Here is a 140875-nt window from a genome sequence, read left to right on the forward strand (position 1 = left end):
ACTTGTGTTTAGTGATTTTTTTTTCAACTGCAAACTCGTATTTCTCAGAGCTGTGTCTGTAAGAAATACAAAGACTCTCAGAGACTTTTATGAACACCTCCGTGCACAAACTAGAAAATCTAGAAGAATTGTATAAATTCCTGGAAACACACAACCAACCAAGATTGGATCAGGAAGAAATTGAAACCCTAAACAGACCAATAACGAGTTCCAAAGTTTAATCGGTAATAAAAATTTACCAACCAAAAAAAGCCCTGGACAAGATGGATTCACAGCCAAATTCTACCAGACATATTAAGAAGAGCTGGTACCAATCCACTGAAACTATTTTAAAAAATCAAGAAGGAGGGATTCCTCCCGAATTCATTCCATGAAACCAGTATCATCCTGATACCAAAGTCTGGCAAGACACAATGAAAAAGAGAACTACCAACCAATATTCCTGATGAATATAGATGCAAAAATGCTCAACAAAATACTAGCAAACTGAATTCAGCAGTACATCAAAAAGTTAATTTGCTACAACCAAGTAGGCTTTATTCCTGGGATACAAGGTTGGGTCAACATATGCAAATCAATAAATGCTATTCACCACCTGAACAGAATTCAAAACAAAAAAACATATGATCACCTCAATAGATGCAGAAAAAGCTTTTGATAAAATCCAACATCCTTGGTCAGGCAAGGTGGCTCACACCTATAATCCCAGCACTTTGGGAGGCTCAGGCAGGCAGATTGTGAGGTCAAGAGATCGAGATCCTCCTGGCCAACATGGTGAAACCCTGTGTCCATTAAAAATACAAAAATTAGCCAGGCATGATGTCATGTGATTATAGGTCCAGCTACTCAGGAGGCTGAGGCAGGAGAATTGCTGAACCCAGGAGGTGGAAGTTGCGGTGAGCTGAGATCACACCACTGCACTCCAGCCTAGAAACAGACTGAGACTCCATCTCAAAAAAAAAAAAAAAAAAAAATCCAACATCCCTTTATGATAAAAACCCTTAACAAGGTAGTCATCGAAGTAACATACCTCAAAATAATAAGAGCCATCTATACCAAAGCCATAGCCAACATTACACTGAATGGGCAAAAGCTGGAAACATTCCTTTTAAGAACTGGAACATGACAAGGATGCCCCCTCTCACCACTCCTATTTGACATAGTACAGGAAATCCTTGCCTGAGGGATCAGGCAAGAGAAAGAAATAAAAGGCATCCAAATAGGAAGAGAGGAAGTCAAACTCTCTCTCTTCGTTGATGATATGATTTTACACCTAGAAAACCCTAAGGATTGTGCCAGAAGACTCTGAGACCTGATAAGCAGCTTCAGGAAACTTTCAGGATACAAAATCAATATACAAAATCAGTAGCATTTCTATATACCAATAATGTTCAAGCTGAGAGCCAAATCAAGAATGCAACAATAGCCATGCACATGCACCATGGAATGTATCTAAACAAGGAAGTGAAAGATATCTACAAGGAGAACTACAAAACACTGCTGAAAGAGATCATAGATGACATAAACAAATGGAAAAACATCCCATGTTCATGAACTGAAAAAGTCAATATCCTTTAAATGCCCATACCACCCAAAGCAATGTACAAATTTAATGCTATTCCTGTCAGATTGCAAATTTTTTTTCACAGAATTAAAATAAACTATTCTAAAATTCATATGGAAGCAAAAAAGAGCCTGAATAGCCAAAGAAATCCTAAGCAAAAGAAAAAAAAAGCCAGAGGCATCACATCACCTAACTTCAAACTATACTATGAAGTTACAAGTAAGCAAAACAGCATTGTATTGGTACAAAAATAGGTACAAAAAGACACATACACTAATGGAACATAACACAGAACCCAGAAATAAATCTGCACAACCTACAACCAATTGATCTTAGACAAAATCAACAAAAAGAAGTGATGGGGAAAGGACTCCCTATGTAATAAATGGTGCTGGGAAAACTGGCTAATGATATGCAGAAGAATGAAACTGGATCCCTATGTATCACCATATACAAAACTCAAGATGGATTAGATACTTAAATGTAAGATCTCAAAATATAAAATCCTAGAAGAAAGCTTAAGAACTACCCTTCTGCACATCACCAGTGGCAAAGAATATGACTAAGTCCTCAAAAGCAATTGCAACTAAACAAAAAATGGACAGGTGGGACATAATTACACTTAAAAAAAGCTTGTGCACAGCAAAAGAAACAACAGAGAAAAAAGACAACCTACAAAATGGGAGAAAACGTTCACAAACTATGCATCTGATAAAGTGCTAAGTTCTATAAGGAACTTAAATCAACAAGAAAAAACCCAAATAACCCCATTAAAAAGTGGGTAAAACATGGACACTTTTCAAAAGAAGGCATACTTGCAGCCAACAAGCATCTGAAAAAAAGCTCAACATCACTGATCATTAGAGAAATGCAATTCAAAACCACAGAGATACCACCTCACACCAGTCAGAATAATTATTATTAAAATGTCAAAAAATAACAGATGTTGGTGAGGCTGTGGAGAAAAGGGAAACCTTATACACTGTTGGTGGGAAGGTAAATTAGTTCAGCCACTGTGGAAAGCAGTTTGGAGATTTCTCAAAGAACTAAAAATAAAACTACCTTTCAACTCAGGAATCCCATTACTGAGAATACACCCAAAGGAAAATAAATAGTTGTACCAAAAAGACACATGCACTAACTTGTGTCCATCATAGCCCTATTCACAATGGCAAAAACATAGAATCAACCTAGTTGCTCATCAACAGTAGACTGGATAAAGAAAATATGGTACATATACACCATGGAATACTGCACAGTCATAAAAAGAAATCACGTCCTTTGTAGCAACATGGATTCAGGTGGAGGCCATTATCTTAAGCAAATTAACTCAGGAACAGAAAACCAAATACTGCCTGTTCTCACTTGTAAGTGGGAGCTAAATCTTGGGCACACATTTGTATAAAGATGGGAACAGCAGACACTAGGGACTCCAAAAGGAGAGCAGGAGGAAGAGGGGAAAGAGCTGAAAACCTTTCTATTGGGTATTTTGTACTGTCTGGGTGATGAGATCAATAGAAGCCCACACCTCAGCATCACTCAGTATACCCTCATAACGAACCTGCACGTGTACCTTGGAAATCGAAATAAAAAAACCAACTATATCTCTGGGAATTCTCTGATGCCCGGCTTGAAGGTATTTTCCTTTCCTTCAAGAGACCCTTTCATTTGCGTCAGCCAGGCTCCTGAGGGAACTGTCAGCCCTGGATCACAAGAAAGTAAATTATTGGGTTTAGGTTTTTAGAACCACCAAGATAGTGTGAATTTGTACAGCAAGGCCACGTAAGGGCTCGCTGGTAGTTGTTAATTTTCAGGGGAGTTGTTTTTCTCCCTTCTGTTCAGTGTCAGGTTTAAGGCAGGCAGGTGGGGCGCTGATTTATTTTGAATTCACTATTAGACTGTGTTTTAGCCTTTGGGTTTCAGGTTTATGGGTTGATGCCGGGGGTGTGGTCCTATTGAACTTCCCATGTTGACAAGCTGCTCAGTTTGTGGAAACTGAAGCTCAGTGTAAATGTCTACATCAGTACAAGCCTCACCTCTCTGGGTGCCTTCTTCTCATGGTTTTAGGCTTCCAAATTTACCTTTCATTCCTTTCCAGTTTATTAATGCATTTACAAAGAGGTTTTAAATCTTTTGTCTGAATATTTGTTGTTGTCTTTACTGAGAAGACTAATTGGTAAACGACTCCACTATACCTATAATGTTTAAAAAGGAATCACAATACTGAAGCTGGCTGAACGAATTTATGGTTTGTTAACAGCAGTACAAAAGCAGCTGAATTAACACGATTTATGTAAACAGGCACTCTTACTGGCCCATGCTAGATGTGGGTCGATTTTGAGAACATCAGTGAAGTCCGCAAGGACAGGTATTTAACAAATGGCACCATGGAGTGTGCTTAGCCAGGGTACATCTCAGTCCGTGTCCCAGATTTTCATCACTGTGGTGGTTCTCAGTGCTGATCTCAGTCACTTCATGAAAAAAAGAGAAAATGGACCCAAACATTCCCAGTGTCAGACCACACCATGGGACATTTCGGGCTCTGGGATTTAGCCAGCGCTTTCTGAAATTCTAGGAAAACTGAGTCTTCTTGGAAAGCATAATTCACTTTCAGCTTAGTAAGTTCCTTGGAAATGAGGCCCTACTGATAGGGAGAATGCCTGGTTATTTATTATAAATACATTCTTCAGTTTATACACGAAGTGGTTAAGAGCACTCAAGCCAGACTACCAGACTTGGAGTCTAGGCTTCCCTACTTAAAAGTCATTGCCTCTTCTCTGTGCCTAAGTTTTCTCAGTTGGGAAATGGGAATAATAATAGAAACTATTCCACAGGTTTGTAGTGAGTCTTGATTCATCAGTATGTGGGAAACACCTGGAAGGTGCCTGGAAGGTTAACTTCAAAAAGGTAAACATAAGGAAACTTAGAGCAAGATTCAAAGTTACCAAAACCTGAGGATTTATCCTGTACCATTTATGTCCATCAAATGGCATTGTATTCATTGCACTTCTTCTTTTTTTTAATTTCTTTTTTTCTTTGCAGAGTCTCACTCTGTCACCTAGGCTGGGATGCAGTGGCAGTGGCACAATCGTAGCTTATTGCAGCCTTGAATTCCTGGGTTCAAGAGATCCTTCTGCCTCAGGCTCCCAAGTAGCTGGGACTACAAGCACACACCACCGTGCCCAGCTAATTTTTAATTTTTTTTTTTTTTTTTTTTGTAGAGACAAGGTCTCACTATGTTGCTCAGGCTGGTCTTGAACTCCTGGCCTCAAGTGATCTTCCTGCCTTGACTTCCCAAAGCGTGTGATTACAGGCATGAGCCACCGTGCCTGGCCTGCATTTCTTTATGATTAGTGATTTTATTGTGCTCAGAATAGTCAAGGAATAAGAAATGAAAGCAGGTTCCAGTGGTCAGTCACCTAGTCCACGTGGGCAGCTTAAGTACAACGCGGGCAACAACTATACTTCAAGCAAGATTAGAGTGTTTACAAGTCTTGTCACATCAGTAAGACCTAAGGTCTGATGAATCAGGTCCTTCAAAGCCTTTTAATTCTCCATGGTCCTTCATCTGGAGAAGGAGTTCAGTAAATATTTCTAACAAGTTTCCATGACTTCACTACCCAACAGCATCAACATAAACAATGTCTCCACACTCTGCTTCATCTTCCGAAATTTCAGTCAACACAGTAGTTGAAGCATGAGGACAAAAAAAAAACTTTGCAATTTCGGTGGCTTCCTTTATGATATAATGCAATGAACGTGATTTGCAAAGCTCACAGTATATACTCTTGAAATGAATAATACAGTGCCAATTCCTTGCATGGGAAGAAACTGCTGAGACCCCTCTTCCCCTATCTCTCCTCTCACTGAAGGTGTCCCATCTGTCAGCAGTAAGCTCAGTTTTTGCGTGTTTATAGTCACACTCTGTTTTTAACGAGCTCTTTTTAGGTGGTTGAGTTCTAGTTTTGTGGAGTCTCCTGTGGCCTGCCTTTCAGGGCCAGGAGTCACATGTTCCTGCCTCATCTCATGGAGGAAGGGAGAGGGGCGCGTTCATAAGTATGAATTTTGCTTTGCATTTCTGATTTTTTTCTTGTTTTCTTTGTTAATATTTATTGGGCATTTACCATGTGCCAGGCACTATTCCAGGTGCTTTTTATGTAATTCATTCTGTCGGGAAGGCAATAAACTCTTTAAGCTACATTTGCCTTTTTTGAATGGGTCAGCAACAAAGGAAGAGTGAGAGGCCCAAATAAAAATGTCTGCCTCTAGACATGTCCTAGACATGGCCGTACTCTGCGCCTCCTGTCTCAGAGGATGGCTCCGCCTTCCAATCACCATGGGAGGCAGAAACTTAGAAGTCATAGGAGACCTTCCTCCCTCCATTCCTGGTCTCGTGGCTGCAGCCTCACTGGCTTATCTCAGTTATAGCTCTTTTCACATTGATCTGTAACCATCTATCTTCCCTGTTAGGACACAGACTATCTTTGATCTCTGAATACCCAGTTCCATAGCAGGTCCTCAAAAGACATTGGCTGAAGGAATGAATGAAGTTCTGTCATTTCTACCTAAGAATTTCTTGAATTATCCTTCTTCCCCCACCACACTGACTGCCCAACATAGCATCCTACTCTTTCTCAACAGAACTCTTGTAGTAACCTCCTAACTGATGTTCCGTCTCTCTGCTTTGCCCTACTCACTTTGCTCATTGTCTCAAGAGTTATCTCTCTAAAGGACAAATCAGAGTGTGCTTTTGCTCTGATTAAACCCTTCAGTGCTTCTCAGTGCCCTGGGGATAAAGTCAAGACATCGTCTCTTGCCTCCTGAGCCCTGTGTCTAGCCATATGAATGGCAGTGTACGTGGTATGGGCGTGTGCTTAGTTTAGCTCCAGTTCTTTTGCACATGTGCTTTTACCTAGGATGTTGCTGCTGCCTTTTATTGCATGTAGCCTTCTGGGATCCTACAGCCTTCACCTTTAGAGGATAAGATCTCGATTCGAGCGTTTGTTGGCTGGCTGTAAAAATTTGCTCACCTATCTATCTCTCCCCACCTGACTAGACTCTCAGTCCCTGAAGAGCACAAGCCTGAGCTTGGTATCCCTGGCTCCTTGGCAGGCTTCAAAGAATACTAGAGGAAAGAAGGAGGGAGATCCCATCTACTGTGAACAGTGAAAACTGTTGTCGATCCAAAGGGTCTGGAAGAAAAGCCTGCATGGACACTGACTGACACGTCTGCTGAAGACAGCACAGCCCACAAACGTGGGCTTGACTCCGGTCTCCCTCTTCTCATCTCCCTTCTTCAACCCTCTCCTCTCATTTCTTCCTTCGTGCTCTTTCTCCCTTCCTCTTTTCCCTCTTTCTCTTTTATTCACTTTCCTTTCCTGCCTTCTTTCCATTGCTGCTTCATTTCAGCATTAATCGTATATTGCACAAACAATATTATAGCAATATTAATGGAAGTAAGTAAATAATAGTGCACCCGCAATTCTGCTGCTCCAACAAATCAGATTGGTTTCATTCGCCTGTATTCCCTTCCCATCTCTGTATGCCCACATCATTTTGCATAGCTGTCATTATAATGTAGTTTTAATTTTGTAGTCTACTTGGTAACTTAATATCAGAAGCATTTTCCATACTCCTACACAGTCTTCACAATTATTATTTTAATGGCTGAGTAATATTCCATCGAATGGATATGCCGAGTTTTACTTAACTGTTTCCTTCCTGTTGGACAGTTCCAGCTTTTCCCTGTTGCAGAAGTGCTGTAACAGATAAGCATGTTCTTTTACCTCTTTCTCTGTCCTTCTGTTCCCCGCTTTTTTTCTCCACTTTTTTCTCTCTTCACGTTTTTTTCCTTGTATCTCCTTCTACCTCCTTGGCCACAGCTCTTTCTCCTAGAGCAATAATCTGCTTCTGAGTGGGTACAGAAATCATCCTAGTGGGCCCTAGGGTTTTGAAAAAATATTACTAAAAATCTGTAATAAAATGCTCCCAAGGACACTTTTGTTACATTTGTGCCCTTAAAAGAGTTAAGTGAAAAATCTTTTTGTTCACAAGAGGTAGGAGCAGGTGGGGTCAGGTAAGAACAAATTGGAGAAGGCTAAATCTGTGACAGGACACGTTATCTGTAATGGGAGAAAATGAGAAACAAATGTCTATCAGTAGGGAAATGGCCAATCAAACTATGAGGTGTCTGTGCTGGAATTATGTATCATTTAAAGACTGCAGAACTGTGTGTACTGACTGGATCAGACTTTTGAAGTCTTTTGAATTTAGACTTTTGACTTTTGAATTTAGTTGCAGAATGTTTGTACTTTACAATTCATGTAAAAAATAGCAAAACCCAAGCCCATGACAGTACTACATACTTTTTGAATATATATATATATATATATTTGTATATACAAATGTTTATATAGGGGTATATACATACTCTTACTTATATGTAATATAAACACACTTGTATGAAAATATATGTACACACACACACTTATGCAAATACACAGAAAAATTCCTGGAACTATACAGATCACACTGGTAACAATGGTTACCTCTCTGTTTAGATGAAAGGGTCTTGATTTGGGGAACTGGTCAAATGGAATTTGAGCTTGAACTGCAGTGGTTTCACATTTTTTTTTTTTTTTTTTTGCTGTAAGTTTATTCAATGCAAAATAATCCTCTCCAATTTTACTGAGGTGGCTGACCACGTCCACGACCAAATGCGCCTCTAAACTGGAATTCGGTTGCTGACCCAGCCCCCACCTCGGGTTTCTTGTCGGCACCAGGTGGCACAGCACTCCGTCTGTAGGTATCTCTGTCAGCTTCCCCTCTTGTGAGTCTTGCAGGTCGCTCACCTTCCAGATCTTTAGGCCAAGGCCTGCCTGTCTCTGGACGGCTGTGGCGTAGGGTGGCAGGCACGATCTCTGGGGGCAGATGGAGGTAATCACGGAGATACTGGATACCCTCATTTGTAAGGTACCAGTAGAAATGTCTCCAGGCAAACTGTTCCTTCACGTAGCCTCGGGATTTGAGAGACTGCATGGACTTCACGACATGAAGGTTGGGCACATTCTTGTCTGCCAGCTCCGGGTGCTTAGGCATGTGGACATCCTTCTTGGCCACCATGACTCCCTCCTTAAAAAGGAGCTCATAAATGGCAATCTGGTTCTTCTTAGGCATCAACATCGCAGCGACTGTAGGGTCCGGGGCCGGAGCTCGATTTCACATTTTTATCAAGAAAAGAGCATTCACATATTACTTGTATAATGAAACATTAACTGAAAATGTTGCCACTGTTGTGTCTTTCTGCTTACCATCTTACACTGACCAGCTTCTGATTTAGGGGCTGGCCATCAGTAAGTGAAATGTAACAGGAGAATGCTATTCAGTATGCAGATGTCCTTTGTGAAGAGCGGGCTTTTTGCTTTTTCAGTTGTAATGTTGGTCTTTTGGGACAGTTGCTGGTGGGTCTGGGGTAGGGGAGAACAAGGCCTGCTCTTCCAGGATATAAAGAGCCCCTCAAATCAGACATCCTCTCAGCCAGTCCTTCCTGCCCTCTCCTGGCAGGTGGAAGTTGTGGGGGAGTTGAAGTGTAGTCTCTTGCACTGAGTCCTGGATGGAGGACAACAGATGGGGCCACACAGCCCTGCTGCTCAAACCGAGGGGAACAGGTGGAGGTTCTGGGGTCAGAGTGTGAATGCTGGCGATTCATGAGTGGTGCAGGTGGGTGGAGTGCCAGCTCAGGGGCAGCGACAGCTGGGCAGCACGTGGGCGGGGGAGGGAGTTGGGCAAGGGGTCTGGGAGGTTGGGTGGGTCCAGCCATGGAGGAGGAGGCACTAGAGGGCAGAGGACAAGAGAGGGAAAGAGGGAGAATTCCCTGATGCTGGGTAGGAGTGAGGTCAGAGGTCCCCGGCTGACCTGAGAGGCTCAGGAAGCTGCAGGGTGAGTGGACATAAAGGTAGAGAAGGGTGCTCCCCTGCTCTGCCTCCTCAGACTTCTCCCTTACCCCCAGCTGTCCCCTCCCTAGCCCTAACCCGAGGCATTTGGGCCACTGCAGCAGCTGTGCCAGTCCTTTGGCACTGTCAGGGCATGGGCAGGGGAGGGAAGCAGCTGCCACCCATCCCCTTGCAGAGAGGGGATGGAAATGCAAGTAGATAACCAGGTTGGAGAAGACTCAAGCATGTGATGGGGCCCTCTGCACTTTTCTCTCCAGAACTCCTACCTGCCTAGGTACCCCTCACCCCATTCTCTCTTTAGTTAAGTGTTAGGGTAGGAAAGGTTAAAAAAACATCTATGACAGTAGTAATGTTCATTGTTAACATTTGCCAAACACTCACCCTATGCAAGGCACAGCGCTATTGACTGTATAATGCATCACCGAATCCTCCCAATAGCCCATTAGGAAAGTATTATCATTTCTGTTTTACCGATGAGAAAACTGAGGCTTTTTACTTCAGTAACGTGCACAAAGTCACACACTAAGAAGAGATATAAGTGAGATTTGATGCCAAATTTGTTTGGCATTAGAGACCAAACTTAAAACCTTTGAGAAGTATTGAATTAACAGAGGGTTCTATGCCCAGTAGAGCGCCAGTTGTCCGCCAACGAGGGGTGACTTCTGGAAGTGGTGGTAGGTCTAAGTTAGCCTTCCTCACTGTGGGAATTGAGAGCAGCTAAAGTGGGGTGAAAGTAGAGAAAACTGGAAGGCCGGGTGCGGTGGCTCACGCCTGTAATCCCAGCACTTTGGGAAGCGCAGATGGGAGGATTACCTGAGGTCAGGAGTTCAAGACCAGCCTGGCCAACATGGTGAAACCCCATCTCTACTAAAAATAGAAAATTAGCCGGCCATGGTGGTGGGCACCTGTAATACCAGCTACTTGGGAGGCTGAGGCAGGAGCCGGGGAGGCGGAGGATGCAGTGAGCTCTCACCGGGACTTTGCCCTTCAGCCTGGGTGACAAGAGTGAATCTCCTTAAAAAAAAAAAAATAAATAAAAAAATAAGGAAAAGAAACTGGAAAGTCCTTTGCTCTGGTGAGATCCCTCTCCGAAGAGGAGGGATCTATTCTCTTGCGGTTGGCTTAGGAGATTTGCCTGGAAACGGGAGGAAGCAGTGCGGTGGGAACAAAGCACTTTGGACTGGACTTCAGGAGACTGAATTTGTCTCTTCCCTCCAAGGGGGCGGGTCTGCTGGGCCTTCAAAGGCGCCGTCCCCTTTGGCCTTTCCGCAGGTGAGTTTGGTAGAGGTTCGGGCAGGTGGGGAGTTGAGGTGCTGCCTGTTCCCTCTGTTCTGGTCCATGACGCCCGGTGAAGCATCTCACCTGAAGCCTTGCGCAGTGCTCCGCCAGTGCTCTCTAATCCTGAGCCCAGCTATGGCTCCTCCTCCTCCTCCCTGCCTCGGGAACCCAGCACCCAGCGCTGCGGGGGCCCGGAGCTCACTCAGGCTGCGGGACTGGGGTCTGGCCCTGCCCAGCTCGTCGCCCACGCCCAGGCTTCTGTCTGGCCAGCAGGGGGACCCCGAGCCCCAGACAACAGCCCTGAGCTGCTTTGGGCTCCAGGTCCCGCTGCTCAGCAGATCCACCCTCCCCGCGCCCGCCCCCGCCCTGCCCCCAGCCTCAGTTTCCTCCTCTGCCAAATGGGAAAATCGTTATACTGAGTTCACCGGCAATGCTATGAGAGGTAAATGAGTTCTAAATCATAAATCGTTGTGAGACTTCCTTCTTGTACTCTTGAAGTGTATTACTCTGAACATTGAAATAGATGTTTCTTGAGCTCTATGCACTGGGAGCTGTTTTAAGCTCTGGATTAAGTCTGTCCAGCTTGGGCCAGGGATAGTGGTTGAAATAGAAAAGCTGTCAGTGAAGGGCGCCTCTGTCTCCCACCCCACTTGACAAGCTGGGTGGAGTGAGTGGCTTTTGTCTGTAGAGTGGACACCTCTAGAAGCTGCTGTTTGTTTTTCTGGTCTGGAATGTAGGACTTCGGGATGATCCCACAGAGGAGCAGGGAGCCCAGGCCATCCACTAGCTCTTCACCCTGACCTGAGGAAAATGCACTTAGTGCAAATCCCTTTCCATGCTCGCTGCTCTCTGAAGGGAATGTCTCTAGACTAGCACTTTGAGTTCTGCTTAACATCAGGGAATTGGGGCCAGGATAGATTGCAGCTGAGGGAATGGGCTGAAGCCGGAATCAGTGGCCAGGCCTGTGTGACCAGTTCTGATTCCTCAGTGTAATGAGTGAATGCTCCCTGGCTTCCATTGCTGCTGGGAGGGGCTTTACTCAGAGAAATACTGGGGTACTGGCTGAGGAGAGGGGCCATTTCATCCCCTCTTTTTACTGAGTGGAGCAAAAACTCATTCCTTCCAAGAAGTCTCTAGCTTCGGTCTAAGCCCTCACCCCCAGAACCTGGTTCATGAAGCACCTAATTGGGACTTCAGAAGAATGAGGTGATGGCTCACACTGAAGATATTGCTTTTCAGTTCCTCCTGTTTCTTTCCCTCAGTGGACTGCAGACTCTCTGAGTGGGCCATTGTGATGCACTGGAAAGGAACTTGGAGTGGAAATCAGGAGGCCTGAGCTCACATTTCAGACCCAGCACTCAGTGGCTCAGGCCTCTCCTTGAACCTCAGTGTTTTAATCTGTCAAAGGGAACCATAATCGCTTCCCACCCAGGTGGGGTGATGATGCAGGGGATAAATGTGAGAAAGGGCCAGGCATGTGTTCTACCTTTCCTTCAGTCTGTATCTACCTAAGAAAAATGAAAACATATCCTCACACAAAAACTTGTACGTGGGCCGGGTGCAGTGGCCCACGCCTGTAATCCCAGCACTTTGGGTGGCAGAGGCAGGTGGATCACCTGAGGTCAGGAGTTTGAGACCAGCCTGGCCAACATCATGAAACCCCGTCTCTACTAAAAATACAAAAAATTAGCCGAGCGTGGTGGTGCACACCTGTAATCGCAGCTGCTCGGGAGGCTGAGGCAGGAGAACCACTTGAACCTGGGAAGTGGAGGTTGCAGTGAGCTGAGATTGCACCATTGCACTCCAGCCTGGGCAACAAGAGGGAGGGAAACTTCATCTCAAACAAAACAAAACAAAACAAAACAAAACAAACAAGCAAAAAAAAAAAACCCGAACAACTTGTACACAAATGTTTATTAGCAGCATTACTCACAATAGCCTGAAAGCAGAAACAATCTAAATGTCCATTAACTGATGAATGGGGAAACAAAATGTGGTGTATCCACAGGGTGGAATATTATTCAACCTTAAAAAAGAATGAAGTATGGATACATGCTACTAAGTGAAAGTAGCCAGATTGTGTATTTCATGTACTGTATGATTCCATTTATATGAAATGTCCTGAATAGGCAAATCCACGGAGGCAGAAAGTAAATTAGTGGTTGCCTAGGGCTGGGTGGTGGGGGGAAGGGTTGGGAAGTGACTACTGATGGGTGCAAAGCTTTTTCTGGGGGAGAGGGGATGAAAATGTTCTAAAATTAAATGATGATGATGGTTGCACAATTCCATAAATAACTCAAACCACTGAATTGTACACCTTAAATGGGTGAACTTTATATTATGTAAATTGTATCTCAATAAAGCTGTTAACATTTTTTAATTGGGTGTCCTGAATTTAATCTGGCAACTTTACTTCTGCCCATCCTCCCTTCTTTCTCCAGTCTTAACAGCCTTCTTCTCCCTTTTGGAACATGCAGCAGTGGGGGTATCTGACACCTCTTGATGGGTGGGGAGGAATAAGGGAGGCATTAGGACATCAGATACCAGGCTGCCTAACCTCCAACAGGCATCTCATGATCTCCCCTCAATTTCCTCTTCTGCTTAGTGATGGGAGGGGAAACAGAGGACTGCTTGGCCTTGCATCCTTGAAAGGGGTGTTGGAGGAGTCCAGGAAGAGGGGTGCATGTGCTGGGTGGGATGGGGAGGGCTGCACAGGGCAGCATGAGCACTTATGAGTCCGTCACATGGCAGATCTTCCAGACAGTGGAGGGGTGGCAGGTGGATTGCCCAGAGGCACCTCTTTGGCTGAGGACAGATCCAGAGAAGCCAAGAAATCCGTGACTGGTGCCCTGTGGGCTAGGGTTAGGGGTAGGGGCTGGGCCATAGGCTGTCATCTGAAGAGGAGTGGTGCTGGGATAAGGCTGAGTCTTTAACGGAGCTGCAGCATGGCTGGCCAACTGCTGACCTTGTATCAGGTGGGGGAGTGGAGGGGCTTCAAGAAAGGGCCGGGTTGTGGCTGAAGACCTGGGAGCCTCACCTCAGGACTCAGTGGTGTGGGGGGAGGGCTTGGAGCTGGTGAGGAGCTAGATACTTCTAGGTCTGGGGACACCCAGAGCTCCGTGCCCAGCCAGTTGTCATTAACTGCTTAGCTTCTTGGAGTCTGTGCTCAGCCTCATTTTCCTCTGATTCATCTCTTCCTTCCCACTGCTCCCATCCCTCAGGCTGTGAGCATGCTCAGAGCTCCCCGTCTAAAACCACCTTCTTTTTGACCACTCTCTTCTGCAGCTCACCATCTATCTTTTGTTCTCCTCCCTTGAAGCTCTTTCAAACTAGACTTGTCTGCACCCACAGCCTCCAGCTTGGCTGCCTGCTCCAGCATCAACCCTTGAGAGGCGCTCCGACTCTCCCATCGCTTGAAGCTTCTTTGAGGTCTGCACACCCTTCTTTTCACCAAATCCAACCACATTCCCCCTCAGACCTGTCACAGCTGCCCTTCAGCCCTCAGCCCTGAACCACTCAGCACCTCTGCTTCCTGAAACGTCTGGTAGCCTGCTCCTCCCCTCTGGCTGCCCTCCCTCTTGATTACTGTGGGTATAGCCCAGCTTCTCCCCAACCTCTTCTCTGCATCCTCTCCTGGGTGACCTCATCTCTCCCAGGACCTTGACTGTCACCTCCATTGTGATGACTCACCTCCAGCTTCGATGATCTCTTGGCCATTTCCAGAGGCTGCTGGACCCTTCCCACGGGCACAGCCATCCCATCCTGTCCAGGAGTGGACTTCGTATTCCACTCCCATCCCCCCAACCAGCCTCTCCATCAAATCGCTCTCACCCTTGTCAACATTTCCCTGGGAACCCAGCTTGAAATCAAGTCATCTTTGCCTCCTCGGTCCCCCTGCAGCTGTGCCCGGAAGTCCCCCCATGAGACATCTTTCCTGTCCATCTTCGTCTCTGTTCCCACTGCTTCCTCTTAGATTTAGCTTTTCATCATCTTTGACCACGACTGCTGCCTCTGGGAGATCTGCCTGCTCTCACCCTCTCCTCTACTCCGCACGGCGACTCGGATGATCTTCCTACAGCATCTTTCAGATCCTTCAGAAAATCCTCAAAAATCCTCAAAAGCTTCCCATTACCAACAGAGCAGACTGTGTATTTGTCTAGTAATTTATAACCTAAAAAGTACTTTCACATGAAGTCAAAGAGGTAATGTTCTTTTATGTATAAGAGAACTGAGGCTCAGGGAGATGTGGGGGTTGGTCGGGCTTTCCTCAGTGCTACAGGGCAGATCTAGGGCTGGGCGAAGGCCTTCTGTGGGTGAGGCCTTTAAGTGGGTGAATCACCCACTACAGTCCTTTCAGCCTGCCCTTGGGGCCTCAGCAACGTGGCCCCTAGTTGTCACTCTGATGCTCATCCTGGGGCCAGTCAAGCCCTTGGTCTTGCCCACAACATGCCACGCAATTTCCCACACCCCTTGCTCAGGCTGTTCGTCCCCTCTCTGCCCACAAAGTCCTCCTCCTGGCCACCAGCCCATCTCTGCAAGCACAGAGCATCCGGCACCTCCTCCAAGGCCCAGGCTATGTGTTGCTTTCTCCAGAATCCTCCCCAGCCCCTGCCAGCCAGTATGGTCCTCTCGTGTCCAGGACCCCTTGGACACACCGCCGGGAACTCCAGCTGATTCTGGGCAGAGATTGATCCAGCCGGGCTTGCAACCCCCATGCTTGCAGCTCCTGAGGGGCATCTTCATAGTAGTCCTCCACAACTGCCAAAGAAATAAATGATGGATGGGGCTGCCCGAGACTCTCCTCCTTGAGGAAGCCCTTTCAGACCAATTGGCCAGCAGTTCCAATCGCCTCCCGAGCATCACACACACCTCCATGAGTAAACACACCACACCTGGCTCAGGCCTCAGATGGTGCAGCTTCTAGTGTCAGTTTCTGCCACATGGCTTCCCTTGAACCTCTCTCATCTGTGACCAGGGACTAACTAATAACACCTGCTTTGCCATCTCTCTGGTGTGTAGTGAGCAGTCAATGGGATACTGTCTGTGGGAATTTCTGTATTTTTATTATAGCAACAAGAATGAGCTTGAAGGGAATTCTTTTAAAATCATGAAACTTCTGTGCATCTGTGAGGGGCTTTTATAATTATATACATGTGTGTCCACCTAACATTGCCTCCCTCTGCTGTAAGGTGGGGAGGGTGTGAAAGCCCAGAACCCTCACTGATCAGGTTCTAAGATTCAAGTGCTGGTGCTAGAGAGATTCTCCAGGGATTCCCTGAGGGATAGGTGGGACCTGGGTTCAAAAGGAGGCTTACCTCCGGGACCCTCCCGGGCACCAAGCCCTGCTCCTGATGGCTCCGTGGGTATGGCCAAGTTCATTCCTTCTCTGGGTCTCAGTTTCCTTATCTGGAGGGTTTGGGTTAAAGCTCAGATTTTCACTTTTTTTTTTTTGAGCCACAAAGCTAATAAAATCTTATGTTCAAAGAAAGTCGTATACCAGGAACCCATATATGAAATAATCAGAGCTGCCTCATCTAAAACAGAGCCCCCGAGCCCTTACCCTCCTTCCCAGCCTCAGAAGACCTGAGGCTCCTCTGTGGAGCCCTATGGGGTCCTTAGTGTATCAAGACCCAGAAAACATGTCCTGATCCTCGCTGGAGGGACTGTGTATTGGGGGTCCTTTGTGCTGTCCCTACCTAAATGTGAACTCTCTGGAGACTGCAGGAGACAATATGGCTTTCTTACACCTCTACCTCCAATGCTCAACTCACTGTCTGATACATACAAGGGGCTCAAGAAATGTTTACCCAACAGAATAAATGAATGAATGGTGATGAGGTCAGAAAAGAAATGTGAACGACAACCTTGTTTTAGGAGGTAGGAAAAATTCCATGCTGTCTGGAGGAACAGGGACTAAATGGCCTTGACCTACCCCATGCCCGCCTCCCCCTCACAAACACACAGGGAAACAGGCAGGCTGTGTTCTTCTTGTAGGCCCAGTATCTGGCCCAGAGAAGTCCTGACTGGGGAGAAGTGAGCTGGAAGGAGGGAGAAGGAAGCAGAGAGACTCAGACTGCAAATCTGAGCAGAAGGAGGGTGGTAGAAAAGGAGAGGAAGGGACTTCCAGGAAGTCACTGCGGGGGCAGGCAGACATGGTTTTGGGCCCTCAAAGGAAGGGCTAAGGTCTTTCCTGACATCCAGGAGTCTTTTTCTCCCAACTGCCTGCTCTTATCCAACAGTTCCCCTCCATGTGCACACACTGGGCAGAGCAATGCTGAAAAAACAAGGCAGGGACCAAAATATCCTTCTGCCTGCTGGAAACGACAGAGGAAAATTCTAAAACCTCCTCCGATCCCCAAGCTCTCCCCATAGGGCTGAGCCAAGCTCTGACAGCCCCTACCTTTTGCCTTCCCTTCTGGGCTCCCGAGAGGTGTGCTGGGATACTTCATCCTTCGTGGGCAGTCCTTCCTGACCAGGGGAGTCTAGTCCAATTTGGAGACTTCCAGGGAGAAGAGAGCAGGGCTGCTCAGCATAGTTCCCCTCACCCAGGAGTCCCTCCCCTGCAGCCCTCCATCTTCCCCACTCACCCCTGCCCACAGTAAGGAGGCTGCAGGTGGAAGGGGCTAGTGGAGAAACCCATGATGGGGGCTTAGGAAGGAAAGAAGTAGGACCAAGAGGTAAAAGGACCCCAGGGGATCTTTACACTTACTGTGGCATTATCTCACCCCCGGAGTCACAGGTAAAATAGAAGCTTTGGACACATTGTGAAAGCCAGAGAGTTATGGCTTCACCTGTTTGCCTACAGCCTTCCTCATTGTCCTTTCCTGGTTATAGACCTGTGACCTTGCCTCTCCCTCTACTTGCCTCCATCATAAACTTCCCCTCCTCTCAGCCCTGGTATCTGCCCATCATGGGGGAGCCTGGACTTAGAACGTTTCCAGGTGGAAGGACCGAGTTCTGTGGTCTCCATCTCAGCCCATCTCTCCCACCTTGGAATGGACTTACCAGCTGTTGGTGTAAGATGGGTAAACTGAGTCCAGGAGAGGAAAAGTGACCTGCTTGAGCTCACACAGACAGTGAGCGGCAGAGTAGAGACTAGAAGCAAGCTCCAGCTCTTCTGACTTTGGTCAAATGTTCTTTTCACCACACCAAATGGCCCTGCTGCACAGGCGATCCCAGCACTAACCCTCCCACCTCCGTTTCAAGCCAGAGGATGGAGGAGACCATGTGCTTCTCCCAAGGCAGCTCTCTGGAATAGACCCTGCCTTGCCCACTTCTGCTGTCAAATAGGCTGGTCTAATCCCTGAGGCCTGGGAACAGGCAGGGGTGGAAGGATGGAGAAGCGAGGGGAAGAAAGTTTTGGCTTATTTTGCCCATAACTGAGAAACAAACAAACTACCTACACGCATTATGCAAATGCATCCACTACATGTCAGCGACCTGTAGTAAGACATTGGAGGAGGGAGTGTATGCATGTGGGTGGTGGGGGTGGGCATTCAGGTGCCCTTCAGAGCTGAAGATGCTGCCCATGGTTAGAGGGGAAGACCCCACTCACCTACCCCTGTCCCCAAGCTGGGTCCATTTGGGTCTTTGCAGGCTCTTCTGACATCTAGATGAGTGACCATTGGGAAGCTGAGTGTAAACTGAGAGAGAAAGCCTTGAGCCAAAAATGGCTTAAGCCAAGGGAAGGGCGGAGAGGCAGGGGATGGTGGAAAAGACCTTCATGTCTGGCTGGCAGGCAAAGCGGGCAGAATGTCAGGTGCTGCTGGGCGTGTTGACAAAGTCAGCAGGGGAAGTGGAGGGGGGTGAGGAGGAAGAGGAGTTTACACTTCCCAATTTCTCCAAGTAGCTTCTAGGGAAGGAATGTGATTTTGTTGTCTGAGGCACTGAGTCCTTGCTCCCCCTAAAGGCAGAAATGGAAGTTATCTTTCCCCACAGAGGACTTTTCCCTCCTCCTCAGAAGACTCAACTGCCCTTCCTCCCCGCCTCCCAGCTACCCAGCTTCCAGGTCCCACCTCATTCCTCAGGGTGATTCAGTGCAGCCCCCAGCAGAAGCAACGTACTCACCCTCCTCTGGGCAGAACCCTTTTCCTTGCATTCTGTGATCCAATGAGGGGCAAGGACCTCCAGAGGCCGGGTTGGGTTGTGGCTAGGTAACATTGGGGTCCCCAGCCTAACTCTCTTTGCCCTCCTAGGACCCTTGCCCAATACCGACAAAAAGGATTTCTCAGGTTGGGATCTCTATGAGACATTCATCTGTTTCCAGGGTCTGGTCATTAGTTAATACCAGTGCACTGCCTAAACCGAAACTGGCAGAAGGTGGCCAGGGGAGGAGTCTGGACAGTGGAGAGAGTCAGGAGCCTGGGTTTCGTATTTTGTTAGGCAAGTCCTGTTAGGATTTGCCCTGTGACCTTTCGAAGTCCCTTCCTTCCCTGAGCCTGCTTCTTTATCTATAACATGAGGGGATTGAACTGGATGCCTTATGGCTTAGCGCTGTGCTACGAAGAGGGAGGAGGAAGGAAAAGGAGCGCAGGGCCGGTGACACTGACAGGCGATCCGGGGAGGCTGGGTCACTTCCCGGAGCCTCAGCATCCTCATCTGCAAAATGGAAATTGCTAATAGACTAAAAGGCAGTTCTGAAAGATGGATGAGAAAGGAATATAATGACTCAGGGTAGAGTCTGCAAAACAATGCGGGATGAGAAGATGCAAGGACTGGTTTCATGGAGAGAGCAGGGTTTTAGGATTGGGGGAGGGTGCCGGGGCTACCAACTAACTGCTTTGGGAGATCCCACAGGGGGCATTCTGAAGTCCTGCAGAAGAGATGCTTTGCCGTGAGGGGTGAGGGGTTGCTGGAGGCCAGACCAGGGCTCCCAGGAGTCCTGCATTGAGAAGGGAGAAAGTGGACACAGGAAGGCTGCGCCTCTGTCCAATCCTGAGGCTGGGCGCACACACCAGGCCCTTCGAAAAGATCACATTTTTCCAGCTTTTCTCACCCAGTAACACTTCCTTTGTTAAGAGGAGGGGGTGGGGGAGGAGACGGAGGATGAGGAGGGAGGGGCCCGCGAGTGCCGCCGCCGCCCCCGTCCTCTCCCGGTGTGCGGAGCCCGATTGTCACTCAGCTCCCGCGCCGGGGGCGACAGAGGCGCCGGCGCCCGAGTCGAGTCCCAGCCAACTACCATCCCTCTAGACCTTACAGGCCGGCCTTGGCTTCCCCAGGAATCCCTGGAGCGAGCGACTGCTGAAGGGGGCACTTGGACAGTACGGCTCAGGTAGCCGGGAGCTCCGCCAGCTTTGGTGACCTTGGGTAAGTCTGAGCCTTGGTTCGTCCCTTGGGCTCCCCAAGGCGGGTGCAGGCGAGAGCTGAAAGAAGAGACTGCAATGCCCCCTTGGGGCAGGCCATGGGCAAGGGTACCCGACAGAGCTGGAGCGGGACCAGGGGACTGCTAAGATCCAGGCACCAGACGCGTCTCAAGTGGGTGGGCGCAGGGTAGGTGCGCGCACGCTGGGTTATAGGGAGCGACGCCCCAGTCTGTTCCTCGGCTGTCCCTAGACCCGCGTCTGCCACCCCAGTCCCAGGTGCGAATCAGGGGCGCTACCTCTTTAAAAGCGTCCGGGGTGAGTCTCTGCAGCACCATGTGATTGCTTGAAAGGCCGGGCTGGGAGCGCTGCGGCGGGAGCCCGAGGACTGTGAGCTGCCGCGCGGTGTCCAGAACCCAGCCCAGCCCTACCGCGCGCGGCCCCGAGCTCTGCTGCCCGGAACTTTGGGCACTGCCTCTGGGACCCCTGCCGGCCAGCAGGCAGGATGGTGAGCTCCCTGCATCCTGTGCACAGGGGTGGGCAGAGCCAGGCATGGAAGACCCGTGTGTGTGTGTGTGTGTGTGTGTGTGTGTGTGCGCGCGCGCGCGCGCTGGGAGCTGCCTCACACCTGATAAAAAAGCCAGTGGAGGAGTGAGCGCTGCTATTTTAAGTTGCTGAATGGAACCTGTGGGGACGATAAAGGGAAGGGACAAAGATTAGGCAGAGAAGGGGCCAGGTGCCCCTCCAGCCTGGGCAGGAGCTGCATGTGCCAAGTGGGACACGTCTCCGCGGGTTACCTAGAGTTCCAGGGCAGCCTGGGCTCCCTGCCCTGCCAGACGGGCCTCCCCATCCCAGGCTTCCCTGACCACACAGGTGCTTGCCTCGTGCCCTTTGGTGCCCGTCTGCTGATGTTCCCAGCCTGTCCCCGCCATGCCGCCCTCCATCTCAGCCTTCCAGGCCGCCTACATCGGCATCGAGGTGCTCATCGCCCTGGTCTCTGTGCCCGGGAACGTGCTGGTGATCTGGGCGGTGAAGGTGAACCAGGCGCTGCGGGATGCCACCTTCTGCTTCATCGTGTCGCTGGCGGTGGCTGATGTGGCCGTGGGTGCCCTGGTCATCCCCCTTGCCATCCTCATCAACATTGGGCCACAGACCTACTTCCACACCTGCCTCATGGTTGCCTGTCCAGTCCTCATCCTCACCCAGAGCTCCATCCTGGCTTTGCTGGCAATTGCTGTGGACCGCTACCTCCGGGTCAAGATCCCTCTCCGGTGAGTCCACAGCCGCTGAAGGTACTCGCAGCACCGCATGATGGCTGGCTTGAGGGCCATCTAGAAAGGATAAAAGGTAGAGCATAAGACCCCAAGTAAGCCAGTTGTTCTTTGGGCCATTATGCTCCAGTCCTCACTCAGGCTTCCTGTGCTCTGCTCTGCCGTGCCAGAGAAAATGGGAGGGGGATGGGTGGCTGGAGGACTGGGCTGTGAACTTGCCAGTGCCCATGACCTCAGAGCTGACGCTCCTGCAGCCAGGGAACCTGAGGCTGCCTGTCAGGCCTGGGGTGGAGGTGGGAGATTTGGAGGGGCCACGAAGACAGCATCACAGTGAGTGCTGGGTAGGAATGAGCTGAGCTCTGCCAGTCCCAGGGAAGAGGATGAGGCAGAGAAGAGAGTTAGGGTGGGGTGAGGACATACTGAGGGGGGCACAATGGGCAGGAGTGCTGCTTCTCCAGCTAGATCCCAGAAGGGTTCCTGAAGGCACGCTTTGGCTCTCTTGTTCACCAGGTATCTCTGTGCTAGCTAGCTGTCCCTTCCAAGGTTTTCCTGCTGAACCCAACTGTCTGATTACCTTTGCCTCACTCCCACTTGTGGGATCTCTGTTACAGACAGGAGGAAGGAAAAATGCTGGTGCCTACTCTTAATATTCCTGATCTGCTGCACAACCGTGTCTGCTGGTCACAGCAGAAGTGCTCATGCCGCTCCGAGGCAGCACTGAGATGGGTGGCCTGATGATGCAGTCCTCAGTGTGGGGTCCAGTCCATGTTGGGGCTCCCTGCTTGGAGCTGCCAGACCATAATCTCATCACCAGGCAGTGCCTTGGGCTACCAAGCGCCAGGGAGCGCCTGGGCATATTTCCAGGGATTGGCCCTGCTGGGATGCTCTTACGAGGCATGTTTGCCCCCTCTTTGAATTCTTGCCCCAGTAGATTTCTGTTCTCTGGGGGTGCTCTGGACGTGTCCAGCACCTGCTATCCCCAGCATAGCTTCTCTGGGATGTGGGACCTCTGACCTCACTTGGCACCTTGCCCGAGCAGGCCTGGGCACCATGTTTCTCCCTTTGTGTTACATTTGCACGCATTTAACTTTTCAAAGCCTTTCTTCATGCATGAATTTTTCCCATTATCATGCTGCTGTGAGGGAGGTGGAGCAGGAGCTTTTAAAGGGGAAACTAAGACTCAGAGGGTCTCCTTGAAGCTCATTGGGAGAGAAGTGTGATCTAATCATCTGCCTTCCTTCCTGATTCCCCCATGCCCACCAGCTTGATGCCAGTCTCTCTGCCCTGTCTACCTCCTCTGCCCTCCAGGTTTCCCAGGGCAGGTGGGGTGAAGAAGGAAATGCCACCAGAAGCCCCATAGGCTTATCCACTGAGGGGCCTACGTGCTGCCATTAGTCCCAGGTTGCTGCTGGGCTGCAGAGATAAAGCTGGTCTCAGTGCATTAGAAGAATAGGGCCTCTGAGCCTGGCCATTATAACGAAGTGTTGCCACATTTGGAAACTCACGCAGATGTGCAGCTAGCTGTAGGAAGGCTGCTGGAGAAATTCTGTCTGCTGAGTGGGTGCCAACATGGGCCAAAGGTCCTGTCTCTCTGTGACAGAATGTGCCCTACTTGCCCTGTGGGGCTGGAATGGCTGTGGGGGTGGGAACAGTAGGCTTATTCCTTCAGGAGGCAGCTGCTGTGGCTTTGGAGCTGGGGTCCTGAGGAGCTGTCCTCTGAGGGTGGAGGCAGGGGCCTGCACAGACGCTGCCATGGGCCTGAGTTCAAATCCTTGTTGGGAATTTCTAGCTGTGCAATCTTGGGAAAGTCATTTAATCACTTTCAGCTTTAATTTCCTTATTTATAAAAGGCAACATTAATAATAGTACCTACTCCCTACGGTTACTGGAAGAATGTAATGAACTCGTATACACGAAGCACTTGTATTAATATTATGCCTTATATATTATATGCAAGCCATAGGAAGGTCTTATTTGTAGTTTTATTGTCATGATTAACATATGGCTCAAGTGTGGCTGGATAGGCAAGCCCTACTCCCACCACTCATGCTCTTAGGTGTCATTCGGTGTCAACACACACACACGAAGAAACACACACACAAACACATACACAACACATCTCCAAGGAGGGGCTAAAGTGCTGTTAAGTTGTATCTATACATGTCTCTACTCCTCTGGTGGAGTGTTGATGCCTCAAGGCAGTAACCACCTCTTACCAGTTTCTGCAAATTCTTCAGAATGCCCAGCTTAGTGTCTGGCACATCACAGACCCTCAGCAAACATTGATTGAATTGGCCAGGTTTCCGGAGCACATACAGTTGACCTTCAAGCAGACCTTCCAGAAGTCTAACCTCTCACTTTCTTGCTGTGGACTAGACCTGTCCCTGCTTCTGCCTCAGGGCCTTGATCACAGATGCCCCCACCGGCTCAGTGTGGCTCCTTGACAGCCACACACCAGCAGTGCCCAGGAGTGTCCTGCCCCATGGAGAGGAGCTTTTCTCCTGAGTTATGGAAAGGCTGCTGGGGCCTCACTTCTCAAACAGGGATCCTGGCTGACGTGTTGGGCCCCTCTGGGCTCCTGCATGTCACTGCCCAAGTACCCTACAAGAGGAACACTTTGCTCTGCTCCCTTCTATGTGGCTAGAGTCAGCAGGTTGCTAGGCCTATGAAACCTCTCTTGGCCAGGGGTCCCTGGGCACCAGCCTTCTGCCCTGACATGGCAGTCAAAGGTAGATGTGGTGCCAGGCAGAGAAAGTCATACTGATCAAGCATTGGGGAGGCATGTCTGGGGCACCCAGATACAGGTGTCTACTGGCCCTCACCAAGTGGGGCATGGTTTGATCAGTCAACCACAAATTTTATTTCTTTCTACTTGGCAGAAAACCAAGAGAGAAAAGATTCACACCATATAATATGATCTAGTTACAAACTTTTTTTTTAAAGTTCAAATTGTTGATTCATCAGTAACCTGTGGTCATTTGCATATGCTTTGCATGCTATTTGCATAGCACCTCCAACACCTTGGTAATTGAAACGCTATTCCCTTCAGCTCCTAGTTCTAGGGAATCTCTATCATTTGCCACCTACCCCCTCACCTGGAGCTTTCTTGGTGGCACTCTGGCAATTTGGTGCTTCTCCTGGGGGCTAGTTGTAGGGAAAGGTGCTAACAGAGGGCTCCCTGACCAAACCTTTCTGTGGGAAGGAGACCCTAGCAAAGGGGCCATACATGGCCAGCTGGGTTGGAGTGGAGTGGAGAGGTGGTGGGTGTTTGCGCGTCAGGCAGACCTGAGCTTGAACCTTGCTTTGTTACTAATTAGCTGTGCAACTTTGCTAAGTTATTCAGCCTCTCTGAGCCTTTCCCCTTCACCATATGTTAAATGAAGGGGTTGGAGGTGGGGCATGGTGGCTCATGCCTATAATCCCAGCACTTTGGGAGGCCAAGATGGGTGGATCATTTGAGACTAGGAGTTCAAGATCAGCCTGGACAACATGGTGAAACTCCATCTCTACTAAAAATTAAAAAAGAAAAATAAATAGCTGGGTGTGGTGGCACACACCTGTAATCCCAGCTACATGGGAGGCTGAGGCAGGAGGATTGCTTGGATCTGGGAGGCAGATATTGCAGTGAGCCGAGATCACGCCACTGTACTTCAGCCTGGGCAACAGAGCAAGACTCTGTCTCAATATAAATGAATAAAAAGAAATAGATGAAGGGGTTGGATTTGAGTTCTTTGAGGTTCCTTGCAGGAATAATTCTGTGGTTTTCCTTATCCTGACTCCTGTCAGTGCTATGCTGGGATCGCGGGACGGTTGTGTTGTGTTGTGTGTTTTAGCTCCTAGTGATGTGCGCTAGGAACAATGCTATGTTTTTAATATACTTTACCTCATTCAACGTTCACAGTCTCTCACTAGTAGAGCTTATTGTTACCCCCATTCTACAGGCAATTATTATTTTTTTTTTTTGAGAGAGAGTCTTGCTCTGTTGCCCAGGTTGGAGTGCAGTGGGGTGATCTCAGCTCACTGCAACCTCCAACTCCCGGGTTCAAGCGATTCTCCTGCCTCAGCCTCCTGAGTAGCTAGATTACAGGTGCGCACCACCAACCCCAGCTCATTTTTTGTATTTTTTGTAGAGACAGGGTTTTACCATGTTGGCAGGCTGGTCTTGAACTCTTGACCTCAGGTGATCCACCCACCTTGGCTTCCCAAAGTGCTGGGGATACAGGCATGAGCCGCTGTGCTTGGCCTCTCTATAAGACAATTCTTTAGCTAAATTGAGGGCTGAGGCTTGGGGAATTTCAGTTACTTGCCCAAACAGCTCGTCAGGGGCAGAAACAGGATTTGACTCTAGGCCTAACAGAGGCCTTTAACCAGTAAGCCCATGTGTATCTTGCATCAGCCCAAGAAGCTGTAGAATTTTTAGAGGAGTTTCCATGAAGCTGTCAGTAGGGTGATTTTTCTCCTCTGATGTTTGCCAATGGCCTCTGCACTCTGCTCAGCCCCCGCCCAGCATCTTCCCCTCCCTCCACCTTCATTCCAGTGGGCAGTCGAGCCCCTGGCAGTCCTGCCTCTGTCCACAGCTGGAAGCTTGCCCCACTGGCCTGCTGACCCGGGGAAACACAGCAAGGACTGGAGGAGCTTGGCTTGCTGAGCCAGAGCTGGAGCGGGAAAGAAATCTTGTAAATTAGGGCTCGTTCGCTTTTAGGCACCTATTTAGCTCTCCCACCGTGGCTAGCCTGGGCTTTTCTTGGCAACCCTAAAGTGACTTGTGTGCCGTCACGCCCTCGCAGGTAACTGTCTGTGGCTTCTGGGTCCCAGAACAGTTGATCTCAGGTCATGCCATCTACTTTCAGAGAGGTAGGCCGTTTTCAGATCCTGTGTCTAAGGCTGGATTAGTCATAGCCTAGAGTGTCTGAGAGGGAAGAGGAGTTCGAGGAAGCCCTGAAGCCCAAACTTTCACACTTGTGGAACTGAGGAGGAAACCGAGGCTGGGGAGAGGAGGAGCTTATGCAAGATCACTTGGCTGGGAGTTCTCCCCTCCTCCCATCTGGATGCTTGCTTCCCTGCCTTGGATGTAAAAAGCTTGAGCAGAGAGCTCTTTGCAGTCACCCATCCCTGAAGGAACAGAAAAAGAAAACGCAGCCTCAGTGGGTTAAGTCAGCAGATCCGTGGCAGGCTTAGAGGGGAATGAGATGGAGGGAAGTTGCTTTGTGATTGAAAAGATAATTTCTCTGAATTAGGGATGGCCTTCAGGTGGGTTAGGCAGAGCAGCTTGCTGGGCCAGGGGGAACATGGCCTTTAGTTGAAGAGGCGTCTGGACTCCTTTCAAGTGTGAAAGCTTCCCCCAGCTGGCGGCAACTGGCTTCCTGGAAGTCTCTGAGTGCTTGAGGAGCAGCCTGCAAGGTGTCAGCCCCGCGTGGAGCCGGAGAATGGCCAGGATGCCGCCTACGCAGGGGCGGAGCTGTTGGGGCCGCACCCCAACATTTGCTATTTGTTTCTGAGCATAAAAGCAATCCATGTTGATTGTGAAAAATGGAAGAAGAATAAAGATGGTAAAATCACCAGTAACTACCACCTACAGAGAACTACTGTTAACATTTTAGTAGTTCCAGAAAATTTTTCCACACACACATATATAAATAGATATATTATTTTTACATATTGAGAACATCTATATATACATAGTTTTATATCCTATTTTATTCACTGAACATTATAAGCATTTCCCTGTGTCAACTAAAATGATTTTGTAAGGATTTCTAAGGTGGTATAATATTGGATTGTATTATTACTCAACTTTTGGGTCTCAGCTAAAATGGCCTCTCCTTAGGGAGGCCTTCTCTGAGCCCCATCCCACCTGGACCAGGTTAGTTTCCTCTGTTAGCCACTAGGGTTGAGTCAGCGTCTCCTTCCAAGTCCACCACTCATCATATGGGTGGCTTTCTATTCAATGTTGCTCTTTCCGGGCTTGGTAAGTTTCCAAAGGCCAGGACCACATCTGCTTACAAACCCCTATTTCCCCACGCCTGACGCAGAGCAGGCATGCAGAAAGCTTTTTTGAATAAATGAATATTTGAATATCATATTTTATTTATGCATTCTTATATCACTGGCTACTTCAATTATTTCTGATTTTTAGTATGAAAAACACTTTACTGTGTAATAAACCTGCATGCCTACCGCTTAATCTATTAAAATAAAAGTTAAGGCTGGGTGCAGTGGCTCACGTCTATAATCCCAACACTTTGGGAGTCTGAGGTCAGGAGTTCGAGACCATCTTGAGCAACATGCTGAAACCCATCTCTACTAAAAATACAAAAATTAGCTGGGCGTGGTGGTGCATGCCTGTAATGCCAGCTACTTGGGAGGCTGAGGCAGGAGAATTGCATGAACCCAGGAGGCAGAGGTTCCAGTGAGCCGAGATTACACCACTGCATTCCAGCCTGGGCAACAGAGTGAGACTCTGTCTAAAAAAAAAAGTTGGAATTATAAAAAAAAATCAAGAAACACTTTAATGATTCACACTGTTCATAAGGTCAGAGCCAAGTCAGAACCTGGACTGCGTTGCCTGGTACATAGCATAGCTGCTGTCTGGAAGGACTGTCTTGTGAGGTTAAATATTTCCCAGCTCCCTTTACTCCAACTCTCTCCTTTCCCTCCCCAAATTCACCCACACTGCAAATCCCCAGGGGGGCACTTGGCATTCTTCAGCCCACTTGCCCCTCTGGGCTAGGTTGGGCAGGACCTCATGGGTCCCAAGTCGAGTCCTTCTTGCCTGGTCTCTTTTCTGAAGGCCTTGGCATCCTGTTGGTGAGGAAGCAGTGCCCCTGGGAGAGGACTTAGGGTGGCATGCTTCTTGGTTGGCCTCATTTGGCAGGTGGGCACAGATACATAGAGCAGAGAGGAAGGAAGTGGAGAGACACGGCTCCTTGGGCGGCATGAATCACTCCTTTAGCCTCAATCTTTTTAATTCAACCCCAGGGGGAACTATCAGCTGCTAGAGTACAAAGAAAAGCCTGACAGATGGCCGTGGGGATAAGGAAAAGGAGAGGCAGGTGGGTGTGTCTTGGCATTCACATCCTCTTAGAAATATTGGTTTGAAGGTGGGCAGGGAGATGGGGACAGCTGGCAAGGGGCTTCCCTGACCCCAAGGGAAAGAATGTGGGGGTACCTTGCTCCTTACCCTGGCAGTTTATTCCCCAGCAGAATGCAGAGAGGTGTGGGGCTGAGGGTCTGGCAACATCCATTTATCTATTTTATAAGTGTGCTTTGAGCACGTGCTATGTGTCAGGCCCTTGCCAGGCCTAGGGATACAAAGATGGGCAGGCCGATCTGGTCTCTACCCCTGTCTGACAGCTGGTAGTCCCTGCTGAGATGATGGATTCCCACAGACCAAGGTGGCCAAGGAGAAACTCCCACCCCACTTGTGCTGGGAGTGGGGATGGCAGGAGACTGGCAGCTGATGCCTTGCAGAGCTGGGCTGGGCAGCTGGATCCTACTCTGCACTCACTCCTTGCAGCCAGGTTGTGTAGGAGAGGCTCTTGAAATTACCTTCTCGCCTCTTGCTTCTCCTTTGAGAGAGGAGGGCAGCTGACTTGTCCCCACACAGGGCCCTGGTACAGATAGACCTACTCATTCATTCATTCATTCATTCAACAAATACTTATTGCATGCCTCATATGAGCCAGGGTCTGTTGGAATACTTTCATTAATAAAACGATATCCTCATGGAGACTGAATTCTAATGAATTGGAGATCAGATGCTAAATAATAAATGCAATACCTACATCGTGTAGAGTGTTAGAAGGTAGAATGTGCCACTGAAAAAAGAAAAAAGGGGCAAGGTCAATGGGACTGGAAATGCACCAGCTCAGAGTGGGGCTGGGAGAAAGGGTTGCACCTTTAAATAATGTGGTCCATGAGTCTTCATTGAGAAGGCACCATTTGACCAAAACCCTGGAGGTGAGGGAAGATGCCATGCATGAGGCAAGCATGAGGATGCAGGGAGGGCACGCCATCTTTTCCCCTGAAAGAACTAGAACGGAGGCCGTAGCATAGGAATGTATTTGAAGTGTTTAGGGACTAGCAAAGAGGCCTGTGGGGCTGGGACAGAGAGATAAAGGGGCAAGTGATCAGAGATAATGGGCCACTGGCCTGGGTACAGCATGGAGGCCACTGGAAAGACAATGGCTTTTACCCTGAGGGAAATGGGGAGCCACTGCAGGATTTAGAGCAGAGAGGTGACATGATCTGACTTAGGCTTTAAAGGATCACTTTTGTTTCTATGTTAGGGGCAAGGGTGCAAATGGGAGTAGTCAGGAGCTATTGCAGTCATTCAGGTGAGGGAAGGCGGAGGTGGCTCGAATCTGAATAGCAGTGGAGGTGGTGAGAAGTGGTTAATTCTGGATGTGCATTTAAAAATTTTAACTTTTAATTTACTTTGTATCAAAGTAAAATTTTTATTCAGTAAAGTGCATAAATCTTGTGTTCAGTTCTATAAAATTTCGCATATGTATATACCCGTGTACCACTACCCCGATCAATATTTAGGACACTTCCAGCATTGTACAAGACTCCCCCGAGTCGGTACCCTCCAAAAGGCAACCTCTATTTTGAACTTTATCCTTATAGATTGATTGTTCTTGACCTTTTACAAGTGGAGTCAAGCAGTTTGTACCCTTTTGTGTCTGGCTGCTGAAGCTCAGAATTCTTGCTAAGATTCATCCCTGTTATTGAGTGTAGGGTTTTTCCCTCATTGCTGTTAGAATTGCATTGTATGAATGTACCATGATTTGTTTACATTCACGAGGTATTTTGAAAAAAAAAAAAAAAAAAAAGAGTCAAAGAATTTGCCTAAGTTTTGGATGCAGGAACTTTCCTATAGATTGGATCTGAGAAAGAAAAGTCGATATGATCAGACTTTTACTTCTAAGCAACTGGGAGGATGGAGTTGGCCTCATCTAAGGTGGGAAAGGCTGCAGGTGGTGGAAGTAAGCAGAGGAGTTCTGATTTAGACTTGCTGACGTTGGCATGTCTAACAGATATCTGAGCGGAATGTGGAGCAGGTGGTTAGATATATAAGAATGAGAGGCCTGGGCTGGCGGCTGTAAGTGTAAGAGCCATGGCATGTAGATGCGTTTCAATACATGAGGCTGGATGAGATCCCCAAGAGAGACAATGCAGATCAGAGGAGAGGAAGGCCAAGAACCGAGCATGGAGAAGGCAGGAAAAGAGGAGGCACCAGTAAAGGAGACTGAAGGAGAGCTCCATACACAGGAAGAAAACTCAGAGCCGAAAGTGTGGTACCCTGGAACCAAATGTAGACAGTCTACCGGGGAGGGTTGACATATGCATGTCATGAGATACAGACTGAGAATTACCACTGGATTTTGCAAGGGCCCTGGTGACCTTGACAAGGGCAATGTCAGAGGAGTGACGGGGGCAAAGCCTGATTGCAGAAGGCTCGAGAGCAAAGAGGACTGTGGTTGAAGGCAGCTGGTATCAAGTACTCTGGAGGAATTTTGTTGCAAAGAGAGCAAAGGAATGGGGCAGTAGCTATCAAGGGAAGCAGGAACGAGCTGTCTTACTCTGTTATTTATTTTTTATTTTTATTTTTTTGAGGCAGAGTCTCACTCTCTCGTCCAGGCTGGAGTGGCTCACTGCAACCTCCGCCTCCCAGGTTCAAGCGATCCTCCCATCTCAGCCTCCCAAGTAGCTGGTATCACAGGTGTGTGCCACCATGCCTGGCTAATATTCCTATTTTTAGTAAAGACAGAGTTTCACCAAGTTGGCTAGGCTGGTCTCGAACTCCTGACCTCAAGTGATCTGCTTGTCTTGGCCTCCCAAAGTACTGGGATTACAGACGTGAGCCACTGTGCCCGACACACTGTGTTGTTTTTTAAGACAGAAGGGAGGGAGGTTAGTGCATTTGTGTGCTGACTGAAATGGTCCAGCAGAGAGTGAAACACTAGTGATGAAACAAAAGAGAGAATTTCTAATGTGATGTCCTGGTTTAGGCTAGTGGGGCATACGTGTAGAGACTGGCTTTAGATGGGATCCTAGAGGCCACAGATGTGGCATCTGTGGGCGCAGATGCTGGCAGGTGAAGCTCTCTCCTGATTCTTTCCATTTTCTTAGTGAATTGGGAAGCAAGGTCACCAGCTGAGAATGAGGATGCAGTAGGAGGTGTTGGAGAGAGCAGCAAGTGTGAAATAATTCTCTAGGAGGTAGGAGAGTGACTGAGCTTGGGAAGTCTAGCATAATTGGGGGCAGCATGAAGGCCCCCGTAAGTTTGCAGTAATGAATTTGAAGTGCAACTCAGCATCGTGGTTGTGTCTCTCACTGGCCACGTTCAGCTGCACGGGCACAGGCATGGAGGAGGCAGAGAGTTTATTCCTTCATCAACCCAGAATGCCAGAGTCATGATGAGATGAAGGACCTTACCATGGGCAAGAAGAGGGCCCTGGTCCCTGCCCTCATGGAACTTAGAGGCTAGCAGGGGGTGAGAGCTCATAAACATGTCAGCAAGCAGGTGGCTTCGACTGCAATTTGCGAACTGGAAGGGAGCCATTCTGGTATTCTCCGTGGCAGGCCCTGGTGGGTTTCTCCAAAACCCCACGTTGATGTCCAGAGAGACCCACAAGGGTTTGAGGGCTTCAGTAAGGCCTTGGAGGCCTGTGGTTCATGGTCAAGAGTTTGGATTTTCTTCTAAGTGCGCTATGAAGCCTCTGAGTGGTTTAATAAGGGAATGACATAATTCAAATTCCATTTTTAAAAGGTTAAAAGTCCTTGAGAAAATATTAGCAAATCAAATCCGGTGATATAAAAAGGATAATATATTACCACCCGAAAGGTTTATTGCATCTAGACAAGGGTGGCTTAACATTTGAAAAAAATCAATCAGTGTAATTCATCACACTAACATAAGAGGGTCACTGCCTGCTCTGTGGAGGTTGGGTTGGAGTAGGGTTAGAGAGGACATGCGGGGCCCAGTTAGAATTAGGGGGCAGCAGGTGGGGCTTGGGGCAGGCAGGGAGTGGAGGAGGCCATGGAGATGGACAGAACTGGAAAGATTTCGGCATGTTAGAGCTGGAACCAAATGGAAATGGGTTGAGGTACAATGTGGGAGAAGGAATCCAACATGTTGGTCCAGGTCTATGGCTTAAGCCACTGGGTGGATGGCGGTGCTGTTTCTGGGGACGGGGAATAGTTGGGAGGAAGAAGAAATTGGAGGATGATTCAGATCCTATTAAGTGTCCAAGTGGAAGCGCTGTGCTGGCAGGGCCGCTGGTATCTTCTCTCTCACCTTCCCCAGCTCCCCTCCCCTGGCGTGGTCAGGTGGAGGGGCTCCCTCTTGCATCACACAACCTGATGGAAGGGTCTTGTAAACACCCAGCAATCTAGGCATTCCCAGGTGCCTTCAGCCACTCCAGCTGCTCTCTTCCCACCTTACCTCTCAGGAAGCCGTTGCTTTCTCAGGCTGGGACCACAGCAGTAGGAACATGAGGCTTCGGGCTCCCTGTAGCTTTCAGAAGAAGACAGCAGAGTTGGGGGGATCTCTGGCAAGTATCCTTCAGAATGTGGCTCAGTGGCTTCTGGGACATTGAGGCCTCCTATCCCTACCCCAGACCTCTGCCCCTCCCCAGTAATTGTTGGGAGAATCCTAGCCTCTGTGCCTCCAGAGTCTCATTTCCCAGCATCATTGCTGGAGCCCAGCCAGTGGTCTCCGTTGTGGATTGTGCTAACCCCTGCATGGTGGTTGCCTACCCTGACCCACAGTCAGGGTCCTCTCATGGCTGCTGTAGAGCACTGAGTGGCCCCATTTCTTCCAGTGCAGCAGAGAACCTGGTCAATCAATAAGCAGGCATCGCCAAGTGCCAGCTCTAGCCCAGTCCTGATGGCAGAGCAGGTGGGATGGGGGAGCCCCAGGGCTGGCATGGGGGCACGCTGTGTCCCAGTCATCCTGGCCTGCTTGTGGCAGCCCTGTCGGCTGCTCCATGCAGAAATCATCTCCCTTTGCCTCATGCAGCTGAGAACACTTTGCACTGAAGTTGCAGGGTTGGCGTGGGCGGTGAGAGCCAGACCTCCCAGCTCTCACCATGCACCCTGCTCTCAGCGGCTACGGGTTTCCAATTCTCAGCTCCCCACCCCTGGGAGAGCAGGGGCTGAGACTCCAGCATGGCAAGAGCTGGTTCTCAGCTGTTTTTCTCTATCACAACAGAACGGAGGGCTCTGATGCACACCCACCCTGCTGGAATGGTAACTTACCAGTGATTCTCCTGGGGGAAAGGGGAAGGTATGTTAGAAAAAAGCTCCTCTAATCTGGAATTTTCTTGGCTCTTTTTTTTTTTTTTGAGATGGAGTCTCACTTTGTTGCCCTGGAGTGCAGTGGTGTGATCTCCGCTCACTGCAACCTCTGCCTCCGGGGTTCAAGCAATTCTCCCACCTCAGCCTCTTGAGTAGCTGGGATTATAGGCTCGAGCCACCACACCCAGCTAATGCTTTTGTATTTTTAGTAGAGACAGGATTTCATCATGTCATCCAGGCTGGTCTCAAACTCCTGGCCTCAAGGGATCTGCCTGCCTCGGCCTCCCAAGGTGCTGGGACTACAGGCGTGAGCCACCACGCCAGGCCTAACCTGGATGTTTTTAATGATCCCCTTTTCCAAGAAACATCTTTCTCCCGCTGCTTTACAGAGACGCCCTAGTGAACCAAAGGGTAAGTCTCCCGAGGCTGTCAAACTGGAGTCAAAGTCCTACTTCAGGCACTTAGAGCTGTGTTGTCTTGGATAAGTTGCTCAACCTTTCTGAGCTTCTTCCATTTCCTCTTCTGTAAAGCTTCATAATACTGCCTTCCTAGGATTGCTGTGAGGCTGCCACATAGTAAACACTCCCTTAAGTGAGGCTCTTACTATTGTTAAATAGTCCAAAACTTGTTGTTCATTTACCGCTTGATGTTATGTGACCGCTATGATCCCTGTGGGTTCGGGTCAGTGTCAAAATGATTTGCGTACACTATGAGGGCCGGGTGTGGTACCATCCGACTCTCCTGCCCATCGTAGCCAGCACCCAACGCATGTCTGGCTGGCACTTAGTGTGTGGCTTAATCCACATCCATGGAGTGAAGAAATGAGGGAATGCGCCAATGGAGGAAGGATACCTTCGTGGGGAAGCCTGAGTAGCCAGGTTGGGAATAAGTCCTTTGGATATTTCACATTCACCTACAGAAGGCAAAGGCAGGCAATGGAGAATGAAGGGTTATTGAATTAAAACATCCCTAAGAGTTCAGAGGGTGGGGTGCACAGAGGGTTGAAGGGGCTCACCGGAGCTTGTACAGCAAGTCAGGGTGTGAGTATCCTGGCCTCCTGACTCTCACCTGGACTCCCTGCTGTCCCCAAGCTGCCTGTTTGTATGCGGGGAAGGGTGTTGGCACGACTCTGCTTCCGGGGTGTGAATAGCTCCTCCTGATCTCCCCCAACTCCTCGAGGCCTTGTCCTGTGCCGCTCCTGGCTGGGAGCTGGCTCTGAGGGAGCTGAAGTGAGGGCTCCCCTGGGGGCTGGCAGCTCTGTAAATTGACTCTAGGGAGGAAACCGTTTAGTGTGTTTGGGGCCTCAGCAGGCTGTGCCCAGCACACACACACCGGCCGAAATGTCCCGTCTTCTGTAAACACAACACCCCCACCCACCGATATGGTCTCCTGGGGCCATAACTGGGAAAGCTGATAGAGTGGCCTTGATGACAATGATGGAAAACACATTCAGAGCAGCTGTGTCGCGGCTCAGGGACTGATAACAGCTTAGAATGAGGGATGTTGTCTTAGTCCATTTTCTGTTGCTGTTACAGAATACTACAGACTGGGTGATTTATGAAGAAATAAAGTTTATGTGGCTCATGGTTCTGGAGGCTGGGAAGTCCAAGAGCATGGCGCTGGGGTCTGGTGAGGTTTTCCTGGATGTATCACGGTGGAGGCCATCAGGTGGTGAGAGAGCAAGAGCCTGCCGGCTCAGCTCTCTCTTCCTCTTCTTATGAAGCCACCAGTTCTGTCAGGGGGACCTTGCCTTGATGACCTTATTTAATCCTAATTACCTTCCAAAGACCCCACCTCCAAATACCATCAGCATAAGAATTTAGGGGTTAAGTTTTCAACACATGAAATTTGGATGGCACAATCAGGTGTGAAGGCATGAAGCCCCCCTCCGCCACCACCTTGAATCATGACAGGATGCCACAGTGGCTTTGGGTTCTTAGCAAGATGTGTGTATTCACAGATGCACACCTGTGTGTCTCTGTGTGTGTGTGTGTGTGTGTGTGTGTGTGTAGAGGGGGTTATAGCTTATCTTTATTTTTAAGTCAAAAATAATATTCTTGGCATCTAGATCTTTCATTCAATTCTGCTTGCTCACTTCCATGTAGCCCACGCCCCCAGTCCCTCATTCTCCATGGTCCAGACAAGAGTCTGAGCCAAGCTAATCTGTTTCCTGTTTGTGCCCCACCCATTAATCTTTCTTGATGTAGAACACTGTTTACATGTTCAAGTCAACAAGTGTTTTCTGACGGCATAAGTCTATCCTCAAGGGCACAGACTCACAGTCAGTGGAGAGACAGACACGTTTCCAACTGCCATGGTGGCAGGAGGCCTGTGCAGGCCTGGCCCACATGCAGGCACACGGTGCAAGGCCATGTCCCCGGCCTGGAGGCTCAGCCCTGTACCTCCTTCCACCTGTAACTCAACACACACTTTCTGTGTCTCCCTGCCAGTCTCTTCTTAACCTGTCTAGGAGTTATGGAGAATGATAAAAGAGGGATTTGACATCAAGACCACCACACACACACATGCACACACACACACACACGCACACACACACACAGCTGTTCCCTTTTCTTGTCTAATTTCTACTCAGTCTTTAATACTCAGCTCAGGTGACACCTCCTCCAGGAAACCTTCCTTGTTTTGCCTGCATGTTCCCACAGCTCCCTGTGTTTCGCTTTAACATGACCCTTATCAAATTGCACTGGCCTGTGAGGAATTTGAAGGTGGGGTCCAAACCTATTCATCTCTATACCCACAGTGGTGGATAATTTCTTCTCTTTCAGTATCAATGAATCAAAATGAATGGTAATAGTAGTGATGCTTATGTGTCTAGGATTGCTAGGCCCTGTGCTAAATACTTTATATTGATTATCTTACTGAAATCCTTGCACAATTCTATAAAGAGGCCCAGGCATGGGCAGAGTGGCTCATGCCTGTAATCCCAGCACTTTGGGAGGCCAAGGCAGGTGAATCACAAGGTCAAGAGACCAAGACCATCCTGGCCAACATGATGAAACCCCTTCTCTACTAAAAATACAAAAATTAGCTGGGTGTGGTAGTGCATGCCTGTAATCCCAGATACTTGGGAGGCTAAGGATGGAGAATCACTTGAATTGGGAGATAGAGGTTGCAGTGAGCTGAGACCACGCCACTGCACTCCAGACTGGGTATAGAGCAAAACTCTATCTCAAAAAAATAATTAATAGTAAGTAGATAAATAAATAAAGAGGGCCAAATAGTATTTTATACTAATAGTATAATATATCCCCATTTTCCACATGAGGGAGCTGAGGCTCAGAGAAATTAAACTACTAGGTACCAGCCACACAGCTAAGTATAACCAGCCCTGTTGAATGAATAATTGAATGCATGAATGAAAAGATCTGTTCTTGAGCCTTGGCTCCAGTGCTTACTGCTGGGTGACCTTGAGCAAATCACTTACCTCTGCGGGTCTCAGTTTATAGAATGGGAACCATTCCAGTCCCTACTGTGGAGCTCTCTGTGAGGCAGTGCTCTTGGAACGGGAGAGAGAATGGCTTCATTGTTCAGGGGTGAGTTGGCTCTGAGTGTGCCCGTGGAGGGGTGCCCTGACAGGAAGCGTGGGGGCTAGAGAACGTCCCGTCCCTGTCTGTGCGGACATCAGCTGTGGGAGAGACACCGACTCACACTCACCTCCTGTGCAGAGGGACTGGCGCTGACCATGCTGAAGCGTTAAAGCCCAGCGCCAGCCTGCACGTTCAACCGCTGCGGGTTCCCTCCCTGCCATCCCCAAGGCATGGCTCTCTATCTTGTGTGCTCAGGAGCTTGAATTCAGTCCACAGTCAAGACTTGAAGAAAAAATGTTCAAAGGAAGAGAATCAAGGACAGGGGAGCTCCCCGCCACTCCCCACCAGATTTATAAAAGCCAGCGTGCATAAGAGGCAGCCTTGATGTCAAATCCCTTTCTTTTATCATTCTCCACAACTCCAAGGCCGAGACAAGCTAAGAAGAGACTGGCTGGGAGACGAGGAAAGGGAGTGTGGAGTCCAGGCGGATTGAAGTGATCCCCCATCTGCCCAGCGCAGGGGAGACTTGGAGCTGGGAGGCAGGATGCCTGAACTCGGCCTGGGCTGCCATGGTGCCCACTTGGAGGCCACCTTTCCTTCTGACCTGTACCCTCATTAGTAATTGGGGATGGCAGCCCCTGCCTGACTTCTCAGGGATGCTGAGGCAGGTCTGGCCACCTGTGATCCAGTGAGTGGTGTGTGCAGGGGCTGACAGAAGGGAAAGGGTGCTGAGAGGCGCAGAACCCAGAGCGCAGCCTGGAGGGACACGATGGGCTTTGCAGTCTGGCTGTCGGAGCAAGTCTCCCAGTCCCGGCTCTGCCACCTGCTTGCTGTGTGCCCGTGGGTATTTTCTCTGAGCCTCAGCCTGTACATCTGTGAAGTGGAACTAATATTATGAGCGTCACTGGATTGTTGAGAGAACTGCAACCATGTGTCACCACCATCTCTCTCCAGTACCAGGGCTCATTCCTGTTTTCCTGCTTTTTGGTGGGAGGAGGATGGATGGATAGTGGCGGGTGTGTCTGTCTCCGTTGTGGTTGGGGTGGACAGTGTGGCTTGAGGAGTTTCTTTATAAGCCTGCCAAGGCCTGAAGTTGGCGAGGCCAGCCTTGGGGAAGTGGCTGTGGCAGTGCTAGAAGGCGTTTAAAGCCCTGCGCTCAGGTCAGGGCGTGTTCTGCCGCTGCTCTGGGTACAGTGCCTGGGGCAGCTGCCTCTGAAATGTCAGATGGGCACCTCCCTTCCTGCTTCCAGCTCCTCTGGGAGCCTAAGGGGCTGCCTGGTACTAGAAGTTCCCAAGGAAGGATGACTTGCAGCCTGGTGGGGGAGGGGTGCCTACGTGTTGGGCATCTCCTCAATGTCGGGGGTGGCACCGGGTGACTTCTTCGGTAGCAGATTTAATTTTATTTAGTCTTACATGGCTGGTATCAACATCACTTCACTTCCCTTCGGCACTGTCTTCACGGAGTTTCTAGGCTGAAGGGAAGACAGAATATAAGATCTTGGCCAGGGGTGGTGGCTCATGCCTGTAATCCCAATACTTCAGGAGGCCAAGGTGGGAGGATCACTTGAGCCCACCTTGGGCAACATAGGGAGACCCCATCTCTTAAAATAATTTTAAAATTGGTCAGGTGTGGTGGCATGACCCTGTGGTCACAGCTACTTGGGAGAGTGAGGCAGAAAGATGGCCTGAGCCTGGGAGGTTGAGGCTGCAGTGAGCCGTGAGCGCCACTGCACCATAGCTGGGGTGACAGTGAGATCCTGTAAAAAAAAAAAAAAGAGAGATATAGAGAGAGAATATAAGATCTTTCAGATAACAGAGAATCGGCACTGGCCAAGCTAAGAGGGCTGAGATTTCTGAGATGGAGCGTGCTGTGGGCACAAGCCTGTCCTGATCTGGCCAGCTGCCTGGGTTTCTGTCGGTCCCGCCTGCTTTCTCTCAGCCTGAGTCTGCCTGTGCTCATTTGCACTGCTGCCTCACCCGCACGTGCAGGGGAGCTACCTCAGGAGGTGTTGCTAGCATCATGGCAGCAGAAGTAATCCCACGTGGTCCACAGAGGTGAGAATGGAGGAGATGGGCTGGAGAAACAGCCCAGCAGGCTCCGGGAGTGGGGTGCGATGAAGGGCTTAGGGAGACCCTCTCTGCCACCATCCCATAGGTAGAGTGCTTTGTGCAAAGAGCACAGGCACAGAGGCAGAGGAGACTGGGCTCAGTCTCAGCTGAAACACTAACCATCCAAATTGTAGCCGTAGGCACACACTGAACCTTCCTGGGCTTCAATTTCCCCACCTGTTAAGTGGCAACAACAGAACCTGCACTTCTTAGCTCACAAGCTGCATCACGCAGGATCATTGGTTTGGAAGTGCTTTGCCAGGGGTGCTGTGGTGGATGGGTCACTATTGCCTTGCTGAGGTGGGGAGCCTCTTTCCCTCTCTTCTCCCATCCTGGTTCCTGGTCTTTCCTTTCCTCATGTCGGGGGACTTGGCTATCCATCAAGAGAAACTGGTCACACTGGTGCATCTGTGACGGACCCTGCAGGGATTTGCATTCCTGTTTCCTGCATGACACAAAATAATGCCTTGCTTTTTCTGGGCTTCCTCAATCACCCTCTTCCCCAAACAAGGGTGGGGAGAGCTCCTTTTGTGCCCGATATTGGGCTGAGTGCCACTAGGCCTTGCTACTCAAAGCGTGGTCAGGGACCAGCAGCCTTGGCATCTCCTGGGAGCTTGTTAGAAAGGCAGAGTCTCAGTCCCCGGCCCAGATTGTCTGACTCATCATCTGCATTTTAAAAGGACCCCAGGCGATTCATATGCACGTTACAGTTTGAGAAGCTCCGACAATGAAGGATACTGGGGAATATAAAACCACAGTCTCTGTCCTCAATTTCTTCACAGTCTCATGGGAATGGCAGTGCATGAAGCACAAAACATTGATTTTAAAATCCACTCTTAACGGCAATTTTGAAAGCTGGATTTGCTCACTCCACAATGTATAAATGTATTGAAGCATTACACTGTACCCCATAAATATATACAATTAATATTTTTCAGTAAAAATAAATAAAATTCCATGAAATAAACAAACAAAAGGTATGGTGACTCATGCCTGTAATCCCAGCACTTTGGGAGGCTGAGACAGGTGGATCACTTGAGGTTTGGAGTTCGAGACCAGCCTGGCTAACATGATGAAACCCCATCTCCACTAAAAATACAAAAATGAGCCAGGTGTGGTGGTGCACAGCTACTCGGGAGGCTGAGGCAGGACAATCACTTGAACTGGGTTAGCAGAGGTTGCCGTGAGCTGAGATCACGTCACTGCACTCGAGCCTGGGTGACAATGAGACCCTATCTCAAAAAACAAACTAACAACAAAAATACATGCTTTGGAAGCAGCTGGCCTAGGCTGCAATGGCGATTCTGGCCACTAGTTGTATGAACTTGGGCAAGCCGCCCAGTCTCACCTGCGGGGATGGATCCCTTCCTCCTAGGATGAAGAGCACAGGAGAGCTGGATGCAAAAGTTCAATGCTAAATGGTAGCTCCGACATCACGGGAGGAGCAGACATGGGCTTCATCCTACAGAGGAGAAGCCTAAGGTTCTGAGAGGTGGCATGATTCGCTAACAGCAGGTCTGAGTCTGATTCCAATCCAGGTCCTCTAACGCTGTCAAGACCCTGTCAGTGTTTTGTCACCCTGAGCCTTGCCCCACTCCCAGCCAGCCAATATGCTCTGCTGGAGACAGTGGGCACCAGCCGAGGAGGTTGGGAGGGGAGAGAGTGGTGTGAGTGGTCAGGCCTTTCTGGAATTGGAAGTTGGAGGCCCTGGGGTTGGACCTTCCAAATGTCCCAGACTGTCGGTGTTTCTATCAGCTGGGCAAGGGAAGCCAGTCTGTGCCTGTTCCCCCATATGCCCTCTGTGCTACTGTTCCTGTGTCCACCCCTCCCCCGGCTGCAGTGAATGTCCTGCCTGATTCTTGCCTGGTGGAGTTCCCCAAGGCCCATTACTGCTGGCTCTCTGCCTTTTTTTTTCTTTTTTGGGGGGGGACAGAGTTTTTGCTCTGTTGCCCAGGCTGGAGTGCAATGGCACAATCTTGGCTCACTGCAACCTCCACTGCCCGGGTTCAAGTGATTCTCCTGCCTCAGCCTCCCGAGTAGCTGGGACTAGAGGTGCATGCCACCATGCCCAACTAATATTTGTATTTTTAGTAGAGCTGGGATTTCATCATGTTGCCCAGGCTGGTCTTGAACTCTTGACCTCAGGTAATCCACCCACCTCGGCCTCACAAAGTGCTAGGATTATAGGTGTGAGCCACTGTGCCTGGCCCGCATTTTCTTTTTCCAGCTCCGAGCATAGCACCTTGAAGTTTTCGTGAATGGTGGATGGAAAAAAAAAGGCTTTGATTTGATAAGCTTCCTCCTCCCCCACACACATCATGAGTTTCCTCTATCCAGGGTCGTGGCAGATCAGCATGATTTATAGGACTTTGCAGAAGTGGAAGAAATGACGGAAAATGAGTTTATTGATCAACCCTCAGAGAAGCTGCCTGCCAGGATCCTGCCCTGGGATGCTGCCAGAAGCTAACGCTCTGCTCCGTCTTACCCGTACAAATGACAGGGGCACAGACTAGCTCCTGGGGGAGGAGGACAGGCTGTTCCCCACCTCCACCCAGGCCAGGGAGTGAGGACAGGAGCTGGTCTCACAGTGGGAGGAAGTGTGTTAGACTCCTGCGAGGACCACCTAATTAAGTGGCTGAGACACTGGGGCTGTGTGGTTGAGGCGGGATCTTCGAGTGGAGACCCTGAGCCTTCTGTAGAAGGCCCCTCAGCTGTGACCGCAGGGAGCAGGGCTCTGCTGCCTGCCAGGAGGGATGTTGTCACTGAGATGAGAAGGCTCAGAATGGCTTCCTCTTACCAACTCCCCCGACTTTCTTCACATTTAAGGTGATTATTGCAATAGTTGGCTTAATCTCTGCCATGTTTGTAACTGTTTTCTAGTCATGTTTGTTCTTTGTTTCTTTTTTCCTCCTCTTTTTCTGCCTCTCTGGTTCTAATCAAGCAGTTTATACAATTTCATTTCCTTCCCCAAATATTATTGAGTACTTACTGTGTGCCAGGTACTGTGATAGATGCTAGGAAGGTGATTTTGAACCAGACTCGGTCTCTGCCCTCCAGGTACTTGCAGTTATGTGCTCTGGGAGAAAAAAAGGATTTTTGTGATTGTCCCACATGGGAAAGAGAAGGGAGCCAGCTCCCAGATAATCCAGGAGACCTCACCTCCCGCTTCCTGATGCATGTTGTTGTGGAGAGGGGTATCTCTGGCTCACCTGCACCCACTGGGTGAGCCTGGGTGACCCCACCTTCCACTGCATCGTCTTCTGTCTGCTGCTGCCTTGGCCTGGGTGGCTGCTGGCTGGGGAGGGCTGGTTCCTGGATTGGGCCTGGCCTGCGGCTTCTGTAGGGACTCTGTACACTGCGGGCTTGCTGAGTGTGCCTGTGGTGGGACACAGGGCAAACAGAGCACCAGGAGATGCCAAGGAGGGACAATGGAAAACTGCTGGGTCCCAGGGTCCTTCTTGCTGTTATCTGGGCTCTGCACCCCCTGGCCTGGATGCAAGGAGGAAAGAAAGGCCAGGAGAATATGACTGTACTTCTTCCAGGTCCCAAGAGTGGTATCTCCTTGAGTTCCGATGCAGCAGGAAGCACTGAAGTTAGACTCTGGGAAGGACTTTCTAATGTGGAAGCACAAGCTATGGAATGCAGAGCTGAGTGTGGGGGTGGACTCTTTTTTTGGAAAGATTTCCAAGGTGGTGAGCTCTCCGTGTCCTCTGTCCTCCTCCTACCTGCCGTCTGTCGAATCTTTTCTGAAGCAGGGGGCTAGGTGCTGTGAGCTTTAGGGAGCCCTGACAGCCCAAGCTCAGTGAGGGCAGCTGCCTCCTCAGAGAACAGCATCCGTCTCCTCGGCCAAGAAGGTCTGGGAGAGGTACCTCCTCTTGTCACTCCAGGCTCTCAGCAGGCATCCAACCTGCTTTCTTGTTCCCAACCCCAGCTGCTGCCTTTGGTCTGATCTGGAGTCTGCATGGGATCATTCCAGTGGGGGGTCAGGTTACAGTCCCTTGGTGGAAACAGGCCTTCATTCAGATGTCCTGTACCCCATGGTTCTAGACAGGCCAAGAGATGCTCCGAAGGGAGGTGGGAGGAATGGCGTGGGCTCCCCCTGAGTCTGCCTCCCACATCTCCAATATCCTCCCTGACCACTTCCCCAGTGGAGCTTTACTGGGATTCTCCAGGGGACGTGGCTTCTCCAGGACCCTGGGCAGGGTTTAGTGCTGGGCTGAGCAGTTTCCCAACCTTCTACCCCAGACTCAGACACTTTTGTCAGATGGATCAGGGAACACACACCCATTCTGTACCAAGGCTGAGTTAGGTGGGAGAGGTGGCTGTGAAATAGATATGGAAGCCACGTGACCGGCCTTTCAAAGTGAAACAGAAGTCATGCTTTGTTTATCTATGTCCTTGCAACCTGTTTTGTATCTCTTCAAGGGCTGATTGTGTATTCCAGAAGAATCAGGGGTGTGCTCCTGGTGGAGATAGAAATGGGCACCTGGTGCTACTGTTCAGTGAGTGTCCAGATAAGTTACCGTGCCAGCCTCATTCTCACAGGGGGCCTGCCAAGCCAGCCTTCTCCTCCCACTGTGCCCAGGACAAAACCAAGTTTCAAAGAATTGTTACTTGCTCAAGACCACAAGCTGTTAATGATGGAGTCACAGTTTGAAGTTGGATCTTACTCCACAGCACACTTCATTCATTCATTCATTCCACTCAATAAGTATTTATTTATCTTTACATTACATCTTGTCCCCAGTCTTCCTCCCCATGGAACACAGAGAGAGCTAGAGGATGGAATCCTTTCAGTAGGGGCTGCCTTCCAGGGAGGTGTGGGTGCCCCTCACCACTGCCCCTGGGCGCCTCCTCCCCACTAGTGTTCAGTGCTCAGTGCCCGTCCCTCCCTTCTGCTAGCGCTGAGCTCAGCTCCCGCTAGAAGACGACTGACATATTCCAGAAGAAGGGAACCGTGACCTGCTAGAGCCCGAAAAAGATCTCATTCAAACCCTCATCATGCAGACAGGGACACAGATGCCCCCAAAGGGAAAGGATCTCCCCCAAGACTAGCTCACTCCTGGCAGAGCCTGGACCAGAAGGGGGTCTCCAAATTCCTACCACGATGATGTGTTCCAAGGGAGGGCTGCCCTCCTTTGGGGGTCCAGCATGGGCCCCCTCTGCTTCCCTGAGCCTGCAAAATTCTGCTGCTTCCTGGCTCCCTCCTGCCTGGGCCCTCCCCATGTGCCAGCTGGGCTGGAGGATTCTCTGCTGCTCTCCTAAGTGACCACAGTCTGCAAAGACATGAGAGGCCTATGGGAAGCCGGATAAGCCCATTAGCTCCCTTCCCCCACACAGCGGGCCTTTCCACTTCGCTGGAAAAGGAATTTTGCTCCTTTTAGTACCCTGGTCATCCCAGTGAGGCCTCACTGCACCAGCTACTCACAGGTCATTAAGTCTGAATGCAGACTTAATGACTGGCATGTTTTTTTTTTTTCCTGTCTCACAGGATGAGTCAGAAACAGTCACCCATAGCAGGTGGGGCCAGTTGGCCTAGGTCCTTTTGCCAACCTGGCCTTACTCTGAGAGATGGAGAGAATCACATCTCAGTGCAGAGAGAAAGTGGAAAGGCTGAGGTCTGGGTCCAGTTTTCCTGAGTTTACTGTCCAGGTCAGACCCCCTCCTCCTCAAGGACCACCCGCTTACTGGGATGTGGGGGCTGTACCCGACTTGGGAAGGGGAGGAAGTGGCTGCATTGTGAAATCACCTAGGGCATTGTCTCAAAGTGCAATACCTTGACCTCCTGGCTTTGGGGAAATATTCCATAGGATATGCCCTGGACTGGGAGAAAGGAATGGGGATCAGAGGCAAATATACTTTGAAAACGTGACTCCTCCAAATCTGAAAGCCTCCCTCTTTACACCCCGCCCTCTGAAGCCCCCTCTGGATCAGAACCGCTGAGCAAATCCAAACTTCTGTTTGTTGGGATGAGAACGGCCACCCAGAGAGAGAAAGAAGAGATCTCCACAGGCACACAGGTCTGGGTGGAGTTTGTGCTGTCAATCATCCACGCACCCTTTGAGTCTGGGGGCTGGCAGGGAGCTCTGCCCTGTGTGTTGCAGTACATGCTGCTCCCATCAGACTGGGGCTCCCTTTGCTCAGGGGCTGGGCCTCTCCTGTGGACTGAGAACTCCTTCGGGGTGGGAGCTATGTTCATTCTGCTCATGTCCAGCACTCAGAAAGGGGCTCTGAATCCAAAGACAGACAGTGGGGGAGGTTGCTCAGGATAGAGGGTGTTACTGAGTCGCACACAGGAACCTCATTGTTTTTCCCACCAGGCTGTGGAGTTATTTGTCATCAGCAAGTGACCAGGAGTGATTTCCAAGGCCCATTACACTAATGAGCTAATCAATTTATCCAGCTATTTTCTTTCAAGACACAGAGTGTCTGCCCTCCTCCCTGTAGCCCTGCAGTCTGGCCCTGGGGTGTTGGCCTGAGCCCCTGTTGGGGATTGGTGGGCACTGATGTTCTAGATGGTGGGCGATGCCACAGAGCCCCTCACAGCAGGATTCAAAGCAGGATTCTCAGGCCCGACATCCTGCCCCCGCTCCCCGGGGCCCTGAAGCAGACTCCCCTGGGCAATGTTACTGTTAAATATTTGGCCCCTGGAGTGTGCCCAGCACCTTTGATTATATCTGGTTTCCTGTTCTCCTTGGGGAGGAAGAATTTCTCTGCAGGAAGTAGTTTAATAGTCTGAAAGCCTTACTTCCCTGCTCTTGAGATCCATGTTTCCAGTTACAAGTGGCTGAGATCCTTGATAAGAGAGGAGGTGGGAAGGAGTGGATCAAAGCTACGAACTGGCACTCCCTCCCAGCCGAGGGTGAGGGAAGGGAAGAGGGAGCCTTCAGTCCCTGACTATGCAAACTGTGGAAAGACTTGGACCTCTGCCCCCACCCCACCAGCCATCCGCCTCCCTGCGGCCCACGTTCAGTGCTTCCATGAGGAGCAGGTGATGAGAATCGGGGATGACCAGGCGTGAGGACCCCGCTCTGCTCTCAGCAGTTGACAGGACACTGTGTCACCCTGTCCTCAGGCAAAGCCATGCTTAGCATTTTCCAAACCCACGTGTGGGTTCTCTCTCCTCTGAGTGAAGGCGTATGTAAGAGTTGGGTGACTCACTCATACCTGTTCCTCTGGCGGCGGGTTCTTAGGGATGACTATGCTCAGTTCATCCTCATGCAGCTTCAGTCCTGAACCATCTGAGTCTAACCAGGAACACAGAAATCATTTTAGGTGTTTACAGCTGAGGGCCTTATACCAGGAATGGTGAGGAAGCAGCCGAGACACCAAACAAGGAGTGTGAGCTAACCTAGAGATTGGCAACCGTAGGAAGCTACCCCGAGGCAGAAGGACAAAGTGAGGGGCTGCAGTCAGCTGGTAGAAGCTGCACCCATGGTGGGCTTGTCTGGTGTGTGGTGGAGCCATGGAGGAGTCATAACCACTGCCCAGCGCACACCTGGGACAGGGAGGTGGACAGCTCTCTCCCGTCCCCACTGCTCCAGCACTGCAGTATTTCCTGTGGACCCCGATGGCCCCAGGGCTTGGGAAATGTGGCCTGCCGTGGTCAGCCCCACGGTGATACAAAGTGGGGCAGGGTCAGGAGAGAAAGACGAGGACATACAGCTTCAGAACCAGCGCACTCCAGTCTCATCCCGACAGTGGTGGCTGGCTTCTTGGCACCTTTCTCAGTTTGGCTGTTCTGTGTTCACCGAAGAGAATTCTGTAGGACCTCTATGTCCACCCCCTCTTCCTTCTTTTTTCTCTGTCAAATGTGTCTTAGCTGATTGGCCTCATGGTGTGTTCACCATCTGATGGCATCTGAGCTCTTCCTATTCTTTTTTTTTTTTTTTTTTAATTTTTTTGAGATGGAGTCTCACTCTGTCCCCCAGGCTGGAGTGTAGTGGTGTGATCTCGGCTCATTGCACCCTCCGCCTTGTGGGTTCAAGCGATTCTCCTCCCTCAGCCTCCTGAGTAGCTGGGACCACAGACACACACCACAACGCTCAGCTAGTTTTTGTATTTTTAGTAGAGATAAGGTTTCACCATGTTGGCCAGGGTGGTCTCGAACTCCTGACCTCAAGTGATCCACCTGCCTTGACCTCCCAAAGTGCTGGGATTACAGGCATGAGCCACTGCGTTTGGACTGAGCTCTTCCTCAAGTGGCTTATTGTTTATGTTCTCTGAGTCAGCCTAACAATCAGTAGCCAGTGGCGTCCAGAAGGAGTGCCCTCTGAGGGTGTAGGCAGGGAGAGGCCACCCCTCTATACACAGTCAGGTCTCCAACTAGAACTGAACTCATCCATGAAAATGATGACTCATGGGACAAAGGACCAATGAGGAGCTTGGGCATTCTCATAACGTCTGCTGGGAATTAGCATGAGATGAAAACCTGCTTCTCTGGGATGCAGGTTAAGAGACTCTGGGGAGGTGAGTTCTGGCCAAGGAAGTCTCTGCTGGTCTCACAGTATGCAGGGAAATGCTGGGATTCCAAGCCACTGTGGATGTGTTGGTGGCTGGCTGGTGGCCCGGTGGCAGTTGCTCATACTTCTCATAAGAGGCCCTTGTCTTATGAGAAGGGGATGGGCTCTTCAGCGGCCTAGGCAGGACCTAGGCAGGGGACCAGGAGTTGTCTGATTCACCAGTGGATCCGCTACATTTCCCAGATGGCAGGGAATGGAACAGGGGATGATTTTCCTCATCAGGGGCATTGTAATTGCCTCCAGGGCTAGGGTCATGCCTTTCTAATCTGACTGTCTCTAATTGAGCACCTACCATTTAATCCTTATCGCTTGTTCCCTGAGATGTACTCACATGGCAGGTCCTCAAGAAATCATTTCTGAATAAGTGGATGTATGGTTTCATTAATCCACTTTTACATGTATTTTATTCGTTCAATCAACAAATAGTTATTGAGCGCTGATGTAGGTACTGGGGATGCAGTGCTAAACATGCCAGATGAAGGTTCTGTCCTAATGGGGCTTGCATTCTACTGGAGTACTGGAGAGAAACTGATAACAAATGCATAGATAGATAGATAGGAAGGGAGGGGAAGAGAGAGGGAGTGAGAGAGAGTGGGGGAGTGAGAGGGTCAGGAAGTGATACGTCCTATTAAGAAAATTAAATATGGCAAGAGGATACAGAGATAGAGACTGTTTTTCAGGAGAGTCAGGAATCTTCCCTTAGGACCTGCCGTCTGAGTGAAGACCTGAATGAATGGAGAATGAGCCTTCCCAGACATTTCAGGAGATGAACAGGAAGTGCAAAGGCTCTCAGGTGGGAGAGTGCCCCAGATATGTACACAAAGGAGGGTTGAGTAGTGTGGTGAGAGTGGAGTGGAGTTCAGGGAGAGTGACATGGACTTCAAGGTAAGGGGATGGGCTCTTCAGGAAGAGAAGGGTCAGGGAGACTGGGGGAATGACGGCGCCCTCTGCTCAGTGGTCAGGATAAAAATCAGAGTTGTCTTGATGATGCCTTCTTTCATCTGACATCTGTCTTACTTCATTTTCTGCTGCTATAATAGAATAACACAGACTAGGTAATTCATAATGAACAGAAATTTATTTGGCTCACAGTTCTGGAGGCTGGGAAGCCCAAGATTAGAGGGTCATGCCTGATGAGGACCTTCTTGTTACCTCATATGCGCTGAGCTCATCCTTCATAAGGACCCTGCTTCCGTGATCACAAACCTACTCCGGCAGTACTGGCATGAATCCATTCATATGGGCAGAGCCTCATGACCTAATTACCTTTTAAAGGTTCCACACCTCTACACTGTTGCAATGCGGATTGTTTCCAATATATGAGCTTCGAGGGCCGCATTCAAACCATAGCATTCTGTCTGGGCCTTCAAAATTCATGTCTTTCTCACATGCAAAATACATTTATTCCATCCCAGTAGCCCCCAGAGTCTGAACTAGTTCCGGCATCAACTCAAGAGTCCCATCTAAATCAGATACGGGTGAGGCTCAAGGCAGGATTCATCCGAAGGCAAATTTCCCTTGAGTCATGAGCCTATGAAATCAAAATAAGTTACATGCTTCCAAAATACAATGGTGGGACAAGAATAAGAAAGTATCCCCATTCCAAAGGGGAGGAATAGGCAAGAGGAAAGCAGTAACAGGACCCAAGCAGGGCAATAAAACCCAATAAGGCAGACAACATGAAATCTTAAGATGCCAGAATAGCCTTTTACTCCATGTACCACCTCCTGGACATATTGGCTATGTAGGGCTCAGCTCACGCAGCAGCTCTCATGGATTAGAGTCTCATGCCTGCAGCTCTCCCATGCGAGAGTTGCATGCTGGTGGTCCTACAGTGCTGGGGTCTGTGCAGTGGCATTGCCCTGGTGGGGGCTCTCTCTGGTGGCTCTGTCCCTGTGACGAGTTTCTGCCGGGGCCTCCAGGCTGTCCATGATATCCTTTGAAATCTAGATGGAGGCCGGCATGACCCCACAGCTCCCACACTCTGTGCACCTGCAGTCAGCACCATGTGGACACTGCCAAGACCTGCCTACCACTGTTCTCTCTGGAGCAGCTGCATGAACTACACCAGGGCCTACTTGAGCATGGCTGGGGCTGCCAAGGAGCACTGTGGTGGAGCAGAGTCCTGAGGTGGCCCTGGGCAGCAAATGCTGGGGTTCCGTCTATGTGTTTCTGGAGATCTTGCTGTAAAGGACCTCACCTGCCTTGAAAATCTCTGCAATGCCTGTGTGGGCATTCTCCTACTATCTTGATGAATAGAACCTGGCTTCCTTCTCTCCATATTATTCTCTTGAGCAAATGGTGTTTTGGTCACATCCTTAGTATTCTCTTCTGAACACACTTTTTCATCCTTGACATGGCCAGACAGAGAGTTGTCCAAACCTTTCCATCCTACTTCCTTTTTAATAACTTTCATCTTTTAGTCATCTCTGTCTTCCTTCATTTTGCTGTTCATGGCAAAAAGAAACCATGTAGCACCTTGAATGTTTTGTTGCTTAGATATTTCTTCTGCTAGATATCCCAGTTAGTTGCTCTAAAGTTCTGCCTTCCACAAAGGGCTGGGACACAGAAACAATTCCATCAAGTTCTTTACAACTGCATAACAAGGATGAGCTTTACTCTAGTTTTCAGTATCTTGTTTCCATCCAAGACCTCATCCAAATTTCTTTACTGTCCAAATTTCTGCCAGCATTCTGATCACCACCATTCAAGTCACCCCTAAAAAGATTCAGTTGCTCCCTACAGCTCTTTCTTCTGAGCTCTCACCAGAATCACCCTTAATGCTTCATTTATGGCAGTCTTGGCTGTTTTTAGCCTGCTCCTCCAAACTCTTCCAGCCTGTACCTATTATCCAGTTCTAAAGCTGCTTCCACATTTTCAGGTATTTGTTATGGAAACAACCCCACTTCTGGTACCAATCTCCTTAGTCCATTTTGTGCTGCTATAACAGAATACCTGAAACTGGGTAATTTATTGAAAAAAAAAAAAAAAAAAAAAGAAGTTTACTCAGCTCACATTTCTGGAAGCTGAGAGGTCCAAGATTGAGGGACTGCATCTGACAAGGGCCTTTCTTCTGGCTCATCCCATAACAGAAGGGTGGAAGGACAAAAGAGCACACTCTCAAGATAGAGAAAAGAAAGTGGCCAAACTCATCTTTTATAAAGACTCCACTCCTGTGGCAATGAAGACATTTCTGCAATAATGTCATTAATCCATTCAAGAGGGCAGAGCTCTCAGGATCTAATTACCACTTAAAGGTCCCACCTTTCAGCATTTTTGCATTGGGGATTAAGTTTCCAACACATGAGCTTTGGGGGACACATTCAAACCACAGCAATATCCAAACTCAGCAGCAGGTCCCATTGGCCCTGTTCCTAAGTACATCTCAAAGCCATATGCTTCTCCTCAATTCCCATGCCGCCAGCTATAGCATCCCACCCTCCTCTGCCTGGATGGCTAAAATAGCCTCCTGCTGGTTTTCTTGCCTTTCCTCATTCCCTGATGTGACACATTCTCCACACAGCAGCCTGAGTTATCTTTTACAAACAGAAATTCAATTATATTATTCCTTTGCTTAAAATGGCTTCCCCTTGTACCTAGAGTAAAGCCCAGACACTTGCTTCAGCGCTCTCAGCCCTAGGTCTCTTCTCTGACTGAGCTGGCCCCTCTCGGGCCTTCACCCCTGAGGCTCCTTCACATTAGCCCTCTCTCTGCTCCTTAAACCCACTCTGGCCTCAGGACCTCTCCCCCATGGTGCCTTCTGCCTAGAAGGCTCTGTCCCAGATCTTTCCCTGGCTGGCTTGTTCATGGTTCTTTGGTTCTCAGCTCATTGTCTCATCCACAGAGAAGCTGCGCTGCCTACTTAACCCACATCAGCAGCGTGTCCTGCCCCTCACTTGCTCCTGGGGTGCCCTGCTTATTTTGCTTTTTAGGTCTCTTTACTCTCTAATATGATCTGGTTTATTTGTTTGCATGTCTATTGCTTGTTTCTCTGTCTTTAGAATGATACTTTCATGAGAGTATATTCTCATCTATTTTCCTGAACACCCAGAACCTGGCACCTGATAGGTGTTCAATGAATACCCCTTTAAATAAGGAAAGGGTAAGTCTCAACCGCCTGGTTTCCCCCAGCAGGAACAAGACACCCACTAAATACCTAGGCAGTGCATGCATGTGAACAGGTCAATCTCATGGCTCAGAAAGAGGTCAGACTTTGTGGGAGGAGTGTGGCTCCCAGGCAAGGTACGACGGCATCCTCACCACTACTTAGTCCAGTGAGATTTGCCTGGAGCAGGAGAGGCTTGCCTTCCAGGTCCTAGCCATGGCTCCCTTCTTCTGCTCCAAGCTTCCACCCTCCAATCCCCACGCGTTCTCCATCTCCCAGAGTGGCAGAGCTGAATCCAACATGGGTTTTGCACTTGGACATACTGGAGTCTTAGACATTCTTTTCATGCTTTTTCCTGGCAGAGTGGCCTTGGACATGTTTTCTAATCTCTCCAAGTCTCAGTTACTGCAATTAGGAAATGAAAATAATGATACAGGTTGAGTATCCCTTATCCAAAATGTGTAGGACCAGAAGTGTTTCCAACTTTGGATTTTTTTAAATCTTGGAGTATTTGCCTTATACTCACTGGTTGAGCATCCCTAATCTGGAAATTGGAAATGCTCAAAGAACATTTTCTTTGAGCATCTTGTTGGCATTCAGATAGTGTTGAATTTTGGAGCATTTGGGATTTGGGGTTTTCACATTAGGGATGCTCAACCTGTAGTATCTAACTGAAAAGGTTGTGCTGAGGTACCAATAAAACCATGTCCACAAAGTCAGTGCCCAGGGCTAGGCACAGCGGCGCATGCCTGTAATTGCAGCACTTTGGAAGGCCAAGGCAGGAGGATCATTTAAGCCCTGGCGTTTGTGATCAGCCTGGGCAACATAGTGAGACCCCATCTCTACAAAAAAGTTTAAAAGTAGCTGGGCATGAGGGCACACACTTGTCCCAACTACTCAGGAGGCTGAGGTGGAAGGATCCCTTGAGTCCAGGAGTTTGAGGTTACAGTTAGCTGTGATTGCACCACTGCACTCCAGTCTAGGGGACAGAGTGAGACTCTACCTCTTAAATAAATAAATAGCCAGTGCCCAACACATACAAATACATGTTAGCACTTACCAGCATTTTTGTTGTTATTATTGATCAGATAACTATTCTTTTTGAGCTCCTGCCTCACTTAGCCACCAGAATCTCCCACCCCTCATATGGCAGCCCTGCCAGGGTGTCCTGGGAAGAACCAGTGGCTTTCTCTGCCCTGCCCTAGTTGGACGCAGGAATTGTAGACTTTGTTTCCTCATTTCCACCTGTAAACCACATTGGCGATCTTGCTGCAGTTATGATATGAACTCCTTTTCTGTTCAGCCACCAGATCTTGATAACACTGAGAGGCTCAGCGGGAACCCCCTTCCGTTTCTTTCCTCAAGCTATGCCTTTCCCTCCCAAGGTCTCTGTAGCCCATTGCTCCTGGGACTCAGTCTTTTCATGTTACCGTCATCCATGAGACGTTCTGACTAATAAACGAATTCATACTACACAGTTCATGTTCTCTTAGCTTTTAAAAACAACACACAGGTGGGCGAGGTGGCTCATATCTGCAATTCCAGAACTTTAGGAGGTCAAGGTGGGAGAACTGCTTGAGTGCAAGTGTTTGAGACCAGCCTGGGCAAACGTAGGGGGACCCGTCTCAGTAAAATAAATAAATAAATAAAGAGCACACAGAGAAGCCAACTCTTAACCCAAAGGAACATTGCATTCCTCCTGGGATTTTATGCACTTTGAGGGAGATTCTGGAGGTGGTGGGGCTCTCCCTGGTTCCCTCAGGGCTGTCTTTAAGACACTGTCTGACCTGGTGGCCTGTGGACGGGCCCCATTGGTGTTTTCCTGTCTCCATTCTGTTGCTCCCCCGTTAGTGTCTGCCTGAGCTGCACACTCCTGAGAGCAGCACCTCCCTGCTTAGCTCCCACACAGTCCTCGGGGATACTGTGGACTTGGGAGGGGCATTCCCAAGAGTCAGAGGCACCTTCCACACACCCCACCCCATGCATGCCCCAGAACTCACAGCTTCTACCTCCTTTTCCACATGTAAGGAGAGGTGAGTTTTTCCCCTGGCCCTGGGAGGTAGCCCTTCCTGTGAGAGCCTGCCCCACCGCAGCCAAGGTCTTGGGTCCAGCCCTTTCCCACCAGGGAGAAAATAGCAAGAAAAACAGATGAGAGCTGATACCCTAAGCTGTAGGGTCTATTGGGACTGGGTCCTGGAGGAGCCCCAGGAAAGCTTTAACCCTGGGGGCTCCAGGCGGTCAGCAGGGTGAGGAGTGAGGAAAGAAGAGGGGAGGGAGGCACCTCTCTAGCTAAGTCACCTCCTCCTTCTGTCCTCCTACCTCTCCTTTCTCCACAGATCATCACTGCCCAGTTATGGGTCCCAGGCTAAATCTCCCAATCCATAGGCTGGACGGCAGCACCGGAGGTCACCTGGCCAACCCCACTGACTCGGGGTGGTGCCCTCTTTGGGCAAGATCTAGAAGTTCCCATTTTAAATCTCTTAGGCAAGGGATATTTTCAACCTGCCAATCATCTGCATCTCAACAACCCACAGTCAGCCTGGCACCCTGAAGGAGAGCTGGGCTTGAAGTCAGGAGACCCAGGCCAGTGGAGCTTCTAATCTGTGAAATGGGGATTCCCTCATCTGCTGTGCTCGCCACAGCAGTGGTTATGGGGATTACCTGAGACAGGACTGAGAAAGGCATTTGTAAATGACAAATGTAGTAAAATGGCAGATATGATGGGTGGTGGGGGTAGGCAGGACACCGGGCCCCACCCTTCTCTCTGCATCGGCAGCTCTCTTTCCTTGCTGAGGTTCACCTGGGGACCTGGCCCCGCCTTCCGCTGTGTGACTGCTGAGACAGCATCCCTTAGCCCTCAGAATGAATGATGTTCCTTTGGTCTTTCCCCGTATGCTCACGCCCAGAACTTTTTCCACCGTATCTGAGAGGACACGTGGGGAACACTTTGAGATGGTCAGGAACAAGACGTAAGTGAGATGTTTAAATAGCCCTCAGCCTGTGTTTGCTGAGCATCTAGAGATACTGGCGTTTTCCAGATGGGCATTTGTCTAGGAGCTTGGAGGGATAAGAAGGGCTCAGGCAAAGGAATACTGGTCGGGTGTTTACAGAGTAATTGCACACGTAGTATCTCATTTGATCCTCTCCCTCTGAAGTAGGTCTCCTTTACAGAGGAGAAACTGACTAGCAAGTTGCAGACGGGCTGCCCAAATTTGGGTCTTCTGACTCCCAGTGTCTGTACCAGGCCTGGCCATTCTGCTGAGGATACAGAGGAGGGAATGGGCTTCCATTACAGCAAGAGAGTGAAGATTGTATCTAAGAAAACTTCAGAGGCATAAGTGAACTGGTTACCTCTCAAGGCCTTTGGTGGTGGTTTGGGGCACAAGGATTCTATGATCACAGAGTGGGGGAGGAGAACTGCTCTAAAGGTATTGGAGTCATCTACTCAATTTCTTCACTGGGACAATGAAGGGATGGAAAATGAGATTCCAAAGGTATCTTGTAGTCCTTATCTTCTCGGTGGGGTGGAGAGGGGGTATCTGGTTCCTCCGACTCTGCAAACTGTCCTCCTTCCTACCTCCATAGCCTTCACAGAGCAGGTGAGCTTTGATAGATGGTAAAGGGTCTAGAAGAAGCGTTGTCCAGGGCGAGAGAGACTTTACGCATCATCATCATGCAGAAGGCTGCGGATTCTGCGTCCTGGGGCAGAAGGAAGCAGTCGGCAGCCTCTCCCTTCACACTGCTGGGTCTCAGGAGCTGTTTATGTGCTTGAGTGGGCACTCCATCAATTTCAGAAGCTGCATTGGAAAATAACAACTGGGCAAGCTGCTGCCGTTCAGCCGGCTCCTCAACACAGAACTGGGTAAGACCCAGCCCTTGGCACTGTCTCCAAGGCCAGTGTGTAGGCAGAAGCTGTGATGGCTGCTGGCTAGATTGGTTTAAAGGGAGGTAGGAACCCCTGAGATATGAAAACGCCCAACCCTTGTGGCTCATGAGCAGCCTTGTCATCCAGATGTTTCCATCTTCTTTGTGATGTGAAAAAAGTTAGAGGCTCTGTCCCTTGATGCAGCCTATTTCCTTTAAAGGACGTAAAATGATCTGTAGTTGTTGTTTATTTTCTTGCTTGTGAGTTATGTGTCCCTTCACCCAAAATGTGAGATATGTAAAAGTGTGGATCTTTTATCTTAGCACAGAGAGCAATGCCTAGCACAGAAAACACTCGATAAATGAGGCAGGGGAGTCTGCCTCTCTTAGGTGTTGTTGCTGAATGAATGCATCCACGTATGCATGCGTAAATGCATGAGTGAATGAGTGCAAGTATCTAGCACGTAGTAGATGCTCAGTGAATGTCAGTTTTCTTTCCTGAGCATCATTCACAGTAAGCTTGGGAATGCAGAGCTGGTTCTTGAGATCAAGCCCTTAGGAGGTAAGTGCTACACAGTGATCAGGAGGGGAAACAGGAAGTTGATATGGAGGTGGGAGGTGAGGCACTGGCAGGGGAGTATGGGCAAGGCCCAAAGAAGGGGAGTTGTGTGAAAGCTTTTTTGAAATGACGTTTGTGTTCACTGGCCCAAGAGAAGGGACAGATCGTTTTTTAATTACCTGGCCATTTTGGTCAGTGTTTAGACGTGTTTTAGGAAGCATGGGACAGCACTGCCACCTTCCATGTGGCCTTGGGCAGATCCTGTGACTACTTTGAACCTCAGTTTCCTCATCTGTCAGTTGGGCAGTCCGCACTCGGCCAGTGCCTTCCTATGCGATGCAGGCTGTCGTGAAGCAATGATGAGATAACCAGGGAGGGCGTGCTGAGTGCATGGGAGCAATGTTTACTGTGGTCATTTCCTTGACATTTCTAAAGGAGGTCCTTTGTAATTTTCTATTACTACTTTTGTCATTAATCAGGATTTCCTCTCTTCACAGGAGAATGAGCCAATGCATGGCAAGCACTAAATCTTAGATCCTGAAGACTCAACCTTCGAGCAAAAGACACACACCTCCCTGCTCACCGGGCCCTGGATGGGGAGGGGCTCCTCTTAGAGGCCCCTGGAGGCCAGGTGTGCCTCAGAGGGGCCCTTTGAGGCAGCTGGGAGGCAGATCCTGACACTCTGCCCTCCTCTCTCCCAGGTACAAGATGGTGGTGACCCCCCGGAGGGCAGCGGTGGCCATCGCCGGCTGCTGGATCCTCTCTTTCGTGGTGGGGCTGACCCCTATGTTTGGCTGGAACAATCTGAGTGCAGTGGAGCGGGCCTGGGAGGCCAATGGCAGCGTGGGGGAGCCCGTGATCAAGTGTGAGTTCGAGAAGGTCATCAGCATGGAGTACATGGTCTACTTCAACTTCTTCGTGTGGGTGCTGCCCCCGCTGCTCCTCATGGTCCTCATCTACCTGGAGGTCTTCTACCTGATCCGCAAGCAGCTCAACAAGAAGGTGTCGGCCTCCTCTGGCGACCCGCAGAAGTACTACGGGAAGGAGCTGAAGATCGCCAAGTCACTGGCCCTCATCCTCTTCCTCTTTGCCCTCAGCTGGCTGCCTTTGCACATCCTCAACTGCATCACCCTCTTCTGCCCGTCCTGCCACAAGCCCAGCATCCTCACCTACATTGCCATCTTCCTCACGCACGGCAACTCGGCCATGAACCCCATCGTCTACGCCTTCCGCATCCAGAAGTTCCGGGTCACCTTCCTTAAGATTTGGAATGACCATTTCCGCTGCCAGCCTGCACCCACCATTGATGAGGATCTCCCAGAAGAGAGGCCTGATGACTAGACCCCGCCTTCTGCTCTCACCAGCTCACATCCAGCAGGGTCTCAGTCCAGTCCTCACCTGCCTGCTGTCCCACGGGTCTCCCTGAGCCTGCCCCAGCCGGGCTGTGGGTTGGGGGCATGGGGGAGGCTCTGAAGAGATACCCACAGAGCATGGTCCCTCCACTAGGAGTTAACTACCCTACACCTCTGGGCCCTGCAGGAGGCTTGGGAGGACAAGGATCCTGTGAAGGGACCAGGTGTCTAGGGCGACAGTGTTCTGAGCCCCCACCTGCCTTACCATCCCGTGAGCAGTCCAGCGCTTCAGGCCTGGGCAGGTCTTGGGGAGGCTGAGACTGCAGAGGAGCCACCTGGGCTGGGAGAAGGTGCTTGGGCTTCTGCAGTGAGGCAGGGGGTCTGCTTGTCTTTGGTGTTGGTGGTGCAGCCCCAGGCCCAGCTTAAGGAAAGGAGAGCATCCCCTCTGAGACAGATGGGAGGAGAGAGGTCGGGGATGCACTGGCCGGGCTGTCTCTCCTGTTCTGTAGGAGAGGGTAGCCAGAAGAAGCTAAGGGACAGAAACCAAGGAGCTTCCATTCCAACCTCTGAGGACTCTGGGCCCCAGGCCATGCCAGGTGCTAGGGTGCCTGCTCTCCTTGCCCTGGTCTACCCAGGGTTGTGTGTGGGAGAGGCAGAAAGGCTAGGTTCAGAAATCATTTCTTTCTTTTTTTTTTTTGAGATGGAGTTTTGCTCTTGTTGCCCAGGCTGGAGTGCAATGTCTCGATCTCAGCTCACTGCAACCTCTGACTCCTGGGTTCAAGTGATTCAGAAATCATTTCTGATATTTTCTGGAGTGCAGGCTCTGCGCCCTGGGGAGCGAGCTTGGTGTGGTAGGTGCTGGCCTCAAACAGCCACGAGGTGGCAGCTCTGAGCCTTCCTTCTTGCCCTGAGCTTTCCAGGGAGGAGCCTAGAGTGTGATTACCTGTGATCTGGGCCACCAGTGCCACTGGCCACCCGATGCCAGGCCTGGACTCTCCTAGGTGACCCCATCTCTGCTGCTTCTGGGCCTGATGGAGAGGAGAACCCTAGACATGTCAACTCCTGGGAGCATCCTGCCTGCCCCGGGATGGGGTGGACTCTGGCCCTCCTGGGGGAGTATAGGCAGCTGCAGCAGGCAGAGGAGACCACCCTCCTGAGAGTGTGGGGACGGTCTTGCTGTCATGCGAATCCGTCAATACCCCTAGTATTTACCTGCATTTTCAGGGACTTTGGAAGCTCTGTTGCAGGTTGGGGGGGGGGGTCTAGGACTTTAGGGATCGGGGGAAGGACCAACCCATGTCCTGCCAAGCCTGGAGTCCCTGTGTAGAGGGACGAGGTGGGGGAGGGGAGGTGGCCGTCGAGTTGATGGGTTCTGAACATGAGTGTCAACCCCAGGTCTTGCTTCCAGGCCCTTCCCTCTGTTAGAAATGGGGTGTGCCCCGGCTCCCAAGGGTAGCCCACGTGACTAATAAAAAAACTGTGAATCCTGTGGAGCGCACATTGCTGGGCACCCACCCCAACCACTGTTGAGGGCAACAAGACACCCTCAGCAGAGGGGAAGCAATGGCGGGGGCCGGGAGGAGCTGCGACAGGGGGCATGTGGAGGCGTTCCAGCAAGGAGGGTTCCAGAGAGGGTGTGTCTGTTTCCATAGTTACGCACTTGGGGTAGCAAACCCTGATCAGGAAGCAAGATCCGGATATTCTCATGTCCAGAACCCCCCCACCCACCCACACACAGACCCATGACATCCTGAGACCTCTCCCTCCCGCTGGCATCTTCCTCATGGTGACATATCTGGAGACCCCCCTCATGGTGACAGATTCAGACACCCCCCTCCTGGTGATGCAGCGCCTCCCCCTAGATGATGTTGCTCACTGGCACAGAGGCCCCGCATTGTGACACCACACATCTTTATTCGAGTGCTTCCCACCCAGTGCGGCTCTGCAGAGCACTCCCATCTCTGCACCCTCCAGGACCCCTTGAGCCCAGGAACCCTGGCCCGGGGCCTACCAGGCCCACTCCTGAGTTTTGGACACCAGCCTCTGGGAGAGAGGGGCCAGCAGGTACCAGGGGCAGTTCCTTCAGCCATCGCTATGGAAGTGGGGGTCTTGAGTGCCTCTGGAGTTTGATGGTGGGCCTGGGGGACCTGGGGGAGGACATGCTTCCTGAGGCCCTGGTGTGAGCAGAGCTTGGCTGCAGGCCAGAGGGGTGCAGAGAGGCGAGGGGAGCAGCACCCTCTTCCTCAGCAGGCCTCCCTCCTCAGGCCCAGGTCTGAGCTCTGCCCACCGCAGTTCTAGATATTTCTGCACTTATGCAGATCCTCAACCACCAGCGGAGGGAAGGCAGGGAGAGGTTGTTATCCCCACTTTTCTGATGAGGAAGTGTGTCCAAAGAGAACACCCTTGTGGAAGGTCACTCAGAGCTGGGAGTAGACTCTGATCATGTGGTGGCCCACGGAGTCGCCCCCTTCCGGGCCACACCGGCATCTCATGGCCCTGCAACGTCACTGCGAGTCTCTGGAGATGCGTGTTAGTTGCCCGTGTCTACAAGTTTGTCCCCAGAGCTGACCACCACCTTCCCTTCTCATCCCCAGCCCCTGTTCCCGGCCTCCTCTCTGCTTCCGTGCTACCTGCAGCGGTAGCAGAGCGGGTGGGTCTGGCCATTTACCTGGCTCCTCATCACAGCCTCCTCCCGTGGCTCTTCAGTGCGTGGCTGAGGCTAGAAGAGATGCTGCAGTTAGAGCTTGGGGGAAGTGTCGGGGAACTGACAAGGTTCACGGTTACACGCCCTCCCCTACACTGGCCCGCCCTCCCCTACACTGGCCCACCCTCCCCTACACCTGCCCACACTCCTGCTTGGAAAGTAATCGGCACAGCCTGACCTCGATCTTGCTACCCCTTCTCTTCTGCCTTGATTTTAAGCTCTCTGCTGCCTCTAATCCAGCTCCAGAGAGGCACTGACTCCTTTTCTTCCATCCTCAAACTCTTACCTTTGACCTCTAGCCGGCAGTCCACAGATGCCTCCCCCAGCACATTGATGGCCTTGCAGGTGTAGACCCCGGAATCAAAGGGGCTGGGTTTCCGGATCTCCAGGGTGCAGATGCCTTGCTCAGAGAGAGCACGGTATTTGGGGTTGCCCTGGATCTCCATCTTGTTTTTCATCCAGATGATCTTGGGCTGGGTGGCATGGTCAGAAGAGAGCTGGGGAGGTGTGGACTGGGGCGGGGCTCTTGCAGGCCATCCTCAGGCTTGCGTGCGGATGCCCGGAGGATTCCTCAGCCCTGCTGTCCCCACCTGCTCCCACCAGCCCAGGGCACAGCAAGGCCTGGCCCCTCACCTTGGGTGAAGCTCGGACACTGCAAAACAGCTGGGTGCTGTAGCCAGGAGTGGAGGTGTGGTCAGCCAGGGGCTGGGTGAATGAGGGGGCTTCTGAGAAGTCTCGTTCAATAAACCCTTTTGGTTTGGCAGCAATATCTGGGTTCAGGGGAGAAAGTCGGGTGAGTCTGAGCTTCCAGGAGTGAAGGAGACCTGTTAGGACTGACTGATCCTAGATCTATAGCAAGTCGTGGCTTATTTACAGCGACTTGGACAATCCCAAAGAGGCAGAGAAGGCTGAGACTGAGGCTGGGTGAGTCAGGGTGGTAAGCAGAGGAGAGGAGGAGGAAAAACTAGAGATGAGACCGTCTTGGCGGAAGGTGGAGGCTCGCAACTCAGACACGCGTTTCCTTTGTGTTTGTCTTTGGAGACTTGACCGGCTTTCCTTTTTTAAACAAACATTTCTTCCTAATTCTGTGCAGCTCAGGCTGGTGTTAAATAAAGTTTGCCTTCTGGAACCCACACAGACGGTGGGTCAGGGAGGGCCTCGGGGCAGACAGGGGACAGGGAAAAGGGCCTGGGGTTTAGGATTTGACGCAAGAGGGTCAGTGCCTGTGTGGAGACGGTAAATACTCTTATCTCTCTTGTCCATCTATGTGGTGTGTATGGGGGTTGGAAGGCTTGTTTTAGCAAACTCACCCGTCTTAGCACACTACTCCATGCACACGCACCCTCTAGGTTCCCTTGGGACACTCACTGCCTGAGACTCGACAGCTGCTGTGATGCTGGCAGCCCCAAGCATCTTTGCAATAAGTACACGGCCTCCCAAGGAGCAGCTTTCATTTGTGTGGATTTGTTCTGATGTGTTTGTTAAGATCAATCAACCACATTCACTACGTTGCAGCCACTCCATGCGTGTGCATGAATAGCTGTGGAGTGAGGGGACAGCGGGTATTCCAGGGGCAGATGCCCAGGAGAAGCCCAGAGAGAGGGATGTGGAGAAGACGCTGAGGAAGAGGCAGGCACAGGGAGAGAGTCAGCACAGCCAGACCTGGCCCAAACCCACCTGCCTTCTGGATGTGGGCGAGCTCCTTGGTGACGGTGGCGGAGGTGCTGAGCCCACACAGGTTTTCTGAGAAGACCCGGAAGGAGTACGAGTTGCCGATGATGAGGTCGGAGACGGTGCAGGTGGTCGGGTGGTAGCGCTCCAGCACTGTGAACCATTGCTGCGGGTCCCTGGGCGTCACCCTCATTTCTCACCCCTGTTCTCGCCTTCCCTGCTTACCCTAAAGCCCTCTCTTCAATGGGAACTCATTCTATGCCCCCAACCCTGGGATGCTGAACCATCCAGCTTTGGGCCTCAGGGACATTGAACTGGGAGAAGAGGCCCCTGGGTCACTCAGGTGACCTCTGTAGGATCCTCAGAGACTCCTAGAGCCTTCATGGCAAAGTATGGCCCACAGATGTGCGATTTCAGCATCACCTGGAAACTTCTTCGAAATGCAGGCTCTCAGCCCCCACCCTGGACCTACTGAGTCACACTCTGCCTCTTAGCAAGCTCCCCTGGAGCTCCCCTTGTACACATTAAAATTTGGGAAGCGGGCTCCAGAGCTTGAAAGGCTGCAGACGGCCCAGGCCAGCCCTCCTCGCAGTCTTTAGGAGGCATCTGAGATCCAGAGAGGAATAGTCTTGCTAAGGGACTCCTAGGTTGTCAGGTTAGCAGTGGGCAGACCAGAACTCGGTCCCTAGACTCTGTGGGATGGGCCTTCCCCACCATCTTAACCACTTCCTACAATGACCCCACTCTGTCCCAGCCAGCCTCACCCCTGTCTTTTTGTCTGCCTTCTGCACTGTGTAGCCCAGGAGCTCCGTGTTGCCTGTGTCCTGGGGTGGTGTCCACTGAAGAGCAGCGTTGCAGCCCCAGACGTCCAGGAGACGGATGCTGCTGGGGGGTCCAGGTTTCTCTGCAGGCCCAGGGTGCAAGGGGAAGTGAGCGTGAGGGCCAGGCCAGCCACAGAGCCCCCACAGCCAAGATTTGTCTCCTGCCACACTCCCTAGGCCTGCTGCCATCAGCCATCAGCTCTGGAGTGCGAGGTCGGGGGCTCTGGTTCTCCCATGAGGCAGCCCTATTCCCCTGGCCCCGTACCAATCACCAGGATGTCAATGGTTGCCTTGGCCTCCAGGTCTTCCAGGCGCACAGTGAGCTCATAGTGGCCAGAGTCAGAGCGCTGGGCCGAGCGAATGAAGAGGATGGAATCCTGGTCCCCGGTACGCACGCTCACCCGCTGGCTGTCCAGGGCATGGCCATTGTGGGTCCATGTGGCCTGAGGCTTAGGCTTTCCCTGGCAGGGAGGAGACCCTAGGGTGAGTGTAGGGAGGTGCCAGTGTCCCCACACCCCCTTAACTCCAGTAGTCTCTGGAGCTGTGCCCTGGGGAGCCTGCCCCATTGGCCCTTCTCAGGAAGGGTGGCAGAGGCTGGAGCCACAGGTGCTGCCCAGAGCCACATCCTCCAGCTGTCCAGCCCACCCTGGGGACCCACCAGCCCATCCCCAGGCTGAGAATCACCACTGAGTCATGTGCATGATTGCAGGAGGATGAGCCCCTCTTGCTGCTGCGTCCCAGCTGGACCCGTGGAGATCCTGCTATTTCCCAGATTCCCCTTAGATGGGGGTCCTGATTCCCACTCAGGCTCTTATTGTTGGTTGGGGGAATACTCACCTGGAAGGGGATTTGCAGGTTGACTGCCTCTCCCACCTGGCGGATGTAGGTCTGACGGAGGTGTCGAGGGACACGGATCTTGGGGGCCTCTGGATCAAAGCAAGAGTCTGGGCTTAGCAGTGCAGTGGGGTGGCTGGTTGAGGTTTCTATGGTGGGGCAGGGGACAGCCGGTGAGGGATGGTGGCAGGGAGGAGGGTCCTGGGTGTGGTCTGGCTGCCATGGGCTCCCTCCTTGTGGGAAGGGTGAAGAAGCTCTCACTCCTGAGGTCTAGGACCCAAATCCCGTAAGGGAGCAGGAGGTTTCAGGAGGTCAGCTCCTCCAAGGTGTGAACTGGTAAGCATCCCGGGCACTCCCTTGGCACCTCGACTCTGCCAGGACGGGATTTGCCCTGCAGCCCAGGCATTCCCAAGCACCAGATGGGCCCCAGCTGATTCTCTGTCTCCCCCTGCTGGGGAGCTGGTGCTGCACCTGTCAGGCTGCACTTCTAGGAAGGGGAGGCAACTGCTGCCTCCCTGTTCTAATACCCTCACCCTCCACAAGCCCAGAACTTTCAGAGAAGCCCTTTTGAGCCCCTGTTTGCCCATTCCTCTGTCTCCAGGCCCTATTGAGAGACTTGGGATCTTTCTCCAGGCCCTATTGAGAGGCTTTGGGATCATCCTAAATGAAGCCAGGACAGGTATACCCCCTTCTTCCTCTGTCACCCTCCCATAGTTGTTAGTCTCAGAGCTGGGAAGTTCTTCCTGAAGTCCTGCTATGCTAAGGAACGACCTTCTGACCCTCATCTGGTCACGGGCAACCAAGGAAGCCCCTGGGCTTCTAAGGGAAGCTGCAATGGCCGCCACCCCTGTCCCCCGGGGTGGGTCCTGGGGCCATGACTGAAGCTCCTCCGCAGCAAACAGGTGGCAGCAGTTGGTTGGTGGCATGCCGGGCGGAGGAGGATGAGACAGTGAGAAGGAACACGGTGTCTCCGAGGATTAGCTGAGCAGGCACTTGGCTCTGGGAGCTCAGGCATGGAATGCTCTAGGGACAGCTGCAGGGGGGGCAGGAATGCTTGGCAGCTCCAGGTGGCTGAGGAGGGACAGCTGAGCAGCCAAGGATCCTGGACACGGCCCCCACCCTGCTCTGCCCAGGAAGAGCCTGGCTGCTCCCCACTTGCTCACAGCCTCCTCTCCCTCTTCTCTTCAGGAAATCCCCTTCTCTCCTGCCAGAGGAATTTGAGTGGAGAAGTGGGTGCTGAGTCTGGCTGTCTCTGTTAATGCTGGGCCTCAGGGGCTTCTCAGAGTCTGAGCTCCCTGGTTCCCTGGGGAAGGCCCAGCACCCTCCCAACCAAGAGGGCTTCCTGGGACCTCTAAGACTAGAGTAGACATGGCCATACTGCAGCTGCCAGGTAGGGCCACATGTCACCCAGAGCCAAAGGCTGGGAATGTCCTTGAGTTTTGGGTGCCATCAGAGAAGATGCCTTGCAGTGCAGTGGGGCATGAGTGGTCCTGTGTAGGAACTGCCAAAAAAGGCTGGGTGACCTCAAGGGAGGCCCTGGGCTCCTTGGGATCTGCTTGGCCGCAATAGTCTATGAATCTAAGCTCCCTAACTCCACAGTTCTGACGTCTCTCAGGCCTCAGAGCTGAGCATTTCCTTTTGAATCCAGACTTGACCCCTCCTGTGGATCCCCTCTCCTTCTGGAGGCCTCGTCTAGAGCTACAGTGTTCTGTGCAGCCTCCTCCAGGAACTGTCCATCCCCTGGTGGAGGAACAAGAGGGACGGTGGAGAAGGCTTCAGGCCACCTGCCTGCCTGTGTCTCTCCTCACCCTGGGGGACTGTGGTGTCTCCAAAGACCTCAGATTAGACCAAATGACTCACTGCCATTAACAGACTGAAACCTGATCAGCTCTGGGAGGGGAGCTTGGGGAAGATTGATGCTAACATACCTTGCAAATAGAAATATTAGCAATGGGAACGGCAGCTGGCCCGCCAGGCCCCAGTGAGGTGTGCCCTCTGCAATGGAGAAGTCTTCATGGACCTTTAACGGACCCTCTTTTTCTTCCCACTAGGGCCTTGGTGGAAGAAGGGGCAAGCAGGGCCTTCTCCCTGTTCCAAAACCTTTGAGAGAATCTGGAACCCAGCCCACAGGAAATGGGCAGAAAATGACCGGAGGGTTTAAGAGTAGATGGGAGAAAGCTCAGATGGACTCTTAGCATTGAGTAGGTGACCCAGGGAACTTGATGTTTTGTTTCTGAGCATCAGTAGGCCCCTTCCTTAAGGCGTTGGAGCTGGACCACTCAGGGAAATGGCTTCTTAGACCTCCAGAGGCTCCTTGCTGCTGAGGAACCTGGAGCTTTCTTAAGGCAAGATGGTGATAGGGTGTGGCGTGTGCATGTGAGCGTGGGACGTGGGAGATGACTGCCTGGTTCCCTCTGCCTGCTGACCTGAGTTTCTCCATTAGATAAGGTGTCTGGGAAGGGCTGGGGAGCAGAAGGCCAGGACGGGCTTTACCGATGTTCTCTCGGATGTGGATGGGCTGGTCCAGCACAGCTGGTAGGCCAGCCCCTGCGGAACTCACTGCAGACACGCGCAGAAGGAACTTGTCTCCCAGAGCCAGGTTCCGCATGGTCTGCTGGGTCACCATCATGGGTCGGGCATTCACAGGCACCCACTCCGAGGCTGAGGGATGGAGAGAGTGTGAGGTCTTGGCAGTGTGGCCTCAGGCCCCCTCTCTGTGGGGCTTCTCTTCCTGCTGGTGATCTGGGGAACTCGGTCTCCATCTCTGGGCCTTATTTTCCCCTTGTTTGCCTTCCCTGACTTCTTGTCAAATGGCATCCTAAAGACACCTGATGTTGGAGCCCTGAAACTGTGGCCAGAGATGAGGCTGCTGTAGCCCAGAGAGGGTTGGACACACTTGCAAAGTCTCTCAGCAAGGTAGGGGCAGAGGCAGAGGCCAGGCTAGACTGGAGTCATGGAGGAGACAGTGGGAGCAGGTATGTGGCCAGCACCCCCCACCCCATTCCCTCTTTCTCCTCACTGTCTCTTACACTAACATCCCCCCCTCCAGCTCCTCCCTCTCCACTTCCTACACTGTGGGGTCCTCCGAGACTTAGCATCTCCTTCCCTTCTTGCCAGAGGAGCACCCAGTGTCCCCTTACCCTTCTCTTATTCAGAGGCTCCTTGGAGCTGAGGGCAAGGGAGCCCCTCAACGCCCCCCCCCACCTACCCTTCCTTGCTCAAATGACTCACTGCCATTAACAGACTGAAACCCGATCAGCTCTGGGAGGGGAGCGAGGGGAGGACTGAGGCTAATGCACCTTGCAAGAAAGGATAGGTGGGGAGTTGAGGAGCCCACTGTTTACATCCCCTCCTTCTGTATCTCTCCCAGACTGACCAACCACAGGGCTTGAGCACTTATCCCTGCAGCCCTCCATGAAAACCTCCCTGGGTGTCTGTAGGACTTAGCCCAGCACTCACCTCCCTCTCTGAAGAGCTCCAACACATAGCCCTGGAGGCCCAGCCTCCCTAGCCTCTCTGGGGGCTCCCAGCTCACAGTCACGGAACTGCTGCTCACATCCTCCAGGGTCAGCAGCAGTGGGGCACTGGGGACGTCTGGTGAGATGAAGAGGTTCATGGCCAAGAGCTCCCCTCCACCCTCGAAATGCCTGCCTCCCTCCTCCCCCTACCCCACCACCTCCAGTCACCTTCACTTGGGGGCACAGGCTTAGTGGCTGCGGGGGCTGCAGGGGTTTGAGGGGCAGGGGCCTGTGGCTTGGGCACCTGCTCTTCCCCAGTTGACTCTGATGCTGCCACTTCTCCGGGAGGCTCTGCAGTGGGCACCTTGGCAGATTCAGATGTGGTCTCCTCTGGACTGCAGGCAGGGTCCTCAGAGGTGTTTTTTTCCGTCATTGCTGGACTGGTTGGGGGGTCAGGCTGGAGGGTGCAGGGGTCAGCAGTGGGGGGACCTGGGCCTCTAGGGTGCCTGGGACACCTAGGTCCAGGCTTATATAGTCAGGGGCTGCCCCACCCCCAACCAACGATTCCCAGCTGTGGGGTCAGGTCAAGCAGGAGGACTGGAGGGTGGAGAGGCGCCCAGGCCAGGAATAGCTCTGGGGGAGGAACCACAAGGGCCCCTTGAGGAGTCACTCCCTCATCCATCACCCTGACTGCCTCAACAGCCAGGGTGCTGGTGCCCAGCTGGGGGAGGGTGCAGATGGGCAAGATGGGACATCGAAGGGGCCCTGTGCCAGGTGTCAGGGCAATGGGAGGAAGAGCTTCTAGCTGGGGAATAAGCCTAGCTCGGGCTCTGTGTGTCTGGCTTCTATGGGGTCACTTGTGCCTGGAGCATCTCAGACCGGGTACTGGAGCCCTGACGGTTTGGGACAGTTTTCCTTGTGAGTGCTCCCAGCTTTGCCTCTGGGGTCCACACTCCCCTGGCTCCCACAGTTCCCAGGGACTCTTGCCTGTTTTGTATGAGGCTGAGGGTCCTAGAGGGGGAGGGAATTGAGATGCTGAGGGTGGGGCTGCTCAGAGGATGGTCCTCCAGCACTGGAACCCCAGGATGGGGGTCTAAGCACCCTGGCTCCTGTCTCTTTTGGGCAGCTGATAAGAAGCTGGTCTCCCCTGCACCTGCTGTGGGCCTCAGTTTCCTACCTATTACAGAGAACCCCTTGCCCTTCAGGGTGTGGTGCCCTCATGGCAAATTGTGAAGATGCCCTAGTGGAGGAGAGCATTCTGGAGCATCTAGACTCTTCCAAAAAGGCTGTGGGCATGAGCTTTCTCAGTGTGCAAAAGGAGGCAGATAGGGGCAAATTTCTAGTCATTGATTCATTTATTCAATAAAATGTTAAGACTGGGAATCACTGGGAAGCCAGAAAATACCATGTGTCAGGAAGGAGTGAGAGCATTAAGAACTGTTACGGCTGGTATTGGAGCAGTCACTCTGGAAAATGTGGAAGCTTTACTAGTGCCTAGTAAAATGGATGAGGTGCCCACTCTGTGACCCAGCCGTGCCACTCATGTAACACCCACATGTGCCCCTGGAGACACAGAGAAGAAGGTTCATGGTAGTATTATTTGTAATTGTTGAAATGTGGGAGAAAACAGCTGTCCCACAACAGTGGGATGGATAACCGTGGCGTGTTTATGCAACTATAAAGCAAAACCTGAGGTCAAATGAGCAGCTTCAGCTACTCACAGACCCAATGATGAGCAGAGGAGCAAGACTCACAGAAATGTCGCGTCTCATTTGTCTCATCTACATTAAATCCAAATGCAGTCAACACCAGGCTCTCTGCTTCAAGGTGCACCTGTAGGTGGTCAGGCCAGAAAGGAAGTGAGGCCAACATCAGTACAGAAGGTGGGATGGCAGCTGCCTCTAGCCGGAGGAAGACGGGTATATGTGATCGCGGCAGCTGCAGGGCTGCTAATGGGTTTCCTTTCCCGACCCGGGTGGTGGTTTGCACAGGTTCTTACTATGCAGTCATTCTTCAAATCAAACAAATACATTTGTGCACTCTTCAGCATGTAAGATATACTCACAATTTAAAAATAGGCAAACGTGACTTATTCAGGGCCCTCAGCAGCGTGCATGCTCTCCACTTTCCTGGGGACAGGGGACACCAGGGTGTGGTTGCCTCTCAAACCTGCTGTCTCTGTTGGTGAGTGGCAGTGCAGAGCCTGGGAGCCTCTGGATCTGGCCCTGCCTGGATGTCCTTGCCCTTTGCTAGGTGACTCAATGCCTTGCCAGGCAGGGAGCAGGTCCTGGAGACCCGATCTCCATCCTTGGCCTCTGACTCTGCAGCTATAAGCGAATGTGACTAACCCAGCAGGACCCTGAGTCAGCCCTAGAGAGCCTGTCCCAAGATGGGGGAAGGGTGGCCCTAGCAGAGGGGGTTGGCTGCCCACAAGGGCTTGCAGCCCTGGGGTTTCAAAGATCATTGTGTTGGGGGGTGGGCAGTGGCAGGGATTAGGGAATGCTTGGCCCCACCAGCCAGAGGTGAAATGCCAGGTACACCCCTCCCACCCCCAGCCCCACGCCTTGCTGAGCCCTTGCTTTCTCTGCCTTTAGCAGGGCTGTGACCTTGGGATCAGTAGCATCTGCTCAGCTCCAGCTGGTTCAGATTTCAGATATTTCCTCCTTCCCTCCATCTCAAACCAGAGTCAAACTGTCAGGCCAACCTGTGATTATCCCAAGCCACAGATAATCCAAACATCAGAGAACCCAGAAATCAATTCTCTTTAGTTTTGGTGTGTGTATCTGGACTGTCTTTGGATAAAGGCATTCCTGGGGCCCTGGGAATTCAACAGAAGCCTGATGAGAGCATCACTACCTCATAAAGGCTGGAAATCTGTCTGTTCTTCTGAGCCACCCCATCATATCCTCCCAACCTCCTGTCTCAGGCCAGCTTGAGCAGAGGTGCTTTGATCTCTGAATGGGTTGAGGGATGAGTGGTAAGGGAGGGGTGAGCAGAACAAAGGGCTAAGCCCAGCACTAGGATCCTTGACAGACTTCAGGCCAGCCACGGAGTGGGCTGCTTCCAAGGTAATGAGCTGCCCCTCACTGGGAGCTGGGGGAGGCTGGAGGGCCATCTCTGAAGCACTCTGCAAGGACTCCAGCCCCGGGAGGCAGGAAGGATGCATGAGATGACATCTGCACTTCCTGCTGGCCCTGAGGGTCCAGGGTTCAGGGCTCTCTAACCTGATCCTGTGATGAGCTCTCACCACCTTCTCGTGGGTCAGAAGAGATGGAATTTTGGGGTGTAAGGGCTTCTTTCTCAGTGCTTGTTAGCCTTCAGGAAACAGAAGAAAGTTTCTTTCAACAAGGAATTTAATTTAGAAGTCTGGATGGCAATGACTTTAATATTTGGAAGGCAATCAGCCATGCTTGGATTAAGTCCAAAGCGGGTGAATCTGAGGACACTGGCCTCCCACTGGGACTCTGTGCGGCTAGACCGAGGACATGGTGGCCTCATCTCTGCAAGTTTGGGGGTCCCAAGCCTCAGAGAAGGAATCCAGAAGAGATGGGGGAGGTGAGTCTAGTGGGCCTAGTGGGTCCACAAAGATAGACCAAAGCCAGCACCAACACGCTGTTAAGCTCTTGTACTTTTATTGAGCAGCTGCAGAATTAGGAAGGGGAAGTAGGACAGGGGACACGATTCCATTCCTAAGTGAAGGTTTCAAGCTGGGCTTTGCAGAGGGTATAATTAGTATGGTCACTGTGTCTTGTAGGATGTTTGGCTACTTGGTGATAGAGCTTGCCAAAATCGTGTCCTTTGATAAGGAGGGCTCGGGGGCAGGGAGCTGAAGACATTCTCTTGCCAGCCTTGGAGTCTGCAAGTATTTCCATTAATCAGCAAGTTCATGCTAATCCCAAGTCTTACACTGCGATGCCTCACTATCCCCACAGACCCATCTCTACCTCCCTCCCCACCAGGGCTGAGTGTTGTGGCCCTCTGCACAGGCTCCAAGGGAGGGAGACTGAGGCTCAGCCTGGGACTCAGCAGGGCAGGTGATCAGGCTCCTGGCCAGCAGGAGCCAGCAGGGGATAGGGCATCCTTGGCCCCCCTGCTGTGTGCAGAAGAACAGAGGGTTAAGTTGCAGCGAGTGCGTCCTTGACGGCATTGATGAGAGGGAAGCGCAGATCCCGGCCGCAGAAGGAGCCCTGGAAATCATCCAGGTCCAGGGCCCATACCATGGCACCTGCCAGCTGCCTGTCCTTCAGGTACTGCACCTGGCAGGGGAGGCCCAGAGGAGCAGGGCTGGGTTCCCTGGGCCACAGTGTGTAGGGGCACATGTGCTCTGTGAACCCAGACCAGCCCTCCACGAAAGGGACAGGGATGTGGCTGCTGGGAGTAGGGCCTCCCTCTTCCTCTTTGACTTGAGGTGTGGCCTTGGGGAAGCCTACCTTGCTTTTGACGCTTTCCTGGTCATCATATCCTACCCACTGGTTGCCCTTGGTGGCATAGGGGACCTGCTGGCCGAGGATTCTATGGACTGTGGCTCCGTGGAGGAAGTCACAGATCTGAGCAGATAACAGGGGAAAGGTGGTGTGGGGAGTCAGGTGGAGACCTTGCAGTCACCAGGAGATGTCATTCTCCAAATCTCTTTTAGCTCCTGCTCCATCCTGAGGCCTCACTCCCTCCAGGGCCTACAGGGTCTACAGGCTGCATGCGACACACAAGTTTACATAAAACAGAAGCAGATGTCCCAGAGATTGTGGCTCCCTTGGCCCTGCTTAGCTTCTTCCATTTAAATAGAGCTGTGAGGCCTGATGGTTGACACTGAGGACAGGCCCAAGGCCACACAGAGCAACAGAGGCTAGACTGATACAAACAGTCTGCCTCTTGACCCCTGCTCTTTCCTGGACTGGAAGGAAGACCTTAGCTCCATCGCCATAAGGATATCCCTGGGGTGGTGCCTGTACCTACTGGATACTTTCAGCAGCAAATGTCCTAATCTCTCCCTTCTACTTCCTCAAGCATACTGGGGCAAATGGACATTTTCTTTATTCCCAAGGAGAAAGGGCAAGAACGCAGCAGGAATCACCTTCCCCAGGGCTGCTGGTGGTGTGGGGGAATCTTATCCTCTACCCCGACTCCATTACCTCATAGTAGGCAAGGGTCCCCGCCTCCTTGGTGAACCGGCCTGGAATTCCTGGTCCTGAGACTGGGGCTCCAACACCAGTTTCAGAAGAGGCCAGAGTGAAGCTCTTCCCGAAGGTGGGGATGCCCATCAGCAGCTTACTGGCAGGAGCCCCCAGCCTCAGCATATACCCCACAGCATAGTCCTGGGCCGGGCAGGGTGGGAACAATGAGAGCAGTTAGAGCGCAGGTGCAGAAGGTTGAGCAATTAATACTGCTGCCTTTACAGGGGTTAGAGGCACATGGTGCACTGGGGATTCCTCTGTCCCTCTGGGAACTGGTCATGTCACTTTAACGTGAATTTTATAGTTTCATTCTCAGAAAAATTCCTTTTAGGCATAGGAAGGGATTATTACTATTTGACAGATGCAGAAATCAGGTGATTGGCTCTGGTGGCACAGTGACTCCTGCCTCCTCAGCTCCCAGCCTCTCTCCATTCTGCCCCCTGCCTTCACTCAATTCACCCTCCAGGCCACCTTCCCAGAGCCACGGAGCAGGCCCAGACTTTGGGCCTCAGTTTCCTTATCTATGGAATGGGCATCATAGCCCCCTCTTGCAGGATTATACTGAGGAGCAGAGGGGTTGGGGTGTGAGCACTGGCAGGCGGCAGGCCTTGCGGTCCCTCCTGGCCCTCCCTCCTTCTGGGAACTCACAGCGTTGCTGAATCTGTCAGGACTTGCATCCTCCTGGCCTCGGAACAGGGGACTGTGATGGCCTGTGGTCCCACGCCAGGCTCCGTGAAAGTCATAGGTCATGATGCTGATGAAATCCAGGTGTCTGAGGAGGAAGTGGGTAGAGGGTGAGGCAGGAAATTATTAATAGAAAAGCTTTTGGGTTCGCAAGTAAGGCTCCAGCAGTATGTGAACAAGGGAAGCAAACGGGCCACTAGCCTGAACTCCAGCAGTCCCCGTGATCACGATCCCCATTGTTGGCACAGCTCTGTGCCACTCCAGGGTGTGGGCTCAGGGTCCCACAAGGGCACTTCAGTCAAGAATGGGGTTTTCTGTTATGCCCAGCATACGTTTGGGAGCTGCCTCCATCCCACCTTACCCCCACCACTCCTGCCATGCTTATTTTAGTGAAAGCAGACAGCCTGGTGGGGAAAGAGTGGGGCCAAAGGATGACCTGAACCTAAGATGCACTGGGGTGGGAGGAGGTTTTGCACACTCCACTGGTGAGCCCACTGGGGGTAGACTGCTTGAATACAAGCTTCAGATGTATGGGGCAAATGATTGACAGCCACCTGTTGCCCACCCTCTAAAGAATCCATTTAATTAAGCACTGAGTTTAGACCTCCCTGGGATCCTAAAGAAAGCTCTAAAGTCATTTTGAAGAGTCTCTGTTCCTTACTCCTGGGTTTCCCAAGACCCGGGGCTCTGCTCTTGGGAGAGATGAGGGTGCTTGGCTGTTCCTTGTTTCTCACAGGCATGGAGGCGGGGTGAGGAAGAGGCGTGGGGCCAGCAGGAAAGGGGGGTGCCTGTGTGTGTGAGAGCCTTGAGGACTCCCCAGCACTCTAGAAATGACAGGGAGTTGTGCCGCTGTGTGGCCTCTCCAGGGCCCAGCACTCTGCTCAGCCTGGCATGGAGAAAATACCTCGCAATGGTGGAGGGTTTGTATAAGTTTTTCTACTTCCTTTTCCAAAATAGTTTCATAGTGGCCAGATGCAGCGGCTCAGGCCTATAATCTCAGCACTTTGGGAGGCTGAGGCAGGTGGATCACCTGAGGTTGGGAGTTTAAGACCAGCCTGATCAACATGGAGAAACCTCGTCTCTACTAAAAATACAAAATTAGCCAGGCTTGGTGGCACATGCCTGTAATCTTAGCTACTTGGAAAGCGGAGGCCAGAAAATCACTTGAACCGTGGAGGTGGAGGTTGCAGTGAGCCAAGATCGCGCCGTTGCACTCCAGCCTGGACAACAAGAACGAAACTGTGTCAAAAAAAAAAAACCAAAAAACTATAATAGCAACTCTCTAAACTGCTCAACAACAGCCCAAGTGAAAAAGGAAGGGCAAGGATTGTAATGCCCCATTTGACAGATGGGGAAACTGAGGCAAGGGCCAGGGAAGTGACTTGCTCAAGGTCACACATCAAGGCTTTGGAAGAACTGGGACTGGAAGCCCAGTGTCCTGCATCTACATGGAGTGCTAGGGCTGGGGTAGCGGAGAGGCAGGAGTGCTGGCAGAGGTTCTGGGGAGCTGCCTGGGGCAGGAGACTCACTGGGATATCCGGGCAATGTCATAGCTGCTGTCAATGGTGACCTTCCCCGCAGACACTGCTGCGCTGAGCAGGAGCTGCTCTTTCCCTTGCTGCGCTTCCTTTGCAAATTCGGCCTTCATTTCCTGGATGGGAGACAGGGAGGTGAGAGAAAGGGTCCCAGGTGGCATAAGAGGGGGGCCTAGGTCTCTGTGCACCCCGTTTGCTGTGATCCCCAACCTGCCTGGGGCCTGCTGGAAGTGATAAAGTGGCTCATCAGTGGTCCCATCCTCAGGTCACCCATCCTTTTCTTAAGAAACTGACTAATCTTGTCCCCAAACCCATGCACACCCATCAGCACTCAATGACTCGCTGTCCTGGAGGGAGCATGGGACAGTGGGGGATCCCTGCTGGCCCGCAGATGACTTTGGGAGAATTTGCCTTTCAGTTTATGCTTTGTTCTAGCTGGTACTTGAAAGCCCAAAGTGAAAGTGATTTCTAGTGGTATTGCAAATAATTTGTTTAGACTCTGCTTCTGCCCCCGGTAACTGGAGATGCCTGGGCTGCCCCCAGACGGAGCTGAGTACCTCTGGACACAGCGCATGCTGGGTATGGGTGGTATTAGTGTGGATGGAAGGGTGGACAATGGCTGTTCCACTAAGTGGGTAGTGATGAGTGGCTGCCATGCTTAGTCATAACCTTCCACCTCCTAGAATCCCACATCCACTGTCCACCATGGTCACAAGAAGCCTTCCTTGCTGTGGGAAATATTCAGAGCACAGGGTCCCAGGACACTGCACCAAGGCCACTGAAGTCCCTCTTTACCAATCCTCAGGAGTACCCAGCTGAAGTCAGCTTCAATTAGAGCAGCGAAGCTCCTCTAATTCTCCAACCATAGGTGAGTAGGGTGGACCCAGCTGGTCCCTCCTCTCCATGGGAGGAAATAGCCCACTCCATTCCTTCATGCCTGCCCACATCCCTCCCTGTCCCTGACCTGCCCAGCACCTTGATTAGGGTAGTAAAATGCTGCTTGTCTCTCCGTCCAGGGTAGAGCCAGGCGAGGTCCAGCCCATCAAAGCCATGGGTGCGTAGAAATGGCGGCACCGACTTGATGAAAGTCCGGCGACTCTGGGTGTTGGAGGCGATCTTGGAAAATCTAGGATCAAAATCACCCCCGCAGTGTGCTCGGCACAGATATGCTAGCTGCTTTGGCCCTCTGGTGGGGTTTCCAGGGCCTGCAGAGCTGGGAGCCTGCGCCACACAGCTTGATTGGAACAGGGGCCACCTCCAGGCCTGTGTGGGCTTTAGGGCCAGACATTCCTGGTTTCTGAGCCCGCTCTATCACTTACTAGCCAGCCACTGTGAAAGGTTATACCTGAAACTCAGTTTCATCATCTTTAAAATGGGGACAATTATAACAGCTCACCGTGCTGTTGTAAGGAGACATGGAATCATGGGGAGACAGGGTGCAGGACACAGAGAGAGCATCCAGCATGTGGGTGCCAATGATGGCCATACCTACCCCCATTTCAAGCCCTGCTACAACCCCACCTAACCCAAAGACTCCTCCCAGGCTCCCCCCACTCCTCAGTTTCCCCAGTGGTTTCCATCTCTCTCTTTCCAACCCTAAGGGCAGTAGCCCCAGAAGTCCCATATTTTAGAGCCTGTGAGGTAGTAAATACAGCATTGGCAGGGAATCAGGGGATCCACTGTGAACTTGCTGTGTGACTCTTGGCAAGTCCCTCTCTCTCTCTGGGTTCTGCTTTTTTTGCTACACATGAGGCAGGCCCCTAACGACCAGTTAGGCCTTGTACCTAACCAGTCTGGAGCCCTTGGACAGTGGGTGGGGGAGATCCAAGCTCCTCATGCCTCTGCCATCTTCCTCTGCAGTCCTGCCCCTGGGGACAGGGTCCTACCTTTGAGAGCCAAAGTTCCATCCTCCAACTGACAGGAGGGTCTTCAGGTTGGGGTTCCTGTGGGGCACAGGGAGGTGGGGAGGGCAGGCATGGAATGAGGTTGTCAGGACACTGGGTGGCCCCATGTCTGGGAGGCCATAGTAGGTTTCCCGCTTTGGGTGAAGCTGGGTTAGGCTGTGGATATCCTCCCATAGGATAACATGGGAATCCCATAGAGATTCATAGAGGTGGATCTCTGAGGGGTCACAGGCTTCATGGGAGTTACTCTGAGGTCTGCTGTCCATTTTGTTTTCCCCAGTGGAGAAGACAAGGTATGGCAGAGCAGAGTCATGGACATTTTCCTGCTCTCTGGAGGGCACCTTAGAGGGAGGAGAGGGTTCCCCTTTCCCAGAAGGGCTCAGTTGTGCTTCCATCTACAGTCTATCGTCACCCCGAATACTGCCCAGCACCTACTGTCATCACCTCTGCCCATTTAAGCCAAACCCCTCTCATTCTCCAACCATAGGTGAGTACCGTAGGCCCTCTCCCATCCTCCTGGGTGGAGTTGCCCTGCCCTGGGACAAGCCCAGCTGGTCCCTCATCTCCTGGCAGCCCTGGCCGACCTGTTCTTGAGTGTGTTGAGCGTGTCGTAGAGTGTCACATCATTCCACTCCCAGGTGTCGATGTGATCGTTGCTTATATTGGCAAAGCTGTAGATGATGTGGGTACAGAGGGAGCGGTCAATGGCATCTGGGAAGCAGCTCCCATCGCCTTCCCGGTACTGGGACCAGCTGGTGTAGTAGCAGACCAGTTTGTATGCAGAGCCTGAAGGAGAAGTCTGGGGTGGGACCCGGGCTGGGATTCGGCCAGAGACCTCAGGCTGAGCCCAGAGCTGAGTACCAATGGGGTGCGGGGGTGAGTGGGGAGGAGTGGGGTGTAGATTATGAGCAAAGTCAGAATTCTTTTTGTTTTTGAGATGGAGTCTTGCTCTTGTCGCCCAAGCTGGAGTGCAGTGGCGTGATCTCAGCTCACTGCAACCTCCCCCTCCTAGGTTCAAGTAATTCTCCTGCCTCAGCCTCCCGAGTAGCTGGGATTGCAGGTGCCTGCTACTACGCCCGGCTAATTTTTGTATTTTTAGTACATATGGGGCTTCACCATGCCGGCCAGGCTGGTCTCGGACTCCTGACCTCGTGATCCACCTGCCTCAGCCTCCCAAAGTGCTGGGATTATAGGAGTGAGCCACTGCATCTGGCCCAAAGTCAGAATTCTTAAATGGAAGGAGCTGGTTCAGGTCCCCCTGCCTCTGGGGAGTTCCCTGTCTGGTGAAAATAAGGCCTATTCTGAAAATGCTTAGAAAAGATCAAATGCAGGCGATGAACACACTACGGACCAAAACCACGGCATTGTGTGGCAGAAGGGCGGGAGCTGGTGAATAAGGGTGACATGGACTTGGTGCCAGCACTGCAGGCTTCCTGGAGGCAGTGGCTTTGTGGGAGGGGAAGGCCCAAGACAGCTGGTGTCACAGTTGGCCCTGGCTTTCAGGCTGGAACCTTTAGGGACCTGCAGTGAGGTCCTTCATCCATGAGGGACTCTGGGCCACCTTTCTCTGCCTCCAGGTGGGAGTGCCTCTAACTTGTAACCCACCCAGAATGGCAGCCCTGCGCTCCCTCAGCGTGTCCCCACACTGCGGCACAATATCACAACGGACAAGGAAGTTCTTCCTCTCCTCTAATTCTAATTTCTCCTGCTGCAAACAATGTGGGCGTTACTCATCCAAGCAGCTACTGGGCTCTACTGTACTAGCGGCTCCCACGGGGTGTTAGTCAAAGCCTTCACTGAACCAGGACCTTTTAAAGTTTCTCATTTTGAGAATTTTCACACATACCGAAGGGTATAGTATAATAAACATCCATATACTCCTCACTCCAGTTTAACAAATGTGAATATTTCCAAGCCATGGGAAGCACAGAAGAAACTGGAAAAGTGTTTCCCGTAGCTAAGACCTCCTCCACATGGAGGCCTGTGCCCTCGCCACGCCTCTGGACTTCAAGTGGGGGTGGCGGAATTACTTACAGCACTGGAGCAGCAGCAGGACCACGAAGCCTGAAGAGAAACCCAGGGTCAGACACCTGCAAATGCATCCTACCCTTCCACCCTGCTCCCTCCCCAAAGCAACTGAGACCCACGCCCCCCCAACTCCCACTCCACCCCCTCCTGGTTGCAGCCTTAGTCCCTCCCCTGGTTCTGCTTCCCCTCCCCATCTCCCAACTCCCTTAGTCACCCACCCAGCAGGTAGATGGGTCTGCGGGCTCTCTGGGCCTGAAAACCCACAACTCTGATGGATTGACCTCAGCCAGCCCAGATACCTGTTTGAGCCGCCTTCACACCCATTCTGGCTGCAGCAGAGCGGGGCAGTGTGTGGCCTCTTGCCTTGCCCACGGCTTCTGGTGCCAGCTACCTAGACAGGGCCTCTTCCCCAGGCCCTGTACTTCCTTTTTATACCTGTTCCACTCCACTCCCGCACGGCCCCAAACCAGCCCTTTTATGGGAACTCAGCTATGTGTCAATGAAGGAATCACGAGGCTGACAAGTGGAGGCGGGGTGGTAGCGGGGGGAGGAGTACTATGGTTTACTAGAGGATTGAGAAACCGCAGAGTTTTGAAACTTTGGGTCAGGTCTTCATGAGGCACCTGCCAACAGAAGAGCCACCAGGGTGATGATGGGGGGCTTCTGGGAATGTGACTCAGCCGCACTTCCAGACCTTGCTGCCACTCCTGCACCCCACCACTGGCGCTTCTTGCCAGCAGTTTCCTGGCTTTTCTGGCAGCCTCTACTTTTGCATCTTCAGCCTCACTCCAGGCCCCTGGCCAGGTTGAAACTGGGCACAATTGAGTTACATAAGCCATAGAGCCCCAAACAATGCTGTTGTTTTCTTCCCAGGCTCAGCAAGCCCTGCCTGACCGACCCCACCCGCCTCACACTTTCTGTCTGTCTTCAGGCTGGGTAAGGGCCAGAGAGCCTTGGGAGGAGGGAAAGCAAAGAGCCCAAAACTGACGGCTCCCTTTTGGGTCCGTGTCTGCTTTTTTTTTTTTAAAGCAAATTATGTGCTAATTATTTAGAGGGAAAACCAGGAGAAGAAGGGAAAATTCCCAAGAATGCTTTAAGCCCTGGTGCTATTTGGCTTCCGTTTTGAAATTCCCGTAAAGATGAGTGAGAGGGATCTTTTGCAAGCCTGGTCCTGCAGTGAGGCACCTCGGAGGAAATTCAGGCCTTACAGTGCAGCGGCACAGAGCATCTCAGATGCATCGGATCCCCGGCTCTCTCAGGGAGGCACTGGAACCCAAGCCTGAGGATATGGCCCCTCTCTGAATCCCTCCGTGATCACTCCTAGGACAAGAACAAAACTCTTTAACGAGCCTCTCTGCCTGATTAAGTCCTTGTTTGTGGATCCTTTTTTTTTTTTTCCGCTAAATAGCCAGGACAACTCCATTCTTTGCAGGCTTAACATTAACTAATAGGCAGTGAGCAGAAAGTTCAGAACTCCAAGACCCAGCATGGGTCCAAGGGCTTCTCAAGAAAGTATCTTTATTTTTCACTAATTTAGGTAATAATCAGATTTGTCCAGACCAGTTTTGCAGCCCTCTCTTGGTGAGGTCTCTCTCCTTGCTCCCTCTTCTCTCCATCTCTCCCCTTCTCTTTCTCTAAAAAGCAGCCAGTCCCTTCCTTTCATTGTAAACCGGGTGAACAAAAAGTGGTTTGTCCAGAATCACGCTCAGTGAATACTAAAGGGGCATCACTTTTTTTTTTTTTGAGATGGAGTCTGGCTGTGTCGCCAGGCTGGAGTGCAATGGCGCAACCTCAGCTCACTGCAACCTCCCACTCCCTGGTTCGAGCAATTCTCCTGCCTCAGCCTCCTGAGTAGTTGGGATTATAGGCACATGCCACCACGCCTGGCTAATTTTTGTATTTTTAGTAGAGATGAGGGTTTCACCATGTTGGCCAGGATGGTTTCGATCTCCTGACCTTGTGATCTGCCCGCCACTGCCTCCCAGAGTGCTGGGATTGCAGGCGTGAGCCATCGAATCTGTCCCACTTCTCCTTTTTAAGGTGACTCTCTCCTTTTGTACCCAGGATGATTGACAGCAATGATAGTGAATGATAGCTTCATGTTGTTCACTTGGGGCACTGAGAAGAGGACTTCTAATTTCTAATAGTGGTATCATGAAGGGGCATGCAAATGCAAAATTTTCATCACAGAGCACAGATGTTAAGAAATCACCTCCTATTTTCACTATTTTCCTTTGTTACAAATTATTTCATAGGCTTAGATTGGCCCAAGCCTTCCCTATTCTCTATCAAGCTCAGCTTATTAATTCCACATTTTCTGTATGAAGGCAGCATTGTCACAACAAATGGCCAAGATACACGCCAGCAGGATTGGCCAAGGGTCCCATGGCTCACCACCTCCCAGCCTCATCTCAGGCCATGACTTCTGCACTCCCTCTACTCTGCCCATGCATGTATGTCTTCTTTTAGATCCTTACATTTGCTCTACTGCCTCCCAGCACAGGGCCTTTGTATCTGCCATTCACTTGCCTGTAAATAACTATGAAAGATCCGAGATTTTATGCTACTTGGAAGCTAATGTTTTTAGCTATAGTTTCATGGATGTTGGCAGAAGACACGAGACTCCTAGGTCAGAGACAAAGGACTTTATTATCCATGGCACAGCAAGCAGAAGGAACTTCATGTTTGAGTCAGTTCCTCTTAGCCCCCAAGTTCCACAAGGACGATGTGGGAGGAGCCCAGGTCGATGCTATGAATGCAATGAGTTACATCACAGCAGAGGAATCCCTAGTTTAAGGAACCCAAACCTTTCATGATGAGCAGTAAGCCCTCCTCACCTCGGCCAGCCCAGGAAAAGGGAGACAGGATCTTTATTACTGGATGGTAAACAAATCTGCCTTTTGCTCTGGAGAGGAACACGATTTCTATCTTCCGAGGCCGTGTGTTGTACAAACATCACTAAAACGATTACCTAGAACAAAGCAGCTGTGCCTCTGCCCATAGCTGTTCAGGAAATGCAGGCAACCCGTGGAGAATCACTGCCCGCCACTGCTCTTCTATGGCCTCATTCTTTAGATTGCAGCTCAGCAGACTCCTTGTCTGCAGAGAAGACCGTCTCCAGGTGACAGAAAACCCGCTATCGGGCTGTCCCAGCACTTTGTACCTCTCTCCTTAGCACCTGACTCAGTTGTAATTTTATATATTGTGTGTGGGGTGGAAGTTTTATTGTCTACTCCCTCACTAGACTATAAACTCAGTAAAGGCAAGGGCTTGGTCATTTTGTCCACCTCTGTAGCTATCCCCAGTGCTTGAGACATAGTAGACGCTGAGTAAAGTACTCACCGAATGAATGAAGAAACTAATGATCTCAGAATGGTGCATAACTTCATACTCTTATATTTAGAGTTTAAACCCTGATGTTCTCAGCATTTCATCTTATTCAGTTCTTGTTACCCCGTGAAGAACTGACTCAGGAGGTGCCGTGAAACCACAAAACAAGCATCCTGACTGAATTTCCCAAGGCACCACAGTACACTGACAGTGTTCCACCAGGGCTTGTTAAGCAAGTGTACCGAGTTGCCTTGCACTGAGGTAGACAGTAGGGGCAGAAAAGTGAGTGGGAACAGAGAGGCAGTCCCTGTCCTCATGAAGCATACAGTCTGGCGAAGAAGATGGATATTAAACCAAGAATAACAAGTAATGTATTTCAAAGGAAGGGTAGGCGTTAGCCTGTCCCCTGCCCCCACTCCTCCAAAAAAGTGTGCAAAAAACCCAGGACAGGAAGAGGCTGTTAGGTTTCGGGAACCAGAAGAATTCAAGAGTGGTTGTGGCATGAAATTAGAGGGAAGGAGCTCAAGGGAGGCACAAGATGAGGCTGGATCAGGAGCCAGAAGGTGGACATTACCACCACTCAGAAAACAAGTTCCTGGGACCTGGGGCTGGCCCCTTGGGCACAGTGCTTTCGAGGATTCCTTCATTTTTCATGGCATGTCAGAGCAAACAGATGTGGTGTTGATGCCCCACCAAACACTTGAAGAGAACTGTCTCATTTACGGGTAGTCTCTTCCTCCAGATGATGGACTTCTGCCAGGCAGGAATTCAAATCATCTCCAAATCCTCAGCTCAGTGGTGGCGCTGGCACACAGTAGAAGCTGTCAAAGACCCAGAGGCAGAAACACTTAGGGAAGAAAACAGTTGCTTGTGAAAAGCAGGAGCAAGTCAGACTTCAGAAATACTGACTCGTGAATTACAAAATGCAACAGGTATTTGAACGGGGCAAAAAATAAGCCCAGGTTATCACGTTTGATGGAGATCAGCATCGTTTTTACAACACATCATCACTTATCAGCATAGCAAGACTCAGGGATGAAACAGATTTTTTGGGGGAATTCAATTTTTTTTTTGAGACAAGGTCTCAGTCTGTCACCCAGGCTGGAGTGCAGTGGCGTGATTTCAGCTCACTGCAGCCTTGAACTCCTGAGCTCAAGCCATCCTCCTGATGTAGCCTCCCAAAGTGCTGGGATTATAGGCATGTGCCACCATACCCAGCCGGGAATCCAAATTTATGGGAAATAGTCAAGGCTTATTATTTTGGAGTCCCAAACCAGTTAGGATAACTTGTTATTTTTGGCTTATCTCCAGATGCAAATTACCCTCATCCCCACCCCTCAGTGGTACTTGGTCGTGAATGAAGCCAGCAGAGTGAAGAGTTGGGTTTTGCTTCTGTGGTTTTTCCTTCCTTTTGGGCAAGTCCTTGCCAGTGAGGTATGGGTTTAACCATATATGCTGCTTAATAACTTCCTGATGCAGCATCGTCAAATCGATATTTTGTTTTATTTGACCAAAATTTATTTCTATTGGCATAACAGGAGGTGTTGATGAATAAATAAATACTTTCTTTTTGTATGGCTAGCAAAGCCAGAGCCACGTGATATTAAGGCTTTACAGTGAGCTTCTGTCTGGAGGCTGTGTAAAGCCCCTAGGGCTGGGAAGAAATTACTTTTATGTGTGAAGTGTTCTATCAGCACCAGTTTCTCTAAGATTCCCATATGTGTTAATATTCCTAGATTGCCAGGAAATGTAAGTTTGTTTTTTTTTTTAACTATCTCTAAGGCTGGAATATCATCAGCTTTAAAGCCATACCAGAGTTTTCTAGAGGACTTCATAGGTGTCATTTTCACATGTAAAACGTATTTTTATTCTTGAACAGTGGCTTATCACATAACAAAAATTCTTTGCTTGGCCAAATTTCAGTTGAGCTCTGAATCTTCTCGTAGGCCCATCTGTGCACATCCTTGTAAAATCCAGTTTTAGCAAAGAGCCCTGCTAAGTCAATTTAGCAAGAACCCCCGACCCTCAACATCTGATCACCCTTGACATCTGACCAGGCTCCTTGTCCTCCATCACGCTTCAGAGGATGTCTGATCACCCTGGCCTGTCTGTAGCAAGAATCCTGCTAGGTCTATTTAGCCAGAATCCCCCTTACTCCTGTTTCCTCTTGGTGATTTCTATCCACTGACCTCCTGGTCCTTAGCCACTGAGTTCCTCTTGACCGTGCTATATTCAGAGTTGAGCCCAATGCCCCTTCCCCAACTGCAAGACCCTACTGCCCTGGTTTCCGTACCTATCATAATGATCTTGAATAAAGACTTCCTTACATACTGTAACAAGAGGCATTGGATAATTTTCTTCTTAAAAACCTACCTAATTAAATGGAATTTTGGCATGGTCAATGTCCAATTATTTTCTGGTAAGAAAAAGGACAGATTCTCATTGAATCTATATAAATAATCTACATGATCATAAGCATTCATTCCGTTTAGAAGTGGATAAGCTATCTTAATTGTTTGGTTACGATTTTCCCCCTCAAATTTATAACATGGGATATTTGATCATAAAAAGTAAAGGAACTTGTAAAAGCACTGATAAGAGGAAAAAACACAAGCTCTGCTTCTTCCTTTCTCTCATTCAACACAATGACAACCATCAACACAGGAGACTTCCGCCACCAACTGTGTGTGGTCTCTCCCCATCAGCAAGCAAGCATTCTCCGTGGACACCTGCTGAGTGTCCTCCAGTTCAATTCTGATGCTCTCGGCCTGCAGATCCCACAGGTTGAGGGTTCAGTCCTACAAGACTGCCGCCCCTTCAGGCACCTACCACAAGTCTGGGCCTCTGGAACTTTTGACCGACCAGCTTCAAGTTGGGGTTCCCACACTCATCTCTTTAGGTTTGATTAATTTGCTAGAGTGGTTCACAAAATTCAGGGAAACACATTGGCTGGTGCATTATAAAGGATATTACAGGTGGGGCATGGTGGCTAATGCCTGTAATCCTAGCACTTTGGGAAGTGGAGGCTGGCGTTTCACAAAGTCAGGAGTTCAAGACCAGCCTGGCTAATATGGTGAAACCCTATCTCTACTAAAAATACAAAAGTTAGCCAGGCGTGGTGGCGGACACCTGTAGTCCCAGCCACTCGGGAGGCTGAGGCAGGAGAATTGCTTGAACCTGGGAGGCAGAGATTGCAGTGAGCTGAGATCATGCCATTGCACTCCAGCCTGGGTGACAAGGCAAGACTCCATCTAAAAACAAAAAAAGGTCTTACAAGGTACAGATGCAGAGATGCACAGGGTGAGGTGGTGGGAAGAGGCTTGGAGTGTCCATGCCCTCCCTGGGTGTGCCGCTCTCCAGGAACCCCCCATGTGCTCATCTACCTGGAAGTGTTCTGTCCCCAGTCCTCATGGGCCTTTATGGAGACTTCATTGGGTAGTCATGATTGACAACCATGTAGAAACGTGACTGGATGAGAAGGGTGTGGTCTAATACTAGCAGACGAAATAGGGAAATCCAGCAAAGCCTGTCTGTTCAGGTTCTTATAGGCCTCTTTATGCAGCATTCCTTCCTCCAAGGAACTGGGCAGACTTTTTTGAAACAGGAGTTTTAGGACCTATAATCCGACAAGATAGGTCAGGGGATTTCTTTGTGACCAGAGACGGGGAAAGATTTGAGTATATTTATATTGTCTAAGGCCTGCTTCTGAGGCCCAAGACACCCAAACATTAAACACAAGATTGTAAGAAGGGAGTGTTTTGCAGACAAGGGCAATCGATACAGGTCATTATAATCTGATGAGGCTGTACAGTGAACTTCCGTCTGAAGGCTTTGTGAAGCCCCTAGGGCTGGGAAAAAATTACTTTTATGTGTGAAGTATTATATCAGTGCGATTTTCTTTAAGATTTCCATATTTGTTAATATTCCTAGCCTGCCAGGAAATACAGGGTTTTTTTTTCTTCTTTTAAAATGGGTCCTGATGATATATTAGTTTATTATCTATATTAAGATTTCCTATGGGATTTTTTTTTTTAAATTTGAAAGTTCAATTGAGACAAAGTGACATTTAAAGAGTGTTTCCATATGCTGTAGGTATAAAAACAAACGCTGGATTTGAAGACATAGGTTGAAAAAAAAAAGGGTTAGCTATCTCGTTAATAATTTTTAGATTGGTTACATGTTGCAATGTCAATATTGTGGATATATTTGGTCAAATAAAATATATTGGCTGAGTGCAGTGGCTCATGCCTGTAATCCCAGCACTTTGAGAGGCTGAGGCGGGCAGATCATGAGTTCAGGAGATTGAGACCATCCTGGCGAACATAGTGAAACCCTGTCTCTACTAAAAATACAAAAACTAGCTGGACATGATGGCGCATGCCTGTAATCTCAGCTACTTGGGAGGCTGAGGCAGGAGAATCACTTGAACCAGGGAATTGGAGGTTGCAGTGAGCCAAGATGGTGCCATTGCACTCCAGCCTGGCAACAGAGTGAGACTCTGTCTCAAAAATAAATAAATAAGTAAATTAAAAAATATATATATATTAAATCTTTTTAAAAAGAGTGCCTTATTCCAGTTTGTGTAAGTATAATATGTTATTAAATTGAGAATGAGAGATAAAGTTTTTCTTATATTAATTAAAATATCAATCATAATGAAATCAATTCTTATTCCATTTAGTCCTAAGTAATTCATTTTTGTTTTGTTGGTCTTGGGTTAGGTAGACCAAACTTTGTTCTATAAAATTGTATGCTTTCTGATCAGTTGCTCTCACTCTGTATGCAACTACTCAACACAGCCCTTACAGCAGGAAAGCAGCCATGGAGAATACTGACCCAAGGAGCATGACTGTGTTCCAATAAAACTTTATTTAAAAAAAAAAAAACAGGCTGGGAGCAGTGGCTCATGCCTATAATCCCAGCACTTTGGGAGGCCGAGGTGGGTGGATCACAAGGTCAAGAGATCGAGACCATCCTGGTCAACATGGTGAAACCCCGTCTCTACTAAAAATACAAAAAATAAGCTGGGCATGGTGGCGCGCGCCTGTAGTCCCAGCTACTGCGGAGGCTGAGGCAGGAGAATTGCTTGAACCCAGGAGGCGGAGGTTGCGGTGAGCCGAGATCGCGCCATTGCACTCCAGGCTGGGTAACAAGAGCGAAACTCCGTCTCAAAACAGCAGCAACAACAACAACAACTGACAGCCAGTTTTCGGACCCCTATTCTAGAACCTAGACCAAAACCACTCTAGGGAATCTGAGTCAGTCCCTTGTTTCAGTCTAACAGGTCCAATGCCAGCTTAGAGAGAAGCCTGTACCCATGGGTGTTTATGTCCAGTGGTATCAGTAGTTGAGATTGCCAAGTTTAGTTCTTTATTGATGTTCTTTTATTTAGTTCTTGCAGAAGATGGAATTCCTGGTCTTTAGCTTGTAGCAGGAACCTTTAATATTTGGAAAGAAAAAGGAAATATCATCCATGTATAATAAAATTAAATGGTTCTTGTTAATCAGCAAGGATGGAGGATAATGGAGTCTTTTATTAACGTATAATGTGCAATCGATTTGTATGAGAGAGTGGGACATTAACAAATCTCCAGGGCCTTAATTTTATCTGTATGGGTAAGAATGTCACCAGCTGACAAGGATATTTACACCTAGAGACAACATTTGAAATAAATGACATATGATAAGACATTTAATTAAGCCCCATTAGATCTTTTGGAAGAAACATCACTATGGAAATCTTAGTAATTTGGAGATCTTCTGAATTTAGCAGCGAAATCTCTCTCTTTTTATGTCCCTATCCTTGCAGTAATGCTCCCTTTTTAACCTCATATAAAAATTTCTGAAGAGACATTATTTATGAATCATTTTATTGATTAATTCATGAATTTTTTTTGAGACAGAGTCTTGCTCTGACACCCAGGTTGGGTTCGATAGGGTGATCTTGGCTCACTGCAGCCTCCACCTCCCCTCCCAGGCTCAAGCAATTCTCATACCTCAGCTTCTTGAATAGCCAGGATTACAGGTGCACACCACCATGCTTGGCTAATTTTTTTATTTTTTATATTTTTGGTATTTTTAGTAGAGACAGGGTTTTGCCGTGTTGGCCAGGCTAGTCTTGAACTCCTCCTGGCCTCGAGTGCTCAACCTACCTCAGCCTCTCAAAGTGCTAGGCTGACAAAAGTGAGCCACCGCAGCTGGCCTAATTAATTTTTGAGACAGGGCCTCTCTCTGATGCCTGGCCAGAGTAAAGTGGCACGATCATCGTTCACAGCAGCCTCAACCTCCCAGGCTCAAGTGATCCTCCCAACTCAGCCTTCCGAGTAGCTGGGATTACAGGTGCACACCACCCTGCATGGATAATTAAAAAAAATTTTTTTTTTTTGTAGAGACAGAATCTCACTATGTTACCCAGGCTAGTCTTGAACTCTTTTTTTTTTTTTTTTGAGACGGAGTTTCCCTCTTGTTGCCCAGGCTGGAGTGCAATGGCGCTATCTCGGCTCACCGCAGCCTCCGCCTCCTGGGTTCAGGCAATTCTCCTGCCTCAGCCTCCTGAGTAGCTGGGATTACAGGCACGTGCCACCATGCCCAGCTAATTTTTTGTATTTTTAGTAGAGACAGGGTTTCACCATGTTGACCAGGATGGTCTCGATCTGTTGACCAAGTGATCCGCCCACCTCGGCCTCCCAAAGTGCTGGGATTACAGGCTTGAGCCACCGCGCCCGGCCGTCTTGAACTCTTGAGCTCAAGTGATCCTCCTGCCTTGGCCTCCCAAAGTGCTGGGGTTACAGGCATGAGCCACTGCAGCAAGCATCATTTAATTATTTAGAGAAGTTCATTAAAGCTGATTTTCCTATAGCTGATCTTAGCTGTAGGAATTTTATCTTTGTAGCTATCAATAGCTATTTGGACCATAATAACCTTAGAAGCCAGAACTTAGGGATGAGGAAGGAAGCTCTGAGCCTGGAATGAAAGAACCCTACTAACGTCAACACAGAAGCACACATAACGGAGAACTCAGACAGCCACAGAGACTCTAAACAACTTCTTCAACCCTGTATTCTCAAACACCAAGAAATCTCAGCATCCCTGGACAAACACATTCACCCAGAATCACTTCATGATCAGGCCATAGCATCAAACCCAGATTCCACTCCTGCCACTACCAATGTGGGCACACTTTGCTGTGCACCATCAGAACCAGAACCAGAGTTGGGCACAGTGACTCACCCCTGTAATCTCAGCGCTTTGGGAGGCTGAGGCGGGCAGATTGCCTGAGGCCAGGAGTTCGAGACTAGCCTGACCAACATGGAGAAACCTCATCTCTAATAAAAATACAAAAATTAGCTGGGCATGGTGGTGCATGCCTGTAATCCTAGCTACTTGGGAGGTTGAGGCAGAAGAATCGATTGAACATGGGAAGAGGAGGTTGCCGTGAGCTGACTTTGCACCATTGCACTCCAGCCTGGGCAACAAGAGTGAAACTCCATCAGAAAAAAAAAAAAAAAAGGACCAGAAACAGAAACAGACTTGCCAGGAATTGGTTTAGCTTTATTGTTGCATGGGCGACATCTCAGAGGATCCAGAGGAGGGTGGGCTGCAGATCCAGGGGGTAAGGTACACTGGGAGCTCCATGTGTCTGCTGGCTCCCTTGGTAGGAGCCAGGTGGTCAATAGCTTTGTAGAACCTCCAGGAATAACTGTCAAAGCAGGACCAGAGACTAATACATTTAGAAAAGGGAAGAAAACAAACTTTCACTTGCAAAGTGTAGAAGGGAGTCAGCTTTCAAACAAAACTGGCTCACCAAATACGAAGCACAAATGTTTAAAGGAAAAAGTCCCAAGTGGCCCAGATGACCGTGTTTATATTGGTAACATTTCTTCGTGGTGGAAAGCAGCAACTTTCTCACATGGTCATGAGAATCTCAGCATAGCCTCAGACTTCAGCAGAGCAAAACTCAGGATCAAATGGTTTTTGTTAGAGAGGCCAAGTTTCTGGGAAATAGTCAAGGCTTATTTCAGGGACCAGACCAGTAAGGGCGACCCTGTTGGTTTGTTGTTTTTCCTACCATGGTATGCAAAGTGGGTCATGCTGGAAACAGGGCAAAGTGTCAGCAATGCTCAACACACATTTGTTAAACTAAACTGAACTGAAATTGACCATACTTCACAGGGCCACTGAAAACCTGGTCTTTCTGGAGAAGCCGCATGAAGATAATCGACAAACAATTGTATGAGGGTCCCCTTAGCCAGCCTGAAATCAGTTTCCTGGCAAGCAGAGAGGGTGGAACATGGCCCAGCACACAATTTCGGCCTGGATGTGGGACGGCCGTGTTCAGGCGGCCTTCCTGTAAGCAGCAGTGACTCCCAGGTCACTTTCTGGCACACGGCACCTATGGCAGAGGACTGGGAGTAAAAGCGGGGAAATGAATCACTCTAGACATCGGAGCCAGCAGTCTTCACCCTCTCTGAAGGCACCGGAGCAGCCATGTGTGTATTTATTTTCTGGACCCTGGTTTTGGCCCGTCTTGTTAAAGAAGTGATGGCCACTCCAGCTGATCCTGGTGTCCCCCATCCCAGGACCCCACTGGCTTGGTCCCGCCTTCACAGAGTACCCCCCATTCTGTGCCCACTCCTCACTTCAGTGATTCCTCTCTCTGTTCCAGACTAACCTTCTGGAACCTTCCCTTTTTCACAAGACCACATCTAATTGCTCTATCCTCTGACTCTGTTCTTACAACCATTGGGTCTGTGAGTTTTGGGAAAACCTGTGTTTATGGTGGTGTTTCAGTGCTCATGTGTGTCAGCTTACCTTTCAGACTGGAAGCTCCCTGAAGGCAGGGCTGTCTCTTTTCCATCTGCCACATGTGGATCTCCCTGAAGGTAGGGGCTCTCACCTCCTTTTCTTTTCAGATCTAGTGCTTCCTGAGGGCAGGGATTATGTCTTCTGCTGGAATTCCCCATAGCATGTTTGGGTAAGGGCCTGACTCTCTCAACAGACCTCTTCCACCCAAGGACCCAGGTCTCTGACACATCTCTCTGGATGGTGACTGTAATTTGGAAACCACTGTTCTGAGGGACGCTTTGCACTTATCCATAGGGCATGCAAAAGGTGTTCCCAGTGACGCCTTGCTGATGATCTTAAACACCAGTCCATTGGATGTGATCCTCCTTCTCCTCTCCATTCAATATCCAGAAGTACGTGGAGGTCAGTGAAGCACATACACACACACCCCATCTCCATACATTCTAAATCTCAACTGAAAATGTACAGCTCTAACCTGTCTAAATAGCCGTGTTCACCATAAACAACTGTCCTCTTTTTGGAGTTGTTTTTGATGCCAGAGAGAAGAAATGCTGGCAATGTAAAAAGCCAGGGCCTAGGTGACCCCACTCCACGTGGTGCTGTGGTAGAATCAGAAAAAGTCCCCAACCCCCATTCGGCTCTGCAACTTGCTGACCTTGTTGGGGTGACTCAGCCCCCTTGAGCCTCAGCTCCTCACTGGATTGTGGTAAGAATTCAGTGAGGTACACATGTGAGGGTCTGGCACGGAGCAGGTGCCCCGAGGCCTGTGCCCCTTCTCCAACCCTACCATCATTTCTGGCTGTCCCATGAGATTTCCACCTCCTGCAGTTGAAATGATTCTGTGGCTCCCCCACTAAACACTGAACTTGGAAAATGCATACAGCAAAGCTACATAGATCCCTTTTGCCATAACGAAGACGGGTCAGATAACAGTTATAACTCCCATTAAGAGCCTTCAACATTAAAACAGGCAACTAGGCCAGGCACGGTGGCTCACCCCTGTAATCCCAGCATTTTGGGAGGCTGAGGTGGACTGATCACCTGAGGTCAGGAGCCAGAGACCAGCCTGGCCAACATGATGAAACCCCCGTCTCTACCAAAAATACAAAAATTAGCTGGGTATGGTGGCACATGCCTGTAGTCCCAGGTATTTGAGAGGCTGAGGCAGGAGAATCGCTTGAAGCCGGGAAGTGGAGGCTGCAGTGAGCTGAGATTGTGCCACTGCACTTCAGTCTGGGTGGGAGAGAAAGACCCTATTTCCACAAACAAATAAACAAACAAAAAATAGGCAAATAAAGGTATCTACAGACTCTACATCCTTAGAAATACTTGGGGGACCAGGCCTCATCCTTAGGGGACCAAGCCCTTTGGCCTGCAGTGAGCTGAGAAGGTCCTTCCTGAAGCCTGGGAGATGAATAAGATTTGAGAACAGCTTAAATGCTGTGGCAGAGAGAATAATGGTTCCCCAAAGATGTCCATATCCTAGACCCCAGAACCTGAGAACATGTAACGTCACATGGCAGAAGGGATTTTGAAGATGTGTCTAAGTTAAGAGTCTTAGTTGTGGAGGTTATTTTGGATTATCTGGGTAGGCCCAATGTAATCACAAAGGTCCTTATGAGTGGATGATGGAAGGTCAGACACAGAAAAGGGGGTGTGACAAGGGCAGTGGTGGTAGGAGAGATGTGTTCTGAAGATGGAGGAAGGAGCCACAGGCCAAGGGATGTGGGCAGCTTCTAGAAGGTTAGAAAGGCAGGGAAATAGATTCTGCTCTGGAGACTCCAGAAGGAAGGCAGCCCCATAGACAGCTTGGTTTTGGCCTCATCAAACTTATTTTGGGCGTATAACCTCAAAAAACTGTAAGATATTAAATGTGTGCTGTTTTAAGCCATTATAGTTTATGATAATTCATTACAGCAGCCACCGAGAACTAATACTGAGATTGTTTTCTCTGTTGACAATGAGGAAGCAGAGAGCAGGTGACCTTTCCAGGCCACTTGGCTGGTAATGACAGAGCCTTTCCTGGAGCCCAGTCTCTAGGCTTCCTTTGACCAGGCAAGGCCCAAAGCAGACCTGAATACAGGGAGTGTTAGGACATGCCTGAAAGTGAACTTTCTCCTGCTAAGCAAGGGCCTGGAGGAGGTGAAATCTGCATGGTCTGGAATGCCCCTGACATTTGAAAGAAAGTACCAGCTCCCTCAATGAAAACATGCTCGAGGCAGGCCTGCCCAGGTTGGCACTGGATGAACACCTCCCTGGTGAGGAGGGAGAAGCAGCTGGACTACATGATCCCTACTCTGTCCCTCAGACTCACCAAGATGCACCTTTCCCTTGAGAGGTTGTAACCAAGGTAGTCTCAGGGGCACTGGTCACCCCTTAACACTCTGGCCCAGGAGGTGGCACAGCTCTCCCCCTGCAAAGCTAAGCCTGAGCCAAGGCATTCAAATATGACTGAGGGGAGGCTTGGGGTGAGGCAGGGGAAGTGCACGCTTTGAGGTGGATCCTGGACGGTCAGACCTTCAAGCTATGCTCGACTCCTCATTCCACACGGAGGGTGCCATCTGTTCAGGGAAACACTGTTGAAAGATGCACCCCTGCTCCCAAGTAGGGGCCCTCTTCCATCTGCCTAAGGCTAGTCTTGTGAGCTCTGGTTTCCAATAAAGATGCAACTTTTCCCCAGGGATTGGAGCTGGGCACCTCCTCTTCATGGAGACAGAGGTCTCTACCTACAGACATGACCTGACTCACCACTCAGGCCACAGCCTAACTGAGAGAATATAACAGTCCCCCAGCATCCAAATCACTTCCACACTTCCACTGTTTGTGTAAAGCATTACATGACTCACTGGAGCCCAGGAGTCCCTTGGCTGAAAGACTGCTTCACTCCATTACGCACCCTGAGGGGCAAGGGAGACTTGCTATGCATATCAAGTGCTCAGCACATGCTATTCCAGTCACCCCCCTGCCGAATCCCGGAATGGAGCTGTTGGCCTCATCCCTCCCAGTAGGTGAGCAAGCAGAAGCTTAGAGAGGATCAGTGCTTTGCCCAAAGTCGTGAAGATTTTATGTAGCTGAGCAAGACTTGAACCGAATTCAGCTCTTTCAACATTGAGTGCTGGGGTTGTTTAAGTAAGGCTGCCCTCGTGGGATAAAAGGAGAGTGGGAGGAAAAAGAGAGAGAGCCCATATTGTAAGAAAATCCATGATACACAGTTGGACAAGAGGACAGAACGGTTGAAATCAGTACTGTCCTAGATAACTGGTATAGATCTTGCCAAGAAAGGAAGTCAGAAGCTAACTATAGACTGAGGACCACGGCCGCAGGAACGCGGTCAGTCCCTGGATTCTGCCACTTCTCCCAGTTGGTAACTTTCCATTCTCCCCACTGTTCCCCTGCAATGACTAGCACTTAAACCCTGAAATTGAAAGGGACAGGTAGGAAGCACATAGCTAGTCTTCGTCCTGTTCTGCAGCTATTTTAGGGAGAGAAAGAAACTCAACAATATGGTGTTTATGAGGGAAGTTTTGAGGAAATGTAAAAATAAGGGGAAGGAAGAGTGAATCATTGGTGGCTTAGAAGGAGAAACTACAGCCTCACAGGAGTCCACCTGGGACTAAAGGCAATGTCTGCCCATCCTTTCAGGAGAGAGTTGCTCAGCCCCTATTAGGGGACAAGTCCTGGACTACGCTGGGTAGGGTGAGCAGTGGAAGCTCCTTCCGTTAGGACAGTCAGGGATGCCTCTCTGAGGAGGTGATCTTAAGCAGAAATCTGAGGGATAAGAGGGAGTCAGCTACCTCAAGAAGAGATAAAATGATCCAGGCAGAGAACATCATATGCAAAGTTCCGGAGGTGAGAAAGAGCTTAGCATGCTGAAAAAAACAAAAGAGAAAAGAGCAAACCAGCTGACCAGCTGGCTAGAGTAGACTGGGGAGGTGGAGAGAGAGGCAGGTCCGGGTCCTGGGGCCCTTGGAAACCAGAGGGTTTTGTCCTCTGTGCAATGGATGTTTAAGCAGGCAGTCCAGGATAGGGTTTACATTTTGGAGTCACTCTGGTGGCTCTGTAGAGAATTGATTCGGGGTGTGGCAAGAATAAAGTGGCATGAGCGTAGGCAGCTGTTAAGAGGTCCAGGCAAGAGTTGTGGTGGCCTGCCCTGGGCTGGGGGCATGGAGGTGGAGAGAAGGGCAGACTATGACATTCCTTGGAGGAAACATCAGCACATGTACTGATGAGTTGGATGTAAAAGGATGAGGGAAGAGAGGGACTGGGAACCAGCCAGGGAGTCCCACCTTCAGCAAGGTGGACAAGGTTGGGCTAATTGTTTAATATGAGGAACTCATGGGGTGGGGATACGTTTTAGAGTAGGGGGTCTGTCTCAGCCATATTAAAGAGCTGTTTATGCTTTATCTGGGTAGAGAGAGCAAGTGGGCTGGTGGATACATGCATCTGGAGCTCTGAGAGGAGGTCTAGGCTGAAGACACATGGATGTGGGAGTTTTTAGAGTCACGTTGCTATTTAAAGCCATGGGAATGGATGAGCTCACGTAGAGCAAGAAGGGCAGAGAAGCCCATGCCCAAGCCCCGAGGCATCCTGACATTTAGAGAGCAGCAGGTGGAGGTGGAAGAGACCCAGAAGGCACTGTTATAGCAACTCCATCATTCAGCCCGACATCCACAGGCCCAGCAGGTTCAGCCCTGCTGTTCCAGGTGCTGGGGCCAGCAAAGGAGTGGCAGGGGCCCCGCCCTCCGGGGTCCCAGGGTCTAGGAAGGAGGCGGTTGTTTGAGTCAATACTTACAATGCTGTGTGGCAAAGTATTTACAGAGATGGGCCCAGGAGAAGGAACTAGAAAAAAATGTCTGTGGTCCCAGGTCCCAGAAGCTAGGGCTATGGCTGAGTCTGGGAGGGGCCATGGGCCTCAGAAAGATGGAGAGAAAAGACGCAGAGACTGGGAACTAGTCCAGGTCTGGCATCATCCTTCCCTGGGACCTCCAAGTCTCCTTGAAGCCCGTTGCACCTCCTTCCCTCTCCCTGGCCGCCAGACTCCCACCCCACCTCCCAGGCGGCCTCCAGTTTCTCCACCTCCCCGATCTTCCAGCAAAGCCCCCACCACTCATGAGTAACAGCATGGAGCCCTGCTCATTGCTCATTCCGGTTCCCACCCCAGGCCCCCAGGTCTCCACCCCTACCCTGGCAGGCCAGCCTGCTCAGGAGAAGTGTTGTCTGAAACCAGGATTAACTTGACAGGAAAATGACCACAGCCTGAAGCCTTGCCCTCCATCAGGGCGAGATGCTGCCTCAAAAACAGTTGCTTCATTTCCTGCTGTTGAGAAATCATGCCTGTTGACCAGCTTACATTTCACATTACTAAGAAAGGAGGAAAATCTGTGCTGCTGAGCTTCTCAGAGAAACTAGGTTAATCCCCTGGGTCTGCAGGTGAGGGTCCTGCACTAACCCCCTTTTCTCCTCCCATCAGCTGCGAGTACAGTGGCTGTGCTGCTGGTTCGCTTTGCTGCCTGGATCTCGGTGCCCACGTAGTTCGCTCTCTCCGATGACTATGTGCAGTCCGCAGACCTGGACAGTTTGGCCTCAGACGCTCTCTCCATCCTTGTGCCCTGCTGCCTCCCTCCTCTTCGCATGCCTGGTCCAATCTGGACACACCCTGGCCCTCAATCTGAGGTCATGGCTCTGAGTCTCACGGCTGACTGCCTGAGACTGCAGTGAGGTCTGAACGCTGATTCAAAGCTCGATCTCAGTTCTGTTGTTTCTTTACGTTCGAGTCCCCACGGATCATCCAACCAGAGGAGATTTCCTTTGAACCTTATTTAATTTGTTCTTTTCAAATTGCTTATGACTCATTTTATCTTGAATTATAATATTTTGTGGGCATGTCTTATCCCCTCCCTTCTAGACTCTGTAAACTCCAGAAGCTCAGGCCTTGAATCTGGAGTCAAATCTCATTTATCTTCATCCACAGTCTCAGCCAAGAGCTCGGACATGCTTGTGTCATGGACAGATTTTGATTAGAGTTGTAGAAGGAGAAGCTGAGCTGACTGATGTGGGAAATGGAACCTAGGGCTCGATTTATTGGCTCTGAACAAAAATGCACCACTAACAGCCAAGAGCAGAGTCTATAAAGGAATAGACAGCAGTTCATTTATTCACTCATTCATTCACCAAACACATATTAAGCATCTACTATGTGCCAGAAATAGTGTTAGATTCTGGAGATATGGTAACGAACAAGGCTGATAAGGTCCTGCTCACATGGAGTTTCTCTTCTAGCCCAGAAAGACGGCTAGTCAACAGCAAAAAAAAAAAAAAAAAAAAAAAAAAAAAAAAAAAAAATTATGCAGCAGTAAGTGCTGTGATAAAAAACAATTCAGAGTGATGAATGAAGAAACAACTCAGAGAGTGACAGGGAGGTGGTTGTGAGGACTCTCTGAAGAAGGGGCACTTAACGGGAGACCTGAAGGTGAGCTGGGCCACCCTGGGAAGATCTGGGCATGGACGTCCAGGAAGAGAGAATAGATCAGACCAAGCTTAGAGGTCAGGGCAGGTGGGGAGTAGAGATGGGACGAGTTTAATGGGTTCAGAGAACAGAAGGAAGGAAAGGGTAGCTGAATCATTTGTTCATTGCCCCGTGGCGATCAAAGGGGCGGTGAACAAAGGTCATCAGCAGTTCAGTATGAAGATAATGACAAGGTGACAATAGAAGCACTGTAGTGTCAACATCAGAAGCTTTGATCAGCGGATGAATTGGAGTCCTGACCAATTGTTATGGAATGTGAACTTGGGCAACTTTCCTAGGTCTTACTTTTCTCAAGCCCAATTTTTACAGTTCTTGCGAAGATGAAATGGTATAATAGAAACGAGCGTCTACCAAGTGACTTTGTGTAAATGGTAGCCTACAATCCAGGTAATAATCTGAAAACCAGCCTTACAAGATCAGCGTTGACCAGACGCATGGAGCCGAAAGTAACAGCCATCAGCTGTCCTAATGAGCCTTCCTCGCTGCTCCTAACCTCGTTCCCTTCTCTCCCTCTCCTTTCCACTGCCCTGCCCTTTCTCTGCTCTTCACCTTTTCCTTTCTTTTTTGGTCTTTCTCCTTTTACTACCATGATTTCTCACTCTTTCTTCCCTTTACATTCTTTAAAGTCACATCGTCTCAACGGTCAATGGCCTCAAATTTGGAAAACATTTTAACATATTGGTCACGTTTATTTTGCCTGGTTTTGTCTTCCTTTAAAAATCAGGTGTTCTGGGCTGGGTGTGGTGGCTCTCACCTATAATCCCAGCACTCTGGGAGGCTGAGGTGGGTGGATCACCTGAGGTCAGGAGTTTATGAGACCTGCCTGGCCAACATGGTGAAACTCTGTCTCTACTAAAAATGAAAAAATTAGCCAGGTGTGGTGGTGCATACCTGTAATCCCAGCTACTTGGGAGGCTGAGGCAGGAGAATTGCTCCAATCCAGGGGGAGAGGTTACAGTGAGCCAAGATTGCACCACTGCACTCCAGTCTGGGCAACATAGTGTTCAAAAAAAAAAAAGTTAGGTGTTCTGAATGTTTTATACATCTTTCTTAATTAAAAAGAAAGAGCAGCAGCCACACCCAAGTTCTGTAATTTTATACAATCATGCGGCCCTCATATGATTATGATTTTCCACTGAGGTCACTGTCCCTTAATAGAAAATGGCTCCCACTACTGGATTAAGGGATTAAAAAGAGGTTGTCTCAAGGCATTTGGGATCTGGTGTGCGATCTCTCCACTGGCAAGGAGGGAAGGTCTGGTTGTGTTGAAAGGTCAGTGGCCTCTGGGTCATTGCGGGGATGCGCTGGAGCACAGCCTGGCTATCCGGCTGCACCGCTGGGTGACTGCAGATGTGGAACCCAAAAGATGGAAGGACGAGGAAGGCCTGTGGGGTCCGCTAGTGCAGACTGAGCCCCTGAGGTGCCTGTAAACACAGGCTCTGGTGTGAGGTGCAGTGAGACACCCTCCCCCTCGTTGTTGCAGGACCCTGTGCTTGGCCGAGAAAGGACAAGTTTCCTCTGCAAGCACAAGTGTTACTGCAAGCACAAGGGTGGTGTGTGTGTGCCTATGTGTGCGTGTGTGTGCGTGCGTGTGTGCGTGCGTGTGCGCGCGCGCGGGTGTGCGCGTGTGTGTGAGTGCGTGTGCGCGTGTGTGTGCGTGTGTGTGCATGTGCATGCACATGCATACACGTGTATCAGGAGGAGGAAACCATAGAGCAAGTCCCCCACATTTAGCTCAGGATGACATTGCAAGAAGCCTTCTGGTTGTGGGAACAAGGTGAAGAGGCGATGCTTGATACCAAATGGGACTCTGGCCCTCCCTTGCTTTCCTTATTTTCTGAGAAGAGGCACCCAGTGGTTGGCAGTGGCCAGCTGTGGCCAGTAGGTCATCTAGTCCAACCTGCCCACTGTACAATGGAACACAGAGGACTTGGGATGAGAAGTAAGTGACTTTCCTGGGGGTAAAGACCTCGTGATCTTTCCTCCAGGCTGAGTCGCCTTCACGTCCAGGTGATGGCAGTTGGAGGATAGTGGGGTGACATTCCTTCTGTATTCTGACTTTGGGGGTCCCAGATGTTGAGCATGAAGCCCTGCCTAGACTCATGTTACAGAGCCAAGTCCCCTCATACTCTGGGGTTGAGTGAGGTAGCCCTGGGTTGTGCAGCAGAAGGCAGCTCGAGACTTCACCGTGGCCACAGATGAGCCACATGTGGCACACAGAGAGCTAACTTTAAATATGAAGAGGGTGGAGACTTCCACCTCTGAGGAGGCCCAAGTAAGGTCATATAAACTAAGGCTACAGCTTGACCATCTTACGCTAGATGCCAGGAAGGAGCTTACGGAAACAAGGTCACCACCTGGTGGGTCTGGGCTGGTTTGGGTGGCCTGGCTCCCCGTGTCCCTGCTGCTCTGCTTCAGACAAAGGCCAGTGGTAATGGCAGTGGTTGTGACACGGGGTCCTTGTCCCTTTCCTCTAGATGCCCCCCTTCTCAGGTGATGCCTTTACTGTCCACCAGTGTGGTCTCTAAGTGTAGAGCTGCTGAGTGGGTGGGGGGGCTGGGAGGTGCCTTCAGTTAAGCCTGGGCTTCTGCTTGCCTGGCCTCATCATCAGTTTATTACTGGCCCGGCTGACAGCTGGGAATGGCAAGGACACCCTGGAGGAGGGAGTGGGTGGGGCTGGGGCCATCCTAAGCCCCCAAGATCCCACATGCCTGTGGTGGGGGCCAAGGAATGACAGGAATGTCTGCATTCTTCACTCCCACCCTGAGCAAAATGAGGCGAGGCCCAAGACAAATGGCAATGTGGGCCTTTGGAAGGGTTGTTTCTCTCCTTGAGATATATTTGAAACACATTTGTTGCCCTAATGCCTGAATTAATTAAGAGGGATCTGGCTACTTTCTCTTGGCACCAAGCTCTGAACATGGGGAAATGGGGTTTACTAACAGGAAGAGGTTGAATGGGCATAAAGAGTGCTTGTTAGTAGTTAATCCACCCTAGGCCAGGTGGTGTATCTGGGGAGGAGTACAGGAGCTTCCCAGCAGACCCTGCAGCTGCACCTAGCTCCGCCAACATTTCAGACGCGCCCCTGCCTACCGCTTTGCCATCTTTTCCATTCTGCATCTCCAAAGGAGCTGTTGTCTTAGACAGGATGCCCTCCAGTTCCCCCCAGACTCAGCAACAGCAGGCCCTAGAGTCAAGGGACATGCATTTCCCACGCGAGAGACTTACACTGGAGGAAAAGTGACATCTTCAATGCCATTTTTACAATTGATAAAGGAAAAACTTCAGCTGGGCATGGTGGCTCATGCCTGTAATCCCAGCACTTTGGGAGGCTAAGGCGGGCAGATCACCTGAGGTCAGGAGTTCAAGACCGGCCTGGCTAACATATTGAAGCCCCATCTCTACTAAAAATACAAAAATTAGCCAGGCATGGTGGTGTGTGCCTGTAATCCCAGCTACTCAGTGAAGCAGGAGAATCACTTGAACATGGGAGACAGAGGTTGTAGTGGGCCGAGATCATGCCACTGCACTCGGCCTGGGTGACAGAATGAGAGTTTGTCTCAAAAAAAGAATGAAAGAAAGAAGAAAGAAAGAAAGAAAGAAAGAAAGAAAGAAAGAAAGAAAGAAAGAAGAAAGAAAGAAAGAAAATTTCAGTCAAAGGAGTTTAAGGAGTTTAACTGAGCAATGAACAATTCGCAAATCAGGCAGCCCTGAGAATCACAGCAGATTCACAGTCTCCAGGGGTGCCTCATGGTCAGAACAAATTTACAGACAAAAAAGGTAAAGTGAACAGAAATTGGAAGTGAAGTACAGAAACAGTAAGATTGGCAACTTGGCATTTGCCTTATTTGAATGCACTTTGAACATTCTGCAGTATATGAGTGGTTGAAGTATGGCCATTGGAATTGGCCAACACTTAGCTATTGTTACAGGTGCACATGACTAAGTTAGGTATTCGGTTCTGTCTGACTATTAAGCTAGGTTACAGTTCATCTACAAGGACACAGATATGGAAGTACGGAGGCCTCAGGCCATATTTAGTTTGCTTTAACACACTGTAGGTGAAGACTGTGCCTGTTGGGGTGGACGTGGAGCCAGGGGAGAAGAAGGAAGGAGGGAGGAACGGAAGGAGCGGTTTATTGAGCCTGGACCCTCTGGAGATCTCTGGGGGAATCTGTAGATTCCTTCAGTGAGAGAAGTGAGGGCAGTGCCTCAAGACGAGCAACGTCCCCAGAAGGTTCTTAATTATTCACAGCACTTAGAACAATCTGGTCTCACTCACTGACTTCTGGGAAAACCACAGGTTTACAGCATCTGATTTATCCCTTAAAGGGCCACTTAAGAGGGACAGGTGGGAGGGAGAGATCACTAGCAACCATCTGGATTTTACGTCGAATAAGGGCTCTTGCATGGGAAACATGCTGAGTTCTGAGCCAGACAAGAGCAAGCGCTAATGCCACTTCCCACCACCCTTGGTACCATTTAGGCAGAAAGAGGAGGCTCTTGGCCTAAGAAAGGACAGAGAGTTTCAGCTTTCTACCTACTAGAGGAAAAACAGAAAATGCAGTAGTCCCGTAGTCACCAAAGACACCAAAATAGCAGTTAAAAATCATCCTCAAGGAGAGCATGGAGCTGATGGCTTTACCGGTGACTGCTACCAAATGTTCAAAGAGCAGATACGTCCTTTTAACACATCTATCAGAAAATAGAATGAGGGGACCTTTCTAGCTTGATATCCCAGAACCTTGATACCCCAGATCAGCTTATTAATGGCCTGGACAACAGCTGTGGGTGGTGAAGACTTCCTAGAGTATAAGAAAGAAAATATTTGAGTCCCTCTTACTCACTAATATATGTGTGAAAATGTGAAAAAAATTAACCCAATGGAGCAAAATACAAAAAAATTCATATAGCATGACCAAGCTGGCTTAATCTTAATCTTAATTTTCCTAGAAATGTAAGATGAATTTAGCAGGGGAAAATTAATATAATTTATTTTATTAACAGAATAAAAGCAAAAATCTGTAAGTGGAAACCATATGACAAAATTCACATCCATGCTTATAAAAACTCTTGGCAAGTTAAGAGTAGAAAGAAACTTCTTCAGTCTTGTTAAAGGCATCTATGCAAAACCTGTGACAAATGGCATAGTTAGCATTGAAATACTGAAAGCATCCTCTTTCAGGCCAAGAACAAGACAAAAATGCCCAGCGTCACTGCTTACATTCGCTGCTGTGTCAGAGGTCTTAGAACAGTTTGCAAGACAGATAAAGGTATATGGTTTAGCATGGAAGAAACGAAACTTATTTCTGCAGATGACATGACTGTCTACATAGAATGCTGTGCAAAATTTGCAGAATAGTCGCCAAGCTAATCAGAGTGCCGGGAAAGTTGCTGGATGCATCAACAGGCAAGAGTGGTGTTAGCATACACCAGCAACAGTTAGAAAATTTAATTTTTACCATGGATAAAATTTACAACAGTAATAAAAAAATTAAAATATCTAGGAATAAATCTAATAAAAGATGTATGAGACCTTTAAGAAAAAAATTATACAATTTTATTAAAATATATTTAAGAAGACAATGAGGGCCAGGCCCAGTGGCTCGCATTTGTAATCACAGCACTTTGGGAAGCCAAGATGGGAGGACTGCCTGAGGCCAGGAGTTCAAGACCAGCCTGGGCAACATAGTGAGACCCTGTCTCTATTATAAATAGAAAAGATGGTAAAAAGAAGTAGAAGACAACTAAACAGATACACCATGTTTTTAGATAAGGAGACTTAATATCATACAGATGCCAATTCTTTTCAACCTATAGATTCAATGCAATTATAATCAAAACCTGGACAGAATTTTTAATAGAATTTGGCAATATAATTCTAACATGTACACGGAAAAGTAAGTGCTAAGAACAGCCAAGACATTCTTGAAACAAAGAACACTGTAAAGACTTACTCTACTAAATATCAGGACTCATTATAAGGCTTAGTAATTAAGATAGTGAGTTATTGGCGCAGCAAATTAAAAATACACCAGGGCGTGGTGGCTCTCGCCTGTAATCCCAGCACTTTGGGAATCTGAGGCGGGTGGATTATGAGGTCAGGAGTTCGAGACCAGCATGGCCATTATAGTGAAACCCCACCTCTACTAAAAACACAAAGATTAGCGGGGTGTGGTGGCCCGTGCCTGTAGTCCCAGCTACTCGGATGGCTGAGGCAGGAGAATCGCTTGAACGTAGGGAGCGGAGGTGGCAGTGAGCCAAGATAATATCATTGCACTCCAGCCTGAGCAACAGAGCAAGACTCAGTCTCAAATAAAAAAAGAAGAAAGAAAGAGAAGAAAAAGAAAAATATACCAATGGAACAGAAAGATTTCCATGTGTATACAGAAATATGATTTATTTCAGGTATGGTATTGTAGGTTAGTATGAAAGGGATAGATTATTCAATAAATAGTGCTGGAATAGCTGGTTATCCATACGGAAAAAAAAATAAAATTAGATACTACCTCACAGCATCTTTAAATGGAAATTTCAGAAAGACTAAAGCTTAAATCGAAAAAAAAAAAGCTACCAAATTTTTAGAAGATAATACAGGAAAATAGCTCTTGACTTCAGACTAGAGAAAAATTTCTCAAGATGCAGAAAGTAAAAACCATAAAAAATAAGATTGGTAAATTTGACTATATTAAAAGACACCTAAGGAGAATAAAGAGCCACGCCCCAACCCAGAAGATTCAGCCAAACCTGCAGCCATAAGTGGATGTTTGTTCGGAGCAGGTAAAGAACTCCTACATTTCAATAAGAAAGAAATGAACAACTCAATAGAAAAATGACAAGAGACAAGTGGACTGTTCACAGAAAGACAGACACATATACCTTCCAGGCATAGGAAAAGATGTGGAAACTAATGAGTAATTGGGAAAATGCAAGTTTAAACTCTAACGAGATACCATTTCACACCTCTCAGATTGGTGTAAAGGGTGATATGGCAATGGTGAGGATGGGATACAAGAGAATTCTGCTGACAGGAGGGAAACTTCCACCGTCACTTTGGGAAAACACATTGCCTGCACCTGGTAAAATGGAACAAGCACATCCCATTAATTCTACTCCTAGGCAAATTCTACATATATGCACTAGGAGACATGCTCAAGGGTGTTGATAGCAATATTGTCCACATTAGCCACAATCTAGAAACAACCCAAATGCCTGTTGACAGTGGAATATATAAGTTATGGCGTACTTACATGATGGAATACTATACAGCAGTGAAAATGAGTTATGGCCATGTGAAGCATTGGGCCACGGAAAATACCACACAATATGATTCCATTTATGTAAGTTTCAAAACCTAGACAAACTAACCAATTTTATTCAAAAATGCACACCTAGCTGGTAAAACTACAAGAAAAACAAAGAAAGGAATAACCAAAATTTAGTTAGAGGGCTATGGGGTTAGGGAGGGGCACATCAGTCACTGTCACTTAGCTGCTGATAATGTTGTTTCCTTATGTGGGTGACGGATTCATAATTCATAAGAGTTTCAACATACAGATTTTGAGCACTCTTTGCTATAATGTGATATATTTTATGACGGAGACAAAATTAAAATAATAAAGAGTTTCAGCTCTCCCTGCTCCAGGTAGGGTGTGATGGACAGTTTGGTCCCGCCATCTGACCAGCCAAGGGGGGAGTCCAATTTGCCTGGGGTTCCAGCAGGTGTATCAGATGTAACAATGAATGCTATCAGAGAGAAAAATACAGGGCCCTCTTCTTTATGGGCTCAGAGTGGTCGTCACTGTTAGGGAGGGTGGCCAGACATGAATGGGTTAAGCTACCAAAAAGTAAATAGCCCCGAATTCCTTTCAGACCGTACTACATAATGTCAAACCTACTCCAGCGGAAGCAGCATTTGTGCCTGTCTTCAAAGGCCGTGCAAGCTTGCGTGACCTAGTTTATAGTGTGTACGGGTGACAGGGCAGTCTGGTGGGCACAGAGAGAAAGTCTTGTTAGAAATTTCTTTGGGGTAGGTGCTCAAACTTCACATATCAGATTGTCGTGGGCAATGAGAGCAAGACGTTCACCCCAGGTGGACGTCTGTAAGGATGGCTCGTATGCATAGAATTTATAAAAACAAGAACAAAGCCAGACTTGGCCTGTTCTTTATTATCTCTATGAGCCTGCAGCTCCAAACAGCATCAGTGATAAAGTAGCCCTCCCTTCTCCCTGGCTTGATATTTTGACCCTTGGTGCTAAGCCAGTCCTGGAGACCCCCACCAACTGTCCCACCGACTGGAAACACCATGAGGGCAGGCTTCATTTCTGCATTCCCCTTAGGCCCTAGCACACAGCTCCTGCCACATGGCAAGTGTGATCAGGCAATGCTTATTGTTTTAAGCATTATTAAGCTTTCATACTTAGGTAAACCATAAAATCAGATATAGAGGAAAAGAGCTGAGGCATGAAGGAGGGTGCAGCAGGGAGAGAAACCAAAGACATGGGTGGGCCCGGGTCAAGCCCTGATTCCACTGCTTGCTTGACGTGGACACCGTGGTTTCTGCACCTGTGATCTCGTGGGATTGACAGCAGAGATGCGTGGACCTGCATATTAGTGTATGACTGGACACAGAGTGTGTGCCCAACACTCATGACCACTGAGGTCTAAACACCAATGGCAGGGTGAGGAGATAAAATAAATATGATTTTAACTTGGGGGAGGAAAAGCCAGCAGTATTCTAGAAAGCAAACTTAGGCTCTGGGTCTCATCTAGACTGGCATCTAAATTGCAGTTTTAGGCCAGGCGTGGTGGCTTATGCCTGTAATCCCAGCACTTTGGGATGCCGAGGCGGGCTGATCACTTGAGGTCAGGAGTTTGAGACTAGCCTGGCCAACATGGTGAAACCCTGTCTCTACTAAAAATACAAAAAAATTTAGCTGGGTGTGGTGGCATGTGCCTGTAATCCCAGCTACTCGGGAGGCTGAGGGATGAGAATTGCTTGAACCCAGGAGACAGAGGCTGCAGTGAGCTGAGATCACACCACTGCGCTCCAGCCTGGGCAACAGAATGAGACTTTGTCTGTAAATAAATAAATAAATAAATTGCAGCTTTGTCACATGCTGCCTGTGTAACCCAAGGGGAACAGATAATGATACGTCCTTTGCAGGGGTACAGTGAGGATTAAGTGACAGGTTAATTTGCTTACTATACATTCAGTAACTATTTATTGAATGTCTAATACATGCTTAGTATGGTCTCTAGTCATGCAACAAATGTTAATTCCCCTGTCCCTTTGAAGGACAGGACTCATGGCTGGACACTAACATTAAAAGAGTCAGTGGTATTCAATAGAAGATCTTGGGAGAGTAGTGCTGGAAATCCTCTAAGTGATCTCTGCACCCGAGGGTAAAGAAGAAAAAAATCAGAAATTATATGGTCCAGCATTTACTGGGCCTCACACATGTGTCATGGTTGAGGACCACTTAAGACATCGTGCTTGCCCTTAGGAGCTTGGAACCTAGGGGAGGAGTCTAACATCCACACAGATCACGACAGCAGCATATGTCAGTGAGGTGGCCCAGTGGTCTAGGGTGGCCGGGAGACAGTCACTGATGTCCAGGGCACCCGTCCTACAGGAGTAACCCAGGAGCTGACTGTCTCAGGGTGACTGGTGGGGAAAGGAGGGATGGCACAGGCAGATGCAAAGCACAGGTGGAAATGCACTCAAGGAAGGCATGGCCCATTTGGAGATTCCTGATGGTCCCCTGGGACATATGTCACCACACTGGATATGGGACACCAAGGGTGGTTTCCTGGCAGCAACCTGGAGCAGAGGAGAGGGAGGGTGTTGCAGTGGACCATGCACTGGGCATCAGGGCATGACAGAGGCTGGGGCAGTCACCAAAGGTTGACTCTGAAGGTACAGTCCACAGGCTGGGGCAGTGGCCAGGAGCCCTGCCTTAGTTGGTATTACCTAAAAGGCTACTAGGCAGGTGGGGATAGAGGTGACAATTGACATAAGGGATGGGGAGCAGTCATTTTTCTGGAGGACCTGCCCATGGGGCCATGATCACAGCCACCAGACTAAGGGCCTACACAAGGCACCTGTGCCAGGGGAGAAATGGGGCTGAGGCAGGGCCACTCGGGGACATTTAGTAGAGGGGACCAAGGCAGGACCCTGTCCTATAAGCTGGGTTAACAAAGGCAGCCTGGGAAGAATTGCACCCAGGTTGACTCCTGAGGACTGTGTATCTCAAAAGTCTGTGGGCAAATCTTCCTTAGACTTTGCGTCTCAGCTCAAATGTGGCCTCCACTGAGACTTCTCTGACCACAGGTGCACAGTAGTCCCCTCGCCCCCATCCTTCACTCTCTAGCCATGTCGCTTATCCTTTCCAGCACTCATGATTGCCTGGAATAGTCTTATGTGCACATTTGTTCATTGCCTGCCTCCCCCAACAGAATGTCAGCCTCAGAAAAGTAAAGCCTTGTCAGGAAACAGAGCTCTTGTCCCTGTTGTGTTCAGCTGGACACCAGGCCTGGTGTGGACACTTGGTGTGTGCTGAGAAACTCAGCAGCAGCGGGAAGACTCCAGTCACACGGGGCTTCAAGGCTGAGGTGGAGTCAAAAGAGACAATCTGGCTGGGCACAGTGGCTCACGCCTCTAATCCCAGCACTTTGGGAGGTCAAGGCAGGAGGATCACTTGAGCCCAGGAGGTGGAGACCAGCCTGGGTAACATGGCAACTCTGTCTCTGCAAAAAATACAAAATGGTGTGCATGCCTGTAGTCCCAGCTACTTGGGAGGCTGAGGTGGGAGGATCACCTGAGCCCAGGAGGTCAAGGCTGCAGTGAGCTGTGACTGTGACTGTGCACTCCAGCCTGGGTGACAGAGAGGGACCCTGTCTCAAACAAATAAACAAACAAATAACCCCATCTCTACTAAAAATACAAAAATTAGCTGAGTGGTGGTGTGCACCTGTAGTCCCAGCTATTCGGGAGGCTGAGGTGGGGGAGTTGCTTGAACCAGGGAGGTGGACGTTGCAGTCAGCTCAGATCATGCCAGTACGCTCTAGCCTGGGCAACAGAGTGAGACTCTGTCTCAAAACAAACAAACAAAGAACCAAAAAACCAAAACCACGCAAAAAAGACAATCTGAACACAAATGGCTTTTAGGGAGCTCTCACTGTTCCTGCCTTGGGCAGGATTCATTCAGAAAATGGCATGGGCCTGAGCTATCCGGGTGACAGAGGGCTGTGGAGGTCCCACATGAGGAGCTGGCATGATGGTTGAGGTTAATGTTGACATCGGGGGTACCCAACAACTGAACTGGGGTGGGGACAACAGGAGATGTGACCGGAAAAGACACTAGGGCCTGATAAAGGGTCTCAACACTGTGCTGATGCTGTCCTTTGGGCAGGGGGAAGCTGTTGGTAGTTTTTAAGCAAGAGAAGTGACAGGCTTAGATCTCTATTTTAGAAAGAAAGGGCTCAAATAGGATTTATCTCGAAGACCACTGAGTACCAGGGGATCTGAATTCTTACTGCAATGCTGAGTGGCTGCTTGCAGAGCACTTGTCAGGGAAAAGTTCTTCTCTGCTGCCATCTAGTGGCACTTTGGGAATAATACCTGACTGGAGGTCAGCAGAAGCTCCTCTGTTTCCAAAGGCTTCTGAGCCAATAACCAAAGAACGTGTTGCACCTGGAACCCTGCTCCGGCTGCCATCACCTGTGTACTGGAAACTGCCCACTGGCATATGGGCTCATGAGGCAAGACCTGCCCACAGGGTCTGGCACATCCTGCATGGACCACCTTCCCACCTGGCTCTGACTTGTGCATGTTTTGGAGTCAATAGTGTGCTTAGAGAGCCTCTTAAGTCACCACATCTTCGGGGAGAGAGGTACAAACCAAAGATTTATTTTGCAAGTGAAAGAGCCAGCCCAGGAGACCCAGAAAAAAAGGGAAGGCAAGGCTGAGAGCAGAAAGCCTGCATAAAGGAAGACCACAGAGAGGCCTGCAGGAGCCAGATCGCAGCCCTCAGGGAAAACCCGGGAGGGAGGCTAAGGAGTGAGCCTAGGTCCAGCTCCAGACATGGGGCTGGAGGAGCCTTAGGGACTCAATTCCAGGTGCAGCATTTGCAGGAGGCACTGAACACCAGGCCTGTTGGGCAGCTCTGCTGGAACAGCCGCCCCCCTGCACAGCTGTAGAAGCTGGATTGTTCCCGAGGGCTGGGGTAGAGCCCATCAGCTTTTCCCTGGCAGAAGGAGTCTTGTCCAGGACTGGGGCCATGCTCAGGTTCAGAGTGCTGACCTGGTGTTGGAACTTCACGTTCTGGGGTGCCTGAAGGCATGTATGGAAGACCTGGGAAGACAGTGAAGATTCAACCAAGGCTCCCCCCAAGAGATCCCAAACCCACAGGCAGAGCACACAGGCAGGAACCAGTGGCAGGCAGCAGCCCAGCACCGCATGCCTTACAGGCTGAGCACAGCCAGGTACCCTAGGCAGAGAACAGCCAGACAATTGCCATACCAACAGCTGGAGCGCTGTGCCACAGACAACACCTGGTACACACGTGACAGGCAGTTAAAGCTTTATCCCATCTGCAAGCACAACCCCATACACTGGTGAGGGGAGGAGGGGGTGCCACGCTGCAGGCTAAGGGGAGGCTTTCTCCCGCATAAGAGAGGAACAAGCTGCTGCTCCCAGGTTGGGGGCCCTCTGGAGGAAGCCAAGGTTACAACACCTTGGGTGGGCATTGTTGCAACCAGGAAGAGAAAGAAGAGCGCAGAAAGGAAAATCGTTTCGACAGTTCCCTTAAGCTCCGGGGGTGCATGAAACTTGGGAAATTCCAGTATTGGGGCAAAGTCATTTCCTCAGAAGGACCCAGGACCTACAGTTCATCGGAGGCATAGAGCTGTGTTCCCACCCCACCTCCAAATTCCACCGCTGGCTCTGGGCCCCTTACTTACTCAGTTCCCGCCGCAGCGTCTGGATGAGGGGGTATTGGCCCTGGTTGCAGGAGAAGCCGGCAAAGTCATCTAAGTCCAGTGCCCAGACCATGGCCCCGCCCAGTCCTTTCTGCTTCATATAGCTGACCTGTGCAGGGAGGGGATGCAGTGAAGGAGCCCAGGGAAGCCCGGCCCGGCCAGCCCCAGAGCCTGGCAACCTCTCTGGACAGGGCCCCTTTTTCTCCAGCAGCCTCAGGCTCATGAGTGGCTGGAGCTTCTGGAGACAGCCCCAGGCTGGGATCCTGGGTGGCTGAGGCCTCATGCTGCTTGGACATCCGTCATTTTGCAGTCTCTTGTCTTAACATAAGCATGACCTGGGGTGAGGTGGGTGTGACCAGGAGGAATAGTGTCTGATGTGTGCGCTTCCCTAAGTGGGACCCCTTTACAGCTTGGTCATGTGTGGGCTGAAATGCTTTGTTTGAGGGTACTGTATGCTGGCCAAGGTGAGTCCAGTTACCACAGGGATCAACTCAGACTTCCAAACGATCTCAATCAACGTTTGCTTCTCTGTGTTCATGTCTTTGTCTTCCCTGAGAGCCATCTTCCCTTTACCAGATTCCTGAGGCTTCCTGAGGGTCTGACTGTGTGTTTCTTCAGAGTGGGCTTCTCTGTCCTCTAACCCTGCCAGGGGGCCGTGGTGCTTGATCCTTTGCTGGCCCCAGCCTCCCTTTCTGCTAGCTCCCTTCCTCTACGTGCCCTGCTTGGGGGTCCAGCCATGTGGGTCTACACTTTGTTCCCAGAGTTCAGCCTCTACTTTCTTCCCACCTGTGTCTTTGCTTGTACAGTTGCCCCACACCCCGAGAATGACCACTTTCTATGCTTTGGACTTCTCTAAAATACCCTTCTACTGTGACCCCTTCTTCCATCTCCCCAGCCGGGATCGTGCTCCCCGTGCAGTTACCCCAGAGGGCTTTGTCTCCATCTCCAGAAACTGTCACTGTCAGCCACACATGATAATTGATGTGGGGTGTGCAGATAAACTAGTGCAGCAGCCATCTTCAGGAGCTGACAGTTTCACAGGGGGCATGGCATGAAACCAGGTAAATGCACTAACTCTTCAGCCCACCAATATTGGGCAGGAGAGGGGGGTCCTATAAGTAAAGCAAAATGTAATTTGAACATGCACCAGATATTGCCAATGGGCTGAATAAAGCCACATGCCTCACCATGTATATTTTTCCTCTTCATGTGTCTGTGGAATTAGTATAGTATTTAAAAAGATAGAAATCGTTTCCAGAGTGCTACTAAATATAGAGCGATTTTTTTTGTCATTTTGTCTTTTCTGTGTCAATAGGTAGTAAAGGCAAAAAATGCTATCATGTGGAGATTATGAAATGTTCGGACATTTAAAGGAGACTTGCCTTTGAGGTTCTGAACTGCCCTCATTTTATGTCATTGACAGGACTTGTTCACCCAGGACCACCCCCCTGCCAGCAGAGCTGGGCCTCACCTTGGCTTTGAAGCTCTCTGCATCATCAAAGCCCACCCACTGGTTGTCCCGGAAGATGTAGGGCACCTTCTGGTCCTGGATTCTCTGCTTGGTGGCCCCCTTCCAGGAGCAGACCTGTGGAAGCAGAAGGCAGCATTGGGAAGGAGGAGGGAGGCTCTGGCAGGCACCTTCCCCTCCTCACCAGGAGACTAGAGATTGGAAAATTCCCATCTGAGGAAGCTTGGAGAATCAGGAGGTTCTCTGTTTCAGTCTACTTAGAATGTTGGACCCAGCTTGAGGCACCTGGGCTTACAGATAAATTCAAGACAGCATTGATGGGATGGACTTTACCTGGCCAGAATTCTCTGCACCTGGCATCCTTACTCAGAAATGGTGGGAGAAGGAGCCTTCTGCTCTCTCAGGCATCCCCTGACCCCCACAATACCCAGGGTTGTTATGGGTTTTCCTACCTCATAGTAAGCCAGCATCCCTCCTTCCTTGGTGAAGGGGCCAGGGGTACCAGACCCTGTGGCTGGGGCCCCCACTTTGGTGTCTGACAAGGAGGCCAGGGTGAAGGAGCGCCCATAGGTAGGCATGCCAAGGATCAGTTTGCTGGCAGGGGTCCCCTTCTGCAGCCATAGTTGCACGGCAGCATCCTAGTGGCAGAGGAGGGCAGAGTTCATTTTCTCTATCCTCAGCCTGGCTCTGATTGTCTAAGACTGGGGGATCCAGAGACAGAGCTAGACGGGCAGAGGCTCCTCAGTCGGAGCTCCAAGGGCCTTCATTAGTATTCCAGCCCTACCCCACCTTCTTTAGAACCTGCCTTAGGCCCGTGACCCCAGCAAAGAAGCTGCATGGCATGATAACCAGAGAGCATGGGCTTTGGACACAGACAACCTTTCACTGAACACATAGGTACCCATGGCCCACTGTGTGCCAGGCGCTGTCCATGGTGCTTCAGACGCGTTAGTGAACAAGGCGGACAGAGATCCCTGCCCTATCCAGCAGCTTATTTAACCTCATTGACCCTTGGTGTCCTGTCTGCCATAGGAAATAAGGAAAATATCCATCTCTTGGGGCCTTGTGAGAATTAAAAGTTATAATGTGTGTAAAAGGTCAGCACAACACAATGAAGGGTCGCTGTGGTCATCATCGCTATCCTGGTTGTTGTCTTGGTTTTCCCCTGAGTACAAAAGGAAGGAATTAGGTCTGCTTTATTTATCTCTGTATCCCCAGTGCCTAGAATGACACCTGAAGCTCAGATAGAACAAAGGCTTCCTTACCCGCCTCTGGATAAGACTTTCCCCCGATTATGTATCACTTGACGTAACACCCCCAGGCCTGTGATGGGAGAAGGTGCCCGATGTAAGTATGATGAACTGGTGAATAATGAAGGCTCATTCCTCAAGCCAAGAGTATGGTGCAGTTTCTCCAAGAAGCTGCCCTAGTTTTGTCAGGTCTAGTGACTCCGAGCCCACTTAGCCCTTAGGAAAGGAACAGTTTTCACTACATTTGTTTAAATGTATTCCTTTTTGTCCATCTGTACAACTTATCTTTGATCAGACTGGTGCTTTCTGAAGGCAGAAGCTGGGGCTTCTCCTGATTTGTATAGCTCTTTTGTGCAATTGGGAAAAGTCACCCCTCTGGCTATAAGCAATCCCCAGGCACACTGTGTGGTGAGTAGAAGGCCTCTTTGTAGGAACAAGGCGGCCTCCATTCCTCAGTGGATTTAAGGTACACAATGTGAAGAGCAGAGTGCTGGAGGGACTTCAACCCCACTTGCCTCAGCTGAATGCCTTTATTTCTGTGTCTCCCCTGGCACGACACAGCTTCCTCCAAAATGCATACAGTCTTCCAGACGGGATAGAGAGGCCAGGCTCAGTGTGAAATGTGGGTGCCTGGCTCACTGGTCCAAAGAAGTGTTCTTTATTCATTAAAGAGCCAGAAAGTCAAAGATGTCTGCCACTCCAGCTGACATACAGAGATGTGGGCTCTCGAAAAGTAAAAAGCATTTTAATTTCAGGCTTTCTCTTTGTTGCTTGGTTTTGCTTGTTTTAAGAAAGAAAAATAATATGGTTATCATAAGCCCTCTCTGTAGGGTTTTATAAACCCACTTTATATTTTAAAATATAGAGAGGACTTATAAAAAGGATCTAGGCTGTGAACGTTGGCTCATGCCTGTAATCCCAACACTTTGGGAGGCTGAGGCAGGAGGATTGCTTGAGGGCAGGAGTTCGAGACCATCCTGGGCAATATAGCAAGACTCCATCTCTAACAAACTAAAAAAAATTAGCTGGTCATTGTGATCCCAGCTACTCAGGGGGCTGGGGCAGGAGGATTGCTGAAGGAAGGCCAGGAGGATGAAGCTGCAGTGAGCTATGATCATGGCACTGTACACCCCCCTTGGTGACAGAGCAAGATTCTGTCTCTTAAGAATAAATAAATAAAATTTTAAAAACTAAAAGTGTCTTGATTGCTCAATGAGGAAAATTTAGGAAATTCCCAACCTACCCTAGTCTGAAAACCAAGCCTGCCCTTTGCAGGTGCTGGGGGTACTTCTGCCCTTGAGTGACATTCCCAGAGAGGTTATCAACTTGGGAAAGCTCCCACCCCTGACAACACCTCCGGTCAACCAGTGTGACATGGAGCACATGTCTGCCCACTGTCTTGAAGGAAATGGGGCGGGGTTGGTGAGGGAGGCAGCAGCCCTGCTGGCTGGAGACGCAGGCTCAAAGTGGGCTTCCCCATGATCACGTGTTTGTCACCCAGTTGGTTTGCTGTGTCCACCAACAGCCAAGATGCTCCGCAGAAGTGAGGTTTTCCCTCAGCAGGGGCATGGACCAGGAAAACAGAACAAAACAAGCAAGCAAAGAGACAAAAACAATGCTGGTTTCTTGGTGCCCTGTGTCTTTTTTCCATGAGGGTCTTGGGGCTCAAAAGAGGCCACCGGACAGGACCTGCTGGACAGGGAGTCCTGCCTCAGCCCTCCGGCCACTTACCACGTTGAGGCTGGCCGCTGCGCCACTCTCCCCTTGCCTCTTGTAGAGGGGGCTGTTGTGTCCCGTGACCTTCTCCCAAGAGCCATGGAAGTCATAGGCCATAAGGTTGACAAAGTCCAGGTTCCTGCAGGAGGCATGGAAGAAGCAGTGAGGAACAAGGGATCGGGGGCAGAAAGAGCCCTTCTTTCTCACTCCTACCACCCACAGTGTATGGGCCAGGGAGGAACCGCTGGAGTCAGAGGCAAAGGTGACAGCTCACCAGGCTCTGCAGAAGATGACCCAGCCAGCAGTCCCAGCCAGCCCCCTTATGGAGGCCATTGTCATTCTCATTCAAACTCGTCATCCTCAGCTCACCATGCCCTCAGCACCCCCAGGTCCTCCCTATTCCACTCAGATAACTTCCTGTTATATTGCTATTTTGGAGGAAACTCTAGGTCAGGGTTTCTCACTTCAGTATGCACACAGATCGCTTGGGAATCTAAATGAAGGTTCTTCTTCAGAAGGCCTGGGGTGGGGACTGAGAGTTCGTAAGTCTAACGAGCACCTGGGCGTCATGGTGGCTGTGAGTTCACCTTCTGTACTTTGAGGAGCAAGGATCCAGAAAACCCATTCTCTTGGAGATAATGGCTTCATCACCTGCTCAGGGGCATTTTCACTTTAAGAATGAGTTACCAGGGAAGAGGACAGAGGTCCAAAGTGAAGGATGTGGAACAGGGCAGCAGCAGACACTGAGCAAAACCTTCCTGGGTGTGCTGGTGGAAGGATAGGACTTTCCCAACACCTTGTAGGTGAACACCTGCTCTACCCTTGGGAAAGCTCAGTCTGCCCTTGGCCTCTCCTCCCTCAGAGAGCATGGCTCCAAGTCATCTGCCTGAGACTCACTGGGCAATTTTGTCCACCTCGTATCCAGCATCCACATAGGTTCTCCCAGCTGGAACCGCTGCACTCAGAAGGAGGCGTTCTTTCCCTGAGGTCTTAGCTTCCTTCTGGAAGGCATTGGCCAAGTCCTGTGGGGGTGCAGCTCAGAGTCAACACAGGGGCAAGCACCAGGGGGCAGCACTGTGAGCCCCAGGTAGATGTTCATTGATCAGAGTCTGAGACCTGACCACAGGGCTGATCTGTGCTGAGCAGATATGCGAAGCAGCTGGCTCTGGGGGCAGAGCAGCCCCTACATGTGCTGTGGGGCCCCAGCTCTGGGTCCCTGCGCAGACTGGGTGGTTCCTGCCCCGCCCAGCCATACCTGCACCAGGGCTGTGAAGCGCTCCTTGTCTATGGCAGGGCTTCCCCGGCTCCCTGGGTACTCCCAGTCAAGGTCAAGACCGTCAAAGCCGTATTTGCGCAGAAACCTGATGGCTGAGTTGACAAAGGTCTGACGGTTGTTGGCCGTGGCTACCATATCTGTGAACCTGTGAGGTGATGAAAGGGAGTAAGGGCCAGCCTTGGACCAGACAGGAGGCCACTCTCACTCAGAAGCAGGCGAGAAAACACTCAGGACAGTGCGTCTGTGTCTGGGCCGGGAGGGGCGCTGGGAGGGCTGCTTCAGAGGCTGCAGGGATATTTGCTCTGGTGACTTATGGTCCTGGTTGAGGAAGGGGGACCATCTAGAGCACTTCTACCCCCAAACACCACCAGGGGCATATTGACACCCTAGGAGCCTTGCTTCCCAAAATTCCCTCCAGAGGCTTCCTCCAAGCCCCTGAATTGTCCCACCCTGAATCAGAGCTAGTTGACACCCTCGGAAAGGAAGTTTAAAAAGAAGAGAGCCTAGTTTCTCTAATTGCTCTTGTAAGGTTTTTCTCTAATTAGGATTTTTCTCTAATTAGAATTTCCTCTAATTCCCTTACTAAGGTAAGAAAAGACCTGGGGAGCCCACTGTTTTACTTTCCTGACAGGTTAACTTGGCCATCTTTCCTGTAACTCACATGTGTGGACTGCTTTGTACTTTTATTACTATTACTAGTCAAAATCCCCAAGCTGCCCCAAGAACCACCTCTCCACATGTTCCTTCCTTAGTGGGAAGTCCCTGGACTTCTTGGGGATCTCAAGTTCTTTACAGACTGATCCTATCTTAATTTTATTAATTTAGTATGGGGATACCAGGCTAAAAACTCCTGCGTTTCAATAAACAATCTGTATATTAGCCTTGCTTTTGGAAGATGAGTCATAACTCTCATCAGATTCCCAAAAGGATTCATGATCCAAAAAAGTTTCAGAAAGACTGTTCAGAGCCTTGGGAGCCATATGTTCTGGATTTTCTAGAAAACAGCAAGTTTCAAATACTCCATTCCATTATCTCCATAAATCATTAAAAAATGTTCCCCAAATGCCAATATTTTGGCATCTGGGCTCAATCTCACAGATTACCTTTTATACTCAGAAGTGGAATAAACATTCTTTCTGGGACAAGATACCCCATTTCTGAGCTCAGAAAACACAGATACTGCATGCTGTCAAGATTAGTTGGGACTCTCCCTCTTCTTGTTTCATGGAGGAAGAGCCTGGGGCCTGGAGAGGTCCAAGCCTTCTGCTGTGTTTAGACCTGTGCTTCTGGGAAGACTGGATCTGAAATAGTCTGGAGTGAAGCTCACTGTGCTGCCCTCCTGCTGGGTGCCAAGAACCCAGAAAGATATTCAGCCCCCCTGAGTTCAGCTGCCCTCCCCTTCCCCCTGGCCACACCTCAGCCTGGCCAATTCCCTGACCAGGGCTCCCTCTGGCCAGTGCACCAGGTTCCCTTGGAGGAGCTCTACCACACAGGTGAGCGCTGTCAACTAACTTCTGAGTGCCGAAATTCCAGCCTCCGATGGCCAACAGGGTCTTCAGCTTGGGATTCCTGGCAAAGATAAGAGACACATCAGGATTTACCCCGCCAGCTCCCATGGCTCCCTGGCAGGGATGTTGCAGTGGGGAGGGGCACCCAGGGTGGGGACGTGTAAAGGCGTCTATGCGAAGAGCCTGTACTGAGCTCTCTGGAGACAGCTGTGGATTGGGAAAGGAAAGGCATGTTCCTGACTTGGAGAACTGCCTGTCTAACTGGGGAGACACCGTTTTGTGGGCTCAGGAAGCAAGGATTGGGGCAGATCCTCAAGAGGCTTTGTGAAGGCACCCAGAACACTGGAGCTGAACGGTGGATTCATTTCACAATGAGGAAGGGACTTCACCGGAGAAAGAGTCTCACAATCCCGATCCCACTTAGACCTAAACTGGAAGGGCCCTTAGGATCCCCTGAGCCACCCCTACCTCTTTCATTAAGCACAGGAGAGGCCAGAGAGGTGATACGGCTTGCTCAAAGCCACACAGTGGGTCTGCGTCAGGGCCTCAACTGGGGAAAGTGTCTGACTCTGGGAGGAGGTTATCTGTCCCTGCCATCCCGCTCCTCCACTTTGGCTCACATCTTCTTCAGGCCGTTGAACTCCTGGTAGAGAGTCTCGTCATTCCACTCAGTTGTGCTCAGCTGGTGACTGGTCATGCCGGCGAAGGCGTAGATGAGGTGGGTGCACAGGCTGGGGTCCACGTCCTTGGGCAGGAAGCGAGCCGCCCCCTGTCTGTACTGGGCCCAGTTGGTGAAGTAGCAGACCAGTTTTGCAGCAGAGCCTGGCCCATTGGAGTAAATAAAAGAGATAACTGTCAGCAGGGCCTTCTGGGGACTGGTCACCCTCCGTCTGGGGCAGGCAATGTTGGACACCCCTCTTCTACACCTGGAGTCAGTGGAGAGACCCAACAGACAGTAATGGCATTTGCTTTGTGTGGGTGGAGACTTGCAGTTGGGAAAGCATTTTCAGAGGCCAGTCATGGGATCCTCAGAACACAGAGTGGGCAGGACCATTGTCCTCCAAGGCCTGCTTTCCCAGGAAGCAAGCTGAGGCTTATCAGCTTGGGACCCGTCCTCATCAGCATGGCTGCTAAGAGGGCAGAGCAGCGGTGCTGAGACCCAAGTCTCTTGACTCCTTGACATCCTTCAAAGTGGCTAGTCTCAGAGTCCGAGTTCCCAGGACCGGGGTCTGGCAGGCAGGTCTCTCTGCCCACAGTGAGGCTCTCCCCTCCGGGCCTGAAAACCTGATAGAAGGTAGCCCCGGACAGCCCCAGCATAAGGCCCAGAAGGAATTAGACATGGCATGCTCACCTGCAGAGGGACGGCAGGCAGAACTTTGAGAAGCTTTGGAATACCTCAGGATGCTTCATTAATGTGAAAATAGGTGAGTGGCAGAGAGGAGACCCCAGTTACAGGCCAGGGTTTGAGGTTTCTTTAGTCTTGCATTATATCATTTGCATTTGCTTGTTATCCCCTGTAGATAATCTATGTTTATCAATAGCACGAGTGAGATTCTAATAAAGAGCTGATTTTATCTAGGAGAAGGCTTTTTGTCTCTAAATACCCCACACACTCTATGGTATTGTCTCTAGAGTACCCTACAGTGTGTGAAAAGACTTTTCAGGAGGTGGGATGGTCTGTTCCCACAAGGGCCTGGTAGTGATGTCCCCACTGAGGTCAGCCCTGTGCTGGGTTGACCAGGATACCAGGAAGCAAGAATGCTAGTCTTCGTTCCAGCATCTGCCAAAAATAGACTTTGGGTCAACCTCATCTTCAGTCCTGGCCCCACCTGATAATGACTGTGTGGTCTCTGAGGTCTCTTCCAGTCTCTCCATCTATGATGGTGAGACATTTCATGCCAAGATCTTGATGGAGCAGTGAGTTTGGACTGGAGCGTGTCTGTGGCTGGTGTCTGGAGCCTGAGATTTCCCTTTGCCCCGGGCAGTGTTTCTCTGTATGCCTCCAATGCCCACATGGACAGGAAGAGGAGGGGTGCAAAGTGTCTATGGGAGAGTTTCTGGAAGAGAGCACTCAGGCAGGCCTCAACTAGAACCCAAGAGCATGAAGGGCTGACCCTTGGCATACACGTGGCTCCGGAGTGCTCACTGTCTAACCAGAGGTCACCCAGGAGTGCTGCCTGCTGGTGGGGCTGGGGTGTATCCTCCAGTGATACAGGAGAACTCCCTAAAGTGAACTCCCCAAAACGAAAGGGAGGAAGGAAGGGATGAACCCAGAGAACACATCCCCCAGGCCATGTAGGAGGGAGCCAGGAGCTCTTTTTCCATCATGTCATGCTCTTGCATATCAAATATTGTTATGAATTTCTGTACTATGGAGAAAATAAAGTGCAGTGGTTAATAGCAGGGACTCTGACATGTCAGTGTCTGGGTTGAAATCCCAACTTTGCAACTGACGCAACTGACTCGCTGTGTGACTCAGCTTCCTCCTCTGTGAAATGGGGAGACCACTAGACCTCCCACAAGGACTCCTGTGTGGGCTAGAAGTTAATACATGTAAAGCACTCAGAGGAGCACTGCATGGAGGAAGCTCTGCTCTAGGTGCTTCGCTTATATTAACCCTTAGTCCACATGACGTCCTCTTATTACTATACTGCAGAAAGCCCAGAAGTAGTCTGGACTAAAGCTTTTTGAGAAATCTTCAACCTCTCCTCTTCCTCATGTTTGCTGTTTCTGTCCTAAAGCTGAGAGGGGACTCTGGCGCAGTGGCTCATGCCTGTAATCCCAGCATTTTGGGATGCCAAGGTGGGTGGATTGCAAAGTCAGGAGACCGAGACCATCCTGGCCAACATGGAGAAACCCTGTCTCTACTAAAAATACAAAAATTAGCTGGGCATGGTGGCACATGCCTGTACTCCTACTACTTGGGAGGCTGAGGCAGGAGAATCACTTGAACCGTGAGGTGGAGGTTACAGTGAGCGGAGATTGTACCACTGCACTCCAGCCTGGGTGACAGAATGAGACTCTGTCTCAAAAAAAAGGCTGAGAGGGAAATATATGTCCAATGCCACAACCCAGCATGAGGGGCAAAGTCACAGGACGAGGTCTGAGAGGCTAGCATTCCCAGGCCACTGATGCCCAGGGAATGGAGTGGGACAAGAAGGGGACCAGGAGTCCAAGTGGCTGAAGATCCCCGAGATCTCTTTTCCCTTTGACACCACAGGGAGCTCCCTCCTGCCTCTCTCGAGCTCCACATCTGATCAGTGTGTTGTCCTTGCAGAGATGAGGGCTGGGCATGCTGAGCCAGATGAGACTTAGGTTCCTCACCTCCAGCAGCTTGGAGTCTGGTGCGGAGAGGCATCTAAGCCGATAATGAGAGGCACTGTGAAATGTACTGTAAATCACACAGACGCCGCAAGAGCACAGAGCACAGAGGAGGGAGACAGCGACCCCAGGAAAGGAAAGCCCAGAGAGAGGCTGACGGGCAAGCTGGCTCCACAGATGTGTAGGAGCTCAGCTAGCGGATAATGAGGCAAGAGCCTTCCTGGGAGGGCTGCTAGGGGATGGGGATGTTTTCAGGGGTCTGAGCTTTGGAAGAGAGTCCCTGCTGAAATCTGGAGCTCTTGGGGAGTCTGGCAGGAAGATATGTTGGGAAATGTGGCAGAGCCCGGGGAAGAGGCTGAGGGAGTCAAAGGCTAGCCCCAAGGAAGAGGTCACTTACCCCATGAGATCATCAGCAGGACCATGAAACCTGGAGCAGCACAAGAGAGAAGGCCAAGGTTATGCCGCCGTCGTCACCTTCCCAGGCCCCTCAGCTTATGGAAGCACAGGAGGTAGTGAAGGAGGGCTGATTCATACACATCAAGCTTTCTCCTTTCAGAAGGGATCCAGGAGGGCACTGTGCCCATCCCTTCATGCAGCCCAGACCATGGGGGTCCCTTCCTGTCCTGGGTTGGTCCTAGAAGCTGATGGAAGTTTCCATGGGCTGAGGCTGCCCTCTCTGTAGAGCCTCAGCGGAGGGCAGTGTGGATTAGGAAGATTGTGGAAACACCGCTGACTTGTGAGTTATTCAGAGCGACAGCTTCTCTTTTGAAACAAGAAGAAAACCTGTTCTGGGCTGGAAAGAACCAATCTGGAAGGGGTGGACGGGGAGAGTCCACCTCCTAGAGAGGGCTTACACCTCTGCTCCCATCATTCATGGCTTCCTGATGTCTTTCGCTGCCTGGCTGTGGCAGGCATCTATAGCCTTGGAGACCTAGGGTTTGATAGGACTCCTTCAAAGAGGTCTCTTTCGTCTGGTGACCTTAGACTTTCTCATCCTAATAGAATTCTCAACCTAATAGAATCTGCATGAAAATTTGCAAGGATGCCCAGGGTCTTGGCCCCAGGCTGCCCTCTTGCAGGGAGCCAATGTGGGATTGGGGAAGAGCCTCTTCTTGACAGTGGGTGCTTCTTGGATAAGGCCGAAAGGAGGGACCTAAGAACATGGGAAAGACACAAAGACCCAGTGCAGGGCCCTCATTAACTCTGGGCTTTCAGGAAGAAGGAAGTCAAGTCATCTTCAGCCTGTTGAGAAAAGCCTTCCTTTGCAACACGATTCTTGGGCTGAAAGAGGAGCCCGCAGGAAAGGTAATCAAGGGACTGCAAACCAGGAGGTTGTGGAGAGGGATAAAATGATCCTCTGAAGTTCTCCTGAGTCCTCCTACTTCCTTGCAAAGGGGTCCCTGGACATGCACCTCCCCACCTCCCACAGCTCTCGAGATCCAGCCCACTCTCCCTGACAGCTCACCTGCCACAGACCATGCCATGACCAGCTTTCCAGCTTTCCAGATGCAGACCAGCTTTCCCGGTCCTGCTCTGCTTTTATCTGGCCACCCTGTCCCACCCCAGCCAGAAGTGTTGCAATCAGGGGCTCTAGGGGGAGGGGAATGGGAGCAGGGTGGGAAGGGATAAGATATCAAGTAACACGAATTGGGCAAACTTGACACAATGGCCTTTAGCAATTCTTGCTTTTCTGGAACAATCAGAGGGTGGCTCTTAGTGTTGCCAAACTGAGGAAAGTGGGAAGTGCCCCTGAACCTCCTGATGGATGAGCATGACTCTGTCTTTTGGTGTGTAGGTGGTGAGGACCATAAGCAGCCCCAGACTTGATAGGGCTTTGGAAGAATAGAAATGACTCACGAGTGAGGGCCGCTGGGTTCCAGATCAGCTCTCTTGCTTCTCCACGGCCCTCTCTCCAACTCAGTACCTCCATCTGGACGACAATGTGTTTGCATATATAATTTGTTTTTCATATAGTAATGTTTCATATCCATCGATGGAGAAAAATAGACAATGATAAACAGTGACTATGAGTTTGGTAGTAGCTTGAAATGCCTGTGTTTGCCATGAAGAGTAAGAACGGTAGACATTTGCTTAAGTTTCCCGGGGCTATGCTAACAAATGACCACCCAGCCAGGTGGTCTGGAACAACAGTTTATTTTCTCCCAGTTTTGGAGGTCAGAAGCCTGGAAACAAGGTGTCAGCAGGGCCATGCTTCCTGCAAGGCTCCAAAATTGAATCCTCCCTGGCAGCCTCCAGCTTCTGACGGGCCTGTGGCAGCACCTCTGCAGTCTGCCTGCCTCCACTTTTACATGCCCTTCCCCGCTGTGTCTCTGTATGTCTCCTCCTTCTTTCCGTCTCTCACAAGGACATTCTAATCCAAGATGATCTTGTCTTGAGTTTTTTTAATTTTTGTTTTTTTTGAGACTCAGTCTCGTTCTTTCGCCCAGGCTGGAGTAAAGTGGCACGATCTCAGCTCACTGCAACCTCCACTTCCCACCCCCAGGTTCAAGTGATTCTCCTGCCTTAGCTCCCGAGTAGCTGGGATTACAGGTGCCCACCACCATGCCCAGAAAAATCTTTGTATTTTTAGTCGAGATGGGGTTTCACTGTGTTGGCCAGGCTGGTCTTGAACTCCTGACCTTGGGTGATCCGCCCACCTTAGTCTCCCAAAGCACTAGGATTATAGGCGTGAGGCACCGCACCTGGCCTTCATCTTGAGATTTATACCTTCATTACATTTGCAAAGACTCCTATTCCAAATATAGTCACATTCTGAGATTCCAGGTGAAGATGTCCTTTGTGGGGGTCACCGTTCAGTTCACCACAGGACCCAAGTGGGTACCTAGTACTATAATGTCTGCAAACAATGTCTGGTGCATGCAAGAACTCCAGGGTCCCTGAGAAAGCCCTGCAGTTTCTAGGGGATCTGGTCTTTGGCCCGTAGGCTTAACATGAATGGCCTAGATGGCCACATGAAAATATTGAGAGCCACCGGCTCTGGAGTTAGGTTCCTGGGTTTGAATTCCACCTCTGCCATTTGCTATCTGTGTAAACTCAAGTGAGTTCCTTAATTTTCCTGAACTCCAGTTTCTCCATCTGTAAAGGGGAATCCTCAGAGAACTGTTGGGAATGCACAGTGGCTGCTATTACTCCTGGTTCTGCCAAGTGCTGCCACTTCTGCCTGGTCTGGGGGTGTCAGGGGGCTCTAGTAACCTCTTCCAGTCCCCTAAGAGGGTCCGGCCTCAGCACCAGATGGTCCATCCCTGAGTCCCCCCTTTCCCTGCTGCAGTCACGGCTTCTGTTTCTGTTGCTTTCAGCCCTTTCTCTTGGGGATACTGCATAGGAGTCTGATCAGGGTCACCTGAGATGTGCAGAGGTGCCCGAGTTCCTGGGTGGTGGGGAGTGGGAGTGGGATGCAGGCATGAGGACAGGGAGGCCCTGAGCTTCCGGGAGGAGATGCTTCTCTGGAGAGGCAGGGGCCTCCTTATCTCGCTCCCACCTCCGTATACACAACTGCTTCATGCATTTCTTGCTGTGCCTCATGTTCCCAGAAGGACTTGCACTGCAGTGCCCAGTTCTGAGTTTCCCCAAACACTGCCCCATCCCCCATTGTCCTTAGGGTTTCTAGAAAAATACACGAAAAATAATAAGAGGCTGGGCATGGTGGCTCATGCCTGTAATCCCAGCACTTAGAGAGGCTGAGGCAGGCAGATCACGAGGTCAAGAGATGGAGACCACCCTGGCCAATATGATGGAATATAGTCTCTACTAAAAATACAAAAATTAGCTGAGTGTGCTGGTGCACGCCTGCAATCCTACTACTCGGGAGGCTGAGGCAGGATAATCGCTTGAACCCACAAGGCGAAGGTTGCAGTGAGCTGAGCTCGTGCCACTGCACGCCAGCGTGGCGACAGAGTAAGACTCTGTCTTAAAAAAAAATAAAAATAATAATAACAGAGTTTGGTAATATGGCTGGATTTAAGGTGAACATACAAAAATGAATAGCTTTTCTGTATGTTAGCAATAACCAATTAGGAATAGAAGTGAAGCCAGGCACAGTGGCACGTGCCTGTAGTCCCAGCTACTCAGGAGGCTGAGGCTGGAGGATTGCTTGAGTCCAGGAGTTCTGGGCTGTAGTGCGCTATGCAGGTGTCCACACTAAGTTTGGCATCAATATGGTGACCTCCTGGGAGCGGGGGCCCACCAGGTTGCCTAAGGAGGGGTGAAGCAGCCTAGGTTGGAAATGGAGCAGGTCAAAACTCCTGTGCTGATCAGTAGTGGGATCGAGCCTGTGAATAGCCACTGCACTCCAGACTGGGCAACATAGCAAGACCCCGTCTCTATTAAAAAAAAAATTGAAAAAGAAGTGAAGGAAATGTCTGATTCACAGAAGTGTCAAAATCTATAAAATATTTATAAATAAATTTAATAGCAATAATAAGTTTAATAGTAGCATCTATAAAACTTACCACAGGATATAAATTTGCAGTAGGCTCTAAACATGTTCTTGCACGAGCAAGCAATATCATAACAAATATCCATTTTTATCAGTTAAAAATAAAAACACAGTAATGATGGTGACACATTATACAAAACTTACTGTAGCTCCGTTTGAATTAAATAGCATGGAATTGCCACCAGGACAGACAGAGGTAGGTCTGAGCGTATATGGAAAAGGCATATGCACTGAAGGTAGCAGTTAAGAGGAATAAGAAAAAGATGTTTTATAAATGACAATGATGTAATTGTCTACCAATCTGGAAAGAATCAAAGTTGGGCCTCTCATACCATATATAGCAGAAATGACACGTGGTAAATGAAGCAGGGCACAGGGAGCAAAGAAGCTTGGGGAGAAACATCAGCCAGGGTGGGGTGGAAAAGCCAGTAGAGTGATGCTTGAACAGAGGGTTGAGAATAGGTAGTTTCCGGGCAAAGAGAGAAAGGGAAGGAGGTTATAATAAACACGTTGGATGTTCACTAATGGAGCCACTCAGTGAGGAAACTGCCCATCATACATGCAGGGATGGCCAGGCATCATTAAAAGCTCTGTGTCCTATCGGTTGAGAACCACTGGTTGAGGTAGGCAGGTGGGGGTGATCTCTGCTGAGGGGCTCTGGGTAAACGGGCACTGCACATGGCTGGAGGAAGAGGAGAGAGGTACAACGGCTTGCCAGCCTGGATTTATTTTACAATATGTCTCGGGCTAGGTAGGGCACATCCTGGGCCCACCTGATAGCCAGACCGGAATTGCAAGATTTCAAGGAATAAGTCCCTTCTTGAAAGCTGAGACCTGGGCGCAGAAGGCAGGCCCATGTTCAGTAAAGCTGGGGAGGAGCCTTCCCCAGGGACTGACCCAGAGTCCCCGCCCAAGTAGGCAAGTCCTAGCCACCAGTACAGATTGCCCATGTATAGAACTGAGAGGTCTCTTGATGCCTCCAGCAAACTCTAAAAACAGCCCACCATGCCTTTGCTCCTGAATCGTGCCCTCTCTGGCCCTCAAGTGCTACAGAGCTCACTCTGAGTCAAGCCTTGCCTCTTCCCCAGTCAGTGTACTCTGTACTACCTTCTGCTATCTCGGAACAACCCCTTCCATCCAGAATAGGAAAGAACCCTGGCTTGGAGACATAAAACTGGATGTTCCTCAATGGATATCCCTAAGAAATTACTTTCATGGGCTTTATACCCTCCTTTCCAGCCTCACTGTCTTCTCCCACCCCTCTCTCAGCCACTGCCAAAGCCCAAACCAAGTAAAACCAGTATGCTTGATATACAATGTGGTTTCAAAGCAAGTCCCCGCCCCATCCTACTGCAGAGCAGATGCCTGTGTAGAAATTCCAAAGCCTTGGCTGATTTGCATCAAGCCTGGCTGGCTGAGCTGAGGCTAGTCACAGCCTCTCCAAACCTCAGTTTTTCCATCTGTAAAATGAGGATAATACTACCTATCTTATTTGGTAATGATGGGGATCGAATAGATAATGTGTGAGAGGGCTTTTTAAGTGGGAGGACACCAGCCAGACCTTACGGGGCTGCAGCTTGGCGGTTGGTGTCATACCATTCTCTCTTGCTTCGTGCAGGCATCTCATCTCTGTAGCTGGACTGTCCACAGCCAGGCAGAGCGGGACCTCTCCCAACACTTCTCTATATGCCTCTTAGTGACATGTGGGGAGCCTTCAATTAATGGTTGTTAACTGTTCCTTCCCACGTCCCACCCTGTTCTTTCTCCTAGCAGTAAAATGTATCACCACCTTAACCTGGGTCCCCAAGTCACCAAGGAAGTGTCCTTGATCCTTCCATTTCCTTACCCTCAATGATCAGGACCTACTAGACAGCCTTCTTCCTGCTCCATCTCCTCCACCTCCCAGCCGTCAGCTCCCACCCTGTCCCCAGAAAAGACTCCTACCTGCCTTCCTTCCTAATTCTCTTGCCTCTGCAATCCATTCTCCACGTAGCAGCCAGGGTACACTCTGAGAAACTTAAATCAGATCCTGTTACTTTCCCACTAAGACCTTGCAATGGTTCCCACTTAGAATAAAATATAGACTCCTTAACTCTATCTCTTGAACACCCCAAGTCTTTTCTTTCACTGGGACCTTTGCACCTGCCATTGCCTCTGCCTGGAATGTTCTTCTCTGTAATCTTCACACAGCTGGCTCCTTCTCCCCATTCATGCTTTTAGAAATGACCACTCATAGAAAGTAGCGCCCTCCCCTCAAGTCATTCTCTGTTCTGTCCTGCTGATTTATTTTCTCCTAAGTACTTTCATGAGCTGAATTCACTCATTCATCACTCACACATTCATTCATTCATTCTTTTGTATGTAGTGTCTGTTTCCCACCACTAGAATGTAAGCTTCACGAGAGGAGGGACTTTTCTCGTCTAGTCCTCTCTGTTTAATACCCAGAATATTTCTCAGCACATAGTAGGTGCTTAATTCATATCTATTGAATGAATGAAAATGGCCCCTCTGCATGATCTAGCCCACTATGATATTGTGATATAATAAGAAATGTATATTGGTTCTCTGTCCCCCATTTCTGGCACAGAACTCCTAAAACCCTTAACATTGATTGAGAAATAGAAGTTCTAGGTGCATCTCTTGTTCGAACGTTTAGCCTTTGCCCCTAGTTTTGACAGAGAACGCCTAAGCCCTTGGAACATCCTGCGTCCTGGGAGCATCTTTTGTTCCAATGAGTTGCCTCTTTGTGGGCTTCTGGAGGGGGGGTTGATCACCAGAAAGACCAAGCCATGATGAGAAGCTTGGAACCTTCAGCTCCACCCCCATCCTCTGAGAAGGGAGCGGGGCGGAAGACTGAGTTAATAATTAATCATGCTTAGGTGGGGAAGCCTGCATAAAAATCCATGAACTAGGTTGGGTGCAATGGCTCAGGCCTGTAATCCCAGCACTTTGGGAAGCTGAGGCAAGAGGATTGCTTGAGCCCAGGAGTTTGAGACCAGCCTGAACAACATAGTGAGACCCTCTTTCTACAAACAAATTAACAAAATCCATGATCTATGAGGTGGAAAGCACTTCCAGGCTGCTGAGCACCTGGAGAGAGCATGGCAGCGCCAAGCCCCTTCCCCCATTCCTCGCACTATGCATCTCTTCCATCTGGCTTCTCCTCTGTATCCTTTGTAATATCCTTTAAATCAATGGGTCAATGTAAGTAAGTGTTTCCCTGAGTTCTGTGAGCTGCTCTAGCAAATTATCAAACCTGAGGAAGGGTGCCATGGGAACCCCAGTCTATAGCTGCTCGATCGAAATGCAGGTGGGACTTGTGATTGGCATCTGAAGTGGGGGCAGCCTGCAGGACTGAGTCCTTAGCCTGTAGATCTGACTCTAACTCCAGGTGTCAGAATGGAATTAAATTATAGGATACCCTGTTGGTGTCTGCTGGAGAGTTGCCTGGGTGTGGAGGGAAACCCCCATGCCTCTGGTCTCAGAAATGAAGTAAGGGGAGTGAGTGTGAGAACAGTACGATGATATAGTCAGTTCGTGTGTTTGCCATTAGGCCACCTGCCTACCTCTCAGCCTCATGCTGGTCACTCCACCCTGGCACCCCAGTTCTGTTTCATGAATGTGAGTATGTCAAGCCCTTTCCAATCTCAGGCTCTGGGCACAGCTCCCTTTGCCTGGGATGTGTTCTCTCTCTGCTTCTCATCCTCCAGGGCTTGTCTCTGCTCTCACCTCCTCAAGAGGCTTCCCTGTATCTGCATATTTCTTCATGGCAGGGCAGTCCTGCTACTCTCTCCTGAAAAGGTGTTTTTTTTTCTCTCCCCAGACCTTTTCCTAATTTGCAATTCTTGTGATTTATTTTTGTGAGCTTACATATTTAATGTCTGTAACTCTCTTTAGACTGGAAGCCCCATGCAAGAGCAGGGACCATACCTCCTCGGCCACTGCTGTGCCCCAACAGCCAGGTCCCTGTATAAAGAACTGACCTCAATAGACATGTCGAATGAGTTGATCATCGAATACTATTTCTTCAGTATCCCTCGTAATTCAATGTCAAGTGCTTAGTAAGAAGCTGGTTGATGTGAGAAGTGCAAACCATCCCTTAAGACCTCTTAATGTCTTAGCAGAAGCCATTCTCCTCACATTGCAGTTGGGGAAAGAGAAGCCAGAGAATTCGCAAACATTCCAGAGCTAGAGTAGAGACTTCCAGGTCCTTCCCTTTCCGCTGGGTTATCTTTGGACAGGCCTAGCTCCCAGGCAGGGGTGGAGCTAGTGGCTGCTGGCTAGTGTGGGCCTCAGTCATGCTGAAACTTATATCACGGAGTCAGGGCACTCTCTGGGGACAGAGAGCACACTGAATCCTCTCTGGCCATGTGGGTTCTGGCCACGTGTGTCTAAATGTCAGCCTGTTTCCTGATTCCAGTGGACCATATCCCAGCAGTAGTTGTTTCTTTCACCATTAACAGGTTTGAGCCTGAAGGAGTTGGCATGTAGAGGGCAGCAGAACTAGAAGGGGAGGGTCAGGCCTCGGTGGTGAATGTGGGCCAGGACCGGAAGTACAACCCATTCAGACCCCCACACTTCTTCCTGACCTGCTGTCTTCAGATACCTGACATTCTGCATGGACTCCTTCCCTCCTCCTCCCCTTGTTCTCTCTTTCTTGCCCCCTTTCTCTCTGTCCTTCTCTTTTTTCTCTCCTTTCTTTATTCTACACATAATATTGTTGTACCATAATAGTGTCCATTGCAGCATTTCTCAAAATAGCATAAACCTTAAACGGCCTTAAGTGTCACCAACTAGAGACTAAAATTCTATTCTTCTTTAAATAAAAAAAAAAAGTCCTCAATATATTGTGAAAGGAGAAAACCAAGGTGTCCCCGTTTCACGTGGTAGATTGAGCACAGGTGTTTATCTCCACTCTCTCCTGAAATCCCTTGAAATCACAGTTAAAGGGATCAAATGGTATAAATCCACAGCACAAAGCAAATAGAAAAGGAAACTGAAATAGATGAGAGATGCCAGCAAATGTTTGGAAAGTGAAAACAGAATGAACAGGTGAAACTGGCTTCTCAGCCTTGAAAAAGCTGAAACCTTGGTCTTTCATGTGGGGCCACTTTTCTCCAATGTCTGCTGATCAGGCTGCAGGCGGGGAAGCCCACAGGGAAAAAGAGGACTCAGGCCAAAGGACCCTGAAACGGTGCCAGAGTCAGCAGAAAGTTGACAACAGTAAGTGTGGGTGACCTGCTGGACCCCTGGATCTTCTTCAGGCCCATTAAATATGGGGATGGTCCAGAGGGTCTGAAGACTCAGCAATACCGGGCCCAGCAGAGGATGGTGTGGGGGAGGGGAGGGTGCTAGACTGAAGACTGAGAAAAAGGAATGAGGAATTAAATGAAAGTCTGTACATGGGATGCTCAGAGCTTCTAGCCTTTTCCCCCACTAGGCTCCCAGAGCCCCAAGCAGAGGATTGAAAAATTTCTCTCAAGGAAAGCTGGCCAGCCCAAGAAAAGAGTTACCAAAACTCAGACTACCAAACTCAAACGACATTTCAGGGCCCACAGCACAAGAGCCTGGTTCTTGTCCATCACCCCAAGATGGGGCCCTTGGATAAGAAGCCACCAAGGCCCTAGAACTTCCAGAGGGCTTCTGTTGACTGTATATGGAATAAAAAGCCTGGTCACCAGACATTCAAGAAGAGTCCCCACGTGAAAAACCAAAATAAACAAAGAAATCAGAGAAATCAGAGTGGGCAGCTGCCAGGAATGCTGACTCTCTAACCTCAAAGGACTGTATTCTGCCCATTAACAATGCATCACTTTTATTCTTAAAAATTACTTTGGCTGGCTGTGGTGGCTCACACCTGTAATCCCAGCACTTTGGGAGGCCGAGGTGGGCAGATCACCTGAGGTCAGGAGTTCAAAACCAGCCTGGCCAACATGGTGAAACCCCGTCTCTATTTAAAAAAAAAATTACTTTATGCTAGGCCAGGCACAGTGGCCCATGCCTGTAATGTCAGCACTTTGGGAGGCCAGGGTGGGTGGATCATGAGGTCAGGAGCTCAAGACCAGCCTGGCCAACATAGTGAAACCCTTTATTACTAAAAAAAAAAAAAAAAAAATACAACAATTAGCCAGGCATGGTGGCATGCGCCTGTAGTCTCAGCTACTCAGGAGGCTGAGAAAGGAGAATTGCTTGAACCCTGAGGCAGAGGGTGTAGTGAGTCGAGATGGCGCCACTGCACTCCAGCCTGGGCAACAGAGAGACTTCGTCTAAAAAAAGAAATTGCTTTATGCTAATCAATGGACATAAAGTTTCAGTCAAGCAAGAAGAATAAGCTCTAGAGATCCGCTAGACCACACAGTTCCTCGTCAGCTATATTGCATTGCACACTTGAAAATTTACGAGGGTAGATCTCATGTTAAGGCATAAAATAACATTTTAATATGCCTATTCATTGCACACTTTCTAGGTAACAGGTGCTTGCCAGGCACCAGGGACTCTGAGATAAATTCACAGTCCCTGTCCCTGTGGTGTGTACAGCCTGCTGGGTTAAGCATTGCTTTTGGCTGGAGTGATTTTTCAAAAGGCAAATCCCCTGAGCAGTGCAACCCTCTGAGTCACTCACACCTCAGCCTCTTTTCACCAAGAGGAAGAATTTTCTATCTGCACCATAGGCCTGCAGTTTTTCTCATCTTTCCCCTAATTTCTGAAGCTGAGACTCCTTACCACTCAAGGTTTTAAACATGCTAAGTAAGGCAGGGGGCTTTAGCTGCTGGTCCATGTGAGGTGGGTTCTATCTGGCCTCTGGGGACCCAGGCAGGGAGGGCTGGTCTAAGAAAAGACCCTTGTGGGGGCATCTTAGCCCTGGGTTTTCTCAACCCCCACTTAAGGACTGTGCCCAGGGTTCTATTTCTGGACGTCCACCCACTCCCTGCCTGCTGACTGAGTGACTCTAAGTAATCTTCCTCTCCTATGCGTTTCCCAAGATCATCATGGGATGTGTTATCACAAGCTCTGAACTGGGCTGGGCTAGGCCTGGTGGGACACGCTACACGTTGTGTCCTTGGGTACTTGTTTACAGTTCTCACTCTAACATGTAGGTATTTGAGGTTTTCTCTTTAAAAAATAGCATTGTCAGCTGGGCACGGTGGCTCATGCCTGTAATCCCAGCACTCTGGGAGCCTGAGGTGGGCAGATCACTAGGTCAGGAGTTCAAAACCAGCCAGCCAATATGGTGAAACCCCATCTCTACTAAAAATACAAAAAATTACAGGTGGCAGGCACCTGTAATCCAAGCTACTCGGGAGGCTGAGGCAGGAGAATAGCTTGAACCTGGGAGGTGGAGGTTGCAGTGAACCAAGATCGCACCAGTGCACTGCAGCCTGGGCGACAAAGCTAGACTCCATCTAAATAAAATAAAATAAATTAAATTAGCATTGCCAAAGCTTTGTCTATTTCATTCATCTTTTAAAGGAAAAAACTCATATATTTGCTAGCTGATTCTATAACTTTTAATAAACCAGCAGAAATACTTAAATGGTGATAGTGATGAATTGCTGGAGGCTGAGTGTGGACTAGCTTGAGAGTTTAAAACTCCTGGGTACCCAGTGTAAAAGATAGGGGCACAGTTTTGTGGATTTTACCTCTAGAAGTCTACCAGGTTCTCACATGAAAGACTGGAAAAAATATCCTCATGTTACCTGCAAGGGCTGGGGTAGGGGGGGGAGTAATATTTTAAAATATTCCTAGAGCATCTTGTATAACAAAGCCTTGGCCTCCAGGGGAAATTACTTCACCAGAGCCTTATCTTACCTAGGGAAAAAGCCACTAGCCCCCTGTAGCCATCCTGTCTCATGTAAAGGTAGAAAACACAAACGCTAAGAAATTATGTTGAAGGTCACAGCCCAGGGACTCAGGTGCACTAAAATACTGAGATTTAATCATGAGATTATAGAACTCTTGCCCTGTCCAACAACTTACCACCACATTAATAAGGCTCCAGCATAATAAATGCGTATTACAATTCAGAAAGCTGCAAGACATAGACCTTATTTTTTTTTGTTATACTCTAAGTTCTGGGGTACATGTGCAGAACGTGAAGGTTTGTTACAAAGGTATACATGTGCCATGGTGGTCAGCTGCATCTATCACCCTGTCTTCTACATTAGGTATTTCTCCTAATGCTATCCCTCCCCTAGACCCCCAGCCCCTGACAGGCCCCGGTGTGTGATGTTCCCCTCCCTGTGTCCATGTGTTCTCATTGTTCAGCTCCCACTTATGAGTGAGATCATGCAATGTTTGGTTTTCTGTTCCTGTGTTAGTTTGCTGAGACTGATGGTTTCCACTTCATCCATGTCCCTGCAAAGGACATGAACACATCCTTTTTTATGGCAGCATAGTATTCCATAGTGTATATGTGCCACAGTTTCTTTATCCAGCATAGACCTTATTTTTTCATAAATTTAAGGCATAGATCTTATTTTTTAAAGAAATATTAAACAATGTAGAAGCAGTTTATAGAAAGTTAAGTTGGAAACGTCGCTTCTCAGCCATATCTTCCTTTATCTCCTGGTATCATCTGCACTATTAGCCTCTCTTTTCTCAGCAGAAGGTCTTCCCTTGTCCTTCATGACTTCATATTCTCACCCTGGCTGTTTTTCCTCAGATGTCACTTTAGGCTGCTTTTCTTTTTACAGTCTCTTTTTTTTCTTCAACTTTTAAGTTCAGGGGTACATGTGCGGGATGTGCAGGCTTGTTACATAATGAAAACGGGTGCCATGGTGGTTTGCTGCACCGATCATCCCACCACCTAGGATTAAGCCTAACATCCGTTAGCTATTCTTCCTGATACTCTTCCTTCTCCCAGCCCCTCACCCCCAGCAGACTCCAATGTGTGTTGTCCCCCATTCAATGTGTCCATGTGTTCTCATCATTCAGCTCTCACTTACAAGTGAGAAACTGTGGTGTTTGGTTTTCTGTTCCTGTGTTAGTTTGCTGAGAATAATGGCTTCCAACTCCATCCATGTCCCTGCAAAGGACATCATCTCATTCCTTTTTATGGCTGAATAGTATTCCATGGTATGTAAGTACCACATTTTCTTTATCCAGTCTATCACTGATGGGCATTTAAGTTGATTCCATGTCTTTGCTATTGTGAACAGTGCTGCAATGAACATATAGGCACATGTGACTTTATAATAGAATGCTTTATATTCTTTTGGGTATACACCCAGTAATGAGACTGCTGAGTCAAATGCTATTTCTGCTTCTAGGTCTTTGAGGAATCGCCACAGTCTTCCACAATGGTTGAACTAATTTACACTCCCACCAACGGTGTAAACGTGCTCCTTTTTCTCTGCAACCTCGCCAACATCTGTTTTTTGACTTTTTATTAACAGCCACTCTGGTGAGAGATAGCATCTCATTGTGGTTTTGATTTGCATTTCTCTAACGATCAGTGATGTTGAGCTTTTGTCATATGTTTGTTGGCTCCATGTCTGTCTTCTTTTGAGAAGTGTCTGCTCATATCCTTTCCCCACTTTTTAATGGGGTTCTTTGTTTTTTTCTTATAAATTTGTTTAAGGTCCTTGTAGACTCTGGCTATTAGACTTTCATCAGATGGGTAGATTGCAAAAGTTTTCTTCCATTCACTCCGATGATAGTTTCTTTGGCTATGCAGAAGCTCTTTAGTAAGACATAGACTCTTTTCAGAAGGAGTTCTAAGGGAAACCCAAAGATAACAGGGGAGGATAAAAACAATTAACTACACCAGAAAACTGGAGGAAACAGAAGCCTCTGGCACTTACAGCTTAGGAAACTAGGGAAAGAAGAGCAATATAATCCTAAAGCAAGCCAAAACAAATAAATAAATAAATAAAAATTAAGGCAGAAACGAACACCACTGACAGGAGGAAATCAATACAGAAAATCAATGAAACCCCAAGCTAGTTCTTAGAAAAGATCAATAAAATTGATAAACTTCTAGCCAGGCTAATCAAGAAAACATAAATTACCAATATCAGAAATGAAAAACAGATAATTATCACTGATTCCATGGTCATTAAAAGAAAGATGCAGGAATATTATGAGCCGTTCTATGACCATAAATCTGATAATTTAGATTGAGTCAATTCCTTGAATGATACAAACTAAAACTCACACAAGAAAAAAACAGATAATCTGAATAGGCCTGTGTGTATTAAAGTAATTGGGTCAGTAATTATTAATAATAACTTTCCAAAAAAGAAAGATCTGGGGCTAGATGGGTTCACTGGTGAATTCTAACAAATGTTTAAAGATGAAATTATGCTAATTCTCTATAATCTCTTCCAGAAAATAGAAGCAGGGCAAACACTTCCTAATATATTCTATGAAGTTTGGGTTACCCTAATAACAAGACCAGATAAAAACATTAGAAGAAGTAAAATTATAGTCCAATATTTCTCATTAACATGTACATAAAAATCCCCTAAAAAATTAGCAAGAATGTATAAAATGTTATAAACCACAACCAAGTGGGATTTATTCTAGGTATGCAAGGCTGGCTCAACATTTAAAAATCAATTAATATAATCCATCACATCAATAAGCAAAATAAAGAATAAAAATCATATGATTTTATAGACAGATACAGCAAAAGCATTTGACAAAATCTGATACCCATTCATGACAAAAACTATCAGCAAAGTACAAATGAAGAGGAATTTACTCATTTTAAAAGTGCAAAAACTCTACAGTTAATGTATTTAATTGTGAGAAACTAGATGCTTTCTCCATTACAAGAGGAAACAAATTGGAAACAAGCCAATCATGTCCTCTCTCACCATTCCTGTTCAGCGTTGTACTGGAAGTCCTAGCTAATGCAATAAGGAAAAAAAAAAAAAGAAAAGCGGTAAAAATTGAAGAGAAATAACTAAAACTGTTTTTGTTCACAGATGACATGACTTTCCTGTGAAAAAATTCCACAAAATCAAAAACAACAACAAGAAACTCCTGGAACTAATAAGCAATTATAGCAAAGTTGCAGGATACAAGATTAATACACAAAATTCAATTTTTTAAATATACCAGCAGTGAACAATTGCAATTTGCAATTAAAAACATAATACCATCTTACATTAGTATCAGAGAGAGAAAGAAAGAAGAAAAGGAAGAAGAAGAAGAGAAAGAAGGAGAAGAAGGGGAGGAAGGAGGGAAGAGAAATACTTAAATATAAATCTACTAAAATATATAAGTCTATGCGAGGAAAATTACAAAACTCTGATAAAAATATATCAAAAAAGACTTAAGCAAATGGAGAGACATTCCATGTTAATGGATAGGAATACTCAATATTGTTAAGACGCCAAATCTTTTTATTTTTTAATTTTTATTTTTGGATCAGTGACCCTGTCCAGGGGAGGCACAGGACTCATTCAAGATGCCAGTTCTTATCAGTTTGATCCATCAGTTCAACACAATCCCAACCAAAATCCCAGCAAGTGATTTCATGGATATTGATAAACTGATTTCAAAGTTTATATGGAAAGACAGAGGCCAATATTGAAGAAGACGAAGAAAGTCAGAAGACTAACAACACAAGATGCTTGTTTTGAAGATATAGTAATCAAGACAGGGTGGTATTAATGAAAGAATAGTTGAATAGACTAATGTATCAGAATAGAGAGCCCAGAAATAAACCCACACAAATATAATCAACTGATCTTTGACAAAGGAGCCAAGGCAATTCAATGGAGAAAGGATAGGCTTTCCAACAAATGGGGCCAAAACAATTGGACATTGTATTGGGCATCCCAACAACTACCCTGTTTCAATGCTTCACTAGATCTCAAAACTCCAGAAAAATGGTTACAGTTATGGTTATTACATGACTGCAATTTATTACAGAGAAAGGATACAGATTAACATTGGCAGAGGAGAAAAACACACAGGGGAGAGTCCTGAGGAGACCAAGATTACACTTCCAGTGGTCCTCTCCCAGTGGAGTCATTACGGCAATATTTATTTCTCCCAGCAATAATATGTGACAACATGTTAGGGGTATTACCAACAAGGGAAGCTCACCTGAACAGAAGGTCAGTCACATAGGAGTGAAATATCCATGTGACTGACCTTAGGCACTCAGTTTCCAGCCCTACAGAGGTCAAATTGAAACAGCATTGCACAAGACTTTCACATAAATCACATTGTTAGCAAACGCTATCTGGCATGGCCCAAGGCCCCAGCTATGCAAATATAGGCAGGATATTCCAATGGTTTAGAGGTTAACTGTCAGAAGCAGGTCAGGAGCCAATGTCTTCTTTGCAGTATGCGGGGTTTGCAAACTCAGGCCTGCTTATTAACCCTTTGCTGCACAGCCATCCATATGCCAAGAAAAACATCTAGACACAGACGTAGCACATTTTATAAAAATTAACTCAATAGGGATCATACATCTAAGTATCCAACACAAAGCTATAAAATTTATAGAATTTAAGAGAGGAGAAAATCTAGGTGACCTTGGGTTTGGAGATGAGTTTTAGATGCGACATCTAAAGCACAATACATGGAAGAAAAAAATGGTAAGTTGGAATTTACTGAAATTAAAAGCTTCCGCTTTGTGAAAGATGCTGTTAAGAGAATGAAAAGACAAGCCACAGATTGGGAGGAAATATTTGTAAAACACATGCCTAAAGAAGGAGTTATGTTCAAAATATACAAAGAACTCTTAAATGCACAATATAAAAAGCAACAACCCAATGAAAGACGGGCAAAGGATTTAAACAGACACCTCACCAAAGGAGAGATGCAGATGACAAATAAACAAAGGAAAATATATTTAACGTTCTGTTGATACAGCAAACGCAAGCTCCCAAACTGGGGATTATCCAGGGAGGGTTCTTGGCTTTGCCTAACAAAGAATTCATGGGAAGCTGGTTGTTAAACAGCAACTTCCCTTGAAGTGGCAACGTGAAGCAGCAGAGGGGCTGTGCTGCTTGTCCTTGTGGACCGGAGCGATCCCACAGGCAGTATGCCCAGAATAGCAGCTCAGAGGCAGGCTGCACTCATATGTATACCCACTTTTAATTATATACAAATTAAGGAGGGCTGGTGCAGAAATTTCTAGAAAAAATCTGGCAATTTCTGGGTTGTCAGGGCTATTGTCATGTCATTAAGGAATTGCAAATTAAAATAATAATACATACCTATTAGAATGGCTCTAGAAAAAGCAAACTGGACAATACCAAATGCCGACGAGGATGTGGAGCAACAAGAATTCTCATTCATTGCTTGTGAATGTGTAAAATGGTACAGTCACTTTGGAATACAGTTGTGCAGTTTCTTACAAAACTAGTGTTAATATATGATCCAGTAATCATGCTCCTGGATATTTGTCCAATGGTTGAAAACTTATGTATACATAAAAACCTGGACACTAATGTTTATAGCAGCTTTATTCACGGTTACCAAAAACTGGAAGCAATCAAGATGTCTTCAATAGGTGAATGGATAAATAAACTGTGGTACATTCATACAATGGAATATTATTCAGCAATAAAAAAGAAATGTGCTATCAAGCCACAAAAAGACATGAAGGAAGCTTAAGTGTATATTTCTAAATGAAAGAAGCCAGTTTGAAAAAGCTAAATACTGTATTAACTCAAGTCTATTACAATCTGAAAAAGGCAAAAGTCTCTCACATAAATCACATTGTTAGCATAAACTAGCAATAAAAAGTAAAAAGATCAGTGAGCTGGGTGCAGTGGCTCATTTCTGTAATCCTAGCACTTTGGGAGGCCAAGGCAGGCAGACCACTTTGAGCTGAAGAGTTCGAGACCAGCCTGGGCAACACGGCAAAACACCATCTCTACAAAAAAAAAAAAAAAAAAATTAGCTGGCCTGTAGCCTTGGCTAGCTGGGAGGCTGATGCTAGGGAATCACTTGAGCCCAGGAAGCGGAGGTTGTAGTGGGCAAAGATTGTGCCACTGCACTCCAGCCTGGGCAACAGAGACTCTGTCTCAAAAAGAAACAAAAAAACCCATCAGCAGTTGGCAGGGAGAAGCCCTGAAGAGAGATTAATAGGTGAAGCAGCACAGGGGAGTTTTAGGGGATAAAACCATTCTGTATGACACTGTAAAGAAGGGTATATGACATTAAGCAAAACCCATGGAACTGTACCTCACAAAGAGTGAGCCCTTAATGTAAACTATGTAGTTAATAGCAATGTGTCATATTGGTTTGTGAATTCTAACAAATGTACTGCACAAATGGGACACGTGAGAAAACTGTGGAGTACACATGGGAGAGAGGAGATTTGGAAACTTTTTTGCACTACTGGCTCGATATTTTTAGAAATCTAAAATTGTTCTAAAAGTAAAGTTGGCCTGGCACCGTGGCTCATGTCTGTAATCCCATCACTTTGGGAGGCCAAGGTGGGTGGATCATCTGAAGTCGGGAGTTCCAGACCAGCCTGGCAAACATGGTGAAATCCTGTCTCTACTAAAAATACAAAAATTAGCCAGGCGTGGTGGTGCTTGCCTGTAGTCCCAGCTACTGGGAAGGTTGAGGTGGGAGGATCACTTGAACCCAGGAGGCAGAAGTTGCAGTGAGCTGAGATCATGCCACTGCACTCCAATCTGGGTAACAGCGAGACTCTGTGTCAATATATATATATATATATTTATGTAAATTCTATTAATTAAAAAGAATTATATATTCTGTAACCAGAGTTTTAAATCTTCCTTTCTAATCCTTACATGGATTCCTTTCTAGCCCTCCTTGTAGGGTTTTCTCTTGACTTCATTACAATAGTGAACAGAAGTGGTCATGCAAAGCATCCTCGCCATGTTCAGAATCCTAACTCTTAAAAGTTTCAAAATTTCACCCTTGACAATGATGTTTTGGGAAACCCTTTTATATCGAAATTGTTTCCTCATTTTCCCAGTTTGTTAAAATGTTTTTCAAACTATAGGTAATGAATTTTATCAAACGTATTTTCTCATCTACTGAGATTAAGACACTTTTTGTTTATCCTATACTCTTTATGTGTGTGTGTGTGTGTGTCTGTGAGTCTTTTTTTCCCCTTATCCAGTAGCAAATAACCAACTAATCCTATACTCTGTTAATATGGTGAATTATACTGACTGGTTTTCTATTGTCAGCCCAAGCATATATTACAGCAATACACCAACTTGGTGATGATGTATCCTGTACATACACATTGCTGTATGTTTTGCTAATATTTTGTTTAGGACATTTGTGTCTATGTTCTTCAGTGAGACTGAGCTATAATTTCTTTTCTCATGATAGCCCTGCCAGATCATGCTAGCAAGTTAACAATAGTCCCATAAAATGAGTTGGGGTGAGATTCCTTTTTTTTTTTTTTGAGCTGGAGTCTCACTCTATTGCCCAGGTTGGAGTGCAGTGGTGTGATCTCTGCTCACTGCAACCTCTGCCTTCCGAGTTCAAGTGATTCTCGTGCCTCAGCCTCCTGAATAGCTGGGTCAGGCGCATATCACCACGCCCAGCTAATTTTTGTATTTTTAGGTAAGATGAGGTTTCATCATGTTGGTCAGGTTGGTTTCGAGCTCCTGACCTCAGGTGATCCACCTGCCTCAGCTTCCCAAAGTGCTGGGATTACAGGCATGAGTCAGGCCCATAATGGGAGGTTTTTAATACACGTCTTTCAATAATAGATGGTTTAAGCAAATATAAAAGTCAGTAAG

The 140875-nt window shown here is 49.3% G+C and overlaps 4 protein-coding genes, 1 long non-coding RNA gene and 1 pseudogene across 15 annotated transcripts; 1 reads left to right on the top strand and 5 right to left on the bottom strand.

The window, feature by feature from the left end:
• Positions 1 to 8190: 8190 nt before the first annotated feature.
• On the bottom strand, positions 8191 to 8831 carry LOC118149437 (small ribosomal subunit protein eS10 pseudogene; annotated as a pseudogene).
• Positions 8832 to 14945: 6114 nt separating this feature from the next.
• Positions 14946 to 20572, bottom strand: LOC103789268 (uncharacterized). 9 transcript variants are annotated; one of them, XR_013529832.1, is made up of 7 exons: positions 20393 to 20572; positions 18862 to 19675; positions 18514 to 18697; positions 18354 to 18403; positions 17195 to 17293; positions 16110 to 16200; positions 14946 to 15552 (listed from the first exon to the last, which is right to left on the bottom strand). It is a non-coding gene; the product is annotated as an uncharacterized LOC103789268 (long non-coding RNA). The 9 variants fall into 9 exon arrangements; XR_013529830.1 differs by having other exon boundaries at positions 18354 to 18437; XR_013529827.1 differs by having other exon boundaries at positions 18350 to 18437.
• ADORA1 (adenosine A1 receptor) lies at positions 19935 to 59215 on the top strand. 3 transcript variants are annotated; one of them, XM_078356862.1, is made up of 3 exons: positions 19935 to 20100; positions 20967 to 21364; positions 57076 to 59215. In XM_078356862.1, the coding sequence occupies exons 2-3, from the start codon at positions 21024 to 21026 to the stop codon at positions 57713 to 57715; spliced, it is 981 nt and encodes a 326-aa protein (XP_078212988.1). In that variant the 5' UTR covers positions 19935 to 20100; positions 20967 to 21023; the 3' UTR covers positions 57716 to 59215. The 3 variants fall into 3 exon arrangements, with proteins under 3 accessions (XP_078212988.1, XP_035136466.1, XP_035136471.1); XM_035280575.3 differs by lacking the exon at positions 19935 to 20100 and adding an exon at positions 20469 to 20601; XM_035280580.3 differs by lacking the exon at positions 19935 to 20100 and having other exon boundaries at positions 20966 to 21440.
• A 405-nt stretch (positions 59216 to 59620) lies between these two features.
• MYBPH (myosin binding protein H) lies at positions 59621 to 67718 on the bottom strand. The gene is made up of 11 exons (XM_002760662.6): positions 67443 to 67718; positions 67216 to 67350; positions 66250 to 66417; positions 63760 to 63848; positions 63188 to 63383; positions 62866 to 63005; positions 62108 to 62267; positions 61064 to 61200; positions 60717 to 60903; positions 60395 to 60445; positions 59621 to 59873 (listed from the first exon to the last, which is right to left on the bottom strand). The coding sequence occupies exons 1-10, from the start codon at positions 67645 to 67647 to the stop codon at positions 60429 to 60431; spliced, it is 1434 nt and encodes a 477-aa protein (XP_002760708.2). The 5' UTR covers positions 67648 to 67718; the 3' UTR covers positions 59621 to 59873; positions 60395 to 60428.
• A 3111-nt stretch (positions 67719 to 70829) lies between these two features.
• On the bottom strand, positions 70830 to 78941 carry CHI3L1 (chitinase 3 like 1). Its single transcript, XM_002760663.7, has 10 exons — positions 78836 to 78941; positions 78543 to 78572; positions 77093 to 77294; positions 76491 to 76547; positions 75580 to 75730; positions 74599 to 74720; positions 73034 to 73157; positions 72344 to 72526; positions 71645 to 71761; positions 70830 to 71470 (listed from the first exon to the last, which is right to left on the bottom strand). Exons 1-10 carry the CDS (start codon positions 78858 to 78860, stop codon positions 71330 to 71332), a joined length of 1152 nt encoding a protein of 383 aa, XP_002760709.1. The 5' UTR covers positions 78861 to 78941; the 3' UTR covers positions 70830 to 71329.
• A 30138-nt stretch (positions 78942 to 109079) lies between these two features.
• On the bottom strand, positions 109080 to 122233 carry CHIT1 (chitinase 1). Its single transcript, XM_002760664.7, has 11 exons — positions 122184 to 122233; positions 121116 to 121145; positions 118018 to 118219; positions 117402 to 117458; positions 115869 to 116034; positions 115511 to 115635; positions 114629 to 114752; positions 112100 to 112285; positions 111651 to 111764; positions 110162 to 110288; positions 109080 to 109553 (listed from the first exon to the last, which is right to left on the bottom strand). The coding sequence occupies exons 1-11, from the start codon at positions 122200 to 122202 to the stop codon at positions 109309 to 109311; spliced, it is 1395 nt and encodes a 464-aa protein (XP_002760710.2). The 5' UTR covers positions 122203 to 122233; the 3' UTR covers positions 109080 to 109308.
• Between the last annotated feature and the right edge of the window lie 18642 nt (positions 122234 to 140875).

Source organism: Callithrix jacchus, chromosome 19 (assembly GCF_049354715.1).
Source record: "Callithrix jacchus isolate 240 chromosome 19, calJac240_pri, whole genome shotgun sequence".
In the NCBI taxonomy this organism is placed as follows: Eukaryota; Metazoa; Chordata; class Mammalia; order Primates; family Cebidae; genus Callithrix; species Callithrix jacchus.

Excerpts from the sequence above, each read along its gene's own strand:
- ADORA1 (XM_078356862.1), top strand. The coding sequence starts at position 21,024 with ATGCCGCCCTCCATCTCAGCCTTCCAGGCCGCCTACATCGGCATCGAG. Across the intron at positions 21,365-57,075 it reads CGGGTCAAGATCCCTCTCCG|GTACAAGATGGTGGTGACCC; the intron begins GTGAGTCCACAG and ends CCTCTCTCCCAG.
- CHIT1 (XM_002760664.7), bottom strand. Across the intron at positions 114,753-115,510 it reads GAGGTGGACAAAATTGCCCA|GAACCTGGACTTTGTCAACC; the intron begins GTGAGTCTCAGG and ends TGCCTCCTGCAG. Across the intron at positions 110,289-111,650 it reads CAGAGAGCTTCAAAGCCAAG|GTCAGCTATATGAAGCAGAA; the intron begins GTGAGGCCCAGC and ends CTCCCTGCACAG.
- MYBPH (XM_002760662.6), bottom strand. The coding sequence starts at position 67,647 with ATGACGGAAAAAAACACCTCTGAGGACCCTGCCTGCAGTCCAGAGGAG. Across the intron at positions 66,418-67,215 it reads GGAGCTCTTCAGAGAGGGAG|CCTCGGAGTGGGTGCCTGTG; the intron begins GTGAGTGCTGGG and ends TCCATCCCTCAG. Across the intron at positions 62,268-62,865 it reads AGGCAGACAAAAAGACAGGG|CAATGGTTCACAGTGCTGGA; the intron begins GTGAGGCTGGCT and ends AGGGACCCGCAG.
- CHI3L1 (XM_002760663.7), bottom strand. The coding sequence starts at position 78,860 with ATGGGTGTGAAGGCGGCTCAAACAG. Across the intron at positions 71,762-72,343 it reads GGACCCTTGCCTACTATGAG|ATCTGTGACTTCCTCCACGG; the intron begins GTAATGGAGTCG and ends TTATCTGCTCAG. Across the intron at positions 71,471-71,644 it reads AGGAAAGCGTCAAAAGCAAG|GTGCAGTACCTGAAGGACAG; the intron begins GTAGGCTTCCCC and ends CTCCCCTGCCAG.